General features: G+C 50.0%; 1 protein-coding gene and 1 long non-coding RNA gene across 7 annotated transcripts; one reads left to right on the top strand and one right to left on the bottom strand.

Moving 5' to 3' along the window:
• Positions 1-7,453: 7,453 nt before the first annotated feature.
• On the top strand, positions 7,454-98,157 carry NRP2 (neuropilin 2). 6 transcript variants are annotated; one of them, XM_056348893.1, is made up of 17 exons: positions 7,454-7,810; positions 19,432-19,609; positions 36,559-36,740; positions 41,102-41,332; positions 41,908-42,063; positions 43,899-44,068; positions 45,139-45,294; positions 53,753-53,897; positions 54,200-54,549; positions 55,678-55,822; positions 59,571-59,687; positions 62,202-62,354; positions 72,169-72,431; positions 74,343-74,439; positions 76,890-76,910; positions 93,976-94,044; positions 94,724-98,157. In XM_056348893.1, exons 1-17 carry the CDS (start codon positions 7,738-7,740, stop codon positions 94,975-94,977), a joined length of 2,760 nt encoding a protein of 919 aa, XP_056204868.1. In that variant the 5' UTR covers positions 7,454-7,737; the 3' UTR covers positions 94,978-98,157. The 6 variants fall into 6 exon arrangements, with proteins under 6 accessions (XP_056204868.1, XP_056204866.1, XP_056204867.1 ...); XM_056348891.1 differs by having other exon boundaries at positions 94,673-98,157; XM_056348892.1 differs by having other exon boundaries at positions 76,890-76,931.
• On the bottom strand, positions 97,615-102,681 carry LOC130153689 (uncharacterized). The gene is made up of 3 exons (XR_008823485.1): positions 101,556-102,681; positions 100,424-100,573; positions 97,615-97,754 (listed from the first exon to the last, which is right to left on the bottom strand). It is a non-coding gene; the product is annotated as an uncharacterized LOC130153689 (long non-coding RNA).
• Between the last annotated feature and the right edge of the window lie 3,026 nt (positions 102,682-105,707).

Genomic DNA, 105,707 nt, shown 5'->3' with positions numbered 1-105,707 from the left:
TGATGCTGATAAATGTAGCACACTGAAGAGGAAAAAGAAAAACCTGCAACTGAGCGTTGTTTGTATTACAGTAGCCACTGGATCCACTCGGCTGCTCATGGGGAGAGACTATTCAGGAGTTCAAAATCAAGCAGAGAAGTCAGGCAAGGGATGGGAGAGAAAAGGCATTAGCGTTCCACTTTGCTAACATGGAAACAAGACAAAGAATGGTAAAGGTCCAATACTGCCCACAGGCCTACACTGGGTTGGGTTCTGGACCACTTGTCTGGCTCAGGAAGACCAAAAGACCCTACTGATTGTCCTCATCTATGGCTTGCATGGCCCCAAAACTGCCTCTCATTTCAGAGTCCCTGATAGTTGTTATTCTAGTGTACCTCTTTACTTCAGCAAATTCTTGGCGCTAAGCCCTAAGTCTGAACTTCTGAGAAGCACAAGTTAAATTTGCAGAGGGCCACATGCTCCAATGTCCTGTGGAGGCAGCTGAGCAGAAGAAAACACAGCCCTGCTGTACCAGCTGCCCAGAAAATGGGCAGCTTCCTGACTATTGTTCCGCAGGTCCCAGGTCCCCGCAGGACTATCCAGTGTAGTTATTTGAGGCATGGGCCTCAGTGCCGTTCTGTTGACTGTGAAGCAGCCTCAGCACCACTGACTTGCATGAGAAGTTACACTGAAAAATCAATGGGGTCTGCGTGTAGGATGCTGGGGAGAGAGGGAAGACACCTCTTGGGAAAAAGAGCTACTCTGCAATAATAAGGAAGCCGCTCTGTCCCCAGAGTTTCCCTCTGGGATGAAGACTGTGCCTCAAAACGTTCACAGAAAGGGAAAGGAAGCAGGGTAGAACTCCTTTGAGACTATGGATTTCTTGTCTAGGAAGCAGCGTAAATGCAAGGTCTGACTTGAGATGTGCACGTATGTCAAAGGGAGGATTATGAAGACAACCTTCAGCCTGATACATCCAGCAGAGCTGTCTCCAGTAAGATCACAGCACCATTATGAAATTTTTAGGAAGGTAAGCATGTACATAAGTTCTGTGCCAAGCATGCTTTGAAATGTTCTCTGAACACAGGGGTGTTTGGCTGTGATGAAAACACAGCTCAGCCTTGCTTCCAGCTATCAGCTGGGATCCTCTAGGTCTGTTCCCTTTCCTGTCCTCATCTGTCTTTTATTAGCAGAATATACATGGCTTTTTCAGTTCTGAGATTGGTTTTTGGGGATCGCCGACACATGCTTGGTGATGTCAGGTGAAAAACAGTAGCTCCCTTAGGAATCACTGACTTTCTGGGACATCCTCACCTAAGAGCTCTGTGTTGAAAACCCATCCCCAAACAACTGGGTATCCAGCAGCAGCAGAAGAAAGTTCCTACCTCTGATATTGCACAGGCGTAGTCAAATGGCAATCTCTCCCTCAACAGTTTACAACTTAACTAAACGCAAAAGTAATCCACGGGCTTGTCATCCATGTTGTATCTGGCTCTTGGTTTTTGTCTGCTTTGTCTCTTGAGATTGTAAACTGTTTGAGGCAAGAACTGTCTTTGACTCTGTGTTTGGACAGCAGAGGGGTCCCAGTCCTTGCAGAGCCAGGTACTGTAATACAAATAAGGCACAATAATTTATTTTAAAATGAACATCAAAGAAAATAAAAGATTAAAAGGGAAAGAAAACCTTTCATAGCTCAAAGCTTTCCCCCATGACAGTGCTCCAGAAGAATGTGCTATCTGCTGGAGGGAGTGTCTAAGCCCCATTTGCTGGTAGGGCTGTGCGACGTACCACCGCAGGAGCCAATGCCGGAATGTGCCTGGGCACTGGGGGAGAGGGGAGAGGTCAAAAGCTAAAGCATGATAAGCAAAGGAGAAAGCCCTTTTAGAATACACACAGACATTTTCTTGCCAGGATCTATCAAGCCAAGAGCCAAAGCGTGGTAATGGTGTTTTGTTTATAAGGAAAAAGAAATCGCTTCTGGCCTAAGAATTTTTTTGCCAAGTTTCAAGCGAGGGGGGGTGGGGGTGCCTAAATGACTTGTTGGTTTAGGAATTTGTGTATTTTTAAGGAGGTGTTTTAATAAGATTGCTGGCGTGGCCCTTTATAACACCGAGCACACAGCCCTGTAAGTACTTACTACAGAGCATGACACTTACACCGTGGAAGCCAGCCCAGCGGAAGTCAATGGCAGCACTTGCAGTTAAAGACGTCATGCTGGCTTTGCAGGGCTCAGCCACTTGGGTCACATCCAGACGTCAGTGAAGTTGATGGATGAGCTCTCACCAGCTTCAGCAGACTTTAAATGATGCCCTTGGTTTGTGACTGTAACTAGGTAGGGGTCCACAAATGTTCCCCTCTAATTCAGTTTGCGGAAAATGTGCTGCCGACCCCACGTAGAGTATGGTCCAACCGGCGTTTCTCCAGCGTGAAGCTGACCAGATGCTGCTCTGGGGGTAGGGACCTGCAGAGACCACGGTCGGTGGGCCATTTTGGGTGCTTTTAGCAGAAGAACATGCAGAGCTTGGGTAACCTCACACTAGCAAGAAGTTACTTGATTTTTCAAGAGGCTTAACTTGCACCCCACTGTTACAGTGGGGTAAGAAACTCAAGCCCATTCAAAGCCCTCAGTAGCAAAGGCAACAGAATTGCCAGGGTCTGTTGGAGGGACAGACAGCCTTTACAGCTCCATGGTCTCCTCTTTGCGGGTGATGAGAAGCTGAGGAGGGGATTGGCACCCTCCTTGCAAGCTGGGGACCAGCACCTGTGGCTGTGTGGAGAAAGGTACCAAAGTGAAGTGGGAACCGAGCAGGTTATTCGTGGAGATGGGGTCAGGAGGGATGGCTCCCTGAAGGCTTGGGGTTTTGCTGCGGTGGCTCTGCTGCCGTTAGCAAAGGGCCAGGCCTGCTGGCATGCTACAGTAGTTCAAGATCTGTCTTCTCCAGCCTGGGTCACTGTGTGACCCCTTCCACTACTCCATTTCCCCTTCCAGGTCCATTCACTGTGCCAAACAACAGCATGCAATCATCTTGTGGGGGTTATTTCTGCCTAATGTACCCACCCAGCAGGATTTCAGTGAACATTAAAGCAGTAGATGGAGCCTTTAATGAAGTTAACCTGCTGAAACCAGGAGAGCGTTTGGTTGAAGTACACCTGAAAGCCCTGGATTACACAGCAGCTGCTTCAAAAGAAACCCGTTGCCTCCTTTCATACTGCTGCCGTATTGAGAAATAATACAGCACCTTTATATTCAGCCTAATTTAGTCAGCCTGCTGAAGTCTGAAAGCATTTTTTTATTAACTCTGAAGATGCAGGGGCTTTCCTCCCCCCAGCTGGCACTGCCGACCCCCGCGCACAGGCTCCCGGCATCACGCCTGCGCCCCTCCCGCAGCTGAGCACCTCCCAAGCCGAGAGGAACTGCTCTCCCTCTCTCCACTAATCTGATGATGGATTTTAACTCCATTAGTTTGCTTCCTCTGTTCTCTTCCCTGTTTTTTGCTGTTTATTAATTTTCCCCCATCCCCTTGTTCCGTCTCTTTGTTTCTTTCGCCACCTCCCTTCTCTGCACTTTTCTTTTTTCCCTCTGTTTTTTTCCTCCCTTCTTTTCATTTCTCCTTTCCAGGCTGCCTCAGCAATCCCCGTGTTTTCCCTGCAGAGGTGTTGCTCCCTGGCAGCCCCCGCAGCCCTCCACCGGCTCCTGGCACTGCGGCCAGGGCGGTACCGGCCAGGAGTCCGCAGTGGCCGCCTGAGCTTCAGGCCGTACCGCAGCTGGGCAGCGTGAACGCTGGAGTAGCCTCTGCGCGCCAGCAGCGCTGCTCTTGTATGAAATATCTGAGCAGGAGAGGCGGGGGAGGAAGCAGCTCCCCGCTGCCCTGCAGTCAGGCTGGCAGCTGGAAAAATCCAGGGGGGAGACGTGTTAGGAGGAGGCGAGCGGTAACGGTGGGCAAGGAGTGGGGTAGGCAAGTGCTGACCTGCTACAGCATCTGCAGAGCCAAAGGGCAGCCCCTGAGCTCTCCCTGCAGCCGCTGCTTTCAGCTGCAGATTAGCAGCCGTGGTGCTACTGCCCATGAAAAATTAACTGGGCAGCTTGCTAATTAAGCCACTTCTACAGTGGAAGTTTATGAGCTTGAATGCAACGTGCCAAACGTCTTTCTCCAAGTTGGGGTATTGGCCTGCTTTTTAAACATGGACAAATTCCCGAGCAAATAGTCTGGCTGAAGACTAGGGCTAATGGGATGCTAAGGTAATTATTGGCTATTTGTGGCTATAAAATGAAATCTCATAATCATGCACCTGATAGACTAATAAAAACACTTTATATGATGCACTTAGAGCTTTTTAGCTGAGGATCTCAAAGCACTGTCTGGAGGAGGAAAACTGCAGCAAGAAGTCTCTGCTCCTGCAAGGAGTTGCGGAGACAACCGACGCCGTCAGCCCCCATGGCCTGTGCTCCCATTCCTCGGCTCTCCTGCCAAAAACATCTGAGTCCCTGCTCTCCTGCTGACTGACAATACTTACGGTTTTATCTAGGCCGGGTATCATTTTTCCCCACTCTCATTCCTAACCCTGTTTCAGTCCCGCCGTGTTGTTTTCTCTGGAAGGCTGTCAAGTTCTGCGTTGGAAACAGTGTGTTTTGACATAAAACTAGAGGTGAGACCCTGTTTGTCCAGCTACTCTGGAGCCCAGAGAAGGTTACAGGAATACATGATGCCTGGCTTTTATTTTCTTTTAAATCAGGATTGAGAAAGGCTCTAAGCAAAAGCTGGGGGTTTTCCTGCTTTACAGACACCTCCTGATGGTCAGTTCATGGGGTGAGGAGGACTCATTTAGAAAGAGGAAGCTGTGATTGAAAATAAATGAGGCTGTATGATCAATGTTGAAAAGGAGCTGCAATTAGAGGGAAGAGAAGAGCAGAGCTGAAGAGTGCCAGGGAAAGCCCTAGGTATGCGGGCCCTTGGGTCAGCAGCAGGGAACTAAGCAACCGCTTGAGGAGGGGAATGCTTTCTGCTGGAGGGGAGAAGAGAGATGGGGAAATTTCACTGCATCACAGCTCTGACTAACGCTTGGGCTGCAAAATTTCTTCAACCAAATTTAATGCAGATGGTACATTAAATGTTACAGTACCATTACATTACATATTGTCTCATTTTCAGTGAGGTTTTCTGGATGTTTCTGACATACAGATATGGAAAAATGCTGCAGTTCCCAATGGGTTTGGCAAGTGCTTACTCGTGGGTTTTAAATATCCTCAGGAGGACTGAACAGAGACCAGAGCCCTGAGCCCTTTGGCAGAAGCAGGACTTCTCCGGCACGGAGAGCTGATGAGGTCCAGCCTTGCTTGGGGTACAGAGCAATGCCCACAGCAGCAGCAGCTGCCCCTGGGAACAGGCAGAAGTAAGTTCAAGGTGCACAGCATTACTTTGTGCTCAGTTCCTTCAAACCTGGGAAAGGTTCTGAATCTTAAATGCTCCCCAAAGAAGTACTTTCGTCACTCTTGTACCTGAGCTGGACTAGCAGGTGTCATCAGTTTGGTCATCATCCTGTTCTGAATACCTGAAGTGGTAGGAATGGCAGTAGCACTGCCTGGTATTTCAGTTGTGCTTTTCTCTTCCTGATAGCGGCATGTTGTGGAGAGGAGACTTGAGATCTGACACTAAATGCAGGGCTGGATTTGTGGAGAGCTGTTGAAAAGCAGCTGAGAGAAACCTCTGTGGAGCAGCAGGTTAACTTCATTTCCCATCACCATTTTCTTTCCTAGGGTTATCTTCCTTTCACTGAGTAGCAGATCAGAGCTGATATTAGTTCAGGGTTGTGTCTGCAGTCTTCTGTTGGCCTTAACCAGGGGAAAATCTGAGTGTAATGGGTGGAGAATTGCCCCTGCAGTGTATGGTGTGCATGATGGGGCCATCGCTGGTTAGGGCTTGGTAACCTCTTCCTTCTCCACGTACATCTCAAGAGAGGAACGATTCATGCTGTGCCTTTATATTATGCTCTGATATCTGTGTTATGATATGCGAGGGCTATTTATACACAGAAAAAATCACACTTTGCTAGCTTGATAGTAGTCTAACTATAAGCAAGTAGTAAATAATAGTTGCATAATTCCACATCAAAATACAGTAAATAAGGTAGTAGACTCGGTTGCCACTGGCTTTGTATTGACTTCAACAGGTGTCGGAGTACATTTGAGCCAGGGAAGATGCAAAATCAGGTATCAAAACACAGAGAGGGAAGAGGGATGCTAGAGCCCTCGGGGTAACGGCTGAAATACCCGATCCATCTGTCAGGCCAGATCTGTTGCTGACAATGAACTTCCACTGGCCTAGGAGGAACTCAGTGCGTTCATATTGTGTGCATGTGCTCAAGCAGGTTGGCATTGGCATTTCATTGACGCGAGCTGGTGATGCTACCCCTAACTGATAGACAGCAGAGTACAAAATAATTAGTCTCATCACCCTAAACGAATACCAGTGAAACGTTTGTACTTTCCCTCTCACCCACACAATGATGTATCTCACTTCTGCCACATGTCAGTATCTCTTTACTAATTACCAACTGAAAAAAACGGAACGGAGGTAACGCAGTTTTAATCCCTTTGTCTATGTGTGTTTGGAAGCTGGAGTCTATAATCTAGGGACTGATCAACAGCATAAAAGATTTGTTTTGGTGTGGCGTTTTAGGGCTCATGTCACTTGTGTGCTTTGAAATGTCCCCTCCCAAACAGGAAGGTGTGAGTTACCCCCACTTTGCCAGGCACTGGCCTCTGAGCCCGCTGGGGTCCGTCTGGGTAAGCTGCAAGTGAAGGCGGGGTGCCGGCGGCTGCGGCCCAGGCAGGGACCCCTGGCCTGCCCAGGGGCACGGCGAGGAAACTTTCCGAGCGCGCTCGGCTGGCGTTTTGCGGAGCGCCGTGCGGAGAGCGGCTGGGAGCGGGGGAGCCGCTGCGGGGGCTTCTCGGTGGCCGCTCCTCCCGGTCAGCTCTGGCGTTTGCCCCCGCACCAGCCTGCGCGCCGCAACACGGGTGCGTCAGCGCCAGGCAGCGTGCGCGCCCCGCTCCCGCTCCCGCTCCCGCTGCGGCACGGCGGCCGAGGCACGGCGCTTCTGGGCCTCGGCCGGCGGCGGCGGCGGCAGCCCAGGAGCAGGGACAATCCTTGTCCTGATGCTCCCCCATCCGACAATGTCTGGGTGTCTCCCTTCGCGCGGCCCGGCTCTCCCGCAGCTCTCTCAGCCGGGCGCTGCCGGAGCCCGCCCGCCTGCCCTCGCCGCGGGGCCGCGGCCGCCCGGGGGACGGGCCGGCCGGTACCCACGAACCGGGGCGCGCCCGGCGCGGCGGGACCGCTCCGCGCCGCGCGAGCCTCCGCGCTTCCCCGCGGCCGCGGGCGGGGCGGGGCGAGGGGGCGGGGCGAGGGCGGGCGGGGGCGCGGGGGGCGGGGCCGCCGCGCGGCGCTGACAGCCACATGCCGCCCTGCCTGAAAAGGCTGCGAGGCGCCGGCGGGGAGGGAGAGGAGGCGCAGACGGCGCCCCAGCCCGCACCGCCGCCGCGCCCCGGGGGATGCCGAGGCGCCGGCCCCGCGGGTCGCCCTAGGGGAGAGGTGTTCGGCCGGCACCGCCCGCCCCGGCCCGGGGGAGGCCGCTGCCGCCGGCCCCCGCTGAGCCCCGCCGGAGCCGCTCGCGAGTGGGGCGCCCACGCGGGCGCGGCGCGCCCGGCCCCGCAGCCTCGGGCGTTGGTTTTTGGGTTTGTTTTTTTTTAATTTCTTCCGAAGGATGGATACGTTTCTCCTCGCGTGGGGATTTCTAGGGCTGTGCTTGCCCGGTTCCGGAGGCACGGCGGAGACAGGTAAGGCGCCCCCCGGAGCGGGGGATGCCCCCAGCCGCGCCCGGGCGAGGGTGCCCGCCCGGCCCGGCCAACTTTCGGGCGCCCGGACGGACGCACAGGGGCTTTGCCTGGCCTCGGGCATCTCGTAGGAAATAAATGAGGGATCGGCGGCGCCGCGCAGCCTTGGCAGCACGGGGCTGGGGGGGTTCCTGGGTGTGGCGGGGCGGGGATAGCGCAGCCCCCCGGCAAGGCGCGCAGCCGGTGAAACCGCGCAGCTCCCGTCGCCCGGCACGGAGGGGCGAGGGCACGGAGCCGCGCTGGAAAGTTGCGTGCTGGGTGTTTGTGGTGGGGGCGCGGGGAAGGGAGGGGAAGCGCTAGGGACTAGCCGCATCTCGGACACCCGCATCCGGATGCCCGCGGCCCCGTATGCCCGGTTGCAACCTCGGGAAACTTTAGGCGAGAAATTTAAAATCGCCTGGCAGGGAGCCGGCAGCCGCGCCGGGCGGCGCTGGGAGCAGGCGAGGCTGCCCGGAGGTGGCGGCACCCGCCCGCTGGAGGCACCTCCGGGCAGCCCCCCGGGAAAGGCCGCCCGCCGGGCGTGCGGGACCCCGCTCACTTCGCAAACGCCGAGGTGTCCCGGGACCTGCCGGGTTCGTGGCACGTTTTGGGGCGCGAGTGTGTTTTTCTGGTATTCGCTGAAACGCTAGGCTGGGCTGTCGGGAGGCGCGGGGATGAAGCCCCGGTGCTTGCGTAGCTTCGGCTTGGGGACAGGAGAGGGGCAAGGGCGGGCTGAAGCTGGGCCCTGCTCTCCCCGGCCGCTGGCTTTGGGGCTGGCTAACGGGGGCAGCAGGGTCCCCACCTGGAGCAGTCACTGGAGGAAAAGGATATGCCTCACCCAGCCGCCCGCCGCTCTCCTGGGGCTCCTTCTGCGGTCAGCAGCCCGGGAGCCGCCGGGCAGGACGGCGGTGCCAAGCCAGCAGCTGCTGGGCTGTGGGTTTCCCTTCCCGTTAGCCGGGGCCTGGGGACGTGCCTCCGGGAGCCCGCGGGGACGCGGGGTCCTGAGCCGCGGTCTGACCCGGGCAGCGGTAGGTGGCAAAGGCGCGGTGTGCGTGCGGCGGCCCCTGCCCTTCCCCCGGCCTCTCTGCCTTCTCCTGCCCCGGGGGGCACACCGCCAGCTCCCCCTTGACAAGGGAGGTGGCAGAAGCTCTGCTGCCTGAGAAAGTCCCTCGTTTTTGCAGCAGCAGCGAAGCACAGACGTTCTCGGCAGACACACGCCGTGTGCATTCAGTTGCCGGTTGGCATCGCGTCCTTCCTTATGGTTATAAAGGAAAGGAAAAAATCCCATCTTTTGTTCAAATAGGAAAAGAAATGAATAGGCACTCGATGGGGTGAAGAGAAAGGGCAAAATCCTGGGAGGCCCCTGCTGAGCGCAACGGGCTTTCAGAGGGTCCCTGTCGCAGAGGCAGCGCCTGGTGTCCTGGAGCGGGTGTTGCGCGGAGGCAGCCCGGGCTGTAACCCGAGGGTGCGCTGCCAGCCCGGCTGCATCCCCGCGGCTGCTGAGCCCGGCCGGCCGCCTGTGCCTGCCTCTGTGTGCGTCCCCTTCTGTCCTGCGTGGGTGAGGGCTTCTAACTGGAAGGGGTGCATGAGGCAACCCTGTCTCTGAGGCCATTCAGTCGCTGCAAGAAATGTTTATTTGAACACGGGGTTTTCCCAGCTAAGCAGAGCATCACATGGTGCTGGAGCCAGCGAGGAAGTTGTCTCCTTGAGGCTGACACCAGCGGCTGTTTGCCGAGATGTTGTGGTGCTGTGAGCCCTGTCAGATGACTTTACTGCTAGCTTAGCGAGCAGAGGTATGGGGTAACGGGACACGAACCCCGATCGGGATATGCTCGGCTCTAGTAAATTAGCCAGCCTAGTAAGAAAAACATGCCAGAAGTAGATGGATTTATGTTTCAATCTGGTGTATCTGAAAGCCTTCCCCCATTACGAAAGTCCCTCTTAAGGTTCCCTAAGGGAGGTTAGTAGCGAGGGGAGATGTTTTTAATAGACAATAATATGATAATCCACACGGAAAAAACCCTCATGCTATATTTCTACAGTAAGAGATAAACAGTGCAGCTGCCAATTTGTATCTAGCCAAGCAAACCCTGAGATAACCGTGGAGGGGAGTAGGTAGAAGACCCTGGAAGACAAATCTGAAGGCTGGATGGCTGTGTGTTTTTAATCTTCCCGTAAAAAGCAATCGAGTAAGAAAGTAACAGACTTGAGTGACCCAAGTACTGAGCTGTTCAGATGATGTTTATGCAGCTCTGAGCAAAGCTCACTCAGCTCACTCTTGAAGTCTTCCAAACAGTTTGCTTAAAAGCTAGTATTTTTGGTAATGTCTTAAGAGATGTAGCAAGGTGGGGAGGGGGACCAAAACAAATTGCTGCCCAGCAGGCACTTGGCTGCACACATGGAAACATGCACACACACACCCACTCAAGCGCTGAGTGTAATGCCTTTTGCCCGTTGTGCTGTTAACTTGGCTTTTACTCGGAACAAAAGCTTTTTTAGCCTAAGAATCAGACAGTTGTCAGGAGCATCACTGAAAACGACTGATACAAGCATAGTGGGGGGCTCTGACCCAGGACAGGATGCTGCATTTTGGTTTCCTAACTTTCCTGCTGCAGAAAAAACAGGGTGTCCGCAGTGACAGGCAGGCATATAGGTCCCAGGGGGCTCTATGGAGATGCTTCATATCTCCCTGCCCTGCTCCTTCTCCCCCCTCCAGCCCCTTTTCCAGTATTTACTCTGGTACCTCTTGCATGGCTTAGAAGGTTAAAATGAGAAAGCAACCCACTTTGCTGGGGCATAGAAGGCAGCGCTCCCCATCCCAGCAGCATGCTGCTCTGGGCAGGCGGGTGGGTTGGTTTCCTAGCAGAAACCTCCGGTGCCGCCAGGCTCCAGGACATGGTGGCCTTGTATTGCAGATAGCCAGAGAGGAGAAAGCATCCTTCATGGGGTTTAGGAAGCTGTCAGGTTCAGATAAGGCTGGGATACTATCCTGTGGGACCCCCAGTTGTATTAATAAGGAAAAATTAATTTTTAAGCACTGGGATTGCTGCCAAATTACATGACCTCCGACAGACCAGCTGTGCTAGGAAAATAAATCGTCTATATCTGAGACCCATGATCCTATCTGAAATCGAAACAGAAAAAGTCAGCATTTAGCCATGGTGGTGGAGGCAGATTGCAGCAGCCTGAGAGCAAACTGGAAGCTGCTAAACTTGCTCTCCATTGTGTGGTGAAGTCACCGCCACTGTGTCCCCATGGGGTCTCAGGAATACAGTTGTCTAATCCGGGAAGTGCAGAGAGCTGATGTGCCTGCACACACCCAAGCTGGGGCTGACGGTGTAGGCACGGAGGTGGGGGCAGAAGTGGGGTGTGAACATTTCCAGGTCTACCCTCACTCTGTAACAGCCCTTTGACACATTTCTAATTATAATACACACACAGACAAAGAGGTAGCTGGGCTATTTTCAAAATCCCTGTCTACACCCTGGTAGAAACCGCAATACTAGCAACAACATAAATCAGGGCTGTTGCTAGCAGTGTTGCGCACGGCTTAGCGCTACAGTAGCATGGTTTTAATCATACTCAGAATCAAAGGGTCAGCCTTCTCCCTGCCTGAGCCAACTCGCAATCGCAGAAGGCCAGATCCTCAGCCAGGCTCGATGCCTGTGCAGTGAAAAGACACAAGCACAGACACAGACGAGAGGCTTGTCAGCACGAGGTCAGCAGGCACAGGGCCAAACACTCGAAATCACAGTTCGGCTCTGTAACCTTTTCTACGTGCAGGCGGTGCCCATGGACTTCATGGGGGAGGACAGCTAGGGTAACACTGGGGGGCTGGGGCCCTGGCCACAGCCTTGGTGAGGCAGCCTCTCCCCAGACAGGATGGGGGAAAGGGGTACAGGTAGTGAGCCTGAAGTACTACTTGCAGGGATGGATGACTGTAGGGACTTTCTGTCTGAATGTTTCTCCCTTTCTCTTCACACTTGATGAGCCAAAGAAAATGGGCTCCGGAGATGAGGTGCTGGGCTCTGAGTCTTTGAAACCTGCCCTGATTTCTCCCCTTGTGTTTGAGACAAAGGCAAGACATCAGCCCCAGCTGTACTGGTGGGTCATCCCTAGCTGTGAAGTGTTGTCTGTGTGGGGCTTGAATGTGCCTGCCTTTCCCTGCAACCCTCCTAGGAAGATGGTGAAACCAAAAGGACACTGTCACTCTGCTTACATGTTGTTGAAAGGCTCCTTTGTACCGTGGGTTTTAGGGGATGCCTGTGGGGAGCGGACAGAGGAAAAACCCCAACCCCTTGTGGACAACGGCACATACACACAGACTTACTATCTCCCTGGTTCCTCCTCTTTTCACAAGCATGCAAATCTGTACCTCTTCTCTTACACACAGAGCCCCTCTGGTCCCCTCCACCTTGCTGCAGACTCATGCATGCTCCTGCATCCTTCCCTTCCCCATGCTGCCCCTCCTGCGCCCAGAGCCCCTTGGCAACTTTCCCCCTCATGCACACCCCCAGTCTCACTCCTGCTTTTCTCTTTCTGTTTGACCGCTGAATATGTGCTCAGCAGGAAACAATGTGTTTAAGACACTCGCCAGAATGTGTAATAGCTTCGGCACTAGTAGTGAGGCTCACCAGTAGCTGGATTTGAGCAAGCCATTGTAAAGGCTGAAGCTGCCGCTGCTGCTCAGCAGCGTGCGTGGAGCGAGCTGCAGCGGGGCCTCTTCCCGGGTGGCTCCAGAGGCATTGCTTCCCATCCCATCCCATCCATGGGGCTGCCTGCTGCCAAGGCATTGAATTTTTGCTCTGCAGCTCCAACAGGGCCCCTGGGAGGGAGGGCTGAGGCAGGGGTGTTGCAGGATTCAGAGAGCCTCTGCCAGCCACTTTGGGAAGAGGCATGAATAAACTGTCCTTGCCTGGTGGGGAAAGCCGGGATTCTGTTTCAGATGGACCCTGACAGATGGACTCAAAAGGTGCAAGGAAGCTGGGAGGGTGTGGGGGGTAGATGAGATAGGCTTTTTTTTTTTTTCCTTCTTGGAATCACCGTAATAGTAATACTAATTAGTATTTCAGAGGCACTGAACACCTTTCATGAAGCCTGAAGCTCTTTAGAGAGGAATCCTAGGTGAATCCCTGGCTCTTTCTCCAACATGTGGAGTTAGAAATGTTTCCTGCTTTTCCTCTATGGCCCTCGAACCAACCTGTTATTGATAGCATTCACACGGGTGGCTCAACACATTATTTCCTCCTTGTTTTATTTCCTAGTGTGGCCTGTAGGTAGGGTGGCAGGCTGCCATGCAGGGAGCCTCTGCTTTATTTCTGCCTCTGCTCTGAGCCTTCAAGCTTCCTCAAGTCTCCGTTTCCTCACCCTGCGGTACCAGCAAGGTTTCTTCAGAAACTGCCTGATCTGCGGCTTAAAGGTCTCCTGGAGGTGCTACCTATTTCCTGAGTGATGGCAGTGTGTTTCCATGAGACTTCAAACCCTTGGGGAGCCTAACGCAGAGGCAGGAGAAATGGGCATGATTCCTGCAAGTTCAATGTGCAATTATCCCCCTCCCTTGTATGTGCATTCACACATTCAGGCACTTTCTCGAATGATTACCAGAGTAGCCAGGAGTTGTAATTCCAGGCCCACCGATTACATTTGCAGGCAAGCCGGGAGAATTGTGTGCACATGTATCTATATAAAGACTAACACTATTAAGCCAGTTGCCCTATTGGAATTGCATTTGCCTGTGATAGAAGATGACAAATAACAAAGTTAGCAGAGCTGGCACTATGTAAAACCAGGATATAAAATGTCATCAAAGATACAAGGTTGGGGGTGCAGCAGGGACACCATCAAAACCCCGGAGTGGCAACATTTAAAGGTCAAGGTTGCCACTGACTCAAGTGGTACAAAGTGATGCCAGCCCCTAGAAGGCAGCTATTCAGAACTGCAGGGGTGGAAATCAGCTCAACTCCAGTGATTTCAAAGCAAATTACCTGGATTTGCAGGCAGGATTTGGCCCTCTCATTTTCCACACTGAAGCTTGAGTAGGTCTCTGTTTCAGGTTTGCAGTTAATTCATCTGTGGATTAACATGGCAGAGAAAGTGCAGGTACCAGAAATCTCAGAATCTCCTCTTCTCTCTTCCTTCCTCCAACACTCCCTTCTTATTTAAAAATAATTTTAAATTATCCCTTTTTGCAAAGGCTCACAGCTAAATTGTTCCATTTGCTGAGCTTTCCGGCGTTCCCCTCTCACTGCTGTCCAGTGCTATAAAGTGAATATATTGCATCCCTCCCTGGTTGCCTTAGGAAGTGGTCAAATGGCTGCATTCCTCAACTGATGGATTGGCGCGTTCCTTTCTTGCTTAAGCCCAGACAGTGTTTTTATGAGCCTGTCTCGTGACAGGCTTGAGGCACTTTGAATCAAACAAAACCCTAGTTTAGATCACAAAAGCAGTCTTTAAATTCTGCTTTGCTGTGCCTCCACTTTTAAGTGAAATTTTAGTTAAACTGGTAAAGGCCCACGATGAAATATCCAGGGGGCTTTTCCCTGGTTGTGTGAAATCCCAGGACATGGATGTGTGTGCTACTCTGGGATGAAATGTGTGTGTAAGTGCTTTGTGGTGTTTGGGTGTGTTTGTCCATTAATTTGTTCAGGAAGCCTTTGAAGCTTTATCTCTCAATCCAAAGCAAACATGCTTCTGCTAAAATGATCTATACTACTGGGGATAAAATACCTAATTGTATTAGCTTCCTCTGCACTATGTCTGTCTCCTTGGCCAATGGCTAAGCTGTATCATTTAAATATGAGAGTTTGCATTTGTGTTCCTGCCCGATGCGCAAGTGGTGCCATACCTTACCAGTTTAGGGTGAGAACCCCTGCCACATCAGCCGTGCCCGGACTGTCCCCCAGAGCCAGCGCCTGGGGAACAAGGCAGAATGAACATTAATGGTAATAAATCCTCAGCAGAAAAGATCTATTTGTCCTCTCCCTACTAGGATTTGGCCAAGTGCTTGGATGCACATGGACATTGAAAAACTTAACTTCTTGAAGAGCCATTTGACTCTTAGTGGGACTGAAATACAAGGTTTGCTGCACAAGGGCTTCCACCACGTGCAGCAGCTCTGAGAGCAGTAGGTCATGTGTGCTAGGACTCGTATTTTGCTGCACTGTTGGAGGGTTGGCAGGGCAAATCTCTTCTGGCCAGCGCTGAATCCTGGGATGTAGAAATCATCTGCAGTGGTTGGATGAGAGTGTGGACTTGGGCTGTGAGGCCCTTATGTGAAGAAGAGAAATAAGTGATGAGGCTAGGTGATGCACCCCTTTGCCATGGAACTCCCAGGATTTCTCTCCCTTGCTCCTTTGCTGCCCCGGAAGGCTGCTTTTCTTGAGCAGCACAAGCAGCAGTGCCTGCTGCTTGCCTCTAAGGCAACAAGAACACATGAAATTTTGTGCGCAGCCCAGATTAACATCCTCAAAGTAAACTGAACCCAGCAGATCAAAACACATGATAGTTTTCTGCTGGACGCTACAAGCTCTGAGAGGCTGTAGTATGTGTTTGTTATGAAATGGGCCTCTCTGGTGATGATTATTTTTGTTACAGGCAGAGTTGGCTTTAGCTTCTGTGTTGAAGGTCCAACAATAACAGTGAGCCCTGCTCTCCTGGGGAGAGGGAAATCCAGAGGGGTTTAATAGGCAGGAAATTCAAGTAGGAGAACGCTCTGCTCCTGGCCTAAGTTTTCAGCATGCACTGATGAGCTGCAGAGCTGAAAAACCCCAAGTGTGGGTGGAGGTTCCCGGGGCCTCACTGTTATTTTTGGGTCCCTGGAGTGATGATTGCTCATTGCAGCCTGGGGGAGACTTCATCAGCCTGGATGTCTCCAGCGGGTCAGGGCAGGGAAAGAGGGGTCTGTCCCTTGCAAAGGGTGAGGAGCTCAGCTGCTGATACCCATCTCTGTGGGAAACTTTGGAGTTGCCTGCTGTAAGTGTGGCGTTTGCAGGAGTCTGCCTTCATGAACTTCTCCAGGTCTTCCTTTTCCATCCCTGTGGCTTAGTTGTTGTCCTTTTCCTTTCCCATCCCTGCGGCTTGGTGGTTGCCCTCTGGTGTAGTTTCCCTGTTGGGATGGTCCTGCAAGGAGAGGGTTGCTGAGGTAATGCAAGTCGTGTGGTGGGCCTTAATGAAGGAGGGGATCTTGGGATTTCCCATCCTGAACACAGTCTGTTCTGACGCTGCCAGGAAGTGTCGACCTCCGTAGCCCCCATCGAGGAGCCTGGCTGCTCTCCTGTGGCCTCACCATCAGCCCAGCACTCCACTGGCCCCTGCACCATGCAGGCTGGCAGGCGCCCCGGCAGTTTGCTTTCTATGACTACATTTTGCTTACTGAGCAATGGGATGTCCCATGCTCCTGAGATACTTGGTTTATGCTTCAGAATTTAAGTTTAATTTTATGTGGATTCAGGGCTGGCAAAACCTTCCAGAGCCCATCGGGTGTGGAGCATGTCTGTCTTCCAAAGCATACAGCCTGGGCAGTAGCCATGCTGCTCACCTTTTTTTCTTTTTCTTCTTTTAGCATGAATTCAGTGTGTCTGTTTGAAAGGACACAATTATGTAGAAGCCTGGCTCTCTACGGTGTACAAAACTGGCCTGATTTTATACAGAAAGCCAGTGGCTGGCATGTCTGCTGCGGCAAACTCTTTGCCCGTCAGTACAGTGATGGATACTTTGTTGGTGGTGGTGGTTTTGCAGGTGTTTATCTGTTAGATACCGGTGAATCAAAAGAGAAAAAGCCTGACAGAACAATTACAAAGACATCTGAAGAGGCAGAATTACTTTCATAACTCTTAAGAAGGCCTGGTTTCCCTGGTATGCTGCTGCCTACCATGCAGCCTGGTGCTGTGTGTGGACAATGCAGCACTGTACTGAAGTAGCCTTGGTTTCTCTGGTCCTTCTTGGGGAGGGATGAATAAAAGGACAAAATCTGTTCCTCTGAGAGACACGGATAGACTTTCCTACAGGTGGAAAGCTTTCCCTGCTGCAGAAAGATGGTGAAACTTTCCTGGTGGTATGTGAACACCTGAGCAATGTGGCCGCTGCTCCTGTCCGCTCAGTGGTTTCACCTGCTCAACTCATTTTGCTGTAGAGACCACAGGTGCAGAGAGCTGGTCTCCAGCCCCCCACTCAGGCTGGCCTCACCAGCACCAGCAGTGTAACTTGGGCACCAAGCCGACCTGAAATCAGGATCAAGCCTAGGGATTTCCTTAGTCTTAAGGTCAGGGTAAACCTGGGGTTCTGCTCCTGAGTTCATTTATCAGGGAAGAGCCGGAGCAAGCAGGAGCCTGACACCCCTGTTCACATTGCAGTTCCCCTCCAACGAGCTGAGTTGCAACGGCTCAGAGTATTCACAGTATCCGGCGCGAGTAAGGGGCTAGCAGCTTCTGAGTGGTGGGTGATGTTGGTGGTATCAGCCTAGCGGGTAGCATGTGTGTGAAAGCTGAAAAGACAGGGAGGGGATGACGAGGTGTGGAAGGATTGACTGTATTTCCATTGTTTCGAGACTTTGCCCTTTCCAAGAAAAATAATCTGCAGCTTGAATATTTCTTTTTGCTGGAGGGGGTGGACATGTGTGCAAACGAGGTGTGAATTTTTAGGAGAAGGTGTGAAAGTGCGTACATGAGTGAAGTGTGAATTACACATCTATTTGTACATTGATGTCAACAAGTCCGTGAATGTCTTCCATGTGAATGTCTCCCTTTATCTCTCTCTCTCGCCCCCCAAGCCCACATAGACACGTGTGTGGGCAAATATGCCTTGCTGAGAGAAGAGATTTGTGCAAGAACGTAGGTTTGTAAATGTTTGTGTGTTGAGCAAGCTCTCCTGTGGAACAAAACCAGATGTTTTTTGGTATTCTCAGCTCTTCCATGGCAGTGTTGCGATTTTTCCCCTTGTATTTTTCAGAATACTTACAGGATTATTTTAAGAAAAAAGGGAGGGCTGCAGAGCTGCCTTTGGGTGTGTGAGAAGAAAGTTATTTTGAAGAATGAATGTGCTAAAGGGCATGAAAAACAAGGGGGAAACTGAGACAGCGTTTTTTCATTGTGAGGGAAGCCTTGATCCCCCTCAAAGGGCCTTCCTGCTGCCCTTGTTCCTGCCCAGGGCATGTGCATTTTCTGCAGGCAGCGTGCAAGCAGCAGGTTGTTTATTCAACAGTGCTTTTTTCCAGGAAGCATTGCTACCGAGGTGCCCTGCCTCGCTCCTGCTGCTGGCGTTGGCACCAGCAAGAGGGCAGTTTGAAGGCAGGCTGGGATGTCCTCACCAAGAGCAGGCAGACTTGTGACAGCCTGACAGGGGACACCCCCGGGGCCTGGTGGACCCCGTGGCAGAGGGACAGAGCCAGACTTGCAGTGTAGGGTTGAACCCACACAAGTCTGCGCTGCTTTGCTTCTCCTGGGCAGAGCCGGGGCTTTGCAGCAAGGGCTGCTGCAGGAGGGACAGGAACAGCCCGATCTCTGGAGGATTTTGGGTTTTGGCCATTTTGCTGGGTGTGAAGAGGCAGTGCTGTCTTCTTGGGGCAGCCTGTGGGGCCAGGGTGCTGGGACAGGGTGGTGGCAGGGGGTGGAGGGGGGGCAGCAAGATGCACGCAGTAGGGGCCCCGTGGAGAAAGGGACTTTGTTGGGATTTGTAGTGCGTTATCAATTGACCCTGTGATGCAGATTTTCCTCCCAGCAAGTAATGTAATAATAAATCTGATTTGCAATGTTCATGAGATTAAATGTTTTTTTGAAGATGAAATCACCCTCTAGGGCCTGTTCTAACCCAAAGCTGAAAGGCTTCCTCTGCTCACCACGCAGCCATTGCCAGCCATTTGTGGGCTAGCCCCACAAAACCGCCACTGCTGTGTCTGCAATTCCAATGGCTGGGTTAGGTTGAAAGGTTTTGGGAGGCCAGTCTGCCAAGATGGGGTTGTGAGGGCAGACGGGCTTGGGGAGGGAGAGCACAGCAAGCGGAGAAGGGCTGTCGTGGGGCTGCAGGCTGGGGCTGGGAGGGCTGGACACTGTCCTCAGCTCTGCCGCTGGCCACATGGGTGGGCCTCAGCTCGCCATCAGCCCCACTGTGCCTCAGTTTCCTTCCTTGGGAACGGCAAAGCTTTCTGCACTCCTGCAGCTGTATCAAGTTTGCAGTATCCAAATGCTGGTTTCTCCCGAGGCAGCTGTGGGACACTGCCACAGAGCAGCTTGCAAAGAAGGCAAAAGAATGGACAAAATGAGGCAGCTCCAGATGATCTGATATCAGTCTGTCTTTTACTTTATGGCTCTGTAATTGCCTCAGCGAGAGCATTTATTTATCTTTCCTGGTCTGTGTGAAATGTGGTGTGTAAGTGTGGCAGGAGGTGGAGGGGAAAAGGAGTAGGTTTGTTGTGTAGGATAATTGCCCTTGCCCAGAGATTAATATGAAATGTTAGAGTACCAAATGGATGTCAGTGGCCTAGAAAATGACCTTTATCAGACCACCCCTAGCAGTGGCCTGGAGGGACCTGCTGTGCACAACCGATGCCCAGAACCTGTTTCAATGCCTTGTTCCCCTCTGTGTCTCTGCAGCTCAGCCGTGCGGGGGCCGCCTGAACTCCAAGGATGCCGGGTACATCACCTCCCCGGGGTACCCCAATGACTACCCTTCCCACCAGAACTGCGAGTGGGTCATCTACGCCCCTGAATCCAACCAGAAGATTATCCTCAACTTCAACCCTCACTTTGAAATTGAAAAGCACGACTGCAAGTAAGAGCCTTCCCCTTCCTCTCTAGTACATAGTCACCTCTTCTCCCTGCTTTTGCCTAGCAGTATGAGCCTCATGCTTCCTTGCGTGTGAAAACAAGCATCATCCTTGAGCCCCCATAGTGCTGTATCTCATTGCCTTTCAGGGGGAAGTGTGCCTACCAGCTGGGGGGTTTTAAGATGCTGCTTTGGACCCATAGGATGAGTCTACTCTGCACTGAACTGGTGGTTCTTAACTCAGCCTGATATCACCTAAAAGCAAGAGCTAACTGGCTTTCAACCTGAGTTTGACTTTGGTTAAAAGGCAGCTTGTTTTTCTCAGTGTTGAAGTGGACTCGCTTTTAAACCATGCTGAGAGAGCAGAGCAATTTCCTCGTGTGTAACTAAGCAGAGGTATGGCACAGAGAGCCCTTGGGCTGGAGACCCAGGCTTGGACTATGTGAGGCTGGGGGCTTGGGGATCTGAGCTGTTTGGGCTAGATCTGACTTTCCACAATGCTTATTCTGCTGTGTTTGGTAAACTGGGGGGTTGGAGGTTGTTTGCTTTTTTTTGGCCTTCTAAGAAGGGACTCGGAAACTAGATGTCAGGGAAAAACAATTAACAACTAGTAAAGAGTAATTAATGGCATCAAAGGGCACCATAAAAGGCTGAGTTAATAACATGGTCTCAGCAGACGTATAAACCTGTGTGTTTAATCTGGAATCCACAGCCAGCTACAGGGATGCCTGAGCTGTGAAGGAGCTTGGAGTCTCCTAAAACAGGTCTGACACAGCAGTCTTGCCAGACATGCTGGTCCTGTTGATTAAAAAGGGGTTATATATGGAGAGGGGAACTCTGTTTGCAAAAAGGACAGAGGGACAGCGGAAGCATTTATGGGACTGTAGATTCAGTCCTGCGGAGAACAAAGAATTCTGCATGGGTTTGATGATGTACTGAAGGTTATGAAATGTAGAGCTGGATCCTCAGCCACCATAAATCAGCATAGCTCCTCTAACTCTTAATGAAGGTGTGCTGATTGATGTCACTGGGGATCTCATCACCCCCTACAGATAAAGCCTGGGCTAATAAGGCTTCGAGCACCATGAACTTCTCCTGAAGTCATGGTGTGTGCAAGGCATTTAGCACTTTGCAGCATGAGGCCTGTGTTTGGAGAGGGGAGAAGGCAGCAAAAGGCTTAATGTGAGCATAGGTGAGCACAACAAGGCCTCTGCAGTGCACATGAGAATGATGGTTGCTATCAGATTTTATTATTGCTTGCACAGGCTGAACTGTATAGCCTTCTCATAGCTAATGTAGTTGCCCCAAATTCACAGTAATAAAAGCTTTATAGGCCTATATTCGCAGTCTGCAGAGTATGCAATATGTATTGGGCAGGGTAATATTGTCTGCAGGGCAGGGGTTGAGCTGGGTAGGAAGGACTCCAGCTTCTGCCTTTCCAAGGTCTCAGGCAAGCAAAGCCACGTTGGTCAGAGAGCCAGAAACCCCCACAGGCACCTGGCATCTCCTGCACATGTAGGAAACTGTCAGTTTTAGCTCTAAGCACCCTCGACAACTTTTATTGTGTTTTGCCGCCTGTGAGAGAGCAGGATCTGGTCCCAAGCCGCAGGTGGTGCGTGCTGGAGGGGCTGCCTGAATGCCGGAGATGTTGTCCCTTTGCTGCTTTCTACTTTACCGTGTCATATCTGAGTGGCTGCTATGTGGTCTCACCCTTTCCTGTTTTGCATGTATGTGCATGAGGGAGTCTTTTGTTAAAGCAAAAAGAGTTGAGTTGGATGGTTTTGGTCCCCAATATGGGACATTAATGGTGGAGCGTTTGTCAGGGTCTCCCCTTCAGGTCAGCTCCTGCAGTGACGTGGCTCTCTAGAAACGAGGTATTAACACCAAACCTCTCCTGAAAGTGAAGTTTGCCTGCGCCTCCTTTCCCTCAGCTGCAAACCTGTGCGCAGGTGAAACAGGGTTCATCCACTTGGGCTTCTGCCAGCCCCCAGCCAAACTGACTTTGGGTGCCTGCTCCCCAGATGCAGCACTGCAAAGGAGTGGGCTTGAAAGAACTTTGTGGACAGTGCTAGTGCTGGACAGGAAGCATGACAAACCAAATGAAAACAGTGCGTGATAAACATGGCCTGAAAGAAATTGATAGGAGGAAGAGATTTTTGTTTTTAAGTGACCTACCAGGAGACAAGTATTAACACTGTGTAATGCTTGGGCATTAAGCAGTACTAATAGATGACCATCTGGTAATATATCTCATCTGAGTGTCAGAGGGGCTTTTAAGAAGTAAAGGCCTCATTGCAGCTGCAGGTGGGAACCTTTACAGGAGTTCAGCATCAAAGAAACAATCTCAGGGCAGAGCCTTTCTTTTGACATCGGATCATTAATACAGAGCACATTCACACAAAGGTGACACGCTGATGAACCCCATTATGGCATTCTGTCTCTGGGCAGACAAGGTTCCCCCTGCTCTGGTATTGCTACCTGGCAGCCCTCAGAGCAGGAGCGGGGCCCTGTGTGCTTCCAGCTGCCAGAGGTAAACACCATAACCCCTTCCTGTGCTGCTTCTTCCTTCAACATTTCATTTTACCTTATTAGGCTAAAGTTTCTCCCTCATAAAGCATAACATTTACATTCCTAAAACCCATTCCAAGGCCTAGAAAAGTGTCTGAAAAAGTCTTTTTAGTTTTACTATGCCCTTTCTGGCCTTCCTTGTATCTGCTTTAGATTTCCCTTTGGGACAGGAGGCGTTTCCTCCTGTGTTCGGTACAGTGCCTGGCACCCTGGGGACCTCTGCGGAAGGGTCAGTGACTTCCCCTCGGTGAGCAGCTGGCCAGAACGGGGCTGTGTACCTGGTGCTGCTGGCGCTGGCTGGGGAGAGCAGCTTGGGCAGCCAGCCCTCCCTGCCTGGAGCCAGGGAGCATCAGCTGGGGATGGACGCCCTGGAGGTGGCAGCCAGGGGCAGCTGCTCAGTGCTGCTTGTTGCTATTGTTTTTCTGGAGGCACATCTAGGCTTTCCTTTTTTTTTTTTTTTTTTTTTTTTTTTTTTTGGCTGTGTTCAGCTGCATTAAGAAGTAACTGCACTGCCACCACCTCACTATCATGAAAGACGTAATTTGGTGTAATTGAAGCCCCAGAACATTTTTTGCTCTTTCTTTCGCTCTCATACTCTATCCTTGCTCTGAGGAAGTGCCTTACTTTGGGAAGGCACTTCAGGTTAAGAAAATTGGCCTCCTGCTGTTGTGGCTCTTGTGTGCCAGCACAGCAGGGATCCCTGTTGCAGGAGGGTGGGCACACTGTGACAGGGAGTATGGGACCTGGGCTGTTGTTCATGCTGTCCTGCAGCCATGGGGCCACAGCAGTAATGGCAAAGCCAAAAGGGAAGTTTGATGCTCTGATAAAAGACCTGCCAAACTATTTGGAAATATTCGTAATGGCCTGTCTGCTCGCCGTTTCTTCTCTGTGCTGCAAGCGCAGCTGTTGCTCAGGCACTGCAGCCCCGTGCCGTCAGTATCTGCTCTCTGAACAGGGAAGTGGCATCCAGTGGAGAAGAGCACGCTGCTGCTGCTGTGGCGGCAAAATATTTCCACTCCCCACGTGGCATGGTGGTAGCTGGGCAGCCTTGTGCATGCTGGGGTTTATTTGTGATCTCGGGAGAGACCTGAACCATTTGCAATAGGTGTGCAACAGGGGTGGCTGTCCCCCAGCTCGTGCAGTTGTGTAGCTGAGCTGCCTGCGCCTTCCTAATTGCCGCTTCACTGTTCTATCTGCACTGCTTGTTTGGAAAATACATGTCAGAAACCTCAGCTCTGAGTGAATCACTGCATTTATAACCACCTTTTCCATTCGTGCCTCCCTCCCACTGCTGGGCTTCTCTTTGGACTATTAAAAGTTCCCTCCTGAGATTTTACTACTGGCTCTACCATCCCTGGCTGCACTCGGCTGACTCTGCCAGAGGATTAGGCTGGGCAGAGCTGCCACTGAGTGCCGGGACATGGCTGTACAGACACCGCAGAGGCACACTCCCTCCAGACTACGGCGGATGAGCTCGTGCTCCCGCTGCAAGCAGAAGACCTTTCAGCTGAATCATAACATCTGCGCCAGAGGAATGGTATTTTTTTTAATAAAAACCCACCCTGACTGATAGACAGAAGATGCCAGCGGGTTTTGCTGTAGCCCATGCTGCAACTGGGTTGCATGTGATCGGTAGGATCCCTGTCTGGGGAGGATTTGGGGGACTGCTGCTGTGGCTTGCAGCCCCCTCTGGTGGCACATGCCAAATGCTGGCAAAGGTTTCTGGAGACAGGGGCCCAGGGCTCCAAAAACGGGCCAATTGGAGACAGCCCAGAGGTGCACAGTCGGGCTCTTCCTCCTGACTTTGTCTCCCCATGTCAAGCCCTGAGGGCTTCCAAAAGCAGGAACAGGAGCCACCATAATGAGAAGACGTATGTAGTTGTCACTGTGACCTCCTAAGTGTCACAGCGGTTCCAAAAGAGCTGAATGTTCAGCATCCCGGTTTGTGCTGGGTACTGGGTGGGCAGGGCAGGAGATGCCCCTGCTCCCAGCCTGAAGGGCAGAGGGGCCAAGTTTTGGCACAGGAAGACACCACACTCCTAGTGCCCGTCTCACAGAGCACCACCTGCCAGGGGACACTGGCAGTAACATGCTGGTGTTCCCAGGCCACAGTACAAAGGGTGAGGCCCGTGGGCTCAGTCAAGGCCTCTTATGGCAGCGTGGCCATCTCCTGTGCTTCCAGGAAGCCTGGCACTGGAATGCAACAGCTCTGCATCCTTCCTAGAGAGCAGCACAGATGCTGGCCCGAGTCCCTTGCTCAGGCGGCAGGGGGGAGCTGCAGCCAGCCCCAGTGCCCACGGGCAGGCAGGCAGCTGGTGGCTGCAGCGTTCAGCCTGGCTCTCTTGGCCATCTCCTTCAAACACGAGCATAATATTGCAAGAAACCATCCTTCCATCAGTGAAGGTTAAGAGTAGACAAGGCAGCAATTATGGACAGCTAATTAGTAAATGCTTTGAAAAGTATGTATAATTAGCTTATTAGTAAACATTTTAGAAACAATGCAGTTCATCTTGAGATTGAGAACATGCTTAGAAAAGAGAAATATGTTTGGAGCACTATGGAACGCCAGAGCTTGGGGAGGGTTCTTTGCTGGGATGCAAGGGGAAGTGACTGCATCTCCTGCAGCACTGGGGGAGTTGAGCTTTAACTTTGCAAAGAGGGGAAGTCAGAGATGAGATGTTGAGGAAGGCATTTGCTTGCTCATACATTTGTGACATGGGTAGCCAGAAGCAACATTTCTAACTTACAGGAAATAATTCAGTCTGGGTAACATGACACTGCAGCTCAACTTCTCTTCAAATGAGCTTCTACCGTTTTCTAACTCTGTCCAGCATCCGCTGTATGGTTCATAATTCCTGTCAAGCCCAGGTCATTTTCTGAAATGAAATGTCAGTGAATGGGTTAGCTGTGATGGCGTTAGACCAGCGCATAGGTTAACAGCTCAAGGTTGTTCACATCTCTCTTGCCTGCTGCCCACCCGCAGACCTGTGAGAGCACCCCTTGCTCCACAGCTGTGCTTCCCTGTGCCCCAGAGCCTCTCCCTGGAGGGACAGAGCAAGCCCAGGCTCTGCAGAAGGTGATGGCCTCAAGGACAGTCTCCTGTGTCCCGCCAGCTCACCGACATCCGGCACATAGGAGTCAGATCTGGCTTTGCACCTTGTTTCCTGTTGGCATGATGACTAATTGAGGGCCAGCTGGTGACACTGGGAACAATAGCGTTAGAGATAGAGACCTCTTCCCACTCCTTCCTGATTGTGAGGAGGAGGAGGTGGTGGTGTACTGTCTTATTACTCAGCCTCTCTGGCCAGCGAGGGAGGGAGCAGGACCCGTGAGTCCCCCACAGCTTCTGGGGAGGGAGCAGGCACAGGGCTGGCTGTGGTGGCTCCTCACTAACTGGGCTCAGGATCCAGCTAAGAGTGTCAGGAACATGTGCCTTTACTGAGCGTGCAGCGTAAGCCACGCTCCAGCTTTAAGCCCCTTGCATCTTTGCTGACCCCACTTAGCATGGATGCCATAGGACAGTAGTAGAGCAATCCCACTGAAACGGTCTGATGATAACCACGGCGCTGAGGTGCTTGTGCTTTCAGCAAAGAGCCCAAGGCCCTTGGCTGTCTTTGCAACAGTGCTGCAGCTCACTGGGGGCAACCCCATTGACAGAGGCTCATCCCAGACAGGTGGGTCTCAAATCTCTGTGGGGGTATGAGTGTTGGTTGCGGGTTTTTTCATCACACAGCGGGGTTAGCAGTGCTCTTCTCTGTCACAGATTTGCTGTCTGGATGCAGGAGTTAGAAGGTTCAGTGAATGTAAGGAGGGTTCCAGAATGATATAAAAAAAAATTAGCTTTTTTTTGGGGCTTTTTTTTTTTTTTTTGTTAAGGGACAGGCCCAAAGCCTGGTAAAGGCAGTAAGAGGCTTTACCTTGATTTCTGTAGGAACTGGTTTAGGTTTTTAATGAGCAACTGTTTGCCTTAGCTACACACAGCCTTTTTAATGGATATCATCCCTATTGTCAGGCTGTAACAGGGGAGTGGCAGACTCACCAGCAATATCAGGTCTGAGTGTTGTGAGATTTGGGTTTTTCCCCTTCTCTGCTATTGATTTACTGTTCCTGCTTTGGCAAATCACTTTACATTCCCCACCTTACAAAGAAGAGAAAACCTGGGCATCTGCAGGCATAAAATCCAGTCTAGATAGCAACAGTGCATTCCACACGCCCCTCAAAAGGCTGCCGCGTAGCAGCATCACACAGGAGCAGGTCAGAGCACTGCAGACGATGGCTGGTTCATTCCTAGCCTTTTCTGGCCAGGTGTGAATTCTGCAATTAAATATGAATGAAAAAAAAAAAAAAAAAAAAAAAGAAAAAGACTGCAAAGAGCAGACTGAAAACAGAAGAAATTTCTGGTTGCTTTTGGCCAGAGCTCAGTGCAGAGCTTATTTGAAAGAATTGGGTGAGGTTAGTTTTTAGTCTGAGACTAGTTCTCCATTTTCTTTAAGTCAAGAGGCTGCACACCACCATTGAATGGCAATGTAATAATATGTTGCAAACCACAGTCTGGTGATCCTGGAATTCCTTATAAGTTAATAGCAGTCATGGTCCACTAATCACAGCTAGGATGTTTTGAGCAACTGTCTTTGATATATCAGTTCAAACACACCATAGAAAGCCTTCCTTATGCTGCCTCAGTGAGTAGATCAGTAGATCATTAGAAAGAATGGATAACCTGGGGGGGGTTTGTTGTTTTCCCCCCCCCCCCCCGAATCCCAAGGACTGCGTACAGTGTCGCTGAGCAATCACAGTCCAGTACTGTGGTGGTGGTTTTACAGTAGCGCAGGGTCAGACATGGAGGTATTAGTGTTTAGTGCCAGAAGCAGAGCCTGGAGTAGTGAGGTCTGACAGCAGAAATCCTATGCCAAAGACCTAGTCCTGTTGCAAATGGCACAGAAACAGCTGTTCTTTGTGTACGTTATGGCTGCCCCAAATGTCGCATCTTGCAGAGGTATAGAAGCCACTGCGGTGGGTGTGGGGAATGGCGTGCCCCCGTGTTTTGAGGTGGGGTCTCACTTTGCTGAGACAGGCAGTCCTCGCTTGCTGGCGGTGAGAGAGCCCCTGCGCTCAGTCCCGTCCCTGCTGAGGCCATGCCTCATGCAGGGTGTTTGCGTGGGGAGTGCTCAGTCTATTAGAAACCTCCAGGGAACCCTCAGAACTGGGGTTGTTGACGGATGCTGAAGGAGCAGGACACACACTCCCAGCTGCCAGCAGCACGAGAGTTTGAGGCATGTGCTCAGCTTCCTTCCTCTTCTGCAGTGTTGGTGTGAGGTTTCATTTACATTGTTATTTTGCAGTGAAAAGGGAAGGTGTAACGCCTGGCTCTCACACGTTGTGCCTTCAGTAACACCGATGTTCGGCTGATAATCACGGGCAGGAACAAGGTCTGGGATCTCCATCAGCAGAGGGGACTGACTCACCATTGATCTATGTTCACTGCACGTTGCTGAAGTTTTTTGACCCATTTGATTTCTTAGGTTTTCTTTTGTGAAAATCTTCTTGATTTTTCTGCCGTTCAGGAGCAAAACATCTCTCTGTGTCTTTAAATATGGCAGATGGGGATTTCTTCAGATGTCCAACAACTCAATTGAAGGAGACCTCAGGAGACCTCTCCCCTTCCCTGTCCCCCTTCTCAGCCTCTCTTTTCATCTGCAATCTGGAGATGTAAGGGCTATAGTAATAGAGTGTCAGAGGAAGTAATTGATTCATCACACGCCGAGAGAGGAGTCTGTTGCCTTCAGTGTCAATGGAGCTGAACCACAGCCTGGAAGGGTGAGGGAGGCTTGTAAACACTCCATGGCTGAGCTGGCAGGACAAAGCAGGCGCACTGCCGTGGCTGAGAGAGAGTGTGACACAAAGGGTTGCTTCAAAGAAAATTTTCCTGAACAAAGCAGTGGCAGGGCCCTTGTTTGTGGGAGAAACAGGGACGCTCCCATCCCCCTGTTTCCAGAGTGCATTAAGGAGCAAAAGTAACAACCAGCTTCATGCAGCAGCCCACTCCCTCATCTCTGTCTCACTCTCTGCCTCGGCATGCCTGCCTTTCCAACCTGCTGTCCCAGGCAGGGCAGAGCTCACCTCAGGGGTACCAACCAGCCCTTACAAGCGGCTAATTCCTCCCGCGCCCCCAGATAGATATTTTGCTGCCTCCAAGACCCAAAGTGGGAGGCCACCGCTGCTGTGAACATGCAGAAAGGCATGGTGTGTGCATGGCACAGCACTTGCCCTCATCCAGGCATTTATTGTGCTCAAACCCTCAGTGAGGTGAGGCTCAGAAGGGTGTTGAGCTGCAAGTGCCCATATTTTGGGGAGACAAGGGAGCAGGAGATGCTGTGCTACCTACACAACGTAGAAGGAGGATCAGGCAGGTTTGGTGTGCTGTTTGCCCCAGAAATCATTCTTACTACAAGCTGGCACAGTTGGATTGTTGTGGAAGCGTCCAAATAGCAGAGGCTGCAGGCCAGCTTTGGTGGCAGAGCTTTGCTTACTTGTGCTTCAGCTAAGGCAGGAGCTGGGTTGTAACAGGCTGTGCTGAGACTGTGGGGGTCAGAAAGCTGTCCTGTGGTGGGCTGGTTCTGGGGTCACCATCTATCATTAATGAGGGACGCAGACAGCCAGGAACATCAGGGTGGGCTGCTCAGGGCTCTGTTCTTGCAACCTCCTTTATACAATAGGTGCTTAATGAGGTGTTTGTTTCACTGTTGTGCTGAAAAAAGCCAGTGCAAATGAATGATATGTGGAATGCTGAGCTGCAAAGCTCCCATCTGATCCCAGTTATTACCAGCTCTTTTGCATTTCACGGCATGTTGTGTCTAAGGCCATGACTGATACTGTGCCAGCGAGGTGCAGTGGGACATCACTCTCTATGTCTCTGTGGAGGGAGTTTTCTTCTGGGAACAGGGCTGGCACAGCAGAACATGTCAGCAGAACGTGTGAGCACGTCCCCTAATCCTTATGAGCACCTACCAGCCAGTCCCCAGACCTTCAGCCACTAGCACTAACCTGGTGCAGACTGGTCTCTATCTGTTGGCTGGGCTGTAGGGCACTGGATCCCATCAGGAGATGGGAGCCTGTTCACCTGTTCCCCTTACTGCAAAGCAAGCAAAGTACCCCCTTGCCTTCTGCCTGCTCTGCTGCTTTTCAACAGGAAAGTTTCCTTTTGTGGTTGTTACCTTTTATTATATACTTTTTTTCCTTTTTATTAGTGGTCAAGTGCCTGTGAGTGGTGACAGTAAAATGACACAGAAACCAAAGTCTAATTTTTTCCACAGATAGATAGATAGGAGGAAAGTGCAAATGCAGTTTCTCAAGTGTCCTGCGGTTTGGAGTATGAAAGTGTTGTGAGTTGCTTCAGTTGCCTTAGAGCAGAAACAGGAGGCAGAATGCTGTGGAAAGGGGGTTTATTCTTAACATGCTTTATATACTTTCTTCCTGGTTTCACCATGACTTTTTTCCCCCCAAAGAATACCCGAAACATCTTGCAACGCAAGACCCCTGTAGCTAAAGATAGAAGGGTGAGGAATTCATAGAAATAAAATTAAACAGCCATGTGTAACTCCTGAACAACAGCCTGCAGAAAACCCCTAAAGTGCACATTAGCACATCTTGTTTTCTTACATAATGAACGGTTTTCCAGACATGCCCCAGATGAGAGTGCTTCTCTACTCCAACGCACGGTTCTGCAGTGATCTGGCAACACAGCTTGGAGAAGGCAACCTAAGGATGAAGGGCAAAGCACGGGGGAGCCTTTGCTCTCTGGTCTCGGGGAGGGGGGATGACAGCAGCATGCAGCCTGCTAGGAGCTGAAATTCCCTCCTGAATCAGAACGTGCCACAGGAGCAGTTTGCATCTATGTTTTCTTCATCCTTTTGCAAGATGTATTTTGGCTACCTTTCTTCCTTCCCTGCCCCCCCTGCCCCCCCCAGCATAAGTTAGCAGTAACTGCTGAAAGACTTCCCATCGGCAGTGCTTGTACGGGGGTGAAAACAACCCAAGGAGTATAAATAGAGGCTATTTGTAGTTTCCGTTTTTTGTCTTCAAGGCATTTTTGAAGAAGTTTTCCAATCTGTTAGGGTTATTTTCTCTCCTTCTCTGTCTGTCTTTTTTTCCTTTTTTTTTTTTTTTTTTTTTTTTCTGGACTGGATGACTGCATTTTTCTCATTTCTCAGAAATTCTGGTGAGATTTTTGGGGAGAAAAGAAAATAATCCAAAGCACAGTGGAATGATTACAAAACCCCACAATACTGTGATTACAAAAGATGTAATTGGATGCAACAAATTCAAGACAAACTTCCGAGAAATCCTAAGCAATTATGTGTTGTTAGCCCCCCCCCCTCCCCCACTCTGGGTCTCCTCCTGCTGCCATTGGATTTTGGTCATTTTAGTCACTGAAATCCAGTCAAATCCCTTCAGATTCAGAGCAATGGTAGCCTATTTCTCTCTGCTGTTGCCAGGGCTAGTTATTTCCATCAGGGCAAGACAAGGACAAGCTCTGCCTGTTTCTGTGAGCATCTTTTGCCTCAGCATGGGCAAAACCAGCCCCACAAGCTGCAGACAGAGATTCATCTCTTCGATGTTCAGCCACGCAAAGTGCAGGTCCAATCAGCGAGAGTGATTTAAACTATCTCCATCGTCAGGGCAGAAGAATGATTAATCCCATCCCAAGCTGAGTGTGAGGAGTCTGCTTCCACTGAGAGCAGAGGACATGTAGCTGGCTAAAGCTAAATATGATGCAAGTTTTTTAGGTCTGTGCACAAATCTGTATCAGGATCTGTGTCTATGAGGACTGATTCTCTTCTCACCCCAGGATAAATTAGGAGTGATTACCCTTAAAATGATGAGTTACACATGTGTAAAACCAGTTCAAGTCAAAGGAGAATCCAATTCATCTGCTGTATTTATAATTAATTACTCTGATTAAGTGCTGGCAGCTAAACTTCATTGCTTTTGCTTCATCAGACAGCAGTGGTGTTTGCCTCTGCTATCATGGCTATAAAAAAAATCATTTAAAAGGCCCCAGTGGCTTCTGCAGCTATTTAACCTTTGAAGGGTACGTCCTGCCGTTGCTCAAGATTGTATAAACACGACAGAAAAGTTTTCTTGTCTTTCACAGTGTAACCACCCATGAAATAAGAATTTGGTTTGGAGGTGGCGTATGAAAGAGCATGAAGATGGGTGGTGACACAGAAAAATCGACTAAGCCAGCTAGCATGTAATGGACATTAACTCTAGCCACCCCTTGATTGCAAAAAAGCACAGTGCTGCTGGTTCACTATTTTTTAACCATCTCTACTGCAGCTGCTATTTAATTTCTAAGAAACAGCCTTTTCTTGGAGGATATTTTAAAAAACTATGGTTTTTATAACAGTTCCTGAGAAACAAACCACCTGCCACCTTTTCAAAGGGAACAACTGCATTTACTAGCTGCCGTTGTGGCTAACTAAGCAGGTTCCCCATACCTTCCCTCAGCTACCTGCAGAGTATTAACACCTGCTGAATTTCACTAGAATTGCAGTTTCTCTTCCTGTTCTCAGCACCTACATTCAAGACACCATGAGACATGGTTCGAGCAGACCAGCGGTCTCGAAGGCTTAAGCCAGCGCTGGGCATTTCCAAATTCAGGGCTGTTGGCACGCAGTCAGTACCTGTTTGTCTCTCTGTCCTTCTGGGCCAGACTCCTCCCATATGATATAATCTGTCTAATGAAGGCTGGCTTCTCTTCTTGGCTGTGCTGCAAGCTTCCTGTGTGACCTTGGGCCAGCCAGTGGTCCCCCCTGCCTTCCTACCTCGCAGGGTCTCGTGAGGATCCCATCGTTGCTGTTTGCCCCATGGAAATGCCTATACATGGTATCTCCCACTTAAACATCTGGGAAGTTCAGGTTAGAGCCTAGCAACTCTCTTCAGCTCTGGCAAGCTCTGGAAACCAGGCTTAGCTCTGTGCCAGCCCTCACCTACTTCAAATAGTAGCCCTAGGAGGAGATGGAGAAAGCTGCCAGCTAGGTCAGAGCTTGGTGTAGGGAGGCAGGCAGCCCTCCTCGGGCTTTGAAGCAAGGCTCACACAAGCTTATGTATTGAGAGGACGCATGTTATGGCTGTGAACATATAAATAATTTATTTTTTCGTGTTTCTCCATCCTAAGCTAATGTCTTTCTAATGTCCTTGAAGTGTGTTTCGGTGGGGAGGGACTCAGCATCTCTTAGGACCTGGGGCTGAGGGGCAATAGGTTTGTTGGTTATGTGTGGAACAGTGTGAGTCCCCAAACCCTGCTTTGTGCCCAGCAGTGTGCCTCAGGAAAGGAGCACCCAGAGGAATGGTGCAGGCTTTCTGGAGCTGCTCCCCAGGTGGGTCGTAGGGTTTCTGGATCTCACCAGTGCCTGGGTGGGCACCTGGGAGGTCTGTGCTGGCCTCAGGGGACAGTGGAGCATAGCTCAATGGCCAGGGAGCAGATTAGCTATTTCACAACAGAAAAGGACTGAAAAGTTGGAAGTCTTCTCATAATCACTGCATTTAGGGCTTGTTTGCCTTTATTATGCCTCACAGACTTGTTTCGAGAGCCAGCAGCAAAGTGACTGTGAGAAAATAAAGAGAAAGGGAAGACTGGGAAGCAGAGAGGGTTGACTGGAGTGGAAAAGCAAGCATGAGTAATACAGGCATTAGAAGTGCTTTATAATTAGTTTATAAAAGCTCTCTTAACATCAGCAAAGCACTTTCTACTAAAAATCTTTAATAAAAACGCAGCAATATTTGTAAGCATTGTATGTTTTCCATTTAATTTTGTTAAACAGCTCTAAGAAGAGCATCTAAGCAATGCATTTCCCTCCTTTCTCAAACCCCCCATTGTCTGGGCAGTTAAAAGCACTTCAGCTTTGCCTCCCTGCCTTAAAACTCCTTAGGGGAAACCTGTTTGAGGCAGTTTCAAACCAACTGGCTGGCCTTCCCACTCGAGCAGCAGCTGAAAATATTTTGCCACTGGAGGAGCAGCCAACTACAGTCACCTTCCTGGCAAGAAGAGTTGGTTAATCCATTGACTTTACTCGTGGGTTATGGGGTGCTGCACCCTGCCCTCACATATTTATGGTTGGCTTATTGGAGCAATGCCTAGATGGGGAGAAGTGGCCATGAACTGTGCTTGGAGATGGCAGCTTGCCCAGTGGAGGTAGTGCCGGAGAGGTCAGCCCTCTCCACATTGACTGAAACAATGGATTTGGTTACATGAGTGAAATGCAAATTGCTGGGCACTGGTCAAGACAGTTTAGATGCTGTTGCTGCATAAAAGCATCCCACCCGGCTGTGCCCGAGTCTGTAATTATCTGGAAATGAAATGGTTAGAGTAGAAAGCATCCCCAGAGGTGGGGTTTCTTCCAGTTTTTCTTCTGGTTTTTCACACGGGAAGAAAAAGTCTGGAAACCATGCTTCGGCTTAACAGAAGCAAAGGTCTGGCCAAACTGGATTTTAACATGGCCAGTGACCCAACGTGAGGAGAATGGAGTTTATCAGCTTGTTTGATTGCGGGCCAAGGCATGCACATGACTGCGGCACATGATGCCAAAAGAGGCTGTGGTGGGGATTAGCCAGTGTTGTTGCTAAGTTTGAAAGTTTCACGGTTTGGACCGGGCAGCTTTGGTGTTTCATTTTGAAAGTCTAAAGCCTAATTGCTACCTTGGAGAGGACGTAGATGCTCCTGCTTATCTGGGCAGGAGTTATCTCCCCAGTGTAATATTCTCCCAGTTCACACTCTGTTTCTATGACCTGAAGAAAGAGAGTTTTGCCTCCTGAGGAGCAGAGGGCTTGGGCCAAGTTTTTTTTTTTTTTTAGCTAAAGAGGAAAACTCTTATGCATTTATATTAATTTTACATTTGGCAAAAATGAGTCCCTGACTTTCTCCTAGGGTTTCTTTTTTCTAGTTATTTGTAACATTTGATTTATTAAGGATTAGCTCTAGTAGGAGAAAGCTCAGTTAGATGTTTGGATGAAGTCAAACAGGATTTAATTCAGAGAGGCAAATATTTCCTGATGATTTACTTACTAGATTCATTCTTTTAATTTTCCATTTGCAGATTGCCCATGAGCAGATTGCAATATTCCCAAATTGTATGTATTATTGGAAGTTATTCACCCATTCAATAAGCAACTATTTCTTGGTCCAGAATTTGTTTCTGAAATTGCCAGGGCTCCTACAGCACTGGGTGGTTTGAGGAGCTGTGCGGACAGTGCTAGGATGTTTGGTGTGTTGGCTACAGCAGGAACTGATCATTATAGTCAAGTAGTTGAAGCCTGTGTTGGCAAGTTTTAACCCCATGAGGACACAAACAGATGTGGTTCCCTGGGATGCAACTAACCTCTGCCTGTGCCATGCAAACAGCAGCTTTTACAATCCGCTTCGTTAACTGTGTTTTGTCAACATTCACGCTTTCGCCAAATTAATTTTTTGCCACATAGTCACGATTTCACTAGTAGCCAGTAGTCCTGGGGCACAGATGTGTACTTCGGATGTGGAAGGGCTGCAAGTACACTGACAGCAAGTAGTTATTTAGAGAACAAAATGTCCCTAATGTTTGCTCAGCACTACTTTAAACAAATAGACAAACAAGGAGGAAAAAATTCTACTTAAAAGAAGCACTAACACTGCCCTCTGTTCGTTCCTCCTCCCTGGGGAGATGGTGGGATCAAGCCACACATGATGGACATTAGTGGGGTCATGCAGGGTGCTGCTGGACAGTGTCAGGGTAATAAGGGGTCATGAGGTGATAGGGAGCTACACAGAGATGAGGAGAGAGCAGAGGGAATGGATTGGATCTTCATTTACATCTCTGTGCATCCACCCACCAGCTGAGACAAATGCTCTTCCTTCGTGAGTGCCTCTTCTTAAGACCACTTGGATTTCACCTTGGCCAAGCCAATTGAGTTTGTAATGAAGTTAAAGGCTGGATGATTGCAGCTAGCTGTTCGGTCCAGTGTAGACAGGATTTTATCTGCAGGCATTTTGCTTCTGGCTCCCAGCCCGAGTTAGTCCTAGAAAGGAGTGAAACCAAAGCTGTCCGAGCCATCTTTCTTTGTGGAGGAGCACACTGAGTCCCTGTAAGTTTGTTTTGAGGTTGTTGCCTGCTGATGTGTGCTTTGCAGAACAGGAATGAGTCACATGAGGATCATTCTGTATCCAGCAAGCTACTTCTCCTTTCAACTCTCCATTCCCAAACAGGAGATCTTGTGACAAAGAAGAAAGGCAGATTTCTGGCAGCCTGGAAATGCTTTTTCCCTTCCTGGCCCCGTGAGAAGAGCTGTAGCATGTTGTTCAAACAGGTTGATACAAAGCGAATAAACAGTGGAAGAGAGATGGGCAGTTTCTGTAAATAGCAGCGTGCTGGCCAGAGAGGAGGAGAAGAGGAGAGGGAGAGCGTGGGTGTTAGAAAGTAGCTGAAGAACAAGATGTTCACGTAAAAGCTGTTTGTTTCTTCACAGCACACAGAGTCTGATACTACCTTGCCATTAGTCATGGCCTAGAAAATATGAAGGAGTCTGTAGGAGTTTCACCTTTGACCCAGACTTTGCAACAACCTTTTGTCCTGCACCAGGATGCAATTCTTCCAGCCCTCCACATTTCTCCCCCAGACTGTTCAGATGCCCAGGAGCCATGCCAGCGGGCAGGTGGGACATCTCCAGGCAGGGTTTAACAAAGGCAGATTGCCTGTTATAGGGTGTACAAGGATCAGGCAATAGTGGATGTGCAGCACTTCTCATCCACAGAAAATCTTTGTTAGAAGATGATGAGTATTGCTGTCCAAGTGCCAAGTAAGTGTACTGGCCGCACTTGTTAAAGGGACCGGTGTGGTGTCAGACAGTGCACAAAACAGCTACCTGCTCACTGGGATTGAACACTGGCTATTTGTTTAATGCTTGGTGTGTACTTGGCCAACCCCCACCTCAATAGCAGAATAAACTGAGCTGTGCTAAGTGGCACAATCACACTTAAGGAGAGAGGTAAGGGAAGGAGAGCAGCCCCAGGAGAGTTTGTCTGAGCTTCTCCCATGCCAAAGAAGTCTTGTGGAAATGGAGGTAAATTGTGTCCTAAATTTTGCTTGTTGGCTCTGAAGTTGAAGTGGATGTGGGTGCAATCGATTAATGATGTGAGGAGTAACAGAGGAAGGGACTTAAATGTAGCCAGACAGACAAAAGGGAAGAAATTGTATTGGGGGTTGCATGGTATGGTATGTGTGACAGTTTAAGGTACCTGTCTGGAAGATGTTCTGTGAAATACACAGATACAAAAAGTAGGTTTTGTTTGTTCCTGGCATCCTGAAGCATCTCCCTGACAGATGGTTTCACTGCCATTTCACCTGCCTCCACAGGTATGACTACATTGAGATCCGAGATGGGGACAGTGAAGCAGCAGACCTGCTGGGCAAGCACTGTGGGAACATAGCACCTCCTACCATCACCTCTTCTGGCCCCTCTCTCTATATCAAGTTCACCTCGGACTACGCACGGCAAGGTGCTGGCTTCTCCCTGCGCTATGAGATCTACAAGACCGGTGAGTGTCTGAGTCACTGCCTGTCTCCCAGGCTGTTCGCCACGGTGTTCTTTACAAGGAGATGTCTTTGGCCACCTTTTCAGTATGATTTTTAACATGTTCCTCAGAGATAAAGGGCTCTTGTCTTTTTTTCCTGTGTGTGGGCTGTTTTTGTTGGTTTGTGGTTTTTGGGTTTTTTTTAATTTAAGCAAGTCTGTTGGATCACATTTCCAAGAAGGTAAAGATGTTAGTGGAGCACCATAGTGCATTTTTGGATCACAGCGTGGCATCAAAAGCAAGGTTCCTCCTTCAATGCTTTCTTGTATTTCAGGACTAGAAGCATGTATCTTCCTGGCATGTGTGGAGCTTGTTAGGGCTGAAGATTGTCCCTCTGTTAGGAGTGCATGGAGCTCCCCCTCCTGTGGAGCTGCAATTCAGGGCTGATCAATAACACTGTGTTTTCTGTCGGTGGAAGAGGGGTTTGTAACTGGGGAGCTGTGGTTTTCAAGGAACTGCTGTCAGCAGTGCTGTCAAGGGCTGAGGCAGCTCCTTTCCAGGCAGATATAAGAGGAACTATTCATAATTCTGTTTAATACCAAACTATTATTGAGGAAAGGAAAAGCTGCTCAAAGGCCTTTTAATAGTGTTTCTGTCTAAATATTTGCCACTATTGTGTGCCTGGGAAGAAGGAGGCTTGAGAAAATAAAACCGGCTATCTGTGTGCGGGTGGGAGAGGTGTGCCTGTGTGCCGAGGGAACAAGAGTGTGTTTTGCATGGGGATGCGGGTGCCTGCCCTGTGCCCACATTCCTTCAGTGGTGCGTTGGAGGAAAACACACACGCAGCTTCCACGTCATTGCATCCAGCATGAAAAATGCCTGTGCCTGGTGCAGAACCAGAAAGGAGCACAACAGTGTCACTTACCCAGCCTCTTCAAAGGGAAGGCAGCCAGTGCCCGGGGGCCTCGGCCCACCTGTGCAGCAGGCAGAGGTGCGCAGACAGCCCACAACCCCATCACAGGTAGATGTGAACGTGGAGACTCTACTGCAAGAGGATGGGAATGGGACTTCTCAAATTCATTGTGAAATCATGAGGAAGGAGGTGGCTGGAGGTTCAGGTGGATGAGGAAAGTGCTGTTGCTGGTGGTTGCCTGGGCTGTATAACTGGTCGTTGAGCTGTTGTGGTGCAGCCAGCTCACTGCTGCTGTTTGATAATGATTAGGATGCATATGAGCCCTGGAAGAGTTTAGTGGTTCATCCAGCTATTGGGGTTTGCTGAAGCCAGCTGCCAGCACGGAGGATGGCAAAGAATGCCTGTGTTTGGGTGGGAAGGCTGCTGCCCCACCTCAGCTGCCCTTGCCTCTTGCTGTCTGTAAGCTTCCCCTCCGAGCCCTGCAGAATGTGCTGGGTTGTGCCTGTCCTCACATCGCGTCCATGCCCAGATTGGGGGCGCCGGGCAATGAGGAGTAGTCCAGCTGGCTGAGGTGGCCAGGCCAGGCTGAGTGTGGCTGTGGGAAGGGATGGCAGGCAGGAACCGTCTCTGCCTGGGGGGGAGCCAGCAAGGGACCAAATTCATGGGAAAAGGAGAATTTGTTGCTGCTGGTAGGGAGGGAGAGAAAGCAAGGGCTGATCTGGGAGAGAGTGGGTGTTAGACAGAGGCTGGAGCTGAGTTTGTCTCCCTCGATGTAGGTCCCCGCAGAGCTGTCCTTAGGTCTGAAGTGATGCTGAGGCTCCTTTCGCCACCACCCTGCCCTGCAGGCAGCCATCCTAGCCAGAAACAGCCACCGCTCACAAAACCCAGCCTGGCAGAGAGATTTTGGCACAGGGGCGGGGATGAGCCTGTGATCTGGCAGCACCCCCAGCCCACCCTGTCTACCCAGCCCCTGTCCCCCGCGGGGCTCCCAGGGAGGGCGGTGGGCAGTGCTGGCTGCGGGGCCACCGCAGCACAAGCATACCTTGCCTTTTGTTTGCAGGCAGGCAGGCACGGGTGAAGTTTTGGTCTGAGCCATCAGGGTAGCCAGCAAGGTGTCATCAGTTTTAAAGGTCATCATCGGATTGTCATTGTCCACATCAGTAAAGGCAGCTTGGCTGCAGCTTCTTTCTTTCTCAAAGGTGACCTAAAAAAACAACTCTTTTCAACTGAGCATTTATTTCCACACCTTGTGCTAAATTTCCCTTATCACTGTGTGAGAGAGGAGCAATCTGCATACAAACAACTGCATACCAGTCTTTGAATCCCCTGATGGGTATCAGTCAGTGGTCTGTGGGCTGACAAAAGAGCCGCCTGCCCTGGCTGGTCCAGCCTCCCTGCTGCTCACTTTGTGAGTCGGTTTGGCAGGGCTCGCCTGAGCTCTCCATCGCTGGGCATCAAAGCCTCCTCTCAGGCTGGTCCGTGCTGCCGAAGTCAGCATGACTCCCGTTGATTATCTGCAGCTTCCTTATAAAAAGCTGATCATTGTGTTTGCTGCTATCAGCCAAACTGTAGACAAAGATGCCAAATGCGATAAGAGCCCCCACATGAGGAAACTGTTGTTGTCTAAGGCGGTGACATAGTTATGTCGCTCTCCTGTCTCCAGAGGACAGTTCCTGACTCTGGGTTTAGTCTTTGATTTTCTCCCTAGCTCGGAGCTTGTGTTATTTTCCCTATTTATCTATTTGTCTTTCAAGCTGTTTGGAACGAAGTACACCCTTATCCCTGTTTGCAGCGTTATAGAGTGATTTGTGTTTGGCCTTATTTTTTGCCTCTGTATTTTACCCCACAGGTTCACACCAGAAAAGCTGGCTGCTTCATTAGGTAGTCAATTAAGAGCCTCTCCTGAGTAGCTCTCCAGCTAGGCGCTGCATAATGCAGTGCTGGGATCCTGCTATTACTGCGGGCTGCTGGCCTGACTCCTGTAGGTTAATGCTGAATTGAATAACAAGTCTTCCATTAGTCCCGGGAAGACTCGTGCTGCCTGGAAGAGCTGGAGCAGAAGGGTTTGTAGAGGAGAAGGAGGGTGTCCCAGTAAAACTGAAGCAGAAACCTTTGCAAACGCTGATGCCGGGTTGCAGCAGTGGCCGGCAGCCTCTCGACCATCCCCTTTTGACTCTTGATAGCTCCAGGCTGCAGATTTCTGTTGCCTATTGTCCTGTCTCCTCAGCGCAGCAGTTTCAAAGTCACCGTGGTATGAATACGACACAAATTCTCCTTTCCCCGGACACCCCGAGGCACCTTGGCTGTGTGAGACAGGGCACTGAACTGGCCTGGCTGCAGCCGAGGCCAGTGCTGAGGTCAGCAATAAATAAGAGGCAATATTGTCTGCCTTCCTTGCCACGCAAAGGTCTTCCTTAAGGATAGAAATAACTCGCATTTCTGGTGCAGACAGCTCACCCTGTGAGAAAGAGGGCTCTGTTCCTCCTCTCAGCAGAGCTCACCCTGCCACAGCCCCTGTTACCCCCATTCTTGCCGTGGCGTGGCCGTGTTGTGGGGATGTATGCTGGAGCTGACCCTTGTCCCTTGCATGGGTCTTAGGGGGCCGCAGGCTAACCACACACTTCCAGAGGGTTTCCAGCTAACAGTGGAGACATTGGCACCCTCCCCCGGGCCTTTTCACTGTGTAAATATTTGTGCTTCCTGATTTTCTCAAGAGGAAACTGAGGCACACATGTCTGTTCTGGAGGGGTAAAGGTTACAGGAGACCAGCCCCTGGGGACAGCTTTTCCAAAAAGATGACATCCCTGTTACTCTGCCTCTTCCCAGGCAGCCCCCTCCCCGAACAGGGGCTCCTCCATCAGACCTGGAACTGCTGTGGCCCGTTGCCAGCATGGCTGGCGGGTGGCAGCCGCAGGTGTACGGCAGCCCCCTGCACGCTGGCTGGCCGGCCCCTCGGCAGGCTTTGGGGTGGTGGACACAGGTCTCCTGGCAGGTCACTGTTTGGGGGCCCAGCTTACAGTGGATAGGGCTGGCGGGGAACCCCAGCCCAGCTCCCTTCCCCACCAAGGCCATCACCACTGCCTGGGAGGGACATGACGGGGTGCTGGCCTGCTGAATCGCAGCCGTGGCTTTGGGTGGCTTTAGATGGGATCGCTCTTCTAGTCCTGTTTCTGGCATAATTGGCAGGAGGATAAGCAGTGGTGTACAGGTTATGTTTACAGAGCTGTCTGATGGATTTAGAACCATGCTGCCCACCCCAGTGAACTTACGGACCGTGCCTCTTCACCTGTGGAAAGCTTTAAAAATCACCCTCTCAGTCCTTGCAGGAATTCACATAGCTCTTGGGTTACAGAACATTTCCAGAAGTGAATACACAACTCCTCTAAGCTCAAAATGGGGTTTCCACAGTATCAAGCTGTTGGCGTTAAGCTGCATTGCTGCTAAAGCTGTGGGTTTTTCCCTGCCACTACAGGTTCTGAGGACTGCTCCAGAAACTTCACTGCCACCAACGGCACTATTGAGTCTCCTGGCTTCCCTGACAAGTATCCACACAACCTGGACTGTGTCTTCACCATCATAGCCAAGCCAAAGACAGAAATCCTCCTCCACTTCCTGCTCTTTGACCTCGAGCATGACCCGCTGCAGGCAGGGGAAGGAGACTGCAAGTACGACTGGCTGGACATCTGGGACGGTATCCCTCAGGGTAAGTCATGGGGTGCTGCACCCCGCTGTCCTCGCCTCTCCTGGTGTCTCACAAAGCTCCACACTGTGCAGTCTGCATCTGAACACCAAATGTGCCTAACCTCACATGTGGCTGCAGCGTGCAACCTGCCTTTGCGGCGCTCCGTGGCCAGCTGCGGGCACAGTGTGCTCGTAGAAGGCTGCATGTGTTAAACCCCAAAATACTGATCTGTTGTAACCACTGAACTGGAAAGCCCCATGGGACACTCCGAGATACCACCAGTTCTCCCTCAGGGAAGGGCAGCGGGTTCATGCAGTGCTGGGAGGACCTCCCTACCCTGTACAACCACTGAGAAACCGAGCAGTTTGGAGCATTTCCCAGTAATTGCAGAGCAACGCCCGCTGCAGTGGATATTTTTGTACGGTGTGTACTGCATGGCACCAGGCCAGCAGATGTAAAACATAGTCCATCCTCAAAGCCTTGCTTTTATCCCTAACAGCCTGGCTAAGGCATCCCTGCTGAGTGATGCCAACCTGCTGGTGACCCAGGAGGCCAGTGAAAAAGCAGATGTTAGTTTGCTGCTCTTTCTTTTGCAGTTGGCCCCTTGATAGGCAGGTACTGTGGCACTAAGATGCCATCGGACATCCGCTCAACCACCGGCGTCCTCTCGCTCACCTTCCACACGGACCTGGCAGTGGCTAAAGATGGTTTCTCTGCTCAGTACTACTTGATCCAGCAGGAAGTCCCAGAAAGTAAGTTGGAACATGTGTGTATGAGGCAGTCATGTCACCTGTTTTTCCCAAGTCTTTCACTTGGCACATGCGAGATTGAGGCAGGCAGGAGTGTGTCCAGGGGCTGTCCCGTCCCATCCCCCGTCCGTCCGTCCCCCCCCCCCGCCCCCCGCAGCAATGCAGACAGCAGTTACACTAGGTGTGTTCTCTGTTTCTCATAGAAGTGGTATTTCAGTAAGAATCACACTTTCTGACCTTTGACTTTTCACTTGCTCGTGAAGTCTTCTCAATATCTTTTGGGATAGAATCCAGCATGTGTGTGCTCAGCCCAAAGGATTTAGGGGGAGACTTCAGCCCAGTGTGTGCAGCAGCCCCAAACTACAAATCGGGATTTCTCGGTTGTCTAATTTGTCTAATTAAAAAATGCCTAAAGCTCTAGGATTTTCAAACCAAAATTTGGTTTAGATCCCTTATTAAGGGAATTAAATTGATACAGAGTGAGGAAGTAAGTTGTGTGTTTTGAGAATTAAGAACATTTTGATTCTTTGTGATAACACTTGCGGGCGAAGAAAGATTCAGTTTGTTTTCCCATGGTATTTTTGTATCAGAGCTACAGTTCTTGACCTCTGTTCACGGTGAACCTGTGATACAACAAAATAAGCTCAGTCCCAGAGAAAGAGATGGGGTCCCTGATCCGACACTGAACGCTTATGATGGAGAACAGGGTAGAGCAGGGGTTGGTGCAGCACGAGGGCAGCTGGGTTACAGGCTCTTGCTCTGTGATTGAGTTAGGAATGTACTGCTGAGGCTGTGAAACTTACAGACAAGCATAAGCTCTTCACCATTACCTATCTCCACACTCAGCTGATCTGTTCTTTAATCTTCTTTCTATTCTGTTCTTTAAACAGATTGGGAAATAAAATGTTAATGACACACAAAGCTTGAGAAATCGAGCACAAGAAACTGTTAAAGGGCCAGGCCTGTTTTGATTTATGCTGGTGTAAATTGAAACGTTAATAATACCACTGAGATCTTAACTTGGCCCATCATTTCCACCCAGGGTTGATCTGGCCACATTAAAAACACAGGCAATTTGGTGAAGCCCCATTGGTTTACAGCAATGGCATGCTTGGGCCCATGCAGTATTTTCTATTAATGTTTTCTTTGCTATTGTTTTTACAGGACAGCTGCCATAAAATACATGAGATGTGCAATAAGATTGAGCTAATTGTGACTTTTAAAGTCTTAGAAATGAGGAAACCCAAATGAAAACATATCAGAGTCTTTCATATCCTCAGCTGATTAATTCCTATGGGGCTGATCTCACATGTAGCTCATGCACATATAGAAAGCCCTGTACACGCATGCATCCATACCCTACATGCACATGAAACCTTTAGACCTGCCTGTTCCAGGCCTTGACATTCCAGCTGGCAGCACAGCAGTAAGCACCCTCCCGTTGTGCCTGCCCATACTCCTTGCCTTGTCAGTGCTTAGATTTCACCTCCAGCCTTGAGGAAGACAGGGAACTTTGTGGCAAGGGGACTTGGGACATCTTGGTGGAGATAGAGGGAAAGGACAGAATTGTGTCAAAACTGCAAAAGTGAAGGAGATAGAGGGAGAAAGATCTGGACTGTATTAGTTTTCAGAGGGACATGCAAACATAAAGCTGCCCCATCTTTAATTTTTCAGTGCCTTCTGTGAGCACACACAGCCTGCAAGATGGTCATCTTGCACCATAAAGGCCAGCACCTTTGCTTAGGGTTAGCTGTGGAGGATAGTTCAGCACTGCCTTCCACTTGGGAGTGAAGTACGGAGACTGTAAGCTGATCTGTGTGTGTGTGTGTCCACTCCAGACTTCCAGTGTAATGTGCCGCTGGGGATGGAGTCTGGCAGGATCTCCAACATGCAGATCAGTGCCTCCTCCACCTACTCAGATGGGCGATGGACCCCTCAACAGAGCCGACTCAACAGTGATGACAATGGCTGGACTCCCAATGTAGACAGCAACAAAGAGTACCTTCAGGTATGCATGCTTTCCAGGCCACTCACCTCTTCCCCCACCAAATGGAGTGCCACGCTGTTAAACTGACCCTTGAACATAAGGCTTGTTGAATTTTTTATTGCCTCTGTGGCTTACGGAGAGCAAGCAGCAGGGGAGCTGCAAGTGCCTCCGTGAAATGCAGCTGGCTGGCTCTCCCATTAGCATGTCAGCGTGAGGGCTGACTTGACCTGCTGGCCCTCTCCCACCCCCTCCTTCCTCCCCAAAACCTTGATGGACTTCCCAGCATACTGACAGAGACTAAGGGACGTCTGCCACTTACTGACTCCGCCACTGGCCTGAGAACCAAAGTCTCCAGGGGGCATGTGGAAAACCAACTAGAATAATATTTATCTCATCAGTGATGCAGAGAGCATGAGTGGGGTAATGTCAGGTAGGGGGATGACAGAGCAAAGGCTTTCCCTGGGAGCTGGTTAGAGCCACAGTCTCTGTCCACATAGGACTTCTGGCTGTGTCATTTTGCTGTGAGACACTGCTTGCTAAAGGGCCCTAGGAACAAGAGGTGGTGAATGTCATTGCCTCTAGCAGACATTTCATTCTTCATTCATGACAGTGCTACCAAGCCAGCTCTGCTGACCTTTCTCAACCCACGTTGTAAAAAAAAAAAAACCACAAACAAACAAAAACCAAAACCCAAAACAAAACAAGGGAAAACCAAGAACTGCAGCACTTGCTAATTGTACATCATGCTTTTATTTTACATGGAAAAAGTCAGCCTCTGTCATGCTTTAATGAACGTGAGCTTCTGTGCAGATCCTGTTGCTTCGTCTGAGGCAGAAAGAAGGCTTTGTGATGGTCCCATATGGACAGACATCAAGATCCTTAGTTGCTTTTGTCCCATGGCACTGTTTGCGAGCATCCTGCTGAAGTCAGCCTGGGGGGTTTGTGCCTGTTCAAATGTGCTCCCACAGATGGAGTGAGACAGACTGAATTCACACCGTTTCATTTTTTCAGAGACAGAGGGAGGAACTAGCTAGCCAGCCTGGGCTCTCAGGTGGTCACCGCTCTCTCTCATCCTTTTTTCCCTTCAAAAGGTGGACCTCCACTTCCTGACTGTGCTCACAGCCATTGCCACACAGGGTGCCATCTCAAGAGAAACCCAGAATGGCTACTACGTACGTACCTACAAGCTGGAGGTCAGCACCAATGGTGAGGACTGGATGATGTACCGACATGGGAAGAACCACAAGGTAAAGGCCTTCTTGTCTCTTTTGCATGCACCGTGGTGAGTCTTGCAGCCAACAGGAGGGAAAACAGAGATTTTATAGGCCTAGAGGGTTTAATCTGTGAGGGACCCTTTTCCTGATGAGGGTTAAAAGACTGATACTGCTCTGAGCAGAAATAGTCCTTTCCCCTCTGCACAGCAATGAGGAAACACTATTCCTTGGAAAACCTGGCTGCTGTTGTATCTTTCGTGGTGGCGAGAGTATGTTCTTTGACTGCAAATGAAGGAGAAAATGCTTTCACAGCCTGTGTTTTGCTATACAAGATTCATTGAGCTTTTATGGCCGTAGACCTGTCTGCATGCTGGGTTAACAATCACAAAACCACATGAAACTGTAGTTCAGGAGTTACTGAGGCCTGGAAATGAAAGGGCACAAATCCTAAGAGGCGATCACACCATCCCAGAGAACAAAATGAACAATAAATAATGAGGAGCAATTCAGGCTGCCAGAGCTGTGGGATCTGCACTAGCAGGCACGGTCAGCAAGGGTGCACTGAGCTGTGGGAGCTGCTTCACGATCTTGCTGTGTTTCTAGGAAGCACACAGAGACGGGAGCAAGGGTGTTCAGCTGTTCCAAGCCTTGCAGGTGCTGCTGCATGGCCAGGCAAGACAAGCTCAAGGCAGTCTGCACGGGACCTTTGGCGTATGGGGAGGGGGGTTAAGGCAGCCATGGTGCCAGGCTGGTCCTGCTCTGTCACTTGCTTTGGTCGTGTGGTTGTCCCCAGCTTAAGGGCACCTTGGGAGAGCCTTTCCTTACCCTTCTGTGGTGCCCACTAGCACTGTTGCCGCAGCTCGGGTCCTCCCTGTTGATGTGCCATAATCTGGCTGTGTGAACAGAGTGGCTGGGGTCCCACACACCTCCCTCTGCACACACGTCCCAGCAATTTCTGATTGCTCAGCTCTTCTGTTAAATTAGCTGTCTCCTCCGTTTACTGGCACAGGCACTGCTGGCATGAAACGCAGTACCCTGCCTTGTCCAGGATTCATCCAGACATTTCCTTCCCTTCTGGGCCATGTGATTTCCCCTTCCCCACAAGTGTGTCTCACGGTTCAAATTCACTTTGCTTCGCAGAATGAGTCCTCTCTGTGCAGAGGCCCCTAGCAGGGTCCCATACCTCCAATATTTGGAGTATTTAAGCTCCTCACATGCCAGTAAGGTGGTGTTAGTTCTATTTTAGAGGTAGGGAAATGGAGGCATGGGGCAGCCCAGCTCCCCAATAAGGAGAGTCAGCAGCCAGGCTCGCCGAGACCTCAGGCACGCTGGCTCCAGGGCCATAGCTCATGGCAGAGCTCATGTATAAACCTAACGTGGTGGCCATGTGCTGATGTGGGAGCTCTGTGCTCTCCCAGGACCCACTGGCCATGGCAGACCATTTTGTGAACCAGGGTCATCTCTCTTCACCCCATGGAAAATGGGCAAGTTTGGGGTCTCGCTGGGACTGTTTCTGCAAGCCAAGGCAGATGGGAGATTGGCAGCATGCTGGGCAGAGACACGGGCTCAATACACAGTTAGTTCAGTGCTTCACATAACCACTGGCAATAAATTTACCTTTTGGAGTCTAACTGGGGCAGGAGTCTGGCGTGGAGGGGAGTTTTAGTTGCAGGGGAGAGTAGATGGTCCATCTTGCAGTCCCAGGCGCTGGGCAGTGGATCCTTAGCCAATATGGAGCAGGACAGTACAGCTGGTTTCAGTACTGCTGGGCCAGTTTACATCACTCCAGCAAGACCCTAAAGCCTGGCTGGTGTCAACCCAAAGCAATGCCATAGCCATATGAATTGCCACCATTTCAGGATTTGGTCCTTGAGTCCTATCGGCTTTTTTCGGCTCTGTTTTCTCTCTTCATAAAAAAGAGGAAAAATCAAACATCTCCTTTTTCACTCCTTTATTCCAGTCTTGCTTCATTCCCATGTTCTGGCTTCCATTTAGCAGATACCTCCCGAGGTTGGAGGATAAGTAATTGGGTTTTGGTGACTCTCCTACCCCTTGCATCCAGGTGACTGCTTTCCCTCCCTGCCGAACGACCGGCTGCCAGCCCACCGAGCCACAGCAGGGCCAGGGCAAAGCTCTTGCTCGTGGGCCTAGTCCTGAGGCCTCTGCCCCTGCATTCCCCACCCACGTTAATCCCTGCTGTTCCTGCATTAGGCAAGCTCCCAGGTGTCTGTATTCAAGGTGCAGATTCCTCCTTGCATCAGTGCAGTGCTCCACACGGTTCAGACTGCAACGGTGGAGTGAACCATGCCAAATAGATTTGTCAAGTCTGCCGCAGCTTGATTTGGTGCCATAAGCAGTGGGGAGGGAGGAGAGGGGGTGGACAGACGGGGACTCTCTCTCTATTCCTCTATATACATGCAGATAGCTACATATATATATACACATACAGATATATATACACAGACAAACACACACACACATATATATATATGCACATGCACACATAGGCATATGGGATGTATCAAACACTGCTCTGAATTTCTGCTGGCTGTGTGGGCCAAAAGCAAAGCTCTGTCGTGTTATAGGCAGGTCAGCTAACATTTACATCTTCATCAGGGAACTAAAAAGCAAGAGAAAACCAGAGAGTGCAAGAGGGGTGTGGAGGGCATGATGGTCTCTTGCCTCCGGCTTCCCCTCCCCGCAGTGTTTCAGAGGAGAGTGGGGCCAGGATGTTTCCCTGTGAAACGTGATGGCTCACCTTTTGAGTCCCCAGCTGCTGGCACTCACAGCAAGGGAAGTGGGAAAGGCAGGATGAAGCAGAGGAAAACAAGATTTATACGTGCTCACAGTAGACAGAGCTGGCTGGTCTGTTTCCGTGCTGAGTGCTGCTGCGTTTCTGGGGTTGGGAGGCATCGGCAGATCTGCAGCCAGTAGGAGAAAAGCCCCATGTTTACCTTCTTCCTGCCCCAACCCTACTGGGCTTTTCCCCTGCCTGGCAGCCCCCTCTGCACAAAGCCCAGCCCAGCACATCCCAGATGTCCCGCTGTCCAGGGGGTGATGGTCTGTCCTTGCTTGGGACATGGGATCAAGGGGAGAGGCTAACCCAGCAGCCCAGCCAAAGGTGCAGAGCTGTCTTCCTGTGTGACCCCTGAGAAAGGAGATGGGGAGAAGAGTGGCCACCACCATGTGTTGCCCCACACTTGCCCCTTACTACCCACTAGCACACCCCCACGAAACAGCCGAACCACCCCTGCCCCCAAAAGGCTGGTCTGGCTCTTGTGCTCTCTGTTGCATCCCCCTCTGGCATCCGGGGTCGATGGCCCCAGAGGTTATCATCCAGGCACCAACCCCTGGTGTGCGTGCCGCTGAGGTCTTATCTAGCGGTTTGCAAATGTCTTTAGAAAACAACTCGTTCTTGAACCCAAGGAAGGAAAAGAACACCTGGCAGGATCTGACCTTTTATTTTTGGCCGTTTTCTTCACCTGGCAGGATTTGACCTTTTGTTTTTGGCCATTTTCTTTGGACAGATTCAACTATGAGGATTTTATCAGAAAACAAAGTGCTCATCCATTCTGATCCACTTCCTCCTTTGCAGGGTCTCAGGTTCTGGCTCAGCGTGGTCTGAGCCACTCTGTCTTAGTAACTCTGGAGATCAGCTCACAGGGATCATCCAGTGTGGCAAGGGATAGGGGAACAGGATGGGTTTCAGGGTGGGTTGGGACTGTGATGGGTGCTCTCCCTGCTTCCATTACTCTGTCTGTAAAATGGGAGGACTTAACTGAAACGTTTGCTTTGAGAACCTATAGCAGTCAGTGGATGAGAAATGGTGGCAAGATCCAGGTGACGTGCATTTGCCATTTCATACTTGTTCTGATGGCTTTGTGCTTGTTATCAGCTAACCTTCCTGGGTGGTATTTTAGGTGGATGCAAGAAGGCAGGTTGAATTGCTGCAAAGAGCTGAATATCTCAGCTGTGCATGGAGCTGGGTATGTCAGAAGTGTTTGGTGCTGGCAGGGAATATTGAGGATGACTTTTTGGAGACCCTTGTGCTTTATCTTAGGAGCATTCCTCTGTCCTTTCTGTTCTTGCTGAGGCCTCCTGTGTTCTTTCACTGGGGGGCGGTGAGCAGGAGAGAAAAGTGTTCAGTCCTGTGGCTTCTTTATCTGGAAAACTCAGGAAAAGCTTGTGTGATCAGCCAGAGGGCCACAAGTGCTTCTGCACAGAGACATCATGGTGCAGAGGGTTTGTCCAGAAGCATCCCCAGGTCCCAGCCTGCTTCAGCTGCTTTTGCAGGCAGGACAAAGATGTCAGGCTTTGGGAAAGGCATCCTGCGCGTTCACCCTTGGTGCAGTACCAGGGGAGAATTACAGCCCTGGCTTTCCTAGCAAGGCTGCAGCTTTGTACTTCTGAGCCTGATATCTCCTTTGCAGGCTAACAGAGTGCCACTCCTCATGTCCCTGGTGTCTCCCAGATCTGAGTGGAGCCTCTCAAAGACACAGTGCTGGCAAGCCCAGCCTAGCACGCTGTGGTTTGCTCAGGCGGCTGTGCTTCGTTGAGTGTTGCCAAGTATAATTTTTCTTTTACCTCCTTGTTCCTGGATTTAATAAATCCAGAACTATGCACCCTCCACTTGAGCCAGAATCCTCCCACCATCAAACATGCCCCATTTTATGCCTTCCCTATCTGACAAGGAAAATAATCTCCCCTACTTTTCTCCTTCATGCTTCTCTGTCTAAATCCTGAAGCCCTAATCCTGTTAGCATGCTCTGTTCCAGGGCTCTGTCTCCGCGGGAATAACATAATCCTGCAGTAAATCTAGTGGGTCCAGAGAGACACATACATACAGACGAAGGCAGGGCTGCTGCCATCCTTGGCCCTCTCCTCTGCCTCCCCCAGCCTCTTTCTTTAGCTCCACAAGAAATTGCATAGGGGCCAAGCAGCACAATAAATAAAGCGGGAGAGAGGCTACCGTCTGCCCCCTTCCTGACTTGCTGCCTCTTTGACTTCATGGCACTTTTTGTCTCGCTTGCCCTTCACTCCAAACTGCCATTGGCACAAGTCCCGTACCCACTGGAACTAATGCAGCTTCAGAAATCCCCCCATCATCCCGTGGCAGTTCCAGCGTGTCAGAAATACAACTTGTAAGTGTTGATGTGGAGCTTGCAAGTGCATGCACACGGAAAACTTGCCCAGTCCTCCTCTAGCCTAGACATCATCTCCCAGCACTTGCTTTCTGCAGCAAATTAATTAAGCAGGTCAGCTCTCATTGATTATCAATTTAATTTTACATGTAGACCTGCCGACTGGACTAAAACAGAGGTAAACGTAAGGTATATGGGGAGGGTACAGGCAGCTCTTTGAGGCAGCAGTGAAAATGAGTTCCCTTGACTGCTTCTTGGAAGGTGCTTTTAATTTGTTAATGGTTTTCCCATTTGTCTTCTGGCTCTGTCACCCTTCAGTGCGTGTGCGTGTGCATGCGCATACATGCTCTCTGCTGAGTGTATATCTATCTATCTATCTCCATAGATCACAGCCAGGGTTTTTTTTTTTTTTTTCCTGCTGGTGTAAATTACCGTGACTTCTTATACTTCGATGGCGATATGTTGATTTACACCATTTGAAGACTTGGCTCAAAATATGTGCTGAGTGGGATGAAAAGCAGATAGGATGGGAGGAATAGCAATGTTCTATTTTGGTAAGGGGAAAGAAATCTTTGCTTTCTTGGCGCTCCCAATTTCACACATTTTCCTGCTAGTTCTTCCCATGCCGTGAGTGCTAATTTGAGGCACGATGTAGAGCCTGTTCAAGTCAATGGGACTCTCTCCACGGTGCACTCGGGCTCTGGGGTTGGTGTTTTCAATGCAGAGGAACCACATGCTCAGGGTCAGACCCTGGTCAGCAGTGTCGGGACTTGAGGGCTCACAGTGCGTTTCCACTTGTGAAGGAGGCTGAAAGGCCCGGCATGTGGGGGGACCCCACTTCTCTAACAGCACTAAGCACCTGCCCTCTGAACATGTCCCCTTTCTCTGAAGCTAAACGGGGTGAGAAGCAGTGATGTGCTATGATCAGTTGGGGCTTTACAGAAACAAGGGTCACTGGGGAGATCCTGCCAATGTGGCTGATAAGAGAGCTGGAACCCAGGTGCCGTTTCTGCCCTTATAAACTGGCAGTCCAGGGTGTCAAGGCCCCGGATTCAGAGTTATGTAGCTTGTTGAATGTCATCTAATCTGAGGAGATTACTGGGCCCCAGATCTAAAGCAGAATTGAGGTTGCGCTCCTTGGAAGCAGGTGGTTGGGACTAAGGTCATGTAAGAGATGCTTTCAGCAATGCATGTGATAGTGGTAAAGTTTTTGGGCTCAGTCCTGCTTCTGCTTTCTGTCAAGCTTGACTTTGCAGAAGTCAGCAACAAATTACGCTGGTGTAAATTTGGATTCTGGCCCCTGATACTCATATGTGTGAAGAGAGCTAAAAAAGAACAAAACTGGAAATATGTTAAACCAAAAAGAGCAGCAAACCTCGTCAGTGACTGTTAAAACATGCTGGTCCATATGCAACCTTTGGCTCATGGAGTCTTCAAACTGCTGATTGTGGGAAGGCAAGAGGTTGCCAGGAGAAAACTCCTCTGGGCTTGCTGCCCCTGGGCATCTGCTGGGCCACCATCAGGAGCCGCCCCCTGGGACAGAGGGATCTTTGGGCTGACCTGACGTGGTGCTCCTCATGCTATAATAGTTGCACCAGCTCAGATAAACATTTCCTGTCCTCCGGTGTTAGGTTCAGAGGTAAGGTGTTGTGTGTCAGCTTCTGTGTTGACATAAACCTGGAGGCTTTGCTGTGGTGTGGAAATGTATCCTTTCAGCCTGTGTGTGTGTTCCCACAGGTTTACAACACATACACACGCATGCCTGGGGAGTGTTTCACAGTAACCACTCTTCTCATAGACCTCCTGCTGGAAAAAAGGGTGTTTGGTGTCTGCTGAGCAAGGAAAAGGATGGGAAGTGGGGTCAGACAGGATAAAATAGGATATTAAAAACACATAAACCATGCTGTGTTGCTAAATGGTAGCAGCATGATATATATTCTCCAGATTAGCATTTCTGCTCAAGTTCACATCAACCCCAAATCCCAGTAACCAGCCAAATTTGTAACCAAGGCCCTCTGGGGGGTGACTGCTCCCTGCCCTGGCAGGAGTGCCACCGTCCTGGGCTGGATAGCCTAGAGCTGGTTGCAGTGCTGTGAACAGCTGCTGTCCCTTTCTGCAAACACTCTCTGTGCGCCCTGGCGTGCTGGATCCTGGGGGAAGATCAATAACGTGCTGTCTGCAGGCCTAAACCAGTGAAAGGCTTATAAAATGCTTCTTAACCACTATTTGGGGTGAGAGACCAGGATACAACCTCGCCCCATTTTCTGTTGTGGATCGTGGGGATCTGCAGTTGAATTGTTTGACTCTTGTCTCTGACAGAAGATCAGTGCCAGAGATAACACCCTCCTGATCTGCTCCAAAATAAACTTAGTGGGAGCTCCTGTGCTTAGCATGGCATATGCAGGGTAGGAGCCTGCAGAAGAGCCCAGCCAGCTTCTCAGTGTGGATGCAGCTCCTAGCTGAGATTAGAGGATGCTCTAGCCTGTCCTGAGAGACTGTGCGCTTGGAGGGAAAGCGAGCAATGCCTGCAGCCTCCGTCTGTGAGCTTTAGTGCTTTATGCTGCAAGCAGAGAAAGGGTTGAAAATTGCCTTGGGTTGGGTACTTATTTCTTCTTTCCCCTCTTCTCTTCTGCACTATGGCTGTGCAGCCTGAAACAGAACCACAAGTATCCAGCCTTTGTCCAGCCTATTAAAATAATGGGCAGGAGGGGTGGATCTAACGTCCATCTGGTAGTTATTGATTATGGCCATCTGGTAAGGCAACAGCCTTTTCATATCATGTCGCATCATAAACTCTCCCGAAAAGCTGTCTCTGTGTGGTAGGCTGCATGTTGGCGGGAGAGGCAGGGGTGAGAGGCTGGCTGGGACAGCATCTTGTCACCCCAGGCAGAGGCAGCATCCTCCCTGCTCACACTGCTGCTTGCGCACGATGTTTCCCGGTGGAGCTCAGCAGGAGGATGTGTCAGGTTGTCAGCCCGTTTACCTGCAGAGGGGAGGCAAGGTCTCACGCACTGTTCAGGTGCATCTGGGCTTTTTTGTTGGAGCAGCTCTAGGTTTGGGGGTGAGCTCAAAGCAGCTGTGGCCTTACAGTCTGAGGTGCCTCAGGGTGCTGTGAGAGGCAGCGGGGCAGCAAGCTCCTGTGTCTCCTGCTTGATGGGTGAGTTGAGGAATGCTGTCCTGCCAGCGGCTCAGCTCTCCCTGCCTGCCCCTGGGTGCTTGCCCTGGCTGGAGGCTGGCCTTGCCCAGAAAGCCTCTCCTCAGTCTTCCCTGTTAACAGTTTTAGCTGTTGATCTGGTTATTTCTTTCTGCCTGGGGAGAAGATAACTGTTTTTGCCTTCTTTCCCTTGCAGACATTTCAGGCCAATGAGGATGCCACAGAGGTGGTTCTCAACAAGATCCACAGCCCGGTGCTCACACGCTTCGTGCGCATCCGTCCCCAGAGCTGGCACAACGGCATTGCCCTGAGGCTGGAGCTGTATGGCTGCCGCATCACTGGTGAGGGTCCTCTCCTCTCCTTGGCCTCAGCCCTCCTCTCTGTCCCTCTTACAGCCTGTCCTGGGGTGCTGTCCCCTGCAGCTGTCATGGGCTGCTTGGGGTGGGGATGGTGACACTATGAGCAGCATGGAGGCACCCAACCCAAGGGATGTGCTTGGGGGAACAGGCACCCAGACCCCAGAGGCAAGTGGGAAGCACCCAGTGCTGGTGCTGGTTCAGTGCTCAGACCTTAAACCTGTGGGGAAACCCACGAGTGCTTTGTTCAGCTGCCCTGGCTGTTCATGCCCTTTCTTTCCCTACAGATTCACCTTGCTCCAGCTTGCTGGGAATGCTTTCTGGCCTTATCCCTGACTCACAGATCTCAGCCTCTTCCATCAGAGGCTATGACTGGTCTCCCAGCATGGCCCGCTTGGTGAGCAGCCGCTCAGGCTGGTTTCCCCGCGTCCCCCAAGCCCAGCCTGGGGAGGAATGGCTGCAGGTGGACCTCGGCATCCCAAAGAATATCAAAGGCGTCATTATCCAGGGGGCTCGTGGAGGGGACAGTGTGACCACCACTGAGTCTCGCTCCTTCGTGAAGAAGTTTAAGGTGGCCTACAGCATGAATGGAAAGGACTGGGACTTCATCCAGGACCCTAAAACAATGCAAGCCAAGGTAAGCAGTACCTGGAGCAGCTGCAAAATGAGATATCTTTCTGGCTATCTTCAGTCTGCCTGATGAGGTCTTGGGAAATCAGCTGTCAGTCCCCACAGAGAGCTTGGGAGTTTGGGTTGTCACCATGAAATCCTAGGTTGTGTCCCCTGGTGTGGCTCCTAAGCTGCCCTGGAGGCTGTAGTTCCACCTTGCCTGAAGGAAGGCAATTTCCCTTCATTTCTCATTGTGGACCAGGTCTGGGGATGTGGACATCACCTGCTGGTCCTCCCAGCTCCTGCAGGTCGGAGCGCACAAGATGGTGTGTTTGGTTATGTTTGACAGAAACTAATTACGCATTTTAAGGGGAAAGATGTTGCTGTTGTGGCTTACACCTCTGGAAGAGGAAGATGAATCACAACTTCTCTTTGGGAAATGTGCTAAATCTTAAGTCCCTTTTGCCACACTGGAGTGACCCTGAAATTCCCCACGTTTTTCCCATATCACTGGAGTTCCCCATAATCTTTCCACTTAGCAGTATGGGAGTGACAGGGGGCTTGAGGAATAAATGAATTCTCTGCTCCTGTCTGTTCTGGTTTTATGCAAACTCATCTGCTTCTGAAAATTTGGGTAACTTTTAATTTTTCCTGATCCTACAAATGAGTCTTAGAAGGCCTGATGCTATCTTTAGCCCTCTGTTTATTCCCCACAGACTTGAGTTCATGCACGTAAGCTGAAAAGCAGCAGTACTTGGACTGTGAGGAAGAATGAGCGTTTACACTATATTAGAACATGCAGTAGCTTCTTTATTTGCCAAAGGACAAATCTGATCTTATTTATATGTGAAGTCAGTGGATATTTCCCAAGCTTCCCCTGTGTGGCTTGGATCAGAATCTGACCCCTGGGTATAAAGCAGAGGCCAAGAGAGATTGTGCAAGTTTCTTAAAAACAGCCTATCTGGTCCTTATGAAACTGAGCAGGAACAGCCCAATTTCTGTTCAGATGGACTCAATGGCCGCTAGTCGGACAGCTAAACGATTTCAAACTGTGGCTGCATCCTGCCAGACCCAAATTATCAAGTCTGGTGGAGAGCATGTGGGACACACGCATCACTTGCCTTCCCCACCCCCCTTCCTCTCTTTCTCTCTCTAGCTTTTTGAAGGCAATATCCACTACGATATCCCTGAAGTCCGGAGGTTTGATCCTGTTCCTGCCCAATACGTCCGAGTGCACCCAGAGAGGTGGTCCCCAGCAGGAATAGGAATGCGTCTGGAGGTGCTGGGCTGCGACTGGACAGGTAGGAGCCCCTGCACCTCTGCCCACTGGCTCCATCGGGGCTGCAGCAGGCACTGAACGAGCAAGGTGCATGTGTAAGGTTATATCTCTCCCTGTAGTCCCACCTCAGGGCCGTGCCATGGCAGGGAGACTGCAGCCACGAAGGCAGACCCTGCAGTGTGGCCTGACCCCATCTTTTTACTTCCACCCTAAAAAGTACTGGCCTTGATGCAGGATGTAGCAGCAATGTTTGGACCCTAATCTAAGCTTTCACACAAAGCCCCATACAGGAATTTTCCCCAGCTCCCCTCTCCCTCCTTTCAGATTTTTTTATCTGGATGTGCAGGCTTTCCCAGTCTCTGTGTTAGATAACATTTGGGCTTTTTAATCCACATGGGTAAGATAAAAAATAGGGAGAGAAACAGAGGTGCAGAAGAGGGGTGCAGTAACCAGTACAGGTAACCTGAGTTGCCATGATAAGGCTTTGCTGTAAAAAGAAACGTCCCTCTCTCACTGAACCCCATGTTCCTTTTGCAGAAAAAAGATTGGGGATTTAACTCTACAACATCTCTACAGCATCCCTAAGACCAGGGAAGTTTGTTCACTTTTGCCCACCTGTTTTTCACAAGTGTTATGCCTTGCAGCCACCATTGTTTTTAATACAGAGGTGAAAACTATCTAACACACTCACTGGGATCAGCAAAGGTTGTGCCTCTGACCCTCTGAGGCCCAGTGGTGATTGATAGCTCCATGGTTTCATCCCCAAAAGCCAAAAACACACCCAACAGCTCATTGGGTCTGATGCTAGCTTTTCAGTGCCAGTGGTTAGTTGTCCCTTTTTAAAATTTATTTTATTTTTTAATAATCTGCTTAAATCTGAATCTGGTGTCCAGATGTCAGTGATAAAGAGGTATGATTTCTATTTTATAAACACATCTGTAGAAGGCATTTTGTCATAAGAATTCCCATTCTAGGAAGCTTAAAGGATGCAGAGGTTTTTTCCACCCTTTTCTGGAGTCTGTACTACCCTTTCCTTGGGTGATGTGCTGTGAGATGCATTACAAACACTTAACAGCAAATCAGACAACACGCGTACACACAGTTAATAATGATCATTTTTCACCTTTGAAATCAATGGCAAATCTCCCCCTGGACTGGGAATCCATTGTAAATTATCTGGACTTTAAATCAAGATTAGATCTGAATTTAAATCTTACAGCATCTTTGGGATGTTGTAGGAGAAGCAGGCGCCGTGGCTTTCATGCGAGCAGCGGGAGCTGAGGCTCCATGTGGAAGTGGTCAGGCAGCTCCTGCATTGCTGCTGCCTGCAGCTCCCGGGAGTCTCCAGCAGCCCCATCTCTGCAGACCGCTGCTGGCTGGTGCATCACAGTGCTGCATCACTGCTGCAAAGGGAGGCAGTTGCACAAGACCTCTGACCATGTACACGTCAGCCCCACCATTGCGCTCCTCCAAATCAGAATAAGAGGGACTTGGCATCCCCAACTTCTTGTGCTATTTTTTCCAAATTTTCTTCTATGGCTATGTCCACGCTTAGTTTCAGTATCAGCAGTAACAGCCCATGTTTTATCCAGGCAGGGTGGTTTATGGTCATTTCTCAGTGTGGCTGTCTAATCATTTCCACATTGCAATGTTTAAAACTCAACTGCCAAGTCATAAATATTCGTAGCTTTATTGATCTAAAGGCATTCAGCTTTCTAATCAGAGCAGGGCTTGTAATCTTGTGGATTCACCATGTTATAAAAAGCATTTGTATCCCTGATGCAACCTGGGGAGCAGAGATAGCCCATAGCATTATCTGCATGCTAAACCCAGGCTGGCTACAAGCAGCAGTCCTCGACAATGCCAAGGTACAGCCCTCCTTCGCTGGGAGGACCCAGGCAAGTTACAGAACTGGCTGTGAAAACCCAGGCAACCACACTTGCTTGGGAACAAGATTAAGAGATGGATTAAAACAAGCTGATTGAAAATATTTTCAAGTGAGGGCCTAAGCCCATATGTACCCTGCACAGCTGTTTCTCTTTCTTATCGGCAACAAGCATCTTAATTACCAAGTCAAACAGGTAACTGAACAGCAACTGAGCTCACAAACTAGTTGGCTAGTACCTCAAAAATTGGGAAGCAGAGAGTCAGCAATTGGCTTCTTTCAAAGACCTGCCAAAATTTTTCCTCTGAAGAGTGGAGATTGATGAATGTTTACTTGCAGCTGGTTTTCTCTCCTTTGAAGTTCCCAACATCTGGTTTCAATTGCACAGTGACTTTGCATTTTGATCAGCAGTTACCACCAGTTGCACAGACACTTGCTGGGTCAGGGAGAGAGAAAGCAAGCAAGCAAGATCTCTTTTTCACTTTCCGTTTCACACATCACGTTGTCCTGCCTGCTATTTTCATTATCTCTTGTAACCATCGTGTTTCAGCTCTGCCATGGTAACTGATTTTTCAAGATACGTATCTGTGGCTTGTCCAGGGCAATGCAGCACTGTTGATTTACATCCTCTCAGCATCTGTGTCCCGTATGGGACTTGGCTTTCAAGGTCCTTCCACATTGTCATATTTCAGCTATAAATCTCAATATACAAGAACAACAACCTAAAAAAATGTACCAGCTCTAAATAACTTGCAGCTTTTGATATGTTGCCTTCACCTGCTGCTTTTTTTTTTTTTTTGTTTCCTTTTTTATGACATTTTTCTGTGCCTGGCTGCTTGCAATTTGCTTCTTTGTTGCATTTGGAGTTTTATGGGGTTGTAACAAATTTGAACTGACAAATTAAAAGACTTTGAGGTTATTTGGTATTTTATCCTGAACAAAAGACAGCCAGTGGGGAAAAAAAAGTAAAAGAATGCTGAGAGTTTATGTGCAACATGTTTAATAACAGGAAAATAAAAGGGCAGAAAGGAGCCTATGGAAAATATTCAATGTATTTAGCCATTTCCTCCTGCTTCTGGCTTTATTAAATGATATCCTGAAGGGTGCCGACAAAGAAACACAATCACACATAACTGAGCAAAGCAGCCTCTTTTTAAAAGTGGAAAGAATCAAGCCTGCTGTACTCCAGTTAACGCGCCCGTAAAAGGAGAGACTGCTGGAACCTAATGTCGTTTACTGTTGATCTTAATATCCTTCCCTTTCTTGCTTAAATTTCCCTTGACACCTGCTTGGAGGTTGTTTCACACGGGCCATGTTGGAGAGAGGGAAATTGGACAGAGACCCTTTGAAAGCGTAGTCAGGAGCCTGGAGTGTGAAACCAGATGCTTTCTGCAGCGAGCCAGAGCGCACTAGGGGATCCTCTGGGTCCGCTTGTGGTTACGTCATTTGTGGGTTTGAGTGACTTGTTTTATAAATTGGCACAATTGGTGGGAATGTTGTGTGTGGTTTTTTTAACGTGTCATATGCCTTTATGAAAGAAAAAGACATTCTGCCTGTGATCTCTCTTATCCAGTAATGACAGCTAAGTGGATTGCCAACACCAGTGTCGTTTAAAAAATTAAGAGAAAAAGTAGCATGTATGTCTAGAGGAGAGCCTTGTCCAACAGGAACTCTAAATCAAAAGAACTCCCATATGGAAACAGCCAGTTCACTTGAAGTTCAAACCATGCTGACATTTGTAACACGTGGAAATCTCATGGTATTCTTGTTCTATGTCTTCCTAACATTATAAGAACACAAGAAAAAGATTTTTTGCTTTGTTTCCTCCTACCTGGGCTTTTTGTACTGTCTGTGGCAAATAGCATCTCTGCTCCATTTTTTTCAGATGTAAAGCCCACTGCAGAGACACTGGTGCCCACTTTGAAGAGCGAACAGACCACCACCCCATACCCAACTGATGAAGAGGCAACAGAGTGTGGTGATAGCTGTGGAGAAGAGGAGGGTATGTATCAGAGCAGCACATCTTCATCTCAATAAGGGATGGGTTAAGAGCTAAGCAAATACTCTTATCTTCCCATTAGTTCCTATACATGGGGCTGATTCCTGGAAAGCTTAGTGTAATATTATTAGTGATAGGCCAAGATAAAAAAACCCAAACAAAATCTGATAAGTTATATCAAGAAAGGATGCAAGAGCAAGAGATAGCAGCTAATTCAGTCCCTACGGTACGGGACTTGAAGAGCTGTTCTCCCAGCTTCCTTACGTGACCCGAGGAAACTCACTTAGTGCCCTGTTTAGAGTCACCTGTGTTCCAGATCCCCTTGGCTGGATGTCATAAATTCAGAAGGTGATTCAGGAAAGAGATTCAGGCTGCTTGGTATGCTGAGCTCCTGCAGAGGTCACAACTGTGGGAGTAAATCACGACACGTAGAGAAGGCTGATGTCCTGAACACCTATCTGTTAAGGATCATCTTCCCTAATATCAGCTGCTTAAAATTTCGGAGGACAGTTTGAGCGCCTTGTGCCAGCAGCAGAGAGAGGGGAACACTAACTCCAGGCAGGAGTTTGTCCTCCTGGCCTTAGATGGCTGTCAGATATACAGAAATGGTTTGGTATCTGTGGTGCTTGCCTGCCTCTACTGACTATAGAAGAGGCTGAACGTTAGTTTAGACTACGTGCTGTGCTTGTTAAAAGCCAGTGCTGGGGGAGCTAAGTTTCTCTGCCTCAGATTCCTACCTGTAAAAGAACAGACATCATATTCTGCTCCTTGCAAGGGGGATGTGAGCATCTAAAGCTTGTGAAATGTCCAGATTAAGGAGAGAGGGCTTGGCAGAGCTGTGCAGTATGCAGGAGATACGTGCCCCTGGGCACAACAGCAAAGCCTGGGCCTCAGCGCTGGGGCTGAGGCATTTATGCAAGGACTGCAACAAGAAATCTCCTGAGGAAAAGCTGCCTTTTGAGATATCTCCTAGGACTTCTGTCATTTCAGCTTCCAGCCCCAGAGAAAAAATTTAAAATAAATAAATTCTAAAAAGAACATTAACTGGCTTTTTCACACCTCCCATCAGGATTCTGCTGTAGTTCAGTTCTGGAAATGCAAGTTGCAGAAGTATCTCAAAGGGCCTGATGCTTATTGCTTTGCCTCAGTGATAAACTTGTGCAACCCTGCTACCATTGAGGCATGTGGGAAACTGCAGAGAGGAAATTTAGGCCAGTAATAATCTCTGCAACAACACAGTTCCTGGGTGCAGTCCAGGGCAGGAGAGCAAGCGGAGTATACCATGGAGCGTGGAAGCAGCTTTCCCATCAGCTTCCCTCAGATTTAGTAACAATTTTCATTCTGGTACTCCATAAACAATGAGTGTGTTTCTCTGGACAATCAGATTTATGACAGCCAAACAGAAACAATGCTGCTCTCCAGGGTATGAGATTAGATTGGAATAAAAGGATGCATGATCTGCATTGTTTTATTTCGGAGTGGGAGCATGTAAAGAAAGCCCTCTGCCCCTCACAGCAAAGTTCCCTGATGCCTATCGCTTGAGTCATTCACCTCCTCCTGGCTATCACTCACTTTGTGGGCACTGTGATTTAAAACTTCCTCTTTGCTCAGGAAAAACCCGGCCTATAATTGGACTCTGACGTGCATGTCCGCTGAGTCTTTGGGATGGTCTCGGATCTTTTCTGCAGCCTCTGTGCCTTCTGGCTGTTTCCCCAACTGAAGGAGCCAGCAGCTGCCTTGCTGCTACGTGCAGCCTCTGGTATATGCCCTCCTGCCCACAGACCTGTCTCTGCAGGAAAGCTCTCCAGAGCTTTTAAAGCTGTTGACACAGGGGAATTAACTCTGCTTCTGTTTCACAGATGAAAAATTAAATGACTCGCCCAAAGACCATGTGGTGAGTCCATAGTGGAGCTAGAAATAGAGGCTGGCTCCTTTCACTCAGAATCCAAAAGCCTGAGCTCATGGTGGCCCCATGTTTCCCCTGGTAGCATTTCCACAAGAAGGTAGGAAGGGGTGAGTGACAGCTCACCACGTTGACAGACAGCTCCCGTCTGGTGCAAGTGGCTAGATCTGTCACTCAGGAGCTGGGTTTCTGGAGCACTTGAGATTCTCCTTTTGGAGCCAGAGCAGGAACTGATCAGCACAGGGCACTCAGGAAGCGCTCTTCCCTGACATTTAAGAAGGCATTTAATATTTGACCACTCCAGGGGCTGAAGAGAAGGTGCTGATTAGAGTCTGCAAGCGTTTGGTACTGGCTTTTATATTTGCTTAGTTTGGTGGATTAGCCACAGGACGTGGTGTGAGCATTTTGATGATGCAGAATTTAAGGCTGATCCCTGGAGCTGACGAAATGTGAGATGGGTTAAAAGCATCAGCGTGAGTGAGATTTCATGCTTTCTTCAGTATTTATGGCTTGCCAGCTATTTTAGTTTTGGCTTGTTTTTTAATAGCAACCCTTCACGGGCAGGTCATTTTTTAATCCAACTTTATTATTTTGCTTCTATTTCTTTTCGTAAGATTTCCACCTCCCTGTGAACTTCAACTGCAACTTTGATCTCCCTGAAGACCTCTGTGGTTGGTCACATGACTTGGCAATGGGTTATACGTGGTCTGTGCAGCCTACAAGCACCTGGATGGGCGACTCTGAACCAAGCTCTGAGACTGTGCCTGGTAAGACGGTTAATACCGTACCAAAACAGGGAAGAGGGAGCTGATGGGGCTTTCTCCGTGTGAACAGTATGACTGATTATTGGACAGCTGTCGAGAGTTGTGAAGGCTGTGCAGAGCTGAACGTTTTCTTTTGTGGAAGCTTTCAGATGCTTTGCTGTATGGTTCATGACTTATTTATAGGTCTGTGACCGCTGGCACCGAGTTGTACTAACTATCCTCTTGAGATAGCCTTGAATCAGACACTGGGCTTTGAACCCCCTGTGACTATGAAGGTTAGCCCAGGCTCTGTTCCACATTCTGTTCCAAACATCTTCTGTAGGACCCAGTGCTTTTTCTGCAGAATGCATTTCCTCTTTTGTTAGAGATGCATTTCTTCCTCCCATATGTTGCTCGGGCTGCCTATAGTCTTCAGCTATTCTGCACTCTGGGCTTGCATAGGCTGGATTTCAACCTCCTCCAAGTGAAAGATGAGCTAAGCCCTAAAAATGCTGAAATACGCCAGCTTCTTGCTGTTTGACTTTTGCTCTTTTTCTCTACTGTGCTTTAGAAGCAGAAGATTTGCATGAGCATGGCAGAGCCTAATGTATGGAGGACCTCACTGAGATGTGCTGGCATGGGTTGGAAGGGAGCCTGCCTCTGGCAGTGTGGTTGATAGATCAGGTTCTTCAGCCTCACATCTTGGAACTTGCCCTGGGACTAGTGCCCTTGCTTTACCCTTACTGACTTTGTGGCATGGGTGGCATGAAGAACATTTGCCAGTTTCCTTGTGACAGTTGACTGCATCACTGCAGCATCGCTTCTCTTCACTATCAGTCATTGCTTATCAAACTCAGGGCTCCCCCAGGGAGAGCTGGCTGATCTTACCTGTCTGCAGCTCTGCTCCGATGCCTGGTGACTCCAGTGTTTCTGTGCCATGCACCCAGGGTGCCATGCATGCTGTGGGCTCCTCCCCGCCCTCCCCCCAGTGAGGTTGAGTCTCGAGATGCAAACATTCAGGCGAACCTGTTAGCCACCTGGCAGAGGCACTGGCCAGATTGGCAGTGCTGCCAGCCAGTTGGAAAGCCGTGCAGCCAACACCTGGTAGGCAGTGCTAAAGAGGAAAATATGTATTCCAGAAACATATGGGAAGAGGAGAATCTGCTACATCTCCACACACAAATCACCCCCACATAAATGCACACATCATTTCTCTCTTCAGCTCCTGAGGTGCTCGGCATTTTCCAAGAGACACGGTAATGCTGTTAAGTGCAACATATATGGACATCTGACAAATTCTTTGGCATGACATAGGGACACTGTGTCTGCTATGGAGAAAAATATTTTCATATTTCAAGTGTTTATCTCTTCAGCATTTGAGTGCTTTGGAAGATTAATATCTGGAGCTCAGTGCAGCCTCAGGCAACAGGAGAGAACACTTACAGCAAGCCCCAGACTTAATAACCCTCCCCATCTCTTTTGCTGTAATAATGTTTAATTAATATAAGCCTCCTGCAAGTAGGATAAAAATTACTTATTTTTATAACTCAGACTCAATTTTTCATTTCATTTCCTCTCCCTTGAGTCTCCCTACAATTAGTTGGCCATAGTTTCTTAGAAGACTGTGTCGTATGTGCGCATGCGCGTGTGTGCGCACGTGCACAGTCCGGGAGAGGCTGGTGCTGCCTCAGATGGCTCAGCAGGCAGTTTTGGGGGGGGTTTTACCCTTCTTCTACCCTTTCTTCTCTTTCTTAGTTAGTTAAGAACTGCAAAACCTCATTGCTGTGGCCAGGGGAACATTCTGCTACTGCGCTCAGTGATGTAGTCTCGTGCTGGTGCGCAGAGCTCTGGGTTACGGCACCGGGCTGAGCCAGGCACTGAAGCACGGACGGGGTGCAGGCGCTTGGCAAGTCATGGGCAGGGGAGGAGGAGGAAGAGGAGGTGGCTGCTGCAAGGGCTGAAGTGACTTGCCCACAGTGCTGGAGGGTGCCAGCAGCAGGCACCTGGCACAGGCTGAGGGTTGGTTGTTGGCACTGCCGTGGCATCAGCATCGGGCAGAGATGAGCCCTGTCGGCGGCCGTGCCGCTGCCTTGCCCATGCCGCACCAGGCTGCAGAGTGGCCGGCATGCAAAGGCATCGCTGCCCTGCCTCGCTTTGGTCCTGCTCTTAGAAATGAAGAAGACAGGACACAAAAGGAAACAACTATTTGCTTTTTTCCTCCTCACACAGCTTTTAAAAGCAACTCAAGAAACATGAAACAGAAGCGATGCCAGCCCCTCGGTGGGACAGAATCGAAGCATTGTTTAGTTCACACTCCCCCATTCTTCCCCTGCCTTTCCCTCACGTTCCCTCCAGCATTTTGTTTCTACTTAGAAAATTCATCTTCAGACTCCAGGGAGCAAGGAATGAAAAGCCCTTGTTCGGGGTGGTCTTTTCTTGTGAATTCCCCACCCTGGGGTGAGCAGTTGGGTGAAGGAGAGCAGCTGTGCTTGGTTTAGGGGCAGGGCAAAAGCTAACGGGAACTCAAAGCTGCTGGATCCCAATTTACTCGTGATTTAAAGGTGCTGGCCTGGGCTAGAAGCCTGGGCTGCTCCACGGTAGCAAGGAAATGTGCTGTGCCTTTAAGAGCCATGTGGGATGTGTTTCTACTTCTTCTGAAAATTGCAAAACAAGAATTAAAATTAAAAGGAAAAAAAAAATAATGAAAGGAGGACCCCTGGCTCAGTCTGCATGAGAGAGGGGGGGGAGGAAATGACCATGGTGAAATATCCTCTGTGAGGCACTTGATTAGAAAAGTCTGCTGAGAGACAGGCCTGAATTCCTCAGATATCTCCCGATTTCATTTTATGCGCTGTATGCAATTCCTCCTCGTCTTTGGCACGGAGGACTTCTCAAGACTGACAAGACACCCACTGCTCTCATTCCACTATTTTTATTTCCAAGATACTCTTTCAGGCAGCTCTGCATTTCTTTTTTTAGCCCTCTGTTCCTTGGGCTCTTCACACCATGGATTAGCTCCACGTCCTCTCCTGCAGGCTCCCGTTACATGTCTGGGGACCCTGTTGGTGGAAGTTGACCCAAAGTGCCCAACTCAGCAGAAACCCAGCATGGTTCCAGCTGTTACCCTGCCCTTTGCAAGCCTAGAAAATACTGTTGCTCCCTTTTCCATGCCCCCACAAGAGATTGCCAGGATTTTTCCCTCTATGGATTTTCAGATGCTTCCTATCTGTAGAAAGATTCCCCTTAGCTGCACCTAGCAAGCTTCAAGGAGCAAAAAGTTCAGGTTTCAGTGAGGTTTCGAGCCCCTTCCTGCTGCATGCAATGTCAATGTGCCATTTGTGTCAAGATAGAGAGAGGTCTTAAGACCTGAAAAGAAATCTGGGTTGGTAAGTTGGGCACCTCAACTCTTCACCAACTCTGAATTTCACCAGGGTCTTGATCCTGAAGGGTGTAAAAATCCTGGGTTATATCCGCAGCGGGTAGGTGCAGTTGCATTGCTCTCAGTGGTGCTACACTATCAAGCCGGCACTGAAAAGCTGGAAGTCGTGTAAGTCATTTTTTTCCCCTCCAGTTTTCTTGCAGTCGTTAAGTAAATATCTTATGGCCCTAGAAGAGCACTGTGGGATCTGCACCTCCACCACACACTGCTTCTCATTTGGGGGAGCATGGCAGCAGGGTCAGAGCCCTGGCAGCACTGTGAACCCCACGTTGTTCGGATGTCGGCAGCTGTACATGCACACGGAAAACAAAGCGATTTTAGCCTTGCGGCTCTCCAGACCACATAGCTCTTGGGCTGGGCTGCAAAAACCCACCGAGGGCTTCTGTTGTGGGCCGTGGCCTTTCTGGCTTTGAGGGTCAGGAATGCTGCTTATTTGGGTGGCAGGCGCTGCAGGGAAAAGTTTATTTGTTTCGAAGCATTTCCAGCAGAGGGGTGTTTGTAGTGCATTGAAGTTTTATAAGAGCTATTTTTTTTTAAGGAAAACAAATGTTGTACTTTTTTTGAGCCAATGGTGAACCTTTACCATTCCTGTGTTTTTCCCATGGGATCCTTAAAAGGGAAAGTTTCATATTTTTCCTGCGATCCATGAGAAATTCTGCCTGAAGGCCTTCATCCTACTCTGTGCAAACTAGCAGAAAGGTTTTCGTGGTGTTAATGGAGCAGGAATGGACTGAACTGGGTCTGCACTTAACTCTCATGAGACTACTCTCAGAGCTTGTGCCTTGGGGACACATTTTGACCTCTAGGGTCAATCCTGTCCCCTTTGAAGTAGGAGTGAGTTTTGCTTGTGGGGTGGTGTGAAAGTAAAGCACTTCTGTGCAATGAGTGAGCAGCTGCACACTGTGGGAAGGAGAAAGGAGGCCACATAGCTGGCTCTGTCTCTCCCTGCTCACCCCATGTGTGGTGCAGATTGCCTCTCAGCAAAGCTGTACGCAGCTCTCCTGACTTGTTTGCACAGTGAAGACAGCAAACTCTAAAAAGTCATTCATGCTTTGGCTGCCTGCAGCACGGTGGAGCTGGGATGCCCCAGCACCCAGATCACGGCAGGTTTGCTAGCGTCGGCTGGGATGTGCAAGTGTCCTGGCCACGGGCTGGGGCCAGGCTGTGGCTGTCCTCATGCTCGTACAGTCTTTCGTGAGAGAAGGGGCACAGGCACCATCTGCCTCTGCATTGCCAGCAAAGCTCCTGCTCACTGGGCTGGGCTGGAGGCAGAGAGGAAACCATTCTTCTGCGGCTCACCCATTTCTTCATTGCTTGCTGTCTCAATCCTTAGTCATTTTTTGGACCCAGACACCAGTGACACACACTGCCTATAAAACCAGGCTGGAATGCTCTTTGGAAAACAAGACACTGTCTCTCAAATCTTAGCGTGTGCATCACTCCGTCACTTCGCAGCAGTGACTTGGCAGCCTGTGAGTCACAGAGCCTGGTTTAGGAAAGCATACGCATGCATGAGCAAGCCACAATGTGCAGCCTGTGTGGTGGAAGCAATGGCTCTGTTAATGCCTTTAATTGTGCATGCACAAACGCGGGGCGCGGGTGGATCTGCGCACACCGTTTCATGTAGGGGCACACAGGGTGCCTGCCAGGCTGGCAGTGGACTCGGCGTGGTGGCAAGCAGTTCACTTAGCATAAATGTCAGGCTCTAATTGGCATTTGGTTTGTCAGGGACACTGTGCCCTCCCTGCACTCCCAGGGGAGGCAGCAGGACTCACAATCATGCCATGCTGTTGAGGACGTGAGGCTTAATTAAGAGAGAGGATGTAATGGCCCATCCATTAGAAAGGCTCCAGAGAGCAGGTGGAGGGCTTGGTTCTGGGCAGGTGTGGGGGTTTATGCCTTTTCATGGACTGATTTAGAGTCTGAAACGGCAAGGACTTGGCAGGCTAATTAACACATAATCAAAATTGAGGGGATTTTCCAGCAGACACAGTGATCTAGTTAATATAAATATTAGTTTTACGGAGGATTGATTTCCCTCCATAAATGAAAGTCTGTCACTGAGGAGAGGCCTGTCACTGAAATTATGGTGGCAGCCTTTTGAGGTGAATTTGTATGACTTGCCAAAAAAAAAATAAAATAAAATTAAAAAATAATAACTATCCAATTTCAATCTGCATATTCATGCAGCTGCCATCCCCCTGCTACCAGAGCACCCTGCAGTCACTAGGGGATCTGAGCTGATCCGCTTCCTGGGAAAGGCAAGGACTGATGCAACCTCCAGCTCACATGCCCCGTAAGAATGGCAGGATCAGACCCCACTGGGATGTCCCCTTGGCCCTGGCACAGCATGGCCAGAGTGACATTTGGGGCTGTGCAGGCAGGTGATGGGGCTCAGACCGAAGGTGTCACCTATGGGATTTGACAGACAAGAGGTGGCTGCCAGCAGGCTACAGCGCTGCCACTGAAACACACAGTGAAACAAGCTCTGCAATGAAGAAGAGTGCGGTGACCTTTGGAGGGACGTAAGTGAAGGCAATTCAGCGTGGGTCCTCCATAGGAGCAGCAGCTTGTAACTCAACCATATCCAGCAAGGTGGAAATGCGGGGGGGCAATCTGAAATCTCAGTAATTGCTTGTGTACATCCTGCCCGACAGGTTTTGCTGGAAAACCTCCAGATGTGCTGCTGAGACCAGTGAGGGAAGGTGCTTTTCTTGGGAGAGGGAGTGAGATGCGTAGGACCCAAGCACAGGCAGGCTGACCTTGCAGAGGGGGGAAGCTGTCGTGGCTCAGGCTTGCAGCCTGACTGAAACTGCGAGGCTTCATCCCCTGCTGCCCCTAATGTCCTCTCAGATGGCTTGCTAGCAGGAGAGGACGGGCATGCCAAGAGGAAACCGCATTGGCCAGATGGTTTGTTTGCAGAGCCCAGCTGGTGATTTATCCTGGACTCACTGCCATGCACATACAAGTGACTGCCATCGTCTGGCTGGGGTGGTTGCATGTTCACGCTCCTCTGGCTCCCCTACATCCAGATGATCCCATAAGTCTTCCATGAGATTTATGCTGTAGCATCAGTTGCAAAAACCAGCAGTAGGTTAAAATGCCTGAGCAGGTTTGTTCTGCCTTTTTTGAGCCGTCACTTTGAACTACCAGTGCCAGTTCAGTGGGGGATGCAGCTGCTGTATTAGCTGAAATAGAGGCTGCAAAGCAAAGTTCTGGGAAAAAGATTAAAATGCATTTCTGATCCTGGAAGAATCGATCAGCTCATCGTTGCAAGGCTCCCTTCAAGCATTTTAGCAGGGCAAATCAGCCTGTCAGGTGCTTTCTGTGCCAAAGGCTTCCATTTACTGTATCAAACAGTGACTACTGGAACCACCAAGCTCCCACATGCTGTTCCAACAATTAGCTCCACAGTGTCCTTGTTCAGTCAGTCTCAGCAAATTCATAAGGCTTTTCAGAAGGTCCAACTAGCCACTAGAGTGATCCAGCCATTTCATCTTCAAATGACGCAGAAAGTCCTGCCTGCTTGTGCTCAGCTTTCTGCTCCAGAAACTGGTACCAGGAGCGGGAGCATGTGGTGCCCAAACCCACTGCTACTTGCAGGGGAGCAGCTGGGTTCATCACCTGAAGACTGAGCCTCCCATAGCCCTTGGGACTGCCACTGGGTCCCTGGAGAGCTCTGTGGGCCCCAGCAAGCGTTGGGTGGGGACCACAGGAGATGCAGGGCTTGAGAGGGCTCCCATGGCTCTGAAAGAGCCTGTGTGGCTGAGTGGGGCATTGGTTTTGGCTGCAGTTCAGGAGTTTCTTTGATTTCACAGCCTGATAGGAATGGGAACAAACAGGAGGTTGGTGTCATCCCTGGAAGGAGAGGTATGACTCAGAGGCACACAGGCTCTTTTGCTGAAGTGGTGGAGGCAGCTACGCTGGGTACCGCTGGCTCCCAGTGAGGGGTGCAGATCGTGGCTGGTGTCCAGCTGCACAATTAACACAGCCCCCTGGGGTCAGCTGTGGGCTTTGGTGGATCCAAGGATAGCTAACATCCCTGCACTCGATCAGGCTGCCTGAACACTGGCACCAAAAGTCAGTCCTGAACTTTGGGGACCTGGATTTGATCATTCTTGAGCCTGGCTGGTGCTTTTGTTAAAGATTTGCCTGTGAGACCATTTCAGCTGTGAGATAACCGTACGATCACTGTCTGATTTGCTCTTCTACCTTGTTTGTTGCTGCTTTTTTCTTGTTGTTGCTTTTTTCTTTGAAGAGGCTTGTAGTGAATTACAAAAAGAGGATTTTAATTCAGGAGACCTTGATGACTTATTATGCCTTATCGCTCCTTAGGCATGGAGTACAGCTTGTTCATTTTTTTTTTTTCTTCCTCCACTTATTTATCTCCCACATCTCCTCCTCCACCGCTACCACTCCGAGGTAAATCACAAGAACACTCCTCCATTAGAGAACGGCATGCTACTTCTTCAAGTGATTCACTCAAGCAGGAGTGGGCAAACATGCTTTCGTCTGTTTTTTCTGCTACTGTTGTTGGCATAAAGTGCCAAGTGGCCCAGGTACATTTCATAGGTGCTGGAAAATATTGCTTGCTCTTTATGTGGCTGGTCAGGGACAGATTTGTCCTTCACGGAGCAAAATCAGTGAAAGTTCATATGGAGTGGATACGCTTTTGAAATATTTTGATCATACATCCCAGGAGTAGAGTGATGGCAAATATTTCTGCTGTTGTCCTAAATTTATTTTAGAAAGCTGTGTCACTCATGGTACATGAAACATGGGTTTCAGCCCAGCTCTCTGGCAGTGACAAACTTGTAGCAGGGCCAGTGGCTGTGCAACCACTGATACGTCTCCCTTGGGCTGGCATGTCACCGGATTGCTGACTGGCAGCAAGGTCAGATGCTCTTTTCCGAGTGGGACGTGACTTGCGATGCTCAGGATTGGGGTTCTAAGTTCTGATCTCTCTGGTTTAAGTTTTGGAGGTGTTTTCAGTGCACTTAGTGAACATTCTCAGTGCAGACGCTGCTCTTCTGCCATTGCTGTGGGCACTGAAGCCACAGAGGGAGCAGGGCAAGCAGGAGGCAAGCTGCTGCTCAGAGCTTTGCCCGTCAAGTGCAGCAGGCTAAGACGTGGGGATGGGAAGCGACGGATCCCCAGGCGTGGTCCTGGGGCAGGGGTAACCCCCCTGGGCTGCGGAGTGGCATGCACATGCTGGCATGAAGCACCAGTGACACGTGCCCACTCTGTAGCATGTCCATCCCTCTGTTGAAATGCCAAATACAGCAATATCTGCCGTTGGCCTGTCTGTGTCACCTTGTACTGCAGGAACTGCAGCTGGAGCAACCCAAGGGGCTCTGTCCTGCTATTGGTCATGAAGTGGGGGGAGGTAAGGACCACGTCAGCTACACGCTTGGCTTTCAGTCTGTGCTAAGGGACTCCAGGCATCCAAGCTGCAAATGGGAAACTCCTTGAGGAGGCTTCTCGTCAGAGAGGGCTGGAAACCACTGATTCCAAACCAAATCAGCTGTGCCCAGGGATTTGTATCCACGGGCTTTTGCTGCTATTGGTATTCAGATCAAGTATCTCCAATTCCACTCTCAGCCTTGAACTTCTCCTGGGATATCAAACATACCAAATCTGCTCCCTGAGAATTCACAAAAAGCATGGCACAATTTAAATGTAATATTAAAGCAAGTAAATCCCCTGCTGCATGTATTTCAGCTACCTTCAAGTTTGCAATACCCGGCTGTCGCCTGTGCCTACTTCACTTGCTGGGACCACGTCCTTCCTCTGTGCTGTGCTTTAGGGGCTGTTTTGCTGCATTATGGAAAAACTAAGAGCCAGGCCTTCATTTTGTCATGTGTATCCTCAAAACAAAACTGTCAGCTAGATCCTGATGGTGGAGTATTTACCGCTGGGGATGAAAAGAGGCAGGATGAACACAGCTTGAGATCCCCATCATAAGATGAGTTTTCAGTACCGGCGGTTAGAAAAACCCACCTCAGGCTTGTTAACTGAGCAGGCTCCCAGCGGAATAAACACACACACACACCCACCCGCCAATGTCATTATCATGGTGTCGCTTCTTCTGACAATAACTGTTCTTTAACTTCTCCTAATTATGCTGATCTTCAGCTTACCGCTTTCTGGTTTTGCTGTCGGTCTCCTACCAGATGGTGGTGGCTGGTGAGGGGAGCGTGCTCCTCGGTGCCCTGCCCAGGCTGCCCAGGGCACCACAGCAGCATGGCTTGCTGCGCTCAGAGGGTGCCAGTGCGAGACCCTGCTCTTGCAGGCATGGCCGTGAGGTCCTGCCCAGCGCTGCCAAAGCTGCCTGGCAGGCGGTGAGACACTTGTTGCAAGTGGCCACAACAAATAATACGTATTTTTCTCTTTAAACAGATGGCAAGAATTACCTGCAGCTGCAAAGCAGTGGAAGGAGGGAAGGGCAGCGAGCTCGGCTCATCAGCCCCACCATCTATCTGCCCCAAAGTGCTGTCTGCATGGTCTTCCAGTACCAGGCGTGGGGCAGCAATGGAGTGATGCTGCGGGTCTGGCGGGAAGCCAGCCAGGAGCACAAGGTGCTGTGGGTCATCGCAGAAGACCAAGGGGAGGAGTGGAGGGAAGGCCGCATCATCTTGCCGAGCTATGACATGGAGTACAGGGTAAGATGCTTGGGGAAGGTGTGCTGGACCAGGCAGGCATCTCCAGCATCTTTATTTCAGCGTTGCAGAGCCAGGGCCCATTCATCATTAGGGAACTGGCTGTTTTCATTGTGTTTCTCAAGTTACCATAGTAACTAAACGACACTGTTTGTTATTCAGAGAGTGCCTGTCTTCTGCACAGACTTGGGCCTTTGTTCAGCCTGTTGCCTTTTATATTCCTCAAATCTCCCACTTTGCAAATACTTTTCTTTCTTTTTATTTTTTTTCATTTTGTTTTGTGCATTCCCTCCCCCGTTGATGGCCATCAGATAGTCTGACCAGAGGCAGGTGCACAGCTCTAGGGAGCAAACCCAAACCCTTCAGCCAGAAGTGGGAAGATGGGAGGGAGCACAGCCCGTTCTTATGGGCAGGCAGCAAACAGCCCTTCTCCAGCCTCGGCTGCAAGTGCTGATGGGGGAGAAGGAAGAGGGCATGTAGGCTCCTTTGTGTATCCACTTCTCACATACCTTAGACCAGATCAGAGGGCTGGGTGCAGCCCTGTCCCCCTCTCAGATCAGTGGAAGAGAAGGGATGAGCTGGAGGGAGCCCTGCTGCTTGCCGCAGCCGCCTGAGCCCCTCTGGCACGGCCGTGCTAGCACCCCGTGGAGAGGCTGCTGCTTCCAGGAGTGCCTTTGGCGTGGTTAGCCCTTCTGGGCAGCGTGCCGTTTGCCAGGGAGCCAGGGCTACTGTTGTCACTTGTTAATGAGCATCAGCATGGCATCCAGCAGCCTCCAAAGCAGAAGGAAACATGCTCGCAGGATTGAGGCAGCACTTTGATGACCACTGCGGCAGGGAGCCTTGCTCCAGCTGGCTCCCAGCCCCAACCCTGACCTGGGGTGCTGCCGCTCTCAGGCCACTGACCCCTCCGAACTGCTGCCTCCCACATGGGTTGATGGCTCAAACTTGGAACTAACAGCTCTGACAGTGTCCCCTGCACAGCCAGGTGGCAGCCCTTCAGGGAGGTGTCCCTGCAGGCAGGCATGGGTCTGGGCCACCCAGGCACCCCAGATGAAGGGGGGCACCTAAAATGTGGAGAGGAGGTTTGTGAAATACTTAGCCCTAGGTGACTATTTGGACGCTCAAGAATAGGCAGGGACATATAAAGCAAAAGCTTTGCACTGGAGCCGTGTGACTAGTTTGCATGTGTGTGTTTGGCTTTATCATAAAATACCAGTAAACGCAATATGCCTTCAGATAAGAATGATGGGCGCTGGCTGACTACTTTGTGCGTTAAATGTGAATATACTGGCATTAGCTAAATAACAGCATCATTATGTAAATAATGCAAGTCTCTCCACTCAGCAGTTCTTAGAGCTAATGACTATTTATTTTTGCAGATACATTTTGCCTGTGATTAAGTACGAATAAATTGACCCTTCTCCTCTAAATTTTCAATACTTCTTACATAATGTTGATGGGAACAGCACTTTACAGTTAATGTAGCTGTGCATCTTGTGTCCTTACCTTCCTTTTTCTGATCATAGCCCAGTTAATACCGTGGGCCAAATCTACTGCTGCTGTAAGTCAGTGTTATGCCACTTGCATCACTTCTGCAAGGGCCAGGGGGTCGCCTGCGATGCGGAACATTGATTTATTGAGTTTTTATTCCGTGCAAGAGGCATTTAATTGAACAAATTGCAAGCCGAGTGCTGCCAGGCCAGGTAACGATCTCTCTGCTGAACCCATCTCTGCAGAGCACCTTTCCCTGGGGAAGGGGTGGCAGAGGCAGGGCAAGGAAGCAGCACTAGTCTCAGGTCATCCGCAGGTGTGCAGGGAAAGCCAGGAGCAGATTTCTTACCCTTTCCCCCAGGAGCAGCAGCCACCCAGTGCCTCCCAGCTTAGCACTGACATTTCTGTCCTGATTTCTCATAGATTGTGTTTGAGGGAATTATACACAGCGGCCACTCGGGAGAGCTCGCCCTTGATGACATCCGGCTGGGCACCGACATCCCGCTGGAGAACTGCATGGGTACGTGCTGGGGGGGCACAGGGCAGCTGGGGCTGGAGAGCCTTCGCTCACGGGCTGCCAGTGGGCCACTTCTCACCTGCCTGAGTTACTGGGAGCCTCTGGATCTCAGCTGGGACTTTCCTTGCCCATGAACGAAATGAGGGGCCACTCAGTCTCTGGGGGACAAGGGCTCTGGCTGCATTGGTGTGAGAGGCAGGAACCACATCTCTGCTGTGCAAGGCTGGTAGAGCAGCTGAGGGTTTCCAGGGGACTATTCTATGTGATAAGGACATACACCAAATTTAAAAGGAAAGTGCTGGACAAAAGAAATCAGCTGTCCATCAGTATTGGATGCTTAGAGGGGCCAATGAGTTCAAAAGGAGTCTTCTCTAATAAGAAATAAAATAGCAGAGGGGTTTTACAGCAATGTTAACAGAATAACAAAAGGAATTTTTGTCCTAGAATTCACCATTCCCCAAACCAGGCCAAAAGCCAGGTGGATTCATTCAATGTGAAAGACAGAGGACTTTAAAAAAAAGAAGTGGAAAAAGTACGTTTTAGCGGTTTGCTGGTGGGGCTGTTGCCCTGCCCTGTTACTCTAGCCAGCATATCCATGCACACCCTCTGATGGCTCTGGTCACTGTCTAGCTTGGATTTGGATTTAGAGCCATCCCAGTTGTGCACGGGACCAGCAGTATTCAGTTAGTGGGATCTGTGCTGAGAGCTGCCCACAACAGCGAGGCCCTGCTCTCCTGCATGACCTGGGGGAGGTATGTTTCATGGTTAAACACCCACAAAGTGTCCAACCAACCCATCCTGAAGCCAGTGGAAAAAGTCAGGTGGAGCAGAGCCTCTCTCCCTTTGGGCTTTGAAAGGCCCTATTCAGTGAAGCTGCTCTCCTCTCCCTCACTAAGGGAGGGGAGGATCCCAGTGCCTCCTAAGCCAGGTGGGACAGAGCCTTTCTTCTGGGGGGTATATCTCAGGGGAGGAGCCACGGGACAAATGGTGCCCGGGAGGGGCTGGTCCCATCACTTGCCACCCTGTGCAGGCAGGCAATGGTGAAGATGGTGCATGAACCAGCATTAATAATAGAACAGAGGACTGGGACTGCCCCAGAGGTGCTCTTGAGCACCGTCGGTCCTAGTTTCTTTGATGCTTTGAACTCTGCTTGTCTTCCATCTGCCAAAGGAGCTAATACTCTGTATGTCAAATTCCCGGTATTTAAAGCTTGACAGTGGTGTTTTAATCCCTTGCCTTCTATAGCATTAAAAAGAAGCAAGAGTGATGATTAACACTAATAGAATTTCCTATCTAACGTCTTTTGAGCTCAGCAATTCACCTAGCACCAGTGTTACTGTGTCTAGGGCCTCATGAACCTAAAGCTTAATATTTCAAAACAAAAGCATTAATAAATTATAAAGTTCATGTGTTGCCAGCCCTAAAAATAACAACAAGCTGCTACACAAAATTATTTGTCCCATTCTAGGAAGCTGAATGTGAATCTTAAAATCTATAGGGATAGTTTGTTTTAGGTCACTTCTAACAAAGGGCTCCCACTGCAAACTTTAACATAACTCATGGGTCATTTCCGATGTCACCAAAATAATAATGAAACGGTAGAGATACATTGCTGCACTCTCTCTCTCAGAGCCATGAGAACGGCTGACTCCAGCACAGGCTACTGTTTTTTCAAATGTAATCCTGGGAAGTAATCTGATTCCTTCTTAGCGTGAAAGAACACTAATAAGTCACAATAATTTTTTCCTTTGACAAATGTGTCGTTTGCATTCTGAACTTGAGTGATGATTTCATAGCACTCTGTAGAGCCAGAGTCTGCTTCTGTGACTCACAGGCACAATGCAGAAGTAATCTAAAAATAATCAGAAGCCTATTACTTCTGCGAGAAAGTAATCAGTAATAAGTACCGATTATTGCTTTTCGGATCCAGTAATTTGTAATGGGTTTCTTCAAAGTATCTTGAAAGGAGAAAAAAATCACTTGCCTTTGTTTCTTGTCACTGTGAGGTGGAGGAGGAGCATGGCATGGATGTCCAGGAGCAACACAGTTCCCATGTGAATAACAATGCCAGAGTTGAGCCAGAAACTGAATTGCTCTTGGAAATTTTTGGGGGGGTTGGGGTTTCACCACTGGGCCAGGTGGAGCTTTGTCTTTGGATGACTCAGGCCAGCCAGCTGAATCCAAATGACACTCAACCTCAGACATATTTTTCTCTGAAGTCTATGTCTGAGTTGAAACATACTGTGCCTGGTCAGTCCCCAGCTGAGACAAGGTTTCTCCCCATCCTGGTGAGGTTGGCTAGCACCCCACACTGTTCCCAGCCAGTGGCTTCTGTGGGGCACAGCCACATGCCTGCTCCACTCGGCTGCTGCACGCCAATGGGAGACATGAGCTGTGGCCTTGTCTGTGATATTCCCCTCTTTAATACTGGGTTTTGTTTTTTTCCTTTGCAGAACCCATCACAGCTTTCCCAGGTGAGAACTTCCACTTTCCAGGTAAAACTGCATTTCTCTTGGTGGTTTCTTTCTGCTGGAATGGGCTTTTATGTCAAAGGAAAGCGATGTGCGTGCTTGTACAAACAGCAAAAGTTCTGAGCAGTGATATGTGTGTGCTAAACCTCCCCCACCGCAGCAGCAGGAGGTGGCACCCTCTGACTCCCGCTAGGTGACAAGGGGCAGGCAAACAGACAAGTCCCACTGTCCTGGGGCTGAACAGCATTAGGAAACCTGCCATCATGGGGCACCTGGCCCAAAATGGGAAGGCAGAGAAGTAAAGGGTAGTTATCAACTGACTTAAATGAAAAACCTGTAGCCAATTAAAAGTGAAATGAGGTGGCAATGACTTAGATCACTGTGGGGGGAGGCTGGTTACAGATGCTCTGGCAGTGGTGGTCAAACTGCTGGGGAGGGAGGGTGGGGCTGGTCTGCATGGAAGGGGAGTTGGGAGGTAGAAGTGGGAGAGCAAACTGCCATGAAGAGCTCTGAAGGTGACAGTCAATAAAAGGAAAACAAGGTGAAATGATGCATTTAATAGCTTAATACTAGCCTGGAGGATAGAAACTGGCATTTCCCCGATCAAACCTACAGAGTAAGAGAAAAGGTGAGGAACTCAGAAAAACTGCCTTGCTCTTTGAGCAGTCAGTGGGGATGCTGTTTGTCTTGCTCTGGGCTGGGAAAAGCTGTCTGCTTTTGTGGGGAAGAACGGTTTAGTCTGTCTGAGGGGTTTTTTTCCCCACATTTTGATTTTGGGTTTTGTTTTCCTGCCCGCCCCTTCAGGAACATGTCTGGGTGTTGTGTTGTGATGAAGAGCAAACTTTGGGCTCCCCTTAACTTTGAAAGTTGTTTTGTCAGTGCAATCAATGCGCCCTTTGCTTTCACTTGGACATGACGTCCATATTCTTCCCATCCCCTACTCTGCTGGTGGGCTGCAAGATATGGTTGGGCTCTACCCTAGAAGCAGCTGCGTTTCTGTGCGTGGTGAAACTGTCTCTGGTGGGCATGTGTGTGGCAGTAAAGAAAAAGTAGACGCTGAGACTGAAGTGACATGCACACCTCCATCCGTGGGGTGCGATGCAGGCTGCGGAGCATTACCAATGGGAGGGACATGCATAGGGTGTAACACTGTATTTTACAGTCATGCCCATACTGTAATAACTAGGAATTTGGGTTTGCTTGTTTGTAGGCTGCGTATTTATCGGCTACTCAGGCTTGTGGTGTACTGAAAATCTGCTGCAATATTCTCAGCTGACAGTTGAAGCCTCACAACCCTTCCTTACTTACGCTATTGCTCTATGTTCTGTTCTGGTATCTGTTTTGCAGACACCACCCTTATGTTTTGGAGCCTGTAACATGCATGGCAATCTTCAGTTTGAACATCCCTCTGAGTCCTCAGATTGAGTCTATCCCAAAGCCCAGTTAACTCATGTTGTTTCATTTCCTCTTCCCCCCGCGCCCTGCTGCCTGTATAGCTTCCATTTCCCCATCATGTTCCCCAGGGCACGCTGGCTGTGTAGGGACAGCGTTTGCTGTGCCCAGCACAGTGAGATCCCTAAGCACCACAGGCAGATGCTGTTGCAGGCTGTCGTGGTTTAACTCCAGCTGGCAACTAAGTACCGCGTGGCCACTCACGCACTCCCTGCCACCTCCCCCAGCAGGATGGGGAGGAGAATCGGGGAAAAAGGTAAAACTTGAGGGCTGAGATAAGAGCAATTTAATAATGGAAATAAAATGAAAATAATAATAATAAACAACAAGAACAATTGTAATGAAAAGGAGGGAGAAGGGGAGAGGAATAAAATCCAAAGGCAAAGGGAAAAAGCCCAAGTGATGCATAATACAGTTGCTCACCATGCTCTGACTGATGCCCAGCCAGTCCCCGAGCAGCGATCTGGCCTGCCCTGGCTAAGTCCCCCGGTTTATGTATTCGGCATAACATTTTTATGGTATGGAATATCCCTTTGGCTAGTTTGGGTCACCTGTCCTGGCTGTGCACCCTCCCAGTTTCCTGTGCCCCTCCAGCCCTCTTACTGGCAGGGCCCAAGGAACTGAAGTCCTTAACTTGGTATAAACATCACTTGGCAACAACTAAAAAAATCAGTGTGTCATCAACATCATTCTCATGGTAAACCCAAAACACAGCATTGTACCAGCCGCTGAGAAGAAAATTAACTCTATCCCAGCCAAAACCAGGACACAGGCACTCTTCCCCTTCACACAGGAGCTTGCCAGCTTGTGCCAGTGGGGTCCTGCCCATTGCTAGCTCCCTCAAGGACATCCTAGTACTGGTCATGTAGGGGAGAAATTGCAGCAAAAGGCTGAAAAGGTTTCCCTGGCTGACAGGAATAGCTCGAACAGAGGGATGGAGTGACCATGGAAAGAGCAAAATGCAGAGGGAAAAGATGAAGAAGTGAAGGTGAAGATTGGAGATTGCAAGATAGTAATTAAAATGAGAGCAAGACAGAGGTTTCCAACAGGAGAGGGTTAAAGGAGGGGAAGAAGTCCCTGGCTGGAGAAAAAAAGGGAGCTGGAGAGGAAAGGCTGTGCAGGAAGTGGAGAAGTTCTGTAGCCCCCACTCCTGCAATTACATGATGAGCTGAAAAAGTCAGATGCCATTAAAAATAATAGCAAATCCTTCCTCTACTGGGCTTGGGAGCAAAGCTGAAAATATGCACCTTCCAGGCTCCAGGATCACAAGGCAAATAACAAAAAGAGAGAATTGCGTGGGTGGAATATCTTTCAGCTAGTGGGTCGGGATCTTACAAGACCAGTCAAGTGTGCTTAAACTGTGCTGCATTTGAGACTTGACGTATCTCACCCTTAAAGAAAAGGTATAACAAGTGGCTGGAAGCAAGGAGTTATATAAATATCAGGTTAAAAATAAAAGACACGTTCCAAAGAGTGTGGAGACAAACCATGGGGAGAATTTGCCTTTGGGACCTGTGCATTCTCCCACACTGGGTACCCTGAAATCACGACAGGGATATTTTCCTGGAGAAATGACACGTAGCAATTAAGGGGTTGAGGCTCACACTGGTTTTGTGGTATTCGGGTTAGATGAGTGTAATACTCGCTTTCATCTGTGCCATCTATGAAAAGTCCAGCTGTATTGCTTGTCCACACCAGTTAATGTCAGTGATTTCAGAAAGGAATATGAGCTGTGACACTCAGCAGTGGCAGAGCAAGGCAGGCAGCCCTCTAGGAAGCTCTCTGGAAAAGATTTTCTCTGTTTTTTTTCCCCCAGTGACTTTTGCTCTTGCTTCTTTTGAGTTTTGATTTTTGCTGCACAGTTCTAGAACTGGTCCCTGTAGAGTCTCCCCTGTTGGGAAGAGGAGGGGGATGTACCTGGCCAGATTGAAGGTGTGACCACAGCAGCATACCCATGTGAAATCATCCACCCTGTAGAGATTAAATCAGGTTTCCACTGACCGGTGTCCCAAGCTGTGCATAAATCCAGCACCCACAAACTTGACAGCAACAGCAGGAGGCATTTCTTTGTTAAGACAAGAGCCTTAGTGAGTAAATGAGGAAGGGCGCGTTTGTGTGTGTGTGCGCGTGTGTGAGAAGGCAAAGGGGAGTGGAAAAATTATTGGGTTGAGAAGATAGATTTTTTCTTTTCCATCTCCCTGAGCAGAGAACTTTTCCACTGATACAAGAGAAAACTTCCAGAGAGCAGCAGAGCCAGTAAAAACAGAGCAGATAACATCAGCGCTGTGTGCTGAGTGGATGGGCAGCTATATTTAGTGGCTGACAGTGTAAGGAAGAGCAATCATTAATGCTGGGAATTGGCTTCGTTAGGGCTTAGAGACAACTGAATGTGATTCCTTAATGACTTCAGTTGCTAAATGAACTCTCCAGATTTCTGCAGTCTCCTCAACAGGGCCCTGAGGTGCGGAAACAGGGTCGAGGTGGGGTTCTGCACCAGCCCTCACACTTGCAGCCCTGGCTGCTGCATGGGGACATCTGGAGTGGGTCAGAGCCAAGTAGAGGTTGTCTTGAACCAACAGCTGCCTTGAAATCCCCCAGGGATCCTTCGCACAAGTGGGATCATCTGGGGTGCATCACGCTGCCTCCCTCCATGCCCAGGCAGGCAGAGGGCAGAGGTGTGTGGGGAAGGGGCAAGAGGTGCCAGCTGGGCACCATGGCACATCCTCCTCTATGGCCAGACCCACCCTTTGTACTCCCAAGCCCTGCACCAGGCAATGTACAGCCATCAGGGGCCATGGAAACCTTCCCCTCCAATTCCCAGAGGAGAGCGCTGCTCCCCCGCAGGCTTGGGAGCCATTAGCATCCTGACACCAACCCCCTCCCCCCACCACAGTTTCCACTGGCAGGGGCAGGGCCCGATGCGTGTCAGTGATGTGAGAGGCTGTTTGCCTGTACATCCCTCATTGGAGCAAGGCCATGTAAGCAGAGACTGTCACTGAGTGTAAACACGAGTGGCCTCTGCACAGTGAGCAGCCCTGTGACCTTCCCAGGGGTCAGCCCCGTGCCCCAGCACTGTCAGGCACCAGGCGAGGTGTTGCTGATCCATCAGGGATGGTGGTGGGTCGTGTACGGGTCTGGGGCAGCTCAGCCGGCTGGATCTGCGGTGGGAGGCAGCTGCGGGTTATCCCTAAAGCTCAGGGCGGTGTTGAACATGGTCACCCTGGTGGCAGCCCCCATGGGGTGTCCCACACTGCTACCCCCTGTGCAGCTGGGAGAGGAGCAGCAGCTGCTTGGGGATACACAGGGATGTGCCGCTTCTGTTCCCCCATGCCAGGGTGGCTGGTGGAGGTAGAGAAGGAGGTCGGAGGGCTGTCTGCACCCTGCTTTCACCACCCCCAGCACACAGCCCAGCCTGTGTACCCCCTTCCCCAGGCACCGTCAGGGGTAGAGAGGACAGGGCCACCCCCATTCCTGGCAGTGAGGGGTGACTGGGGTGAGATGGGGCGAGGGCGGCATATCTGGCAGGTAGCCTTCCCCTGAGACATCCAAATTTCTTGCCTACAGTGACAAATATGTGGGTGGTTCTCAGCCTCCTGCTCTGTAAAAGCAGGATTTGTCTTGCCTGCATGGTTTTTTTTTCCTTGGTTTAGAGGGGGGTTTTGTTATACCTATGCATCTGGGTGCAGTGTTCGCTCTTACTCCCTGTGCCTGGATTTTGGGGGATAGGGAGGGGAGGAAAGCCTTGTGACTGGCAGAGGAACCATCATTTTGCTTCATCTTGTGTGCCACCAGCAGCAGAAAAGCTGTCACCATCCCAAATTCACCAGCCAGTGGCTCTGCTGGTAGGGCAGTGCTTGGAGGGAGGGCGGAGGCCATGCCACAAGATGCCTTTGCTGCTAGCAAAGCTGGGTGCATCCTGCACCGTTTTGTCTTTTTCCCTTGGCATCCTCCAAGACTGCTCAGGAAACCAAACTGGAGCTTTCCAAAAATTCGGAGCTTCCAAAATTCTTCTTGCCAGCATCTAGCTAGAGGGCTGCCCCCACCAGCGGGCCAGGGGCAAGAGGAGAGGGCGAGGGGGACGCGGGGGTCAGCAGGTACGGCAGCAGAGCGAACCCTTCAGAGAGTTTCCCCTCCTTTGGCCCCCTTGAAGCCGCCAGTAAATACATGTGGTGCAAAAGTGCATCTCTCGCAAGTTATTTACAGCTCGCCCTCGAGAGCAGAGCTGGGGAGTGGGAGCAGCATGTGCAGGAGGAGCGGTGCAGAGCTGGTCTGGGGCCGTGGGTGTGCGCACAGGCACCGGCTGCCCGAGGCGTGTGTGTGCATGCTTCTGCGGACTGGCAGCGAGCTGCTGTGTGGCTGAGCACCAGATGTGCGCTGAGCTGTCCCGGGATGACCTGGGAAGGGAGAGAGCGCCTTGCAGCCCTGCCCTGCATCACACTGCAGCTGCAAGAGAAAGAAGGGTTAGCCATCACTGGGCCGAGCCTGGGCGCTGCCTGCCCTCGAATTCAAGGCAGGCAGGTGCTTTTCCAGCCCTCCCTAGGTGTGTTTGCTTTATCAGCATGAATTCCTAGTCCTGACTTGCTTAAGCTGCAGAGAGCATGAGTTTCTTACGTGAGCATTGGGTTGAACTTCCCAGCCTCTGCCGTGTAAATAATCATAACCATCCTTTCTTGCTTTAAAAGATAATAAGGAAATCTGTAAGTCTGTGAATGGGGCGCCTGGTGAGACCTGATCTGTGTACAGAGCACTTTCAGAGAGAGATCTTCTTCTCTGTCTTTTCCGCAAGAATGACAAATGCTTCTCCCTGTAATTTCTTTCCCGGTCTTCTGTGGTAACTTCCTTGGCCATCTGAGATTACTCTCTTCCTCCAATTAGGAACGTGATGTGTTTTGTCACTGCTTGACAACATCTGCCATGTAGAGACAAAACCAGGCGGCTGATCTGGAGAAGGCCAAAAAAAAGAAGGGGAAAAAACATTCGTTGGTGCCAGAAATAACAGTAATAATAGCGTGCATATGGAATTTGTGTTGCGATCCAGGCAGCCTAATTAATTAAAAGGGGAAAAAAAGGCCCTTGAATATGTGGGCTCAGCAAATGCCAGGCTGTGCTCCCTGCCAGGAGCACGCCCCGTATCCGGAGGTGGCCCTGGGACTTCGTGTTACTCCGTGCTGTACTCTTGAAAGCATGTGTGTTTCTTTTTGTGCGTCTGCATGCCTCCCACCTAGCAACCCTGTTCTGTGTCTCCTCCCCAGGGGCAACCCTCCTGCCAGGGACCGAGCCCACAGTGGACACGGTGTCAGTGCAGCCCATCCCAGCCTACTGGTATTACGTTATTGCCGCCGGAGGTGCTGTTGTGGTGCTGGTCTCCGTCGCGCTGGCCCTTGTGCTCCACTACCACCGGTTCCGCTATGCGGCCAAGAAGAGCGATCACTCCATCACCTACAAAACCTCCCACTATGCCAACGGGGCCCCTGTGGCCGTGGAGCCCACCCTAACCATAAAACTAGAGCAAGACCCCAACTTGCGCTGCTGAGAGCCGAACAGGAACGAGAGAGCAAACAAAACACAAAACAGACAGACAGACAGAAACTAAGACTTCAAATACGTTGCCTCAGTTTTGCACTTTTTTCCTTACCTAGCATACGTGTGAACTCTTAGACATCTCCATCCCTTCTCCGTTCCCCCAGCCCTCCCCGATTCTTTTACAAACTCTAAACTAATGCTGCATCTTGGATCGCCAGAAGAGACACACCGCCCCTTCACTTCAGAAGTGAACGCTCCCTTTCGATAACTTTTCAAGGAGTCTTGGGGTGTTGGGTGGGGGTTTTTTGTTTTGTTGTGTTCGTTTGTTTGGGGAATATTTTTTTGTCGGTAAGCTTGTTTGGTTTGTTTTTATCTCCTCCCAGTAGGCAACCTGCAAGGAAACTTGATGGCAAGCCTGGAAGCTTGTGTGCGTGGCTTGTGCGTGTGAGTGCGTGCTAAATCTGTGTCTGCGAGTGTGCATGGGAGTGTGCTCGTCTGACTGACTGAATGTATCTTTAGAAACAGCCCCGTTTTAATATTTGCTTGTTGTTGCTTCTACTTGCACAGGGAATGCTTTTTTATTATTATTATTATTTTTTATTATTATTTCTCCCCCTTCCCGCCTCCCCTCTGGAAGGTCTGGGACGTGTTTGTGGTGAATACCCTGATTTGTTTACTTGGGGAAGAGAGCAATGCTTTTTTGTTGCCTTATCTAGCTTTGGCTGGGTTTCTTGTTTGATAGCGTTAATGTCTCGGGTGCAAAATGAGAAGAAGAGGCCAGGCTGGACAGTAGGAATGTCCACCTCAGATGGCTAGAAGAATCCAGAGAGGTTCATAGACATCCAAAAAGTAAGATCTCTCCATCTTATTATTTCTGCAGCCAACACGATAACACAGCCATTGTTTGGAAGTGGTGGGGAGGATCCCTCCTCTTCCCCCACCCGCAAGTGAATCTATTTGAAGTTGCCTTATATTAGAGAAGCTCATAATGAATGTTTTGTTTGTATCTTTTAAAGCCAGCCTTAGGGTAACACATAGACTTCAGCAGGTCTAAGGTGGATGCTAAATACTGTAGTTTCTTGGGAATTGAAGGTTTATTTATTTTGTAAGTATCCTCCTCTGGGTGCTGATGGTTTTGCTTTTACACAGGGAAGGGGGAGAGGGCTCCTTCTTGTCTTTCTACTAGAAATGTTCAAGGGACAAGTATAATTCCCCTTTCTGGGTTTTGGGTTTGGTTTTTTTTTCTCCTCTGCCCAATTCATAGCTGCTGAATCATAAAAATTGCCAGTTGACTTTCTAGAATGTCAATTAGTTTTCCGTTTGCTAATGTTCTGCTTCTTAAAGCATCTAACATCTAGCAAGCAAAGCCTAGCAGGCGCACCTGGGGGGCCCAGCTATTGCTGCTGCTTTAACCAGGGAGGCGAGATGGAGCCTCCAACACGCCTCCGACTGTTGAATGGCCCAGCGTATTGTAGTGGAAATGCCTTATATAAATTACTGAATGATGACATGCAAAAGTGGTTTGAATCGTTAACTCTAATCTGTTTGCAGGCAAAAAAAAGTACCTCCGGTGAGCAAGGTTCTCCATCTTGTTTGTGTTCATTTGTGATGAGTGATCAGATTCCCTCCCCGCTCCTAAACTTGCTAGTGCTCCCCACCCCTCCTTTGTCCATGAATATTGCATAAAATGAATCGAGACAAGCAGCTCTGTTAAATTCCCTGCCGTCTTGAGCTTCCTTTTGGTCTGGGGAAAAAGTGGAAACACAAATGGTGCTGTGCATATGTGGTGTTGGCCCCTATTGCAGCGGAGCCCTCTCCCCAGGGGTTCTCTGTAGATGGGGGTGTCGCTTTCCCCTCCCTCCTGCCTTTATTCATGCAGGCTGTTTCAGCTCCTCATGCTGCTCACAGATTTCAGCAGGGCCCCCTCAGCTGCAGCAGCAAGTGTCTAAAGCATGCAGGGAGCACAGAAAAGCCCAGGGTGATTTGGCATGGTGAGCATGGTAGGGGTGGTGGGTGCTCGGGGCAGCATCCCACCGGGGCCTGGCTCCCAGGAACTTTTCGAGGGACATGCCTGTCCCAGCAGAGCTGGAAGGGAGCCTGGGGGGGTCCTGTCACCTTGCAGGCAGGGCCAGTGCACTTTCTCTGTAAGCCTCCTTGTTACACTGGTGTTGCATATGGTTTGTGATGCGAAATCCCACCCCTCCTCAGCCAGCCGCACATGAGAATATATGAAGTAAGGGCATGTGCTTGCTGCGTTTTCAGGTCAGCCCAAGCCATGTCAGCAGATAGTACCATCATGTTTCCAAAGTCAGTTCAATCTCCCTAGGTCAGACGATCCCCTCACTTCAACCAGGTTTGCCCCCATGAACTTAGCCAGTGTGCATCGGTGTGTCAGAGAGGAATGTGGCACCCTGTCTTTCAAATGAAAATCACCAAAGACAAAACAGAAGGTCACTTCAAGATTTTTATTCCCAGATCTCCCCCGCTCCTCGAGCCCTTACATCCCCAGCATTGCCCAGTTGCCTGTGTGTGAAAAGTATCTTGTGGAAATTTGAAACTCTTTGAAGATGTATTGTGTGGAATGTAATAAAACGATGATATTTTTATACAAATATTTGGGGTTTTTCTTCCTTATTCTTTCTTTGCTAATAAGAACACTGTCAGCTGAAGCAAAGTGGCCTTTCAAAACTCCATGTTCTCTTTTGGAGCATCAGGGCTATTTTCTTTAGCAAAGTGAAGTGCCTATTCCTGCCGGGCGCAGCCCCAGCTCCCGGCAGCGCAGCTGGTGTGTGCACCCTGCCTCGCTGCACTCAGGATTGGGCCATTAATAGCAGCTTTTAGATGCATTACATTTGTACCAGTCCTTAGTGGGAGTTTTGGGTGGCTGGATTGACACTGGGGATTGTTTGGGGATTTTGCTAACGTTGCTTAAGTGCTAAATTGCTCAATGTGATTATGCAGAATTTCTCCTGCCGGGACCGGGAGACAGGACATCCAACTTCCCAGGGCCCCGGGGGCCGGCTCGGCTGCCAGCTCAGCTGAGCCGCGCACTCTGTCCCTGAGAACAACAAAAAACCGGGTAAGCCGTTACCAAAAGGCAATGCATTCCTCTTCTGGGAATCCTTGCCGGGCCTCTGCGTGTCGGACTGCACAGGAGAACTGTGTGGGAGCATCCCGGGTGTCGCAGCACTGAGGGTTTGGAGAGGTGTGTGTCCCCAGCCTTCCCTTCACCTGAGTCCTCCCGCCTTGTTACAGGGACCTCTGCTGCAGCATCGCTCTCCTTCCTATCTTTTCTAGATGCACCTCATCTCAGACGAGTCAGCAGCATCACGTTTCATGTGAAATATATTTTGCTGCCAGTTTGAGAGGTTTTTATTTCCCTCCTGCATTTATTTTCCTTCTGTTGTACTCTTTACCCTGGCATACAGCTCAGCTTTTCAATGAAACTTCCTGGCTTTACTAGGAATTCAGGCCATCAACAGAAAAATAATTCAATATGATCCCTCGCTTTGGCTGTTCAAACACAAGCAAAGCTGAGGACCCACGCCACTTTTTTTTTTGGTGGGTTTTGTTTTTCTCTAATTGTACAGCAAAGCCCATACACTTGTAATTTGCATTTTGTACACTTCAGTGACTGTCCAAGCAAAATTCAAAACAAATATGCACATGCAAAAAAACAGGGAGGGAGACACTGGTTGATGGCTTCCCAGCAAGGAAGAAAAAAATTCTGTTAAGTAAACAGACGAAAAGGGAGAAATCGTTCAGGGTTTAATTATTCTGTATGTGCGCCACAGCCAGATTGACCGGAGAGCTGGGTGCTGCTCAGGCTGCCGCACATCACAGGGAAGAAAGCAGCTAAAATTAGCACACTGTAAGAAAATAAGTACGACTTCATGTGATTTTGATGCAACCTCTTCTGCAGGTAACTGCAGGCATTTAAGAGTCCACTTAGAAAAAAGGGGGTAAACTTTTTGGGGTAGCAGTAGGGGCTCCATATTTCAGGAAGCGGCATTATGGTAGAAGCCTGATGTTTCCTGTGTGCCACAGGGAGAGTCAGGACGTGGCTCCTGTGGTGTGGGGGGTGATGGTTTCAGTCTTTTTATCTCTGCAGTTGCTGCCATGCTGTGGGGAAAGCGACTCCGTGCGGCTGGCAGGAGGGGACCCACGGGCACTCTGTAAGTGATGGGGCAAAGCTGGTGGCTAATGGAGGGTGCAAAAGAGGGAGCAATGGCCTGGCAAAGCAAAGAGTGCCATGCTGCACCTTGCCCAGGCAATGTCAGTGTGCCCGAGATAGATGAGCGCTCGGGAGCAGGCTGCAAAGCACAGTGCGTGTTCACCCAGCCTGGAGACGGGACGCATGGCCGGGTCAGCCTCCTGCCGGGGCAAGCACCTGCAAGATGACACTTGGTGCAGGGAGCCCAGAGCTGCTTTCCCCCAGGCTTGTAAGGGCGAGGTTGGCTTTTCCTGGGCAGGGTTGAAATGCCTCTGCTGGTGAATGCAAGGGAGTAAGGTAGAAACCAGATCGTGCATGGGGCCGTGTTGGGATTTTTGCCCCTCTGGAAACCCTGTGAAAGCCTACTGACTTTATTTGGGCTGGCCCCAGCTTATCCCGTGTCAGGGCAGCAGAGCGAGGTGCACAAGCACCAAGCGAGAGCCCCGAGGCGAGCTCGGACAGCCTCTTGGCTTTCCGCCACAGCTCTTCCATCACTGGCCTTGGCGGCTCTTAGCAGCGATTGCAGGCGTGACTGCCAGTTTGAGGAATCGTGTCGTTAGCCATTGCCGCTGTAAAAACAAACAGCAACAACGGGGAGGGAGGTAAACATATCAAGATGCTGCAGAGCTGCCAGCTTCTCCCCCAGCTCCAAGCCATTGCACGGCAGTAGTGGGCTGGCAGCGCTGCCCTTGCACTGGTGAGCTGCTCCGTTTGGGACTGGTGAGCTCCAGCACGGTGTGAACCCGAATGGAGGCTCCTTACCCGGGTAGTCCAGTGCTAAGAGAGAGGGAGAGGAAAACCACGCTGTGTAGTGCCACTGTAATGCGTACGTACACGCGCACACCGGCACCAGTTTCCCTTGTCTGGTGCCGGCTCTGAGGAGAGGTGCAAAAGCGAGACGTGGCTGGGAAAGGGTCGGGCTGCACCAGGGGATGTGGCTGCTGCAGGGAGGGTTTGGCAGGGTCCGTGTTTTGGGCAGCCACCTTGGCCACCTGCCATGTGGGCAGCAAGGGCAGGGTGCCGCGCGTCGGAGGGCAGTGCCAGGGCTGGAAATAGCTGCCTGCTCATGTTTGTCTCCATACCAAGCAGCCAGCCTGGCTTTGAGCCTCTAAGTGCTTTCAGTGGCCGTCTTCACCTGACTAGCTATGCTTCCCCAACTTGTCTGCATGCGGGAAGGCCAAGGAGTGCAAGAGGGTCCTTAGTATCCCTCGGTTTGAAGACGGTGCCACGGTGTGCACCGAGCACTCCTGGGGCAGCCCCGAGGCAATCTGAGGACAAGGTCCAGGGGTTCCCGTGCAGTGGAGGGCGGCCGGGCCAGGGGAGAGGCTGCATGTTCGCTTTCTTTAATGCTCAGCTGTAGCCAAAGCACTGTTTCAATTTGAATTTTGGCAGGGATTTAGCCCTTTTGTAAACGAAAGTTGTTTTGTGTTTCTGGAGGAGCGGGGAAGAGAGAAGTGAGGCAGATTTTCGGCTGGAAATAGAGCGGTGGGGGTTTCAGAGGGAGTGTTTGTGCCCGGTGCCTGGTGCTGCTTCCCCCCGTTCGCTGAGGGTGGGAGGTGTCAGCCCCCAGCCCCGGGCTCCCAGCTGAAGGAGCAGCGCGGCGGCGCCAAACGCAGCGGTGTCAAGGCAAGGCCACGGCGGCTGCTCTGCTGTGTCAAAACAAAATGACGCGTGTTGGAGTCACGCTATTGCTGTGGAGAGAAAAGGGCTGGGAATGAGCAAAGGGAGAAAAGCGAGGATGAGAGTGGAGCCAGAGCTCTGCCTCTCTCTGCCAAGGCTGGGGAGCGGTAATTTCTGACCCCATTTTCCTGGGCTTAGCTGGATTTAACGTTTCAGGCCTTTGTGGGTGCTGTTTGGCAGCAAAGCAGCTGTGCACCTCTGACACCCGCCTTGCCAGGCAGGACAGCAGTGGGCAAGGTGGATGTTGTAGCAGCAGGAGAGAGGGGTGTGCACGCAGGAGGGCACTTGCTGTTTTCAGGGAAGTGAGCAACACAGTTGTTTCCCCACTGTGGAGAGGACCAGAGGGCAGCCAGCGGGAGGCACAGCCACAGATGTCATGTCACTGGGGAGTGAAAGACAGTACGTAGCATAGTCCACAAACTTCCATCACCTGGTGCATCCCCTTTGGTCCCAGAGCCCCCAGACCCATGCAGGGAGCAGGAGCACAGGGATGGCAGGAGTGCATCCCAGGCACTCGCTGGACCAGGCTCCCCTGTGCTCCCTGAGAGGCTGCAGGCAGGCAACATGAAGGGCTGGAAATTGCTACAAGGTTGATATATCATTTGGGAAAGGCACCTCCTGCTGAGAGGCTCATTTTCTTCCCCTAGAAAGAGCCCAAGACATCTGTAAATGCCTGTGTGCAGAGAGATGTGTGGTGATAGACACAGCTCTGCCCTGGGATGAAGGGATCTGGCAGGAGGCAGCGCTCTGTGCCTGGACTTAAACCAGACGAAGTCAGTCTAGAAAGAAACAGCATTTTTTTCCGCATTGATGGTCATTTGCCTTGGAGGAATGTGCCTAGGTTCCAGCAGTTGGGACTGGGTGTCCTTTCCAAAGCAATAGCCCTTGGCTTGTGCAAAGGTCGCTGCCTGAGGCGGTGGGCACTGCTGGCAAGCCCACGCAGGCAGGCTGGCACTGACATGTGTGCTGGCAGGAGGTACATGCTGGTCCATAGGATGCGCTGACCTCAGCTTTGCAGAGGTGAGCTGTCTCCGGCACATCTGGAGAGTTTTCTTGCAAGAGGCAAGTGTATGTCTGTGGTGAGACACCAGAGACCCTCATCAGCTCTTGTGCCTCCCCCATCCGCCCTGGCGAGGCGTATGGAGCACATGGCACACCCCTTCCAGTAACCCCCTCCCTGGCCCAGCCCTTCCCACCCCTGCTGCTGTTTTGAAACAGATGTACATGGAAGCTCCTTAACCTCTAGTAATACTAATTCTCTCCTACTCTCCCCCCATGTGAGTTCGTACGAACATGGTACTTTAGTTGCGCCTTGTCTTTGATTAGAATCTCATCTTTCTTTTTTCAGGTCCCATAAATTAGCCTTTTAGCTGGCAGCGCTCTCAGATCCAACAGATAACAGCCGTTCTCGGCATCCGGCCATTTTGAACGGCATCACTAACATCATCTTTTGGGCATAACTGGCTAGGTGCTCACAGCCATTGTTCAGCACACGTGCTTTAAAAAGGACCTTTCACTCAGGAGAAAGCATTCATCATGTTTAAATACAGTTTCCCCTAGCCTTCTTGCCGACCCTTCTCCAGCATATTTTTTCCCTTTTAAAATGCAAAGTAAATTGCACCCGAGAGCTGCCTTTTAAGGAAGCAACTCTCCACAGCACGGGGCAACGTGTGTTCCTCCCATTGTGCCCAGCAGCTTGCAGGGCTTTTCTGGGGACCGCTTTCCATGGCCTGCTCTGCTTGTGACAATGTTGTTGAGGCTTGTCACGGAGGAGCCTAACTGATGACAAATAGAGGGCTGGTTTCTGTGACGGGAAACCATCACCCCTAGGAACTGAACTGAGACCTCCAGCTTCAGTTTCCACAGGTGGCCGCACTGCTAGAGCCGACTCGTTAATGGCTCGAGAAACCCCACTAAGGAAAAAGAAACGTTGAGTTGTATTTTTCCAAAGCTGGTGTGACAACAGAGAATCTGATAGCAATGAAATAGTGTGCGGGGAGCAGAAGAATGAGGGCCTACCGTGGGCCTGAGGAGGAAGGAGAATGGGCGAGGAGGAGGAAGATATCGTTTAAGGAGGACTTGGAGTCGTATTAGCATGGGGAATTGAGAAAACTGCTAAAAGAGTAAATAGATTTTGGGCTGGACTTTTTTGTATTAATGTTCTCTCCTTTTAAGTTTTCCCAGCGCGCATTCCTTTCAGCCTGGAAGAACTGGTGTTCTTTTGAAAGTGTTGATTAACCAATACTTTGTTTTTTCTGGCTTTTCCCTCAAGGTTACCCTGGGAAAATAAAAAAGCACCAAATTGCTAGCTTGTTCTCACACAAAATTTAGAGAGCTGCAATACGGAAAGGCAAAAAACTTCCAACGGCCCTTCCATGCACATGGGCTCCTTGGGCGGACTGTGGGCCGATTTCAACCTTTGCTTGTGTTCGAGCAACCTACAGTTTCCCTGGGGCTGTGTGGGTGACACGGATGGCAAATTTCACTGCTTGTCTTCTGACAGAGGACTAGCAAAGCAGACGTCTCTGCATGCAAACTGCTTTGCAAGTTATTTTTCCACATGTTCAGCTCTAAATGTTTGCAAGAGACCCTCAGGCAGTTCTCCCAGCCCTAAGATGTTGCCATCTGGGCCTGTCAGTTCTGGAAGTGTTGAGAAATCATGTGAACCCGCCACTAAAGTGAGGATTTACAGAAGATGGTGTGCACCTATGTTTCTTCAACAAGCTACCAGCAGCCTCGAGTCGGCTTAATTACCTGGCTCGCTAGACACAGAGCTCATCGTCAGGAGGGGCAAGTGCTGGGTTTTGTGTGTTCCTGTTGCTAGATGCGCTTGAAAATGCAAAGAAATCCCTTAATCCTTTGAGTGCAGAAGGCAAAAGACAATTCTGCCCAAAGAATGAATATATGGGAAGGTATCATTAGTACCAGCACAGAGGATCACTGCAGCCAGGTGTAAGGTGGTGTCGGGGCAGCATGGTGTTCGGCAGAGACCCTGCTCTGCAAGTGACAGGGATTACCTGATACCATTGCCTGGGATAGCAAAAAAATGGATTTGACAATCCAGGAGGCCTTTTCAAGTCCTAAATCTCTGTATAAATATTCTTTTTTAAGGTTTTGCAAAATTTCTTTGCACATGGCTTTTTAGGCACAGGTTATATTCTTTGCTTTGGGTTGTTTATGAGTAACCTCTTTAAACTCTTCTTGCTGTTTTTGCACAAGAGGCAAAGTAGCCTTGGTTTTTAACCACAACTATTTCAAGGATGTGACTTCTACCGCTTTCTAGTAGTCCCTGATTTTCTGCATTCCTGATCATTTTGAGGTGCCTTCTCAGTTAAGCACCCCAAGTTACAGCCAGCTTTGAAAAATCTAAGCAGATCGAAATGAAAGGACATTTTCTTTTGGAAAACTGAGACAGAGCCATAGTAACTATACGTAGAGATAATGCTAGGAAGACTGCACAGGAAAATAACTTCTGCTCAGATTACAGCATGTGCATTTGGTTACTAGTGCTTGATCTGTGCTGAACAATAAAAAGAAATGTCACCACTAAAAGGAATTTAGATCAGAGAAATGTTAACATAAATGCCTAGATATGGACACCCATTTGCTGCTCTCCCCATTTCAACCAGCTTTTGCATTAAAACATGTAATGATGATACATGACTTCCTCAAATTACTATGAATTTATCTGAAACCCAAAGAGAAACTGGGTCATTGAAGCTCTGTGTCCAGTAAGATGTATGGGAAAAGATGAAAAGTGGAGTGTGCTAAATGGATCTAGCATTAGTGGCAAGTAATGATAGGCACTAAGATCCTATTCACAGTTGCAGGGATAATACCCATGAGCATGTTAATAGTGAATTATGGCCATTATGCAGGCACCAATGACAATATTTTAGTGCTATTCAAGTTATCTGGTTTCTTTGCTTTTCGCTCGCTCTCTTTTCTTCTTAAAAGCTGGTCATTTGGTGATCACGAAATGTGATGTAGCGAGAAGATCCTGTTCTCTCAAGTATACAAGTGTCTTCACTGGCTTCAGCCAAAGGAAAAAGAGGAAGTGTTCTTCCTCCTTCCATGAGGAAAAGCCTTGCAGTAGTTTAACCATTGCTTCTGGCCTGTCTCCCAGTCCAGTGACCAGTAACAATGAAGTCTCCAAAAGGCCTCTTCTAACAAATGTCGCTTCCCATTTTGTTGTTCTAGTGAACTTCCCAAGAATGGAGGATGACTTTCCAATCTCTGAGCAAGACTTCGAAGACAACGATGATTCAGGTTGGTACTCAAATGCCATGTGGATAATTTATCTTATGTGAGCATGTGTTTCAGTATCAGATGCTACAATTACTCACAAACCTCAGCTTCAGTGAGGGTTAGGAGCTAGAACACGATTGGGAATGAGCGCTGAAGTGGTGGCTTAGTGTCTGGACAAAGATATTCATTTTCTTTTCTTGTTTTCCTTTTTCAACAGCCAGCAACCTTGCAAAGTCAATATATTGTATTTGTGTTAGGACAAGCGGAACTGATCTTTCAAGCATTAATTGCTGCTTGCGTGGCTTTTAGACTTGTAAATGGAGAAAATTAAATCTGGGAGCTGTGACAGATTGTTTCCATAGTTTTGAACCCAACGGCACTTGAAGGGACAGAGTTTCAGTGGGTGTAAAATGCTGGCATGCTGTTTACATAGCCTGAGATGTAAAAGTGAATCAGGACACCTGACTTGGTAGTTTGCTGCTTTGCATTGCTTCTAGACTAGGGTTAGTGAATCCCACTGCAATATACCTATGGGGGGGGTGGGGGTGGGCTTATACTCTTGTAAGGACACCACAGCTCTGGGTAAGAAATGCATGAAGGTGGGGGGAAAAAAGTGATCCCTGGATAATAAGTGCCCATTCCACTGCAGATTACTTTGGATCGGATAGGAACGACACACTGTTCTCTACTAACTCTCCAGGAACCCCGAAGCTGGACAAAGAAAAAAGCTGGCTCTACACCCTTGATCCCATCCTGGTGACCATCATAGCGATGAGCTCCTTGGGCGTCCTCCTTGGAGCCATCTGCGCTGGTCTGCTCCTCTACTGCACGTGCTCGTACGCTGGGCTGTCCTCACGGAGCTCCACCACGCTGGAGAACTACAACTTCGAGCTGTACGACGGCATCAAGCACAAAGTCAAGATGAACCACCAGAAATGCTGCTCGGAGGCCTGATGTGTGCCCTGGGGATCACCCTTGGTATTGTGCCCGGTGAGATGGGCTGGCGGGGGGGTACATTTTTTTGCTGTTTTCTATGGGAACTGAATGCCATAACGGGAAAGGAGGCTTGCGGGAGGAGCGAGGGGAGGCGCTACTCCTGCTGCCAGGTCCCGCTGGTGGGTCGTGCTCTGCCAGGACCGAGCGGGCTTTCCCGCAAACCTGACTGAGCTGGGCAAGGGGGGACCGAGACCCTTGTTTGTTGGTTCATCTTCATTTTCTGCTGATGCGAGCGGCTGGGATGTGGTGGGGAGACTGGTTTACCTTTTGGATGTGAGGAACTAAATGTTGATCGTTATATCCCACCTCCTTTCTCTGGTGAGTTGTTGAGACGGCTGAGGAATTTCTTCAGCCATTCTGTCTTTCAAAATAAAAAACAAACACACACACACACCCCTGTCCATTTTAGACCCCATCCAGGTATCATTTTGGCTGTAGGGATTTGTGCACTTCCCACTAAGTCCAGGAAGCTGCAGTTTCCAGTCCTGAAAATGGAAGCATGTGGTAACCTTCAACTTTCCTTCTCCTGGTAGGGGGAAAAGGTGGGATACTGGCTTTAGTGTCGATGGTAACAGCAGCACTTTCTGAAATCATTAAGAAATAAAACAGAAAGGAAACCCTACGTGTAGAAGCACCTCTTGGAGAGAAGCTGAAGAGCCTTAAAGTGATTTGTGAATAACAGCCATTTATTAAATCCAGATCTTGGACTGCAACAGCTGAGGCCTTCATCAGGAAGGCCTTTCTTTGAATCTCCCACCCCTCTTGATCCTGCCCTTTTTTTTTTTTTTTGTTTTTGCTATAATGAGAAAATTGCAGCAAACAAAAGCTAGAGCCTGTCAGGTTGCCAGTGCTCAGGCGATGGCTTTGGGAAGGGGGCTTCACTCGGGGTTTGTCTTGAGGCACAGTGCCGAGGCCTGTCCAAAGTGCCAAGGAGGGAAAATGAGCAAGGAAGGAGGTTGGAGCCGTGCCCACAGCCCCAGGAACCAGCCCCCCTCCCCTTCATGGTGCTCCCCGTCTCCCTGGGGCCGCCAGCCCCGCTGGACCAAAGGGCTGCGCTGTATCTCCTTCGGAGCAAAGCTGCGCTGCTCCTCATCAGTAGCAAAAACCCGAAGTTTTATTTATGAGCTGTGTTTTGTTTTACTTTGAACAAGTGCCTTAGAAGAAGTATTTTTCCTCTGTCTGATGATCAGTGCTGTATCAAACAACAAGCGAGGCCTTCATCCTTCCCCGGCAAAACACTCTTCTTCGCCACTCTCTACTGGGTAGAGCCCGGCTGAAGAAGTCTGGTCCTTCTACTTTCAAGTGGTCTGGCTACATTGTCTGGCAGCTGATAGCTCTCCACTTACCGCTGTGCCGTGGGAGAGGAGTGTTATGAAAACAGTTTAATGGAGAAAAAGAGTTCAAATGCTGGACCCGAAACCAACGCCTTCATTTCCAATTCAGTGCAGACGGATCACCCCTATCAGCTTGCACATACATAAGCAAGAAACCTTTCCAGAACGTTGGGTTTTTCTTTGGAAATACCTGACATGTCCTGATTTTACTTTTTGCCTACCAAATAGTTTGGGTTGAGGATGGATTATTTTTTTTTTTCTCGCTAACTGCAGAGAGCCGAAGGTGTGATGTGCTGTGAAGCTCAGTCTGCACAGCCCCTGCAAACACATCCCGCTGGAGGCCAGGTGTTTGGGGAGGCAAGCAACATCTGGAGAGGAGATGAGCACGGACAGTGCCACAGCTGCTCCTTGGTGTAGTGGGAACAGGAATATTTGTCTAGTGTTTCATGCAGAGCTCCATCAGACAGTAAGTTTTTAGGGGGAAAAAAAAGACTTCTCCACTTGAAGGCAGATGCCTGTGTTAGTGGGGAAGCAGATACGGGCAGCTGTGTCATCAAAACATCCACAGTTCATACACGCACACACAGAGACATGCACACACAGAGACCTTCGTTTTTTTAAACTCACACTGTGCGCCCAACAGGAACAGCAGTAAATGTTACTCAGATTCTCCTTTCGAATCACCTTATTTCTTTTGGCGTTCTTCACGGACAGATTCCACAGGGGAGTTATTTTACTGTACAAAAGAAACAGAGGCAGTAAGAGGAAATGTACCAGACCATTTCAAAGCTGCATTGCTGCTGCTTGGTGATTTTATCCCCCTCAAATCACAGGAAAGGGGAAGGATGAATGGGAAAGGACCATACAGTAGAAAAGTCGACTTAGGCAAACAATAGGTGAAAATATATAATTAAAAAGGTGACGTTATGGTGTCTAGTAGGCGTACAGAGAGAAGAGTTCATATATACATATATTCAGAAATAGTGTGTTTGCACACGCACGTGAATTCTCTGTATGTATCGTGTATGTGACTTATTCCGTGGGACTGACTCGTGTTAATATATCTCTTGATCTGGGGCAGGAGAGTACTGCTGATCTTGGCACTAACTTGGCACAGGCCCAGCGAAGTGTCCGCCCTGCATGTCCTGCTTGACCCTTCCAGATGGGGCAGGGCCCACACGTGTGCGCTTGCCGGGCGGGAGCAGGCCAATAATGCTGCAAAGCCGATACCTCACTTACCTCTGCTGGGTGCTTTACTGTTCTTCTACAGAAAACTGTGTTTGATTGTAACTTCAACAGGGAAAAAAAAAAAAAAAAAAAAGTCATCAGTGCATTCAACTCATTGCATCCTCCTCTGCAAATAGATTAGGTTTGCTGATCGCAGTTCCCTCTGTGAAACTCCTAAAAGAAAAAAGAAAAAAAAAAAAAAAGAAATTGGTGTTAATGCCTTTGCTGAAATGGGCTGTTGCCTCCACACCCTTCCCATGGTGAGGACGTGTTGCTAACAGGCGGGCTGTAGTGCTGGGTGATTTCGTTTTGTGGGAAGGTGCCGGGGTGAGCATGGGAATTAAACCATTAAGAAATTATATGCAGAAATGGAACTTCTCCAAGGTTTGCAGTTCAAGGTGTTTGACCATTCACTGGCTGAGCCAGGACTTACGGACTTAAAGAGCTTTTACTGTGATTCTTCGGTGTAAAAAAAAAAAAAAAAAAAAAAAAAAAAAAAAAATCAAACTGTGTTTATATGATTTGTATAAAAACCTTTTAAAATTACTATTTAATAAACATTATGGTAGAGATTATGTTTCAGTGGCTTTTTTATTTATCAAAGAGCAGCAGTAAGGAAACTGAACTGAGAGGGCCAAGGGCAGCTAGAAACCCCAGGGAAGCCGAGGCACAGCTGAAGGCACGCAGGGCCATGCACACTGCCCACCCCTTCGGGTCACCCCCAGGTGACAGGGGGCTTTACACAGACCCTGTGCACACACATGTCCTCCCACTGGGACACAGCCTGTCCTCCCAGAGCTGGGGATGGCTGGAAGCTGCTCTGGCCAAAGAACAGCACCTGAACACAAACCCAAAAGCAGCCACATGTCCCTGCCTGCCACCCTGCACTGCTGCACGGTGCTGCTGGCGATCCTGGAGAGGAGTGTGGCTTTAGGCTAAGAAAAATGTCATTTAAGGCTAAAACAGCTTGGTGCTGAGCAGAAAGGTGCAGTCAAGGCTTTGCAGTGCAACTGCGCAGCGTGGTGATGGCCGGGGGTCACTCAGCACAGCACATGGCCGTGCAGGCACCACACAGGGAGCAGCCTGCACCCTCTCTGCCAGGCTGTACTGGGAGCCAGACCATCCCAGCTGAGCCACCTCACCAGCCTGCAGGAGCTGGGTGCCAGCTTATCCCTGTCCTGGTCCCACGGCCCTGCAATGGCAGGGAGTGACCGGGATGGCTTAGCCCTCTGCCATCCAGCTTCAGCCCTGTGCTCAGCAGTTACAAGAGGTATCCAGCAGCAAGGACTCCAGGCAAACGCCAAAGCCAAGCCTGGCCCCATGCACTTGCCTTCTCCACCCTCTCTCCCACTGCCCTGATGGTGACTCTGGACTGAGGGAGCCTTGCATCTCACCAGGGTCCCAGCACCCTGCTGCTCTCCCTGTACCGCACTGCCAGGAGCCAGCTGGAGAAGCAGTGGGGCTGAACCTACGGCATGGAAACTCTTGTTTATTTACGGGCAGTCTGACAAAGGAGAGCCAATCCATCAAGCCCCAGGCACCCTGAGAGCAAATGAAATTTTTCTGCCATCTCCTTACCTCCAACACGGTGGCCCCCTCCCAAAGCACATGTGTGTTAAAGAGGGTCTTTAAGCGATGAAGGGCAGCTGGCAGCTTAGATGAAGATGACAGTGTAGCTGCAACCTTGACAGCTCTTCCCTTACCCAGGAATAAAGAACTGATGTGCAGATTGATACCTGGGGGAGAGGCTGTCAGAGAGCAGGACAGAGACGGCAGATAAGCGACTCAATCAGTGTCAGACCCGTCCTGCCGTAACACCGCCTGTAAATCACTGCGGTTAAAGAGGCGCCTCCGCTAAAGCGAGGAGCAGAAAGCAGGTAATAGAAAAACGGGTGGCAAAGCAGATGTGTGCACTGGCTGGGTTAAAAGCCTGAAAGCCGGGCTGCAGCTGCCACCTGGGCACAAAGGGGAGGCAGGCACCCGCTTCAGGAAATGGGAATCTCAGGGTGTATTTTTTAGCTCGGATCGCATTTTGGGGGGGATGGGCTGAGACCCAGAGGCACCTGTGTGCACTTGCCATGCACACACGGGTACCCACTGCCAGAGGAAGCTGGAGTGTGGGGGGGCCACGAGGGCGGTCCGTGTAGCACGAGAGTAATCAGTGACTGAGCGGGCTAATGAAATCTATTTCACCATTCTCAGGCTGCACCGAGATGGGAATCCAGACGCTCCAGCACATCCTTGAGAGCTGATTGCAATCGTGCACACACGCTCGCTGTCTCTCTTGCCTCTTCTTGGAAATATTCCTTTGCTTTTGTGTTTAATGGGAAATCTTTTCAAATAATGACTTGCTCTCTGGACAGCTGGGGGCTTGGCAGTGAGGGGGAGCCATGGGGCTGAGCTAATGAGTAGATTCGTAATTAATTAATTGCAGGCAGGTGCAAGTGGAGACTCCCGTCACCTCTCTCTCCTGTCTCTCTCTGAAGAGTTCCTCTGTCTCCCAGAGCCTGGCATTATCACCAACTATCCAAAGGGGTTGAGCGAAACCTGGCGCTGGCTTTACCCTGGACAGTGACTTTGGCAGGCAGGGAGGCCAGTGCTCCCATCCCCTCCACACGGGGACCACAGGGAGCATGCTGTATGCAGCACGTTGCCTTTACAGCTCATATCTGCCAGGCTCCCTGCGCTCAAACCATGATGACTAGCACCCATAAAGGCACCTTCTTTCTGCCAAGCAGCTCCCCACTTCCCCTCCCCGGGGAAGATTGATTGCTCTCTTTACTGTAGCTGCACAGAAACAGCTCACACCTTCCCCCTTTACTCCTCCAAAGGGCTAAACCCACCTGGACACAAAAGGTGTTGGTGAACCCCCAAGCGCTGACTCCTGGTGAGCTGAGCACAGGCACCCCACCGCAGCTGGTGTCACACTGCTCTGTCCACACTGTGTCCTTTCAGCCTTACATCAGCTGCTCCAGTGGGTGCTCAGCAGAGCCCTGTGGGTGTAAATACAGAGGGTGACACTGAGTTTTGGTCCATATACATCCATAGCAAAATCTGCACTGAATTCAGTAGGTCTCTATTGTCACTCTCACTTATCAGGTAGGATTAGGCTTTCCTATCAATGCCAGTTATACACAGCAACCCATTTAAGGCAACAAACTCTCCGTGACTAAAGCAGTTTAATAAGGAAAATAATCCTTAATTTGTTGAAGGGGGATGACTCCTCTCTAGGCTGCTGTATCATAACTCAGTTGCACCACTAATATCCAAAATAGAAAGCACCAAATTAAACACTCAGCAGCTCTACCCCCGCCTTGGTCTGGGTGCTAAAAATCAAAGGAAAAAATATAGTCCTGCTTCCCTGTGCTGCTGCAGTGGGTGGAGGCCTGTGGAATGAGCCAGCATGGGCTGCCAGCTCAGGACTGTTTGCTGCAGAAGACTTTGCTAACATTCCCTCGGTTAAATGTTTACAAACCCAGAGGAAATAGCTGTCCCAGATGCTGCTGATAATTTCCTATCAGGTCCCTCCTGGTGGGGTGCAGGGCTGATTTGTCACCCTTTGGATCAGCTGCCAATCTCATGCTTAATAACAGAGATGACTGACTTCTTTACAAACGCCAACAAAATTTCTAGCACTATTTTTGCCCTCCTGGTCTCTCGGGTTTATACAGAGAGTAATTCTGCCCTGGCTTCCAGCCCAGCTTGCTTTGCAGTCCTCGAAGCACACTCCTGAGCGGAGTGGCCTCCAGCAGAGGCACAGGGCAGCCCTTCCCTCACCTCACCGCTTCACCGGTGGGCTGCGTTGGAGGATGCAGAGGCAGCCCTGGGCTGTGCTGTCCCTTGGGAAGCGTTTCCCCAACACGTCCTGCTCTACCACACCAGTGAAGGGGGTGAGGTCTTCCACCAGCTTTCAGGGACAGCTGTTGCCAAATGCGTTTCAACCTCGTATTTTAAGAAGACATCCAATATGCTTACCAGAGCTGGGGAGCCTTTTACACCACAGCAATAATCCAGCGCTTGGCCATGAAATCCTCAGCACAGTGTCACATCTGTCCTTTTCAGCAGAGAAGTTTTATTAACTTAGGGTATGAAAAGTTTCTGAGAGCAGAAAGTCTCTCTCCCTCCGAGAGAAATAAGGATGATTTAAGCAGTCTGGGTGTATTTGAGATGGAGAGCAAGTTCCCCAGCTGACACATCAGAGGGAAAAACTGTAAGCCAAGGCTGCATTTATTAAAGAAGGAAGCTGGGGCTGTGTAAAGCCAACCTTTTTAAGCACTCTACGAGAGCATTTTAATAAAAAGCACCACAAGCCCACAACAAATCACAGCTTGGAAGCAAAAAAAAAAAAAAAGTCAATTCCTGTCAAGTTTTGAAGAATCGTCTGAGCTTAAGGAAAAGCGAATTCCTGCTACACTCCCTCCCCTGTCCTCCGCTCCCGTGCACGGAGCAAAGCCACCCCAAACGCTGCCTGTGACACGCCGCAAATCACGTCGGGGAGCAGCCACCGACCCAGCCGCGGGAAGGCCCACAGAAGGATTGAAGCTTAAAGAAAATGAAATTTATAGTCAGAGTATTAAAATATTAAAGGGCCTTAAAGAACAGCCATGAATCTGATTTGGGGGGATGGGAAGGCAAGTCTGTCATCAGGCAGAGACAAACGGCTGCTGGACAGGACAACTCACATAAATCTGGCAGAGGAGAAGAAATAAAGCTCAATCAGACCCCAAAAAGAAAAAAAAAAAAGTGATGAAAAGATTTTAGGGTATAAAGAGTGAAAAGGAGAGGGAAAGCTAAAGAAGATAAGGAGTTGAAAGCAGAGAAGCGATTATAAAAATAGTAGTAGTACAGATGGAGGTAGAGGATAGAATTATTAAAAATAGCCAGCAGTGCCCTGGTGGCACAGGTATTTTTGACAATCTTGCCTGAGGCTGCTTGTTTTTTTCACAGCAAGAACTCGTTGGGTGAGCTTCAACAGCTTAGACCCTGCGTGGGCATAAGGAGGTGCAGAGCCCACCATGCAGAGCACCAGCCTCAAACCACCCAGAGAGGGGGGGTGGGCACAAGGACCCCTGCACAACTCCAGCATCCTTGGGTGTGCTGCAGCAAAATTCCTCCATTTCCAGAAGCTGACCAGCACTGACTAGGCAAATCCACATGTATTGCTCCTCATGAGCAGCTCAACCTGCTCCTGAACTGGGGATCGGCTTCTCCAGGACGTGGCTCCTGGCTGACCCCAGAGCATCCCCGAGCGCCGTGGCCGATTGCACAACATGCCCAGGCTGCAGATGCTCTGTGGTGCGAGAAGTCAGTGGGCCACCCTGCCCAGCCCCCACATCTTTCACTTCACGTCAGCAGAGACCCGTGCCACGGGGCTGTCCCCCAGTGGCAGCCGTGCCCTGCTGAGACCAGGCCAGCCGGGGATCGGCCCCGCGGTGCCTCCCATCCCCACTGTGCTGAGGAGAGACTGCAAATCCATCCAGGAGCCACAGCCGGGACCCACCGTAAGTTGGGAAACAGGGTGCAGCAAGGGCTGGATTTGCAAAATGCTGTCTGTAAGCCAGCCCTCCCTCTAAAACACTAAACAAAAAACAACATTCAGATATATTTCGGAGGAAAACACGAAGCATCTGGTTCCTTTCGCTAGTGTACATAGCAAGAGAAAAGTTGGCAGTACATTTGATTACCATAAAAGAGAGAGCTATGCACAAAAAAGCCACATTAGAGTAACATTGCCCAAAACAAAGTTAAATGTCTGCCTTGTTTTGAACATGCTCATGGTGGAAATGTGAGCAAAGGTTAGCCCAGATTAATGAGAACTGCAAATTAATTGGCTGGGCTAGGACTGGCACCCTGCCACCACGTCTCGCCCGGCAATTCTTATGTATCGATTTATTTTGCTGGATGAGGAGACACCCTGCAAACACACAGAAAACCAAGCCTGACACTTCCGATGGGTGACACGCCATTTTAGCCAGGGTCACTAGGAGCCATGGGCTTGTGCAGCCACCTGTCCCCGCTGCACCCCTCTCTTGCACCCGCAGTGGGGGACAATGGAAGCCCAGCCCCTGCCGGGAGGGCTTCCCAGGTGCTGGGGGTCCTGCCCAGACACCCCCAGCCCTGCGCCAAGGCCAAGCCGAGCACTGCGCTGGGGCCACCCATCCCTCACAGCCTGGACAGGGACGAGGATGGGGACAGGCAGGGGACCTGTGCTGCCTCCCACCACGGCTGCCCCGCCGCCACTGCCTGTTGCTGTCACTGCAATAAAATCCCAGTGCCTGGAAAGTGCCGCTTCCCTGCCAACCTGCAGTAAGGCAGACGTCAAAAGGAGGGTGACAGATGTGTCTGCCAGTTTTTATGGAGCAAAGGGGGTTTTCCATGGCTCACTGACACACAGGCAGTGATTACCTGCTGAAGCAGCTAAAAACTTGGGGTTTTTTTGGTTTAGGGGGAAGGAGGAGTAAGAAAAGCCCAGCCCCAGCTCTGGCTTTTCTCCTGGAAAGGAAAAGCCATCTCGGCAACTCTCCCTTTTCTTAACTTCAAATATACAAACACCTCAATGCCATCCAAACAGCTCCTTCCAGCTTCAGCACAACACACGCTGAAGGGCTGGGGGAAACGCAGCAGGGCGGTTAAGCCTTCCCGCAGGCACCCTGTGGGCCGTGTGCCTCGGGGGCTCGGGGGGAAAGGGACTACAAAGCACATGAGCCCATCTCCCTGGGACAGAGACCCCCAGCATCAGCCCTGCCAGCTCTGCCGAGGTCAGATGCAGACACAGGTACCAAGGAGGAGCATCCTCATCGGGGCCTGGCAGCATCACAGAGAGAGTCACAGTGTGCTACTTGGGGGCTGTTTCAAAAGCAGTCTTTTATTTTTTTTTTATTTTTTTTTTTTTCCCCAAAGGAAGAAGTTGGTCTTTGACATTAGAAACAGTGGTAGCCTCAATTTACAGGGGAGAGCTGGGTGAGAACAGGCCCCTTTAAGCACACTGTCTAAAGCAGTTCCACATCTCAGCCACAGCCCAGCTGCGCTATCAGCATCGCCCCAGCCGGGGCCGCAGGCAGGCACAGGGCGCACACCAGATTAATTAGCCCCGCTGACCACCATCAAACAGCCGGGTCCACGCTGCCGATGCAATCTGCAAAGCTCATTAAAACAGAGCAGTGCCACACTCGGGAGCGAGCCGGTGTAATGCTTTGGGTGTCATGATAAAACCATTAAAACAGCGCTCTGCAGTCCCTGGCAGGCCCCGCTGTGCAGTGATGCCAGACTGCAGCACGTGAGGAGGGGGCTGTAGTGTGACCTGCAGATGAGCTGCTCTAAACCGGGATCTATTTCAAGGGCTAAGCAGGACAGTGAGGCTGGGTCGAACAGTGGAGGGTTCGGCAGGTGATTTGGGAGGATGGAAAGGCCTGCCGTATCTTGTATTTCTGGATATCTACGGTGTCACAAACAGGACATTGCTCAATGACTTAAAAAATGAACACTTCTGCCTGAGGTTATCAGCCTCGGGATAATGGCAAGGTTGTGAACACAGCACTGTTGCAGGAATTTAAGAGATTAAGCATCCCGATTTGGGAATAAGTGATGATGATTCCCCCAGATACTGGAGATGAAGGGGAGGTAATGCTTTTGAAGCACGGGGACAGAGCGACAGTGCAGCCACAGTGACTCATTGCAGCTGCCCAGGCAACTTGGCAGCTAGGAAAATATTTGCACAAGTTTTAACAAGCCCCATCCACGCTACTCCTGATGCCCAGGAGATGTCCTGACAAATTTGGATGGCAGCAGCCAGGTGCTGGGCTCCTCTAATGGGGCAAGCAGGGTGTAAAAGGTCTCATCTGGACATGTGGGGATGCCCAGGCAACCCCAGCTGCACTGTAACGCTGTCCCTGACAAAAACAAACTTCCTTTTCAAACAAGGAGGCTAATCATAAAACACTGCCTCTTGATGCCCCCATCTAGCCTCGGCAGGATACACTTTGGCTGAGACTGCAAATGCAGACAGCACTGCCAGCCTTCTGCCCGCATCAGGCTCGGCATCCTGCACCTCCTCCCTGAGCACAGGTAACTACAGGATCCGATCCACTGCAAGACAAGAGCTGGGAGACCCACTCTCCTCCTGGCTGC

This window comes from Falco biarmicus, chromosome 8 (assembly GCF_023638135.1).
Source record: "Falco biarmicus isolate bFalBia1 chromosome 8, bFalBia1.pri, whole genome shotgun sequence".
NCBI classification, from domain to species: domain Eukaryota; kingdom Metazoa; phylum Chordata; class Aves; order Falconiformes; family Falconidae; genus Falco; species Falco biarmicus.
This window is presented reverse-complemented; position numbering and strand designations above follow the sequence as displayed.

Excerpts from the sequence above, each read along its gene's own strand:
- NRP2 (XM_056348890.1), top strand. The coding sequence starts at position 7,738 with ATGGATACGTTTCTCCTCGCGTGGGGATTTCTAGGGCTGTGCTTGCCC. Across the intron at positions 53,898-54,199 it reads GTATGGCTGCCGCATCACTG|ATTCACCTTGCTCCAGCTTG; the intron begins GTGAGGGTCCTC and ends CTTTCCCTACAG. Across the intron at positions 72,432-74,342 it reads GCTATGACATGGAGTACAGG|ATTGTGTTTGAGGGAATTAT; the intron begins GTAAGATGCTTG and ends GATTTCTCATAG.